The sequence below is a fragment of the Panthera pardus genome, unplaced genomic scaffold, assembly GCF_024362965.1.
Source record: "Panthera pardus isolate Hobbes unplaced genomic scaffold, ASM2436296v1 HiC_scaffold_13, whole genome shotgun sequence".
NCBI lineage: Eukaryota > Metazoa > Chordata > Mammalia > Carnivora > Felidae > Panthera > Panthera pardus.
Window position 1 is genome coordinate 176,939,725 of NW_026526688.1, and position 144,179 is coordinate 177,083,903.

The following is a 144,179-nucleotide window of genomic DNA, read 5'->3' on the forward strand; positions in this document are numbered from 1 at the left end:
ACCTAGTCTTGGGCATTTAGCCAAAATAACTGAAAAATTATGAAGACACTAATACCTCTACACAAATGTTTATAGCCACATTACATATAGTATAATAACTAATAATAACTAATATAATAATAACAAATACAATAATAACTTATGTCCTTCATTTATTGAATGATTAAACTAACTGTGGTATATTCATTACATGCAATACTTCTCAGCTATAACAGGAAAGTATTGATGCAACAGAATAAGTATATGTTAAATGTATTAGGCTAAGTGAAAGAAGTCAGATTCAAAAGGACTAATTCTGTATGATATCATATGGTATTTTAAAACAGGCAAAACTATACTGAGAGAAAACAGATCAGAGGTTGCTTGGTACAGATGATAACTGAACAGGATTGATTAAAAGGGACAAGAAGTAATATCTTGGGGATGATGAATCTATTATGTATCTTGATTATGATGGTGGTAACATGATTGTGTTCATTTGTCCAGATTCATAAAAGTATCCTTAAAATGGTGGGTTCCACTAATGTGAGCTGTACTTAGGTAAACCTGACCAAAAGAAATATAATAAACATTTGGTCTAATAGGTGATTTACTACGTGACGATAAGAAACGTGGGTGATTGCTTTTTTTTCCTTTTTAAGATTTTTTTAACGTTTATTTTTGAGACAGAGCACGCTCAAGAGTGGGGGAAGGGCAGAGAGAGAGGGAGACAGAGAATCTATAGCAGGCTCTGCACTGCCAGCACGAAGCCCAATGGGGGGCTCAAACCCACGAACCATGAGATCATGACCGGAGCTGAAGTTGGATGCTCAACGGACTGAGCCACCCAGGCGCCCCGATATGTGGGTGGTTTCAATTACAAAAGTACACAGTGTGGGTAGAGATGGAGAGTAACAGGGGCTGTGGTGACCGGAGGAGCCACAGGAAGGCACCAAGTACCGAGCTGAGAAAAAAATATATCAAGGAAAGAAGTGATGCCACCATGAGTCAGGTGTCACACCACACACTGACATCACTAATATGGCTGCGCTGAACGTTATTTTTCATAGCTCCATCCTCAATCTGTCTTCCACAATTTTCTCTTGCTAGATGGGAACTATGATCCTTCTAAAGCCTTATTCCCAGTTAGTCTGCTTCCAAAGTACTGGGCATGTTAGTCTTTTGTTCTGTTTCTCGGCATCAGGATCAGGAGGTACTTGAATCAGTCTCTTGTGGCCAGTAGTGTCTGAGAATGATAGCTTGATGCGAGAGCGGTGTTTTTTGTTTTTGTTTTTGTTTTTCTATCCAGATGCACCCTGTACCCAATTGCAGAAATCACATTGATCCCCACCTCTCCCCTCTTTCATTCTTCTCTTTTGTTTTACTTCATAGACCAAGGAACTGCTCTCAGTCAAGATGAGGGTGCCACAGCTATATATCTAAAACACCTTACAAGATATATGTGGGATAGCAGGAAGAAGAGTCATAATTCTAGAAGTTTTTATGTAATCCTTTAATCCTTTCTGACTCTGACATTTGTCTACTGGAAAGGCTCAGCTAGTTTGTGCCTTGGTTCTGGAGAATGTTGTTGATATCCCTGATATATATGCTGGCTGAGCTGAATTCCCTTTGTTTCCTTTAGAAAGATAAACACCATTTGACATAACCTTACATTTCTCTGCCTGGTTATTCTGAAAAATCTGTATTTGCTATTGGCATTTGCCAAAAGAATGGGTGTACAATCTTCTTCTGAAAATTATTATACCTCCTACATCTGTTTCCCTCCATAATTATTGGAAATTTTACAGTGAATTAAGGTGGTCAAACAAAGCTCAGAGATTTTACCTTCCAGGGTTTTTGAGGATCGGCAATAAAATATATATGTGCTCATAAATAAAATATGAAAGAAAATATGAAAGACACCTGTTACACTGCCTCTTGCTAATTTTTTTTAATTTTGAATATTTGCATAAACATTATGAAACATCACAAAAAGCACAAAATTGTGAGCCAGATGGCTCTAGAACTATCAGCAACTCCCGTCACTAGTTTCATTACAGTTTTGGAGTTTTTGTATTCTCACTTCTAAAGTAAATAATTATGTTCCCCTTAAATAATTACATTTGATTTAAATACTAATTGAGATACTGCCTGCAAAACGCATAGTGGACTTCCCAGTACTTATGTACCTGACAAGTACCATTTTCCTTACTTTTACAATAAGCAATGCTACTTTTAGTAATTTAACTCTTGGGAAGAAGAAAACCTTAGGAAAAAGTTGAATTTGAACTCATCGGAATTTTACACGTGCACTTTGCTCATACTGCATTAAGAATAAAAATGGTGTGTTTCACTCATTTCTTTGTAGTTTTCATAGCTAATATTTTTAGTAAATTCATCCTTGTTAATTTAATCTTTCTTTAACTTGTATTGAATTTTGCAACCATAGGTGGGTAGAAACTTTGTTCCCTTGTCCCTTTGAACTTAAAACACAAAAACAAATATTCTGATATTATTGGAAGGGGAAACGTCACCAGGATGCAAAAGCAACCCTGAGCTTTCACTGAAGGTATACAGGGTGGTCCACAAGATTTTCATTGCACAGACTTATAAGATTGCTCTGATTTTTGTTAGAAGAACCCCACTAAATTGAGAAATGCTAGGTTCATCGTACACACTCAAAACCATAATTATTCATCTCCCCATCTCCTGCCCTCCTAGAATCTATCTGACACTCATTAAGTTTGGGCCAGCAACTCAGTCATCAGTTACAGAAACATTATCTCCTACAAAATCATCTCATTTGTTTAAATATACGAGCACAGGAATAAATTCATTTCATTTCTGAGGTCCTCAGTGTGAAATGGAGTTTATGAAAATGTAGCCCTGATGTTAGGTCAGAGAATCTAGTTAACTGAATAACTACTACACTCACATTCCCATTTCAATACAATGATTCAAATTTATTATGATATTTTAGCATTTCACTTTCTAGTCTTAATGACTCTAAAAAATAATTTGGAGGACTCTGCAATAAGTGTGGTAAATGTTACTGTCTGTATAACCAGGAAGTGTTCACACGTTTTGTGTCAACAAGGATGAACTTCACTCGCATGATAAGAAAGCGACTAATGAAATGCAGGTGACACTGGTAAGATTAATGACATTATCTTGCAAACTCAAGCAACGCCTTAAGCTTGAAAATATATGACTCTCAAGGTAGCCCTTAATTACTAAAATTTTAAAACTTGTCACCCTAATCAAATCAAATTCTTTTGTACAGAAAGTATTTTGTGCTGATATTTGAACTTCCAAAAATAGAATTTGTCAAGATATATGCATTTTTGCAATACCCCCATTCTATATAAATTCTATAAATTGCTTCAGTACAGATCTTTTTCATAAAGACATTGTCAAAGCAACCTTAATAGGACTTGCAAAGTTCAACTTTTAAAAAATTTTCCAAACTGCAGGATTAAATAAAATGGATTTATCTGTGGGAATATTAAGATATTAGCCCACACATCGGCTTATGTAAGATGCTATTTAAGTCAGATTTACTGTCTGAAATGATTATATTTCTTATGGTGTGTCAAGTTAGAATTTTTAAATATTCTATATTCTAGTCTTCTACATCTGATAAAAGATGTCTGGATAATAATTGAATCTCAAATTCTTCAGAAGTGTTAAGATATATTACAGATAGTTCTAAGGCTAAAACTATCTCCTAACGTTTACATACTAAATTGTTAAAGGTATGACACATTTCACTCATCTTTATAAAAAAAATGCTACTGATAAACTCAGATAGTGTGTGAACTGAATTGAAAAGACAGCAGATTCATAGTATAAGCTGCCAAGAACAGGGTTTTCCAGGATGGCGATAGACATCTCCACCACCAATTTAAACTGGAAACCAGTCAGGGAAAGGGAATGCAGCCAGAGGAGTCAATCATTGAGGTAGAGGGAAGGAATAAAGACCAGCTCAGAGATGCCAGTGAGCTGTGCTATGGACCCCTCTGGTCCCTGCCCTGGTCCCTGGTCCTTGCTGAATGGAGGTGGGCCAAATGGTGAGCTCCTCCAAGGCTACCGTGGTTACACGGAAAATACGTCTAGACTTGTGCAAACACATCATTATTGGTAGACTATTTTTGAGTTATTTCCTTCCATCGGCTCTGTTATTTACTTCCATAGAGTTTTTATTCTTTTGATCTCATTACAAGCCTTTTTAAAATCGTACTAGGAGGACTTGAGGTAGCAACCTTGAATGAAGCTTTTGTAGGAGCCACAGTGGGGGAAGACCCAGGATTCCTTACTTGAGTCTAGAATAGAAGTAACAGCATCAGAAAGCGTGTGGAGATGACCGAGTTCAGTGGACTAAGGCTCTCGTGAAGGTATTGGGAAGAGAATACGTGACCTGATGGCTTGAGTAGGGATGTCATGGAAGCCACAGAGAGCCTATCCCTAGACCCTGAAAAAGCACCCTGGATAGCAAAATAGGATACTTCAAAGGAAGTCTTATTTACTTGTGTTTTGAGAAAAATCCTTACCTTATGTAGGCATTGATTGCATTCTAATGATTGTATTACAGATGAATAAAATATGATCTCTATTTGAAAATTATACTGTAGACACAAACCCTAAAACTCCACACACTTGTCACGTCAAATTTGGAGTGTTTGTCGTGCACACAGCACAAAACTTCATTCTTTCAAAGTCTGTTAGTGAAATATGTGCATTTTTTTCAAAGTGCTGTGTCAGTCTCCACCTTCATTTATGTCAAGATTCAGTTTTCCTCACTCCAGTTCATTCGTGTGAGGAGAATCCACATCCTACATGTGTTTTTCTCTATTAATTAAATCCAAAATATCCTGATTTTTGTGGTAGGGCTTAATTATCAGTCAGATTTAGCATGTGTTACTTTCTTCGGGTACAATAATGGAAGGGTGGTACAGAGAAAAAATAGTTTTCGGTCATTTCTTCTGTTTCCCAGAATGACACTTAAACATTACCCTCCACTATAAATACTATACTTCGAAAGTAATTTAAGTAAATTAACATATTCGGAGAAAATTGAAAAGATTTGCAAGAAAGTTTAAAATGTTCCCATATGAGGAATCAATGAAGGAATCAGACAGTAAACTGAAAAAAAAAGGAATTCCCAGGGTGAATTCTTTCTTTTCTTTCGTAAAAGAAAGCATCAAATATTTAAAAACATATTTATCTTTCTGTCTTTTCTTCATGGTTCCAACATAACAATATCTGTGAGACAAACTGTTACACTTCACTGTGACAGAGTTAGTCACCTAATTTCGTAATTGCCTTTGACGGTTTGCACATAAATCTGTAGTACTGGATTTTTGTATTTATTTGACGGTGTGTGTGTGTATATGATCCATTATGATGAGTTATGACTTTCCTGAGGTTGGGAACTTCATCTTGCACAGGTATATAAAAGAATCAGTGCTGGAGATTGATACGGCATCCTCCTCCTTGTCCTCCACACCATCATTATCATAACCGTCAACATCATTATCATCATCATTATCATAAACACTAATAACACACTCCTTGTATGATGGGTACGTGGTAGTCCTTCACATGCAGCACCTCGGAAGCTTATACAATCCTGCAAGGAAACACCACTATGACTATAAAGAAATTGAGCTTAGGTATGTTTAATCTAAGTTCCCAAAAGCTACATAACCATAGTTTGAGTATAGGGCAGTGACAAAGTCCAGGGTTAAGTAAAGTCCAACCCAAATTTGGTCTACAAAGCCGGATGGTCAGTAAGGGTATATTATTAAAAACTAATGAGTGAAATATTTAATAGATTTAAAAAATGCACATTGTTTCAATTGTGTGCTTTGGGGCACCTGGGTGACTCAGTCAGTTAGACATCCAACTCTGGATTTTGGCTCAGGTCATGGTCTCACAGTTCATGAGTTCGAGCCCTGCATCAGGCTCTGTACTGACAACGCAGAGCTTGCTTGGGATTCTCTCTCTCCTCTCTCTCTGACCCTCCTCTGTTCCCTCTCTCTCTCCCTCCACCTTTGTCTCTCTCTGTCTTCAAATAAATAAAACTTAAAAAAAAATGTGTGCTTTAACCAATGAGACTTGCACTCAATAATGATATATTATCACCACTATTTCCTTCATTATGATTTCTCTTATCCCTTATGTGAATCTGTGTACTTCATTTCTCTATATTGCCCCTCCATTTGTGTTGATGTTGGTAATATATTCTTCCTTTTTATACAACCTCAATATAAATGAATTGAACACATGTAGAACCAATAAATTTGCTGATTTAATATTTTCAAACTGCTAGAGTTAACTTGCACTTCCTCCAAAGACCTAGCTGTATGTAGGACTTAATATGTAGGTTTAGTACACAAAATGTGGCAACAGAGTGCCTTTTCCTGGATATGTCATGGCACACCTTTCTTGTCTCTTTCTGTCCATTTTAGAGTCAAATGTGTGCTGAAATTACGAATCTTTTGTAATTACAAATTATATATATGTGTCTCTCTCCTTCCCCTCCTCTCAATGTCTAGACAGATAAGAAAGTTCAAATACTTTGCCTAAATTAACTCAGATGGATTACTGAGATATAGACTGTGTTCCCAAAGATCCTCAAGGCTACATTTTTTTTCTTCACATTATAGTATGTTAAGAGTTTATGAACAGACAATAAAAATTGACCATTTCATGGTTCTCATTATTCACAGAAAACATTATTTTGTTTAATTCTAAATCCTATTAATTTTTACTCAGTTGTTGGTCTTCAACACAGCCCTGCAGGGTATGTACTAACCTTATTTATTCTCCTTTCAAGCCAATATTCTCCTCAACTTATGAAATCTATGAATTTTTAGCATGTTATCAATATCAACAAGATAAGGAACATTTTTTTCCGTATCTCTGTTCTTCAACTTTGTCACTGTCTTTGTAAGACATTCCTTGGAACGATTATACAAATAAATTTAGGAGAATTTTGGTTTTTTTTGTTTTATATGTTGAAGATAAGCTTCAAAATTTCATATGTATGTAACAAGATTAGAATAAAAAACAATGACAGACGCCTTGTTTTAGTCATAGTTATAAACCATTGCTTCTATTTTAATGTGAGGATAATTTTATATGGGATTTGTCTCTTTCAAATATTAGGTCCAACTTTTTTTTTTTTTTTCCTCTCCGGATAACGCACAACATTTATATTTTTATTTCCTAGGAGAGATATAATGAAAAGTCAAAAAAAAAATATGGTCTTATTTGAACAATAAGTACACACTGTGCCAGCTGGGACTGTCTGCAGGGAGACAAAGTGGGTCAGCATATTGTCCCATCAGCGCCTCTGTTCTCCAGCAAACCCACCTGGCTCGCCAGCCAGCCACGGAAACAGACTAGATGGGCCTTTGGTAACAAACTCTATTACTAGACAGACAACTGTTCCTTTCTGAGGCCTTAAGTTTTAGTTTCAAATGTAATATCACCGCCTTCAGCAAACCTCTTTCAGAGGACTCTTTCGCTGATGAGATACTTAATCAGGAGGCAGGATTGTACAGTGGGGAGATAATGGGATCTAGAATTAGGCGGGCTTGGTTGTAAGTCCTGATTGGTACACTTACATTCTCAGGGTAGCTACCACGCTACTTTACAACCGTCGTCCCTTAATGAATGGTAGGCATCTGGCGTGCGCTGTGTAAAGGCTTGACATGAATTACGTCATGTATTTTATATACATAATGCAATAAAAGCTGTAGTATCTCTCCCATTTTACACGTGAAACAAACAAACGGAAAACTGAGTGGTTGATACGATTGTCCAAAAGCCAATTGCTCTCAAAGACCTAAGGAGGGATTTAAACTCTGACACCCAGACTCTAGTTTCATCTTTAATAGAAATACCGTTAGCATATATACAACTTCACTGGTTTAACAGAAGCACAAACAAAAATTGGCTTGCCACGATTGCGTGGACAGCTAGATACATGGATAAATGCATAGATGGATGTGATTTAAACATTTTACATCTTTCTTTCCCTTAAGATAATTTAGAACTAATAGTAAAGCCCATGACAAAAGTATTATCTCCATTGAAATAACCTTATCTTGTGACCTTCATAAAAATAGTAGTTAATTTCAGCTCAATTAGACCCTTTTATCAGTATGACAAATTAAGACATATATTAATCAACTATAAGAGAATATTTGAAAACATTTTTCAAGGGACATCTATTCTACATCTTTATATCAAAATGATAAAATAATAATCAAGCCAATGAAAATTATAAAATATTTTCTAATCTCTAACATAATAAAGTAGACAATAAAATATTCACAGAAGTGAAAGAGAAATGTCCATAGAAGTCTGAAATTCAAAACTTAGTTTGCTAGACTATACTGCTGGACTGGCCTATAAGCATAGCTCCTGATGGTAAAAAGGCTAATTCAAGTTCCATGTCTCATGAAATAAATCAACATATTCATATTCTGAAAAGTTATACCAGGAATGATGTTAGCTGTTCATAATTTTATGAGAATACTTATTAGTGATTCTTAGGAAATCAGTTTTCCATTGAAACAATATCCTGTTTAAATTTTCATGAACAAATTTGTATCTATTGAAATAGTTCCAGTCTTTAAAAAAAGTTATGATTTTTACTTGCAGTTGGATTTGTATTTTGAAAATGCATGCTGATTGATATTATTAAGATTCATCATTCCGGAACTCTTTTCAAAATAAGTATGTTCAACTACAATTCTATATAATTTTTGGCTGGGTAACAAATTTATGTCATTGAGTTTTTTTCCAAATTTATACTATTATGTGCTTGGCTTCATTGCTGACATTTTTGGCAATGGAAATGATTATTCTTCCTTTAGTATTTTATGAAAAAGTGAAAATAATTGTCTTCATTTTTGTGCTCAAAGTGTGATGCAGATTTATTTCCTAAAAGCACCTGACTTGCTTTTATCTATGGAATAGTTCTAGGAGGAGAATGGAGAATTGAGATAAATATTTTTGACTAAAATGACAAAGAGCCCATGTACCTGAAATTTCAAATTATTAGAAGCTTTGTTTTTTTCTGACTATGCATAATACCACCAATTATATAATTATTTGCCTTTATAAAATGCCTTCTCATTTTTATAGTTTATGCAAAATAAAACTCATGAATTATCTTTTAAAACATAAATACTACTTAAATCCTTGAGAGCAGGTGGTTTAATATTCTCGTTCATCACATTTTATAAATCTTTTATTGTGAGTTACATAACTTCTTTAAGTTCTCAAGACCAATGAATGGTTCATTAGTTAATTTAATATATATTGATGATTTATATATTTAAAAGAAATTTACATGATAATATAATTTATGAAGAACACTAATAGGTTTAATAATACAATAATATGGCCCTGATATTCTAAGGTCTCCACTAGTTTACTAATATTTTGATGGTAAAAGAAAAAAAAAGGCAGATAACAATTTATCTGGATAGCAATTGGCCTTGGCAAACACAGTCTCTTAAAAATGTTTCATAATTTTGATTGCCGTAAATACCTGAAAATATTATTGTTAATTCCATCTTCTTAAGTGTCTGTTTTCCTTGAGCTCTTCCCGTGTTCATATGTCTTAATTCAGTAGATTTTCATGTCTATGACACTGTTTTACAAGGTGTTCTTGTAGGGCCAGAGACATCCTAGCACTTTACTTGGGTATGGGTCTAAAGACCAACCCTCTCCAGATACATTTACATGTATCTGTACATGTGCCAGAAAGAATGTCTCTTTCTGCTAAGACAAATCAATTGGAGATAAATCACCTATTAGAAAAATATTTAGAGATTCATGATATAAGAAAAGAGCTAAGGAAAGATGAAATTTGAAAACATTTTGAACCTACACACACATTGTCTGTGCAGAGGAATGGGATACAGATTCAGTAATACAGATAAATTCTAGAAATATATTTAAAGTAGAATGGCCACTGTGTGTGAGGCTAAAACCAGATGTGATTTTCCTAAATCTGAAGGCTCCTATAAACCCTTTGCTGAATTTTAGTTATTCAGCAAATTGACAAGGTTAGGTAAGTTGGACAGCTCCTGTTGATGATTATTGTTGCTTTAGTGAATTAGTATCATTCGACAGATGTCTCTGTCATCTGCAGGGCTCTAGCTTTCCTTTCATTTCCAGATGCTCTCCTTATCCCCCATCTATTCTTTGGTTCCAGCGACTTAACATAAATATTACCCCACACAGAGGCTACCTTAACTACACTGGCTCCCTAGAATTAGATTCTTTTTCCATGTGTCACTTACTTATTGGTACAGATTGTGTTCTTTGCCCCCGTTAAAGTACCTTATTGAAATCAGACTCATTTTAACTTGCTTTGGTCATTGAAATAGGAATGGAAATGACACGTATCAGATTTAAGAGCTACTTCTGATTTTTATCTCTGGTTTTTCCCCCTTATGCATTGTTGCTGGCAACATTTCAGATAGGATTTGCTGCTTTAGCCTAGGTCCTGGAACAAAGGATACGTGGGAGCAAAACCATAGCTTCCCCACAATGACATATGATATGAGTGAATTAAACTGTTAGGGCTATAACCCTCTGAGATTCTATGACTGTTTGTTACAGCAATGTAATTTAACTAAAGCTGAATGACATCCGTTGTCTCAATTTATTAATTATCACTGGATTTTTATTGCTACAAAGTAACCCACACCATTTAACCCATAATTTTAGCTGTACTTTGCTTGTGATTGTTGAGTTTTATGTACTATTTGTCACAACAATGTGATTTGTTTTATATATTCAACATTAAGTCTAGGTGAACAATGTGATATTCCAAAGGTCACCAAATTACAATTTTATAGAGCTGGGACTTGAATCTAAATCTTGGTAATGCTAACATTGTGAGATTTGCTCTGTCATACATATAGAAGATGTTCAAGTGTTTGCCGAATGAAGGAATGAAGGAATTAACAAAAGAATGAGTGATTAAATCATTTAAAGACTATTGCACTAGAAACACAGAAAAGAAGAATGTACTACCTGTATTCCTAATTACAATTAAATACTTTGGGACGCCTGGATGGCTGAGTTGGTTAAGTGCAACTCCTGATTTCAGCTCAGGTCATGATATCACCGTTTATGGACATGGTTCACACTGACAGCAAGGGGACTGCTTGGGATTCTCTCTCTCTTCTTTTTGCCCCTCTCCTGCTCATGCATGCTTTCTCTTTCTCAAAATAAATAAATTAATAAAAATTAAAAAAATTAAATTCCTCATAATCTATGAGGGGGGAGACAGAAAATAAAATTGCATTTACAATAAAATTCTAGAAGGACAATGATAGCAATATGAGCAGGGTTCTAAGGGAAACCTGTTCCAATGGCTAGATGATTTCACACATTATCTCATTTTTTTAGTCTTCCCAATAATTTCAAGGAGTCAGGTATGCACCACTTTTCCTTAGGAGTTCAAAATGATAAATGTTTTGTTTGCTAGTAATTTTTATTAAAGAGCTCAGCTGTAAATATGTCCAAATCTAAATTTAATTTACTGAAGGAAATCATGTTCAGTTTTTCACTACATATAGCCTGCTAGAGTCCTTTGATGAATAGATTCTAAGGTTTGGGTAATTCAAAATGTTTTATATACTCAATTCATTTTTCCATGGTAACTTTTAACATAGTCTCAGGCACACTGGGCAAACTGCTTTGTTCCCTGCCCTGGCAACTTGCATTCTGAGTCAATTCAAGGTGAAGGCCAGCCACGAACACGAGTCTACTCCAAATAGATGAAAAAGTACTTTGCAAATGGTTGAGTGTTATTCTAAAGTCACTTTGTATTTTTATTAGTCCTGGTCTGAGAGCCCAGAATTATGAACAAGTCATGATATGGTAGAAGGCAGAGTAGAATAAAACAGATTTGCCTCTCTTACAAGATCTAACCAGTCCCAGTTATTTAGATTCTTAAATCTCAGTTACCCATCATAATTTTAAGGGCAAAATATGACAAAGACATAGTGTTCTTCTGTATTTTTATGTACCTTAATGGAATTATGTTAATATTAAATAGTATTTTTTTGTAAATGTGGTATAAAAACTATGCTCTTATTTGCATACATAATGAAATTTCACTAACGTAGCCAATAGAATAATTTATCGTGTCCTTAATTTATTTCAGTGAGTGAATGACAACCTTTTCCCCTTAGGACAACTCAAGTAGCAAATTGATGGTGTGCAATGCATTTCATGGATCAAGAGATAGTATGAGTCATATAACCACTACTGTCAGAAAACCTTCCCTGGAGAGTTAATTTATATTCACTGCACCAATGTTCCTATTGCTTTGAGTTGGCAAGAGTAGACTTACATTTTTTTCCTCCAATATATTCTCCCTCCGTGAATTCAAAGTCAAAACTGTTTCTAAGTATGTGCAGATATTTGTTCCTGAAAAGGTACATTTAGAAAAAAAATGGTAGCAGGCAATACAAATTTAATAAAATTAAAATATTGTTTCTATATTTGAAGTTATGCCATTTCAAGTGAACAATACATTGGGAACTTATTGGATTTTTTAGAAAAGGACTATCTCTTAAAATGATAGATTACATAAATTCAAGTAATTTTTTCAGGTTTATAAATTACTCCTAGGAAATAAAATATATGCTTTTTTGAAAAGACATTAACTGTTAAAGTTTTTTATTAGACTGCAAAGGATGTTTGCTAACTTGAATATGAATTGCAATGCTTATACAAGAGCCTGGTATTATTAGTAATCATCTCTCATATTTACATAAAACTTTATAGTTTATAAAGATCTTATCCCTATATTACTTGAGTTCACCTTAACTGAAACTTTGTGTATGGGTACATGTTAAACATGTATTTCAACATGAAGTGAACTCTTCTTTTTTCATAAAGAGAAAACTATTGGTCTGTTTGTCTAGTTTCTCAGAGTTTGAAAATGATCTCACTATTAATTCCTGGTCTATTTTCAGGAGTCTCAGTTCATTTATTTGATTTTCCAATACATAAAAACTGTGGGAAATAGGAAATAATAATGGCAATAATAATAATAATAATAACAATATGATGTTTGGGGCACCTGGGTGGCTCAGTAGGTTAAGCATCCAACTCTTGGTTCCAGCTGAGGCCATGATTTCTTGGTTTTGTGAGTTCAAGCCCCACATCGGGCTCTGCGAGGGCAGCACAGAACCTGTTTGGGATTCTCTATCTCCCTCTTTCTCTCTCTCTCTCTCTGTCTCTCTGCCCCTCCCCCACTCATGCTGTCTCTGTCTCTCTCAAAATAAATAAACTTAAAAAAATAATATGATGTTTACTACAGGTGCAATGTTAAGAACTACTATACATATTAAAAATGTGTGAGATACAGCTAAGTACCATTATTTATCCATTCAATGAATGAAGACTGAAACTAGGAGGTCATAAACTGTTCAAATCTCATAGCTAATGAAAGCAGAAATGCAATTAGAATTCCTTTCCTCCTATCACTATATGATAAAATTGTTACATGCTTGTCTGTAAATTAATAAAAATGAAAAGAAAAAAAATAAAACGATAATCAAGATATCCTAAAACCCCACAGTATATTTGTTAGAGGCATTTTCTTTTAGGATAGCTAAGGAGCACATTAGATTTTTCCTGAAATCAGGATGTTTATACTTGAGATCATCATTCTTAGTTCTTTTGACTTCTGTACAATCTAGGACTCGTTCCTTATCAGATTTAAATGGCTTTAATGGGCCTACTGTGGCAGTGTTACAATCTTAATGGTGTTAAGAGTTCAGGGAGAGCTTTCCAGGCAAGTTAGACTGGGCTCAATTATTCATAAAGCTTTTCAAGGAAAAACATTAAGTTTAAATGACTTCAAAGAAACAAATATTTTATGGAAGTTAGTATTTCTTGTGTTTATAACATTTTATCAGAATATTGTAGAGAAGAGGTCTTCCTATGCAATTAATGGTTTAGTTCACCTATAACTAGATTGCTTTCTGGAGCGTAAAGCAAGACCAAGGCGATAAAAACGTAAGAGACTGACGTGCCATTTGGGTTATACAAATATTAAAAGTCCCAAGAATATTTTTTTCAACGAATTACTGGTTTCTTATGATAAAAACAATACCTATTGCAAAGAATTTAGAAATGTTAGAAAGGTAGAATAAATTATTCAAAATGTCAGTCCTGAAATACAAATAGTTATGAACACATGGTTGGTTGCCTCTAGTTTTCGTCCTTGCCATTTAAACAAAATGGTTAGTATAAAATAAATAATAATCTGTCTTATATTTTTGATTGTGAGTTTTAATACCAGCGTCTCCTACTTTATTAAATGTTGTTTTAAAAATATATTGATGGTTTCATGCTAGTGTATTCCATGGATAAAGTATCATATATTTACTACAATTTCTTACTATTGGACATTTCAGTTGTTCTCAAACAACTGTACCCTTAAAATTTTGTTTATTTTGATTTTCTAATATTTTACAGTCCACTTCTGAAGCTAAAATCTATGCACTTTTCAGCCTCCTGATTCATAGAAGAAAATAGCTCTCCCGAAAGATGGCATTTATTTACAAATAACATTAATCTTTTAAGTAATACTATCCATATTACATAAAACCTTTTAACCCCTGGCAACCTTCTGAGAGATATAACCTTCTTCCTTTCAGCCAATCCAACACCAACCTACAAAATCTATGACCTCCATTAACTTTAGTATTGTTTATCCAGATCTGTATTTTACCGTGTTCTCACTTGCACAGCCATGAGCATATACTCCTCACAACCAGATGGAAGATGATTAGCCTGATTGTTGTCATTAGAGAAACTGAGGTTCCGAGTTTAACTTTTCCTAAGGTTGCATGGTAGTATATAGAGCTAAAACTGTATCGATGACTTTGCCCAGCCCCCCTCTCCCCATGATATTTGGGCTGTCTCAAACTGCATCTTCCAACAACTAGGGTTCATACACAAAGACTACTGAAAATGTATTCCTGTGTAGCTCTGTATCATTCTTGTTAAGAATACCATTTGTCACCACTCTGTTGGTAATCTCATCCAGTCCCCTGTAATGAGACATAAAAGTATCTATACAGCCTCTACTCCCTAGGCTTTCTTATAAACCTCATACTGTTCTATCTTAATTAGCCTACCTACTTGGATATATCTTATAGTCATTTTAAACTTCATGTGTCCAAAACCAAATACCAGATCTTCTGTTAAGAAACCTCTTTTTCTTCTCTTTATTTTAGTTAATAACTACTTTATCCTTTTGGCTCTTCAGGCCAAAAGCTAGAGTCAAGAGCTTTTGACTCTTTTTTTTTTTTTTTCCCTCCACACTGAATAGCCAATTTATCCCTCAATTATGTTGGCATTATCTTCAAAATACATCCATAATCCAGTCCCTCCTTACCGCCTTCCATCCTATCATCCTGGTCCAAAACTCCATTGGTTCTTACACAGATTTCTACCCCTGAGCAGTATTTCTTTATTGAGCTATCGTTAGTATATTCTCAGTAGCCTGAGTGATTTTTATAAAAAAGAAGAAAACATTCTGTGGCACAAAACCTTATATGACTTCTGGGAAGGCTATGCGTGACTATGAACGCTGACTCTCCTTACCCGTCCTCTCTCCTGTGACTCATCCCCGTCATCTTGTGTTAAAGCCAAATGGGCCTCTTTTCTCTTTTCATATAAAGAGCATGAGACGTTTAAGGGATCTGAGTAAATATCTAAAGTGTTCTCTTCCCTTTATTCTCCCAATTACCCTTGTTTATTTCCTTCAAAGAACATGTAAGTCTCTGTAATTACCGTGTTTACTCATTCATCTGTTCACTTTTCTATCCACCTTGGACAGCCAAGATTAAGTCCAAGTGTGTGGCATTTTTCCTTATTAGTATAAGGTAAAGGGAGGGCAGTGCAGTCAGCAGTCTTCCATAACAGTTAGAATTCTGATCCACTTCTGTAACCCAAATGATGATCTCCTATAATCAAATTTAGGCACGTGCAAAAGCCAATGGGAGAAGTTGAGGTAATATGAGCCTTTTGATTTATATTCATTTTCAGTGGCCATAAGTGCCGGAAAAATTATATACAGGTGTGCTTAGGTTCAGTTTTACTTATTTATACAAACTATGAAATTAGATTTCTACCGGGCACTTCCATTGAACATTTTACAATGCTACCTTCTCAAGGGGCTGTTTTAGGTCATCCTTATCATGCCATTTTATTATTATGAAATTATATATATATATATATATACATACACATACACATACATTCATACACACATACTTTCCCCATAATAACTTGCTGATGTTTGGCAAGTTTAATCAGACCTACCTGTTATTAAACTGCTCCTAGTTTTTGTTTCGTTTTGGAGCAGAGACTTGTTTTTCTTGGGTTTCTTTCACTGATATCTACTCGTTTATATAGTACTGCAAGAATATTAGTTTCCCTGACCTATATTCCTAACTAAAATGTAAGTTGAAATGACATATATTTGTCTGTGTGGTTCACTGATTTATTGCCAATGTATAACACATTATCTGGCACATTGTAGGTACTCGTTAATTTCATTTATTCAACAAATATTTAGTGAATGTCGACTCTGTGACAGGAACTGCCTCAGGTTTTGGGGACACAATAGTCAGTAAACCAGAAAAAGCAGTTTCACATAATGGACTTTAAGTTCTGGTAAGGGAGATGGAAAACAAGCAAAAATAAAAAAATAAAAATAAAGATATGACACATTAGATTATGAGATATGCTAAGGGGAAAAACATAGCAGGAATGAGCATAAAGAATGTTGGAGGAGGGGTTCAATTTCAAATAAGGTCTTATTTTCCCTGAGAATGTGAAGCATAAGTAAAGACCTGAAAAGTAAAGACCTTGAACAAGCCCAAACAAACTTGGGGTGGGCTGGGGTGAGAAGGAAATGTGGCAAGAGAAAATGAAAACAAGGGGTCCAGCTAGATATCCAAGAGCGGATACCCCTCTTGCATGCTTCTGTCTCCGGTAATCTTGTTGGCCTCCTGCATCTGTCAACTGCCCGTGTAGCACAATTGATAAATGCCTCCCTTTTTTTCTTCCTTAAGCCCCTACAATCCCACCCGTAAAAGGTCAGAACTAGGGTTCAGGACTCAGCCTCTGGAGATGAATCCGCTGGGCCGGGACTGGTACAGAATTAACAGTCTTTTCTGATTCCCTGAGTGAGTGTCGCTTGTCTCTTCCTGGACACCTAGCATTTGCTGTAACAGGGGAGAGTACAGCAAATGTACTGAGTATGGCGAATGTGCACAATCCATACCCAAGAAGTGGATATGACCGGGTGTATTCTAAGATTAGCAATGAGGTACTAAGGCTGGAGCATAGTTAGCAAGGAACGGAGCAGGAGATGTCATTTACAAAATTTGGCTTGTATTCTAGAAGTGATGGGAAACCGTTGGAGAGTTTGAGCAGGGAAAACAGGACTGGACTACATATACATTTGCATTGACTGGATAAATAGATCAAATCACATAATTTCAACTGCATAATAAAGGACTAGTTAAGGATAATTAATTAATAACAAACCAGCACTAGAACCTAAGTCTGATTCCCATTGTTATCCTTATGCCACTTTGACTAGTATTTTCCTTTATCTTCTTTTAATACACACCACATCCCCAAATCTCCAGGGACAAAACAAATTAATTTATATTTTATTGTTGTATAAATGTCACATGCTTTCAAAGCATGAGCATTTACAGAGATTTTATCTTTTAAAAATATCTCAATGTCTTCTTCAAGTAAATAATCTTCCTAAATATTGCTGTTTGTCCTTTAAAAATAGATTTACTTTTATGTAAGAAAGATTATGTAAGAAAGATTTCTGTATGTCAGAAATATGTACAGTATGAATAAGAAGACAGTGTAATAGAATTCAAAGCAAGGAAAATTCTCTTTCTTAAGGCTGCCGGAAAACCCCAGTCCATGTTAGGCTACAAAACTAGCCTTTGGAGACTAAGAATTATTGACCCCTATTTCTGAGAAGTAGCATTTAATTGGACTCTCCTTACTAACTCCATTTCCTGGAATGAACAGAGGCCCTTGTCCTCAGCTCTAAACCATTGAACATTATCAAAATGAAATGTTATTACTTAGGCACCTCTTGCAAGCATTCTGTTCGCCTTTATTGGTGCTGTAGTTCATATTTAAATCTTTTTATCTGTCATTTTCATTTCTCGGACAGGGCAATCTAATGTGTTTGCTCTTAACTCTACAAGCAGCATAAAGCAAGTTTAGTAAGCAGTAAAACTATATTTGCCAAGGAAGATAGTGGATGAGGATGTTGAGTCGTATTCGCATGCACTATGCATGCCAGGACATATGGTTGAGAAGATAAAAGTAAATTCTATTGTACCTTAATCATTAAATCCCACATTTGTCACTGAGCACACAGGGCAAAATGCACTGAAAACTCTTGGGTCATTGCAAATGGAAGGATTCCTAAAACCATAATTCTACCTTTTTGAACAATATAATCATGAGTTTTAGCATCTCTTTAAGTGGATTTATAAACCAAGGTCTTTTCAGTGTGGTCTACTTGCTTTCCTGATTACCAACTGATGTGGCCTGAATATTTGTTTTCCTCTCAATTCTTATGTTGAAAACCTAATCCCTAAGGTGATAGTATCAGGAAATGGGGTCTTTCGGAAGTAATTATATGATGAGGGTCAATACCTTAATGATGGAATTGGTGCTCCTGTGAAAGAGACTCCAGAGTGCTCCTTGCCCTTTCTGAACCGTGAGGACATAAGATGGTGGTCTATGAGCCAGGAAGTTGGCTCTTACCAGACAATAAATCTGCCAGGACCTTGATCTTGAACTTCCTAGCTTTCACAACCATGAGAACTAAATGTCTGTTGTCTCGTATCAACTTTTTGTTCATTTATTCAATCATTCTTTCATTCAAAAGTGTTTATAGAACACGATCATATAATCATTAGGATATTGAATTGATTATACTACATATATTCCTTATTTTGTTAATGCGTAACTTGTTTGGGTGTTCAAATTTTAAACCAAACTTATACATTATCTTTTTGCTTTTTTGATCATCTCTGTTTGCCTGTATGCATTCTGTTTTATTAACTACCCTCCTAATTCTACACTGCCTTTATTATTTTAACATAATTCTAAACTTGATTTGTGAATTTTTAAGATTTTTGCACCTATCTTCCTTAAGGATACTGACAGTTAATTACTTTTTTTCTTTTTTGTATTTTCCCCAGAAAGATTATGGCAGCTTCCCAAAAAGAGATACAGCATATACATTCTTTTTATTTTTTCTGGAATTGTTTATGTAATATTAGAATTTTTTTTCTCTTTTTATGTTTGGTAGAATTTTGAATTGGAGTTTTTTTTCATAGAATATTTGTATTTATTTATTTATTTACTTGTTTATTTATTTAAAGTATTTTTTTAAGTTTATTTATTTATTTATTTATTTATTTAGAGAAAGCACACAAGCAGGGGAGGGGAAGAGAGAAGGAAAGACAGAATCCCAAGCAGGCTCAGCACCATCAGTGGAGAGCCCGATGTGGGGCTCGAACTCACCAAACTTGATTTCATGACCTGAGCAGAAATAGGGTCAGATGCCTAACCGACAGCGCCACCCACATCCCTAGAATGCTTTTAATTTAAGATTAAACTACTCTATAGGATCTACATATGTTGAATTTGAATGCCACTATTTATGTCAGACTTGGTAAATGTAATTTGTCTATTTCATTTAAAGATTTCAAAATTATTGTCATAAGCGTTTAAAAATATATTTTATTTTCTTTTTAACGTCTAAAACATCTTAGATGATGCTTTCTATTGTATTCCTGGTATTGAGTTTTAAAAGTTTTCTTTATTTTCTTTGATCAGTTTTGTGAGAACTCTTTCAGCCTCTTGGTTCTCTCACCTGGAAAATGAGGTAAAATAGTAATCATTTCATGGGAATGGTACCATTTCACATGGAAACACCAAAGTTCTGGAACTTACCAAGTTTTCAGTATAGGTTAGCTGATGACTACTATTCTGTTATTATTAATTCTTCATATTTTTATAATCTTACTAGGACCTGCTACAGGGTAAGACAAAGACCACACAATAAAAGAATGCAGACAGGTGACTGGGTGGCTCAGTTGGCTGAGAGTCTGACTCTTGATTTTGGCTCAGGTCACGATCCCAGGGACATGGGATTGAACCCTGTGTAGTGCTCTGTGCTGAGTGTGGAGCCTGTTTAAGATTCTCTCCCCCTCCCTCTCTGTGTCTTTCCCCTTCCCCATCCTCTGTCCCTCTCTCACATTCACACCCTTTCTCCCTAGGGTGGGGAAAAAAAAACACAAAAAACACAAAAAAACGAACCACAAAATGTTGGTTGCAAATCAGAAAGAAGGTGTAGACAATTCACAGGAGCTCCAGTGCCTTAGACGGTTGTTTGTTAGAAAGCTCTTCAGCTACTGGACAACTATTCCATATTAGCCCAAAGTAACTGAGATGAGGCAGCAGAGTTTTGATGAGCCGAGGGGGTACAAAACCCCACTGTAGGCAGTTAGTGATGAAGAGCATCTGCCTTCCCTCTACTTCTTTCCTACTATAGAGAGGTAGGGAGCAGAAAATGCTTGGGTGGCCTAGTCGGTTAAGTGTCTGACTCTTGATTTAAACTGAGGTCATGATCTCACGGGCGCGAGATTGAGCCTCGCATCAGGCTCCACAGTGTGCATGCTCTCTCTCCCTCAAATAAATAAATAAATAAATAAATAAATAAATAAATAATATAAAGTAAAATAAATATAATTTAGTCTCATAACCCACCCAAATACAGAGAACAGGACGCTTGCCCTTAATAAAAAGTAAGTAAAGAGTTATAGAATCTGATTAAGACTTACTGTATGCGAAATGTATATTTCTAACATAATACGTATGTTAGCTATGCAATTAATTAGATAGCTAAATAGAAAGATGATAAATAGATACAGATAAGTACACACAAATAATACACATTTACACATACATATTTGGGGAGGTTAGGGCAATTGCATGAGCAGAAGGGATAAATGTATTAATGTTGGTTATTGTACCTAAACCTTAAAATAATAATGAAGGATTATCATCATTCAATTTCAAAATGGGTGTTTCTATCTTCTAAGTAGTGATTGAAATTCCAAGTATCTTCCATATAATAGCTCCCCCAGATCCTAGAAAACAATTTTTTTCTTCTGGTTACTAAATACTGATTTTATTCATCTATATTAAAAACACATTGGTGTCAATCCAAAGTCTAAGGCAATCATGGCCTTCAGCTCAAAGTCCTAAATTACCATGTGGCAGAGGGACCTTTCCTCTTCTAAATGTTTATATCCTAAAATTACTGAATTCTATTTCTTTTTTTTTTTTTTTTTTCTGTTTGCAAAGTTTCTAATTCTGGTCTGCGTACATAGATTTCTTGTAATACATGTCGAAAAGTAAAAGTAAAAGCCAATGGCCGCTATCTAACTACATCTCTTAGAGCTATATGTTCTGTGTAGCATATTCCAAGTCATGGCAGGTAACAGTTTTAATAAATATTGTTATCACTGCATATAACGGTTTTCCATCTCTTGAGCCTCCAATATATTTCCTTGCTGTCTTCTACTCTATTACAAAGCCAAGGTCACCTATGTTAGAAGTAATTTTTATAGCCTCACATTGCCTATTTCTGTATTAAAGTGACATCAGAGCAGTAAAACATAAGCCCTGTAATCTTTGTGGCTTAAGTCAACAGAAGTGTTTTTTCTACTCACCTGAAGAGCCAAAGAGTGTTTCTGGTCAGTAGGTTACTTTCTTCTGAGCAGTGATTCAGGATCTTTGGTTACTCTCCTATCAAGGCTCTATACTTTCATAGGTATAGTGATTTTCTGTGAAAGAGCAGGTGAGAAGAAACTATACATGGGAAGTAACTGGCCATACCAGATGTGGTACACATTACTTCCACTCACATTCCATTGGCTAGAACTCAGTGGTGGGACCATTCAGCTCCAGGACCATATTTAAAAATAAAGGAGGGTGCTGAGAAGAGCAGATTCGTTATTTGTGCAAGGCAAAGACAAGGCATGTTCGGTGAACCACTGGTTGGTCCCTTCCACAATAAGCTAATAAGTCCTAGACATTTATTTTGACAAGTATAAGTTTATCCTGATATCACCTAGAATGTAATACCTATAAAGGAAGGAATCATACCTGACTTTTACATAATTATAATCCTCGCATTTGGCTTAGGCTATCAATGTGATAAAAACCATTTAATTAATGGTAATCCAGTAGGTAGTTGGAAATAGATTTTTTTAAAATAGCCCTTAGTGAGGAAACTTAAGAAAAGTGGTTATTATTTGAAGTAATTGCCTGAGAGGAAGAGGGTAAGTACTAAGGCTTTGTGAAAATATACAAGTTCATGAGACTAAAGCCATCATTAAGAGTATGGTGATAGATCACTGATATGGAATTAAGAATTTATCTATATTAGGAGAGATGTTCATAAGAAGAGGGGAGGAGGGGAATGAACAGTAATCAATGTTAAAGGAAACCACAATCAATGTATTTACTTCCACATAGAGTTCTGTGTGCATACTAAAAACTAATCACACTTATGATTCATTCATTTTACTTATTTTCATTGTTTTACATACTTTCTTCCAATACATTATTAACATCTTCAGAAGTTATGACAGTCCTTTACTCTCTCTCTCTCTCTTTCTCTCAAAATAAATAAATTTAAAAAAGGGGGTGCTTGGGTGGTTCACTCGGTTGAGCATCTGACTCTTGATTTCAGCTCAGGTCATAATCTCACTTTTTGTGATTTTGAGCCCTGCATCAGGCTCCTTGCATTGATGGTGCAGAGCCTGCTTAGGATTCTCTCTCTCTCCCTCTCTCTCTCTGCCTTTCTCCTGCTCATGCTCTCTCTTTCTCTCTTCCTCTCTCTCTGGCTCTCTCCTGCTCGTGCTCTCTCTCTCTCTCTTTCCCTCTCTGTCTCTCCCTTTCAAAATAAGTAAATAAACTTAAAAAAATATGACAATCCTTTAAAAACATCACCGCTTCATAATGGCTATTTCTGATCTTCGTATATAGTGTATATCTAGGGAACAATTTAAATTGAATGAGGGTTTTTAAAATATCTCTTTAAAATGGAAAAGAAATTTAATGCAAATGTAGAATTCACATTTTGTGAGAACCCATACTTAAAGGATGAGCAAGTATTAGTTTAATTGCCGTTAATGCTATAATTTGATCACATTTTGGAGAAAGCAATTTTTAAATACTAAAAGATGAAAAGTAGCTGACATGATACAACACGAATTTGCCATTTTTCCACATTCCAAAGTTCAGAAAATAAGTCTCACTGAGAAGCACAAAAGACAACACATGGCATACTGTAAAGCATCACAATGAACAAGGATATTGTAATGCACTGATTAAGCATCAGTCCCCTTATTAATGTGAGAGGGAGCAGTAATTTCAGAGCCTTAGGAATGTTTATCACAGGGAGAGTTTGTTGTGACATTTTTGTCATATATATTTTAGTGCTTCTTGGCAGAAAACACATTGCTTTATATAGCAAATTCTTTAGAAGATGACTTCAACTTGAGGTGAAATGAAAAATGTACCTGGAGTTCATAATGTCGGCCATGTAATTAGTTCCCTGCTTCTGGCATTGTAGGATGTGAAATTATGGCTCCTATATCTGCTGAATCAGCCTTTCCAGCCCAATCTTAGTATTATTATTACTAATCCTTTTCTCTTTCCTTGGCGGGTCACAGTCCCATGAGGCTTCTCAATCAAGAGTCTCAATAAAAGACTGAACAGCTCCATATGGCTGTGCGGTGGTGAATATAGAATGGGCTATTGGTAAGAAGATTCAGGGAGAGGAACACTAATAGATTCTATGCCTTCAAAGGTATAATTTCAAGTGATAATTAGAAGGAACTACAAGAAGAGAGTATGGAAACACATTCGATTTGCAATCTCTCCTAAAATAGAAAAATATCATCCAGGTTTCTGGGGAAAGGAAATAAAACACCAAAAATCATCTTGACTTTATTTGCATCTTAATATCAAAATCTTGCCAGCAACTAAAATCAAGTTCTTAATATAGATGTTTCAAAAGTCAAAACCAAAAAATGTTCTAATAGTGTTAAGTTTTATTGCACCCTATCCCAGTGAAAAGTTTATAGCTATGAAATCAAACAGACGTAGGTTTGAATTTTGTTACCTACTTGGCACATGAACATGAACAAAATCCTTGGTATTTATATCTTTACTTTTCTTACCTGTAAAATAGAAGTGTAATAAATAATTTGCAGTATTTTAAATTAATATAATATTTATACTACTCAGGATGTTTAGCGGCTAAACATTTTGGAACTAGAGTTTTGTTTTTTTTTTTTTGAGATTTTAAAATTCAAATGGGACTGGAAATTATTCAGTAAATCTTAGATGCCATAAGATATGTTTTTATCATTTGTGAATGAGACGGTTTCTTGTCAGCTCCTTTGCTCCTAAGAACACCTAATCGGAATCTCTTTTTGCAGGCAGTTATCCCTGCATTGAGTGTTTGCATTTTGATACACACATTTGAATTGAATATCTATTTGATACAGACCCAATTTCTTGAATCCTAGTGGGAAAAAAAAAAAGTTCGAGTTTGAAATCCTCCAGTTCTCTTCATTGTAATTAGGAAAAGGAGGTGTTTGAAGAGACAATCTTTTAAAATTTGCCTAAAACAAGCTAAATGAAAGGAGAGATAAATTATGAAACCACCATGACAAAAAGAACCAAAAAAAGGCAAAAAAAACCCCTACTGATCCCACAGTAAATATGTACATGCAGCATATCTCAATGCTTATTAATAAGCTAGAACAGTATCTTTAAAAAATCTAAACTAATATTTTTGAGTTATATCCATCCCTGCAAGTTTCTGGGTATGTTTGTTTGTTTGTTTTTGATTTTGTTTTGTTTTTTTATTGTTTATGTTGTTATTCTTCTTCTAACCCAAGTCTTTCCTGTAAGCACACATCTGCTTTTTTTCTTTTCCCTAATTTTAGTGTATCTGTTCAATTTTGTCTTCTTAATTTATTAAGGGGAACCACCTTTTTCTCATTTGTACTAAGTCACTAATGGTGTGATACAGGTCGAAAAGATCACTTGAATGATTTTCTAGAATCTCATGCTTTAGATAAGCCAGTCTATTTTTCTGCATTAAAAAAAGTATGTATGTATTACCATGATTTTTCCTATGGCCCTAAATTGGATGGTGAGATTAGAAATACAAATCTCCTAGAAGAAAAAAAAAAGTTGGGGCTCCTGGGTGGCTCAGTTGGTTAAGCCTCTGACTTCGGCTCAAGTCATGATCTCACAGCTCATGAGTTCAAGACCCATGTCAGGCTCTGTGCTGACAGCTCCGAGCCTGGAACCTGCTTTGGATATTGTGTCTCCCTCTTTCTCTGCCCCTCTCCCACTCACACTCTGTCTCTCTCTCTCAAAAATAAATAAACGTTAACAAAAGTAAATGAAGGAAGGAAAAAAAAAGTTGGCTTAACATAAATATATGCCAAATACGTGGCAATGTTCATATAAAAATTGTACTATTGGCAGGTAGGAAGAAAGTAGATGGCTAAACAGGAGTTTTGCATTTTTAGTCTTGCAAAGAGAACCTCTCTCTGGCCAAAAAATGTCGGACCCTGACTGTATTTATCATTTTAAGTGGCATTCAGAAATATTTGGATAGGGTCTCTCAATGTTTCACCAAAATATCAAAAGAAAAAAAAATTATGGAAATTAAAAACATCTTTATTATAAACATTAGTGTGCAACCCATCACCAGAATACTTTTGAGGTTTAATTTTGAAGAAATTGAGAAAAATGTATAAGGAGATTAAATGAGCTACACCTGTAGTACTCTTCCCTCACCAAACAAAATAGTTCCTCCTGCATTATAGACTGTACAATAATATTCAGACCTTATTCCATTGTCTAGCTCATCTTTTGAAATACAGTTTTTCTTTTGCTTATATGAAAATGCTTTTAAGATGAACAGAATTCTGATTCTTCTTCCTATTTTAATTCAAGTCTTTTCCCCCGATACTATTCTATACTTATTGGAGACTACTGGCAAACACCAACCATCTCGAAAAATAATAAAAAATCCTGATGAGGGAGCATAAGGCAAGCTGAGGGCAATAGCAGGCTAATAGCACCCACCCCACCCCACCCTCACCCCAGGTGGGATATGTGTGATACTCCTCAGACACTCCTGGCTGCCCAAAGACAGGGGAAAGGAAAGAAAGAAAATGGTTGACTGATAGAGATCACAGTCATGGAGGACAGGAGTCTCCTTCAGATAACAGATAGTTTAGTAAACTGCAAGGAAAAGGCAATCTTATCTATAGCCTAATCTCCAGAAAGCTATAGACTCCATTTCCTGGAGCCCTAATATCACCCTTGTCAAGATGTAAGGGGGTTTAAGTGCTTGGCATGGTGGTGTGAAAAACTAAGGCAAATGAAAAATTAAATCCCCTTACTGCCCACAGCCCATTGACAAAAGTCCTTGAAACAGCCAGAGTGACATCCCTCTAGGAGCTCACCTGCTTTGATGATGACACTTTTCTAAGGAGTCTTGGCTTAACATTATCCTGACCCCCAGGAACCTATAAGTCTACTTTAACATATAAAAATTCCTTTGGAAACTTCCAGTTCACCCAAGATATATGCTGGCCATCATACTCCAAGCTTATGGCCCCTCGATATACATCTGAAGGGTCTCGTGACTAAAGTTTTACTAAACGGTAATAAATGAAATTTTCCTAACAACAGCTAGCTCCTCAAAGTCCTGGAAACCTTGCTTCCAAAATTCCTTAGAGACTAATACTGTCCCTAGCCGTCTCCCAACCTGAGGTTATATAATCAGTTATCCGTCACAACCCCACAGTGCAGCTGTGCAGTTTCTACCCATGGTTCCTGTCCCCATGCTTGAATAAAATCATCTTTTTGCACCAAAGATGTCTTCAAGAATTCTTTCTTGGTTGTTGGCTCTAAATCCCCATCACCCCCAAACCCCATCAAACTTGTCGAAAAGGCAAAGCTGAGTTTATAAGACTTAGTGAAGGAAGGGAGAACTATGTTGACATTTTTAGTCATGTCTCATAACAGAGAAATTAGGGAAGGATATTTGTTGCATTTTTGAGCCAGGGTAGTCTTACAAATTGGGGAATTAGTTGAGCAACAAGACATTTTATGACATAATAGTTTTGGATTAGTCATTTCAGTGAGGCAAGGGTCTTGAACTGAACCATCATGACCAAGCTGTTAGTACTGAGAAGAAGGCTATTTTAATTATTTCACTATTTTAACTTCTAGAAGCAGTATTTTCTGGGGATTTAGCTCAGTTGTTTTTTTCTTGGTCCTGTATTGTTTAGCATGTAAACAGGAAAACTCATTTGGTCCTTGTTTTAGTCTGTTTGGATTGCTAAAATAGAATACCATAAACTGGGTACCTTCTAAACAAGAAACAATTATTTTGCATAGTTCAGCAGGCTGGGAAGTTCAAGACAATGGCTTCCACAGATTTTGGGTCTGGTGAGAACCCACTTCCTAGATAGCTTTTCAAATATGTCTTTGGTTGAATAACTGAGAACCAAAGTATTGGAATAATTTCTGTAAGCAAAATGTTTTATAGAGTGAGAATTGGGGGAAACATTTATTCAGGGTTGTTTTGTTTTGCAGGTGAGTGAACGTCTACCCAGTTAGCTCATTATGATGGTTAATTTTAAGTGTCAGCTTGACTGGGCTATGGGGTGGGATGCCCAGATATTTTGTTTAAACTCAGGGTGTGTCTGTGAGGGTGTTTCTGGATGAGATTAACATGTGAATCAATACACTGTACTCCCCTACCTGGGTAGACCTCATCCAATCCCCAGAAGGACAGAATAAAACAAAAAGGCTAAGTAAGGGAGAATTCAACCTCTGCCTGATTGTATTTGTGTTCTGATATCAGTCTTTTCCTGCCTTCAAACTCAAATTCAGACTAAAACTTAACACCATTGGTTCTTCTGTTTCTCAGATATTTGGACTCAGACTGGAAATATATCATTAATTCATTTGGGTCTCCAGTTTTTCAACTGCTGATCTTGGGACTTCCTAGCCTCCATAATTGCATGAACCAATTTCTAATAGTAGATCTCTCTCTCTCTCTCTCTCTCTCTCCCTTTGTTTAGACAGACAGATATAGACAGGTGTAGAAGTTAATAAGGTGTCTGTATATCTATATCTATATCTATATCTATATCTATATGATACCTTATATCTATAGTTTGCTCTATATAACCTATTGGTTCTATTTTTCTGGAGAACCTAGACTAATATAAATTTGGTTCCAAAAATGGGGTGAAATCTGTTTTAGTCAGCTTAGGCTTCCATAAACACACACACACACACACACACACACACACAAGCAAACAAATAAAACTCCCATAGAGTGAGTAGCTTAAATGACAGAAATTTGTTTCTCTCAATTCTGGAAGCTGGGAAGTCCAAGATCAAGGTATTGACAGATTCAATTCCAGGTGATGACTCTCTTCAGTGACTTACAGAAAGCCATCTTTCTGAGTACTTTGTGCTCACATAAAGGAGAGAAGGAGGAAGAGAGAGAGAGACTACTTCTTCTTCTTCTTCTTCTTCTTCTTCTTCTTCTTCTTCTTCTTCTTCTTTAATGCTTCTTCTTGAGAGAGAGACAGAGCGTGAGCAGAGGAGGAGCAGAGAGAGAGAGGGAGACACAGAATCTGAAGCAGGCTCTGAGTTCTCAGCACAGAGTCCGAGTGGCTCAAACTTATGAGATCATGAGATCATGACCCGAGCCAAAGTCAGATGCCTAATCAACTGAGCCACCAGGGGCCCCTGTGTTTCTTCCCATCATAAGGGCTCCAACCTCATGATCTCATCTGAAGTTAATTACCTCTGAGAGACCTCATCTCCAAATACCATCACACTGAGAAATAGGGCTTCAACATAGAATTTGGGAAGGACACAATTACATCTATAGCACTCATATAAGGAACTTTATAGTATGTATACTAAATATATATAGAACTTATATAGAAAGTAAAGGCACAAAATAGTTTCATAGTGTCTGAAGAAAGTCAATTAAGCAGACATGCTTCATTTAAATCTGAAAGCTACATGCACCTGGTTGACTCAGTTGATTAAGCGTCCAACTCTTGATTTCAGCTCAGGTCATGATCTCCTGGTCATGAGATAGAGCCCCATGTTGGGCTCTTCACTGACAGTGCAGAACCTGCTTGGGATCCTCTCTCTCCCTCTCTCTCTGCCCTCCCCCACTCACACTCTGTCTCTCTCAAAATAAATAAACATTAAAAAATTAAAATATATATATATATATATATATATATATATATATATGATTCAGATGGATTAGGGATTTAAATGTTAAAAAAAATTCAAACTAAACAAAATTTAGAAACTTATCCTGTAATTGGGAGAGTGTTCTACTCATAGAAATATTGGAACCATTTATGATTTGATGAATTAAACCATATTTTAAAGCTTTTAGGTAATAAAATAAAATAAATATAAATAAGAATTCAGAAATATTTAAATAAATATAACAAAAGTAATTGGGAAAAAAAGAGTTTGTAAATAGTTGCAGAAGGGAAGGTTAATAATTACAAAAGAATTCCAGGGGCACCTGGGTGGCTCAGTTGGTTAAGTGTCTGACTTGGCTCAGGTCACGATTTCATAACTTATGAGATTTAGCCCTGGGTCGGGCTCTGTGCTGACAGCTAGGAGCCTAGAACCTGCTTCAGATTCTGTGTCTCCCTCTCTCTCTGCAGCTCCCTGGCTTCCACTCTGTCTCTTTCTCTCTTTCTCTCAAAAGTAAATAAACATTCAAAAATTAAAAAAAAATGATTCTCCAAAAATTCTGATAACAGCAACAACAACAGAGGAGTACAAACACCATTTTTAAAACTGGGCAAATGGGGTTTCCTGGTTGGTTCTGTCGGTTAAACATCTGACTTCGGCTCAGGTCTTTATCTCATGGTTAGGGAGTTCAAGCCCCACACTGGGATCTCTGTTGTTAACGCATATCTTGCTTCAGAGCCCTGTGTCCTCCTCTTTCTCTTCCCCTCCCCCCATGGTTTTCTCTCTCTCTCTCTCTCTCTCTCTCTCAAAAATAAACTTAAAAAAATAAAAATAAATAAAAACTGGGCAAATGATATTACTATTCAATTGTCATTAGAATGTCAAATGGTCGGTAACCATATGAAAAAGTGTTCTCACTTGATAATATTTTTGGAAAAGCCAAAAAATGATATCAAAAAATGACTCATCAGATTGGCACAAAATGTATTCAAAATATTCGGTATTGAAAGCATCCCAACTTCATCATTTCTTTCCAATAACAAGCACTATTCTGATTTTTAACAAGAAGTGTTTGGTCTTTTGCCTGTATTTAATCTTAATATAAATGAAGCCTTCCTTTTTGTATACTTATTTTGTTAAATATTGTTAATTAAATGTATTCATGTTGGTGCATGTGCTATATATTCTTTTGGATTTTTTAATTTTATTTTAATTATTGACCTATTTTAATAATGCTAGTTATTTGGGTTACTTCCAATTTTTTGTTCTAAGTATAATTGCTATAAACTTTCTTATACTTGTCTTTTTGTGCAAAAATGCACAGATTTCTGCTGGACGTATTCATGTGAATGAATCCATGAGTCATAGATCATGCATATATTGAGTTTTAATGTTTTCTAAAGTAATTCTAACAATTTTCACTCTCAAGAACTGCATATGAAATACCTTAATGTGTCATCATGTCCTTTCCAACACTTGAAATTTAAAAAATAATTAGCAATTCTGTTATGTATGTGAGGGTACTTAATTTTCATTTTAATTAACATTTTACTGATTACTAGAGAAACTGATCATGGTTTCATAATTTATTGTTCATTTGGTTAGATTCTCTTATAAAAATGCTTGATCAAGTCTCTTAGTGAACTTTCTATTGAATTGCCTTCTTATCTCTTCTATGTATTTATATCCCTATCTACCTACTTACCTACCAATCTATATATCTCTATGTTTATATATATAGATATATATATAGTGTTTAATATTCCTGAATTTTATTTTTCTTGTATGTGTATTTGCATTGTATCTTTAAATACTTGTATTTACTTGTATTTGACTCTCTACAATAAGTTGTTTAATGAGTAGAAGTTTGTATTTGTAAAGTGCCACAACCCCAATGGATCCTTCGGTCCACTTTCCCTTACTTGGAAGCAAAGTATGCCTGCAGCCTAACTCTAGCCAAGACAAGGAATCGTGTTACAGGAAAGTTGCAGCAGGAAGAGGTGACAGTCATAATCCGTTTTCATGAAAATGGCTTAATTTGCAAACTTTACAAAGTGATATGACCATATGAAATATTGCTAGTGCCTTTCTCATGACTTGGAGTGGGTCCATATGAAGGGTCCTGATGTTTGTGCTCATTAGTTCCTGATTAATCTGTCTCTTCTATACAAGGAATGTATTTTGTTATTGTCTGTCGCCTCTAGCAGAGTATACTCCAGAGGAGGATAAATATTCACTTTCTTTTTTCTACCATTGCATCCTCAAAGTCTAGAACAGTATCAGGCACAGAAAAAGGCTTCTTAAATGTTGGTTGGAAGAATAAGGAAATGTAATAAACAAGAAAAATATGTATCAAAAACAGAACCCGATGGAGGCAGAAATTAACAACATGAAGGATTTTATATCTAAGATTGACCAAGGAGAAACTGGTTATGCTTTAAGGTTTTTGATAATTTTATTTTTATTTATTAAAGATATTTATTTCATTATTTTTCTCCTCAGTAAAAATGAGTGAATATCTCTGAAAGCTAAGCTCTTTTTTAATGCCATATTTCATTTTTCAATTCTTTGTCCCACAACCTAGAAGCTATGATATCCTGATTCTCCATCTCTTCCACTGGCAAAATATTTTAAGAACATCTGAAATCTTTTACAGGGCATTGCAATGGAAATTAAAAGACTTGCTTATAAGCAAGTATATCTTAAAAAGTTGCAATAAGTGCCTGGTACATGTTGAGTCTTCAACACATGGTATTTAATTGGATATGTTAACTGGACCAATGGGCCAAATACATTCAAGTGGAGATAGATGCTCATCTCAAAATAAAGTTTAAAGTCAATGGTAGAGTTTAAAGCTCTTCCATCTGAAATACTATTGCAGGAAGATTTTCCTTAAGGATATTAAGAAAAGAAGAGGAAAAAAAGTAAGTTAACTTCAGGTTTGATAATTTATTTCCTGAAGCAGCCAGAAATAAAATACCACAAGTTAATTTAATACACTCTCTGATCTATTTTCAGGCAGCTAGAGTCAGGTCACAAGAGAGTGAGGCAGAAAGAGAAAAAATCATTCAGACCAACTTGTCTTTCTGTCTGAGGGATGGATTTGAGGAAATCAGCTGAGCATAGTTTTCTTCTTGTAATCCTTTGGAGAAGAAATGGGAATGAAAAAAGGCAGGGATTGTGTAATGGGGGTTTTATTGCAACATGGTACTTGCCCTAACTGCAAATTAAGTACCGTTTGGAGCTGACGTATTGCCCTATTGATCCAGAAGTGGGGGGAAAATCGTATGCTTCATGGGAAAATAAATTATGGATTTAAACTATCAGAAATGAATATTGTTCAGGCATTCAGTTTCAAATAATGCTAACTCTTTAGGAGTTGTCTTTATGGGGAGGAATAAACATTTCTATAATGAATTCAATAGTTTTTATTGAATTCATTTAAATAACAATGTGATTTACTTTAAAAGCTCTCCTGAATAAAGTTGAGATGAGATAATATTTCTTATACCTAGCGCATGGAGTTGTCAATATCTTCTTTTTAGATTCCAGAAAGATGCTGTTAATAGGCAAGATATTGGCATAAAAATAGAGACTACATGAAAGACTGTAATGACCAGATAAACTGTTTTACAGCAAAACTACACGCAGAGCCTTTTATGAACCTAACTCTGACCCTCAGTTAACTTCCTATAGTACCCATGATTATTCTGAAACATTGAGTATGATAATATTTTGTTTTGTTTTGTTTTAAAATATGTTTTTTAATAATCAAAGAACTATATATGTCTTTGAATCACTCATTAATAAAATAATATTTAACAAATATTTGTTGAATGGCAATCTACCGCATATCTTTTCCACTTCATTCATTCATTCAACATATAATTTTTAAATGTCTACCACTTTCAAGCTTTGGTCTAGGACCAGAGTTCTACGCATGTTATACTGTTTTATTCCATCTTCTGCGTCTCTTAACCTTACTTCCCACCCTCATTCTCTTGTCTCTCCTTTCTTCATTTTATCTACCTTTTCCAAAACTCAAATTCATGCTTTAGTTAAGTTTGAGTTGCAGAAAAATCTAACCACAGAGACCTTAAATGTGCACACTGATTGAGTCTAGCTTTTCTATTTTGTATCTTTGGGTACTTTGAGTTTCCACAGATATTCTCAGATCTTATTATTTTCCTCAATAAACTGAAGTTTTAAAAAATTACAGCCTGGCATTGGTATGTTGAGCTAGAGGAGAACAGAAGCTGAGTAAATGTTATAAAATTTGTCTCTTTTGTTTTCCAGGCTTCTACAGCCATGCAGACCACAGCATGATTTAATATGTCAACAGATTACTGTGTCATGCTCTTTTATTGATGGACAATGGGACATGGGGAAAAAAATGACCCCCATTCCAATGTCTGTATCGCTATGTTCTCTCCTAACCATGGAGTAGGCCTGTGCCTAATTATCCAGGTCTTTATTTTGAGCCAGATTTTCTCCAAGACAATTAATTTTCACATGAAAGCTGACAGAGCTGTGGGAATGACAGTCTCAGAAGGATATCTAAGGGCAGTATACATAAAAAATAATTTCACTTCCTTTTTATAAGAGAGTTTCACTTGGAAAGTTTCCTTATTCAGAAATACTTTCTTAAAACCCAGAATGTTTAGCCTAGGAGGAAACAATTTTTAACTCCGGAGAAGTGTTTAGTTGGCATTAAACAATTTGAAGAACAAAGATCTTTGGCTTAATGTCAACTGAATAAATACACATTCTTGCTAGATCATCCTCTGTCTCAAAATTTCATATACGTTTTTCTCATCCTTGAGGTCACCCAACTAATCATGACCTCAGGAACGAGGAACTCAGATAGCAGAAGGCAGTCACCATTTCTGTTATCGTTGCCTGTCTTTTTTCTTCCCTTCTAGGATCCTGATTGTTGCAGGAAAAGAAGGAAATAAAATCTGAGCCCCGTTTCTTTTGGGACCAACGTTGGCTTCATTTCTTTTGCTTGCTTTGATTTTCCAAGGCTCACTCTGTTATTTTAGGGTCTCTGTAAGGTTATGCTATTATAAAATCCAGATATTTTTAAAAGGCAAAACAGGTCTTTATCTCACACTAGTCATCGCTGTGATGCTTTATGTGCAAATTTCATTGCAGACAGCAGTTCTATTGGACACATGTCCAGTTTGGATATAAGTATTTTTGTCTTGAATGGGAGACACTACACCAAGTTCTCAGCCTCCAGAGGTGGCATCATGGATTTCCACTGTTTCAGGGGCCTGCAGAAATCTAATCCTTCTTCCTGGCCTTCAGGAACAACTGAAATTTATCCTCCAAAATTTCTGCCAGTAAGCACATTGTACCCATCCCTCTTTCCAAACAAGCATCTGCAGATCTAGCACTTCTCTTTCCCAGCATAATTCCCTTCAAAGAGCCTAGAATTCACTATCTAGGAACAACAGTGTCCTGAGGCAAAGGAACTAAGGTGTATAAGGACAAAAAAAGCTGCCCTTCATTTTGTCTTTCTCTAGCGTATCCAGGATGGAAATACAACTTTTTAGCAGATTTTACCATTTTCTCAATATATTGGATTCATACAAAGTTGTTTGCAGTTCAGCTTAGCGCTATCCCGACTTACTGATGAGGGAACATAAGGCAAGCTGAGGGCAGCGCAAGCTAACAATCCCCCAACCCATCTGCCCCCCTACCACCCCACAAGTGGGATATGTGTGATATCTTGGCTGCCCAAGAACAAAGGAAAGGACAGAAAACAAATGGGTAAACTGATAGAGTCTCCATCAGTTTACAAACATTTTAGGAATCTTACAAGAAAAGGGCAATCTTATCAATAGCCTAATCTCCAAGAACTCCCTAATACCTTAATGATAATGCTTTGCTAGAGGGAAAAAAGCAACCTTAGGTTGACAATAAGTAGGCTTCCAGTAATCTGTGAGTCTTTAGCTTATGGAAAGCCCTTTAAGAAACTTCTTGACTTTGTCTCTCCCAACTCCATAGTATATAACCAGTCACTCTTTACAACCCCAGGATAACCCTTTCTGCCCAAGGATCCTGTCCCAGTGCTTTAATAAAGTCACCTTTTTTTTTTTTTTTTTTGCACCAAAAATGTCTCAACAATTCTTTCTTAGCCTTCAGCTCTGGACCCCCATGACTCCAAAACCCCATCACTTACCACTTCTTATCATTTAAATGCTTATCATTACCATTAATAGAATGCCTGCTCTGTACCCACCTGACTAAGCACTTTTTATTATGTATTTTAATCTTCATAACAACTCTATGAAATAAATATGATTATTATTTTCATTTCAAAGATAAACTAAAAAGAAGGGATTTTTAGTAGTTTATCTAAGATTACGTAACTAATAATTGATGGAGATGGGAACCTGTGCCTTTGTCCATTGAACTAGACTGCATTACTTTACCCTAATTTTTATCAACTTGTTGAGTTTTGAACTAAATTCTGAATCAAAGAACAAGACAAATCACACTCATTATTGAACTTTCGAATGAATATGCATATTCATTTTGTTACTGAATCATGACTGAAACACCCAGTGCAACAGTCCAAGCCAGACACAGACCACATACTTCCTAAATTAATAGAGCTAGAACAAGCAACATCTTATTAAACCAACCTTATTTGGACTGTTCCTTTGCAAACAAGTCTTAAGAGAAAGATGATTCTTAGCTGTATTCACAGCAACATGATGCTCTAGGAACTTGCTGATTTTAAAGCCAATGGGGGGGGTGGGGGTAGGGGGGCAAGAGAATCACAAAAGAAGGTTGTTCATCCCTCCTTACCTGGGAGCGTACCTTGTTGTCCCCTGTTATAACCAGAAACGCAAGTTCATTAAACCCCTTCTTATTTTTGTTTCCTTCGATATAAGGATTTATGAAAAGTTTTAAAACCTTTGGACACCAACTCAGAAGGCTTTCGTGTAAACGTTCTATTATCAAGCTTCCCAGCTGCATATTAAAACCTTTGGGTCCACAGAGGTGTATTTGTACTCCAGCTGCACTAAGTAACATCACTGGCAAATTTTGAGGTTTAATTAAAGAATACTTATCATAGCTGCATGGCACGGGAATGTTGGATGACAAAACCCTGGTGTTGTGAAATTAATTACATCACCGTAGTGGACTCTGTGCATGTGGAAAACTTGAACCCAAAGAAACAACTCATTAATCTTCACAAGCTCTTCTAAGGGAGGAGAATTATTTTGTGTGGGTGCGTTCACAACAAGCCTTCAAGAGGTAAGTCTTGAGGGATTTTTTTCTTCCTTATAACAATTGTTTATGTTGCAGAAATGAAACCTAAGAAATACTAAATGTTAACAAATGCAAATAATTTTGGTAAGCTCCATTTTTTAAATCCTTGCAAAAAGGTCTTTTAAAACAGTCCTAGGGATAACTTTTAGCTACTATTCGACACTTACTATGCACCTTCACACACTGAGTCTTTACTTATCATTTTTAATAACAAAACATTTCTAATGTTTGCTGCCAGTATCCCTATTTTGTAGATGGAGAAACTTAAAGCATATATTGGTCAAGCAACTACTTAAAGTTACTAAATTGGTCATGGTGAGTCAGATTATGAATCCAACCTCCATTCATTAAAACCCACCGCCTACATTATGAAGCAAAGTCAACAAGCAAACAAACCAGCAAAGTTTTCAAAAAAGACATGATGCAAGAGAAACTTGATGAAGTATTAATGAGTAGAGATTTAAAATGCTTGTGTTTCAGGGCACCTGGGTGGCTCAGTCAGTTAAGCATCTGACTTTGGTTCTGGTCATGATCTCATGCTTCATGGGTTCAAGCCCCACGTTGGGCTCTGTGCTGTCAGCTCAGAACCTAAAACCTGCTTCGGATTCTGTGTCTCCCTCTCTCTCTGCACCCCCTCCCCTTGCTTGCTCTCTCTCAAAAATAAATAAACCTAAAATGAAATAAAAATAAAATGCTTGTGTTTCAGGTGATTGGCTTAAGGTTGAAATTATTTCACATTTATTCCCTTGAAAATCCTCAGTAATATTTACTTTAGACTAGAGACATAACAAAATCACATTTATTGAAAAAGTTATGCACTGGGAATATATAATTCAAGTTTGAGGATTCTTTTAAGTAATAATATTATGTCCTGAAAGCGGTGAGCCAGTATATTTTGGCAATGAGTTATGCTTTTTCACTAGCATATTGAATTACGGGAGTTTAAACACAATGGGATCCTCACGTCCGCACAATTTTGAAGACACTGCTACTTGCTGGAGTCAGTGTCGTCAATTTAGACCTAATATTCACAGCTGATGGATATTTGCCTCTCATCTTCTTTGTGCTCAGCATTTCCTTTAGTTACACTATATAGAATAGTTACCGTGTTCACCACTATTGATCTCAAAACCTTACTCTTTCGGACAAAAAGTTATTATGGTAGCCCATGACTTACAGTCGGTGTTGACATGCATCAGGCTTGCCCCAGGGTGTCCTCAGGAATTGTCTGATTTGTCTGTGTCTATACCTTACCTGTTATCAAATATTCATACTACTACTTCTGCTTTTATTTATAATAAATTAGAAAATACTATGCATGCAATCAAGACTCTCCATGACAGCATCCTCTCTAGACCTGTATCATAACATATAACATACTGTTAGAAAGTTTGGGTGTACTTTTTATCCTCCCATAATGCTCTGAGCTCTTTGAGAACAGCCAAAGTGTCTCATCAATGTTGCGTTCTTAGAGACTTACACAGGGTTTGTCATACCACAGGTATTCCTTCAACTGGAAATTAAACTCCACAAAATTTAAGTCTCCTATAACCTGAGCTATAGAGATAATGATAATTCCAATTCCATATTTTTCTGAAAGCCAGCATTTTCAAAGAAGATTACAATATTTCTTAGTGGTAGTCTGCCATTATTTATATTTATTTTTTATGCAAATGTGTTTTGAGAATATTACAAGCTTAAGGGAAAGTTCATCTTAAGAAATATCAGCCTGATGATCAGTTTCCAACCAGCGATGGCCCCTTAGTATGCTCTAATAAATGTTTACAAGGAGACTGCCATTGATCCCAAATTCTAATCAGTCCTTTACCATTCATTTCTATTTTTTTTTTTTTTTCCTTTTCTTTGGTCAGTTATAGTTCCAATAAACATTTCATTTATAACTTGTCAGAATCCCATTCTACTTATGGAATTTATACATGAGAATATAGAATCCTAAAGGATAGGGCCTTTGTCTTCTTCTTTGCTGCATGACTGAGAGTTTAAGGAACACACAGCACGTGTAAAATACTCAATTTAGTGCAGACTGTTTGGTCTTCTACTAGGTTTTTGCATTAAGATATTTCTGATATTCCCAACAAAACAGTAACTTATTTCAAAAATTCAAATTTAGTCATTCTGGTCAGGAAGGTTGTTCTATACTTCCTACAGCTCCTGTTCACTTACTTTGTGACCTTATGCTATTTTGAGACTGACATCCTTCAACGTCATACTACTGGACCTCTTTTTTCCCAAACATGGGCATAGATACTTTTTTCAAACCTGTTTCCTAGATACAAACAACCTCAAGTCGCTACAAGCCTTTGCAATTGCCTTTTTGGTCTTTGCACCTTAAATACAATTTATTGAGTTGTTTCTGTGTGTTTACTCAGGACAGGGCATACAACCTTTATAATAAGAACTCAGCACTTTTAAAATTGCGGATTCATTAAATATACCGCTCTTGCACCATGGAACTAACGTGTGCCACAAAAATACCAAGCCATAGTGAAGCCAAAAGTAATTACATTTCATGTGTGTATGTTGTGTGACCATATAGTATGACGATGCCTCTTGAGGTGGAGGACTAATCTCCCTAGAATTCTTTCTCTTGACCCTCAAGGTACTTCAAAATGTCCTGACAAAAAAGAAACAGAATTTGCATAGCTGATGTAGCAGTGCTTGCTTGCAAAGAACACAGAAAAGGGGGCACATATTTGTTCATTTCTCATGTCTAAAAGGCTGTACGTGAAGAAACAAGGTTTTCGATGTAGCAGAATCATTGCCACAAACCGGGGAAGATAAGCCTACAAAGCGCAAATTCAAACTGCGGCACCCTGCCCCATCATCATCAGGATGGTACCTTTCCTGAATCCCTTCAGAAATGTGTGTCTGCCTCCAAGGTGGACTCTACCAGCCTGGCCAGCATCTTCCTTGCTGGGGTCAAATTGCAACAGCCGGCATCCAGAGTCCCACTTTTGCTAAGCCCCTACGTTTTATTGAAATGCGTCTATTTTTTGTAGCCCATGCATTTGCTTCAGGTCCATGGTCAAACAGACAGCAGCCCGTAAGTAATGGTTTTGTAATGAGTAGCAAGTTGGCAAGATCAGACTCCATGCAATTTTAGTTGTAGTGCCACATGCCGGAGACTCAGAACTTAAAAATAATAATCATATTTTATGACACAGAAACCTGCAGAATACACAGATCAAAGATGCTTAAAGAATATACTCACTATGGGGCCAATAATTCCTAAGTTACCTGTCCTGGCAACAACAGAAAGAAGCTTCAATCCTTCCATCTATATATTATCCCTTCAATTATTTGTAACAATTCACAACTAATGTAACAGATGTTAGGACAAAACTTGATTCAATTAACAGCATGCCCTTCCCTGTTTTGAATAATAACAATTCACTATAGCCACACTTTCAGTTTGTGGAGGAAAACTTTATTCATTATAAGGGAAAGGGAATATAAGGAATTAAACAATTATAGTAAACATACAGAGGGAGAGAGATAGAGAAGAGCCAAGAAGCCTTAATACATCAAATCTGGCAGTTACAACATCCAACCTTCTGGCTGGGGAAACCCAGCAGTGAATAGCCCGGCTGGAGTCCCCAATGAGGCTCCTAGGCAGACTGTCCTCCCCTCAGGTGACACTTTCAACTAGCTATTCTCACCAGGAAAAAATATATATATATACTACCCTTGTGTTAGTCATGAAGTTTGCCTAAGTGCAGTCCCAAGCCAGTTGGTTTTTCTGTTTCTCTTATGGAATCACACAATCTTGGGAACCTGGGCCTCTGCATATTCCTCTTTCCTTCCCCATCCATTGTAGAGGGCCAGCCAGGTCTGGCTCAAGGAGGTGAGGCAAGTTAATTCCTGTTGGCATCAGGAACAGAGAGGCCAGTTCTGATCCCAAGGCTAGATATGCAGTACAAGCCAACTAAGCTCCCTATGATTTTGTATGTGCAACTCTGGGCAGAAATGCATGACAAGTCACATAAACGACTTCTATACAAAACATTCCTTCTCCTAAATTCTTAACCAAATGGGAGATAAGCAGAAGCCAAGCTGACAAATCTCCAAATATCACCTTTGTTTATCTATAGACTTTTATATATCTAAAGAAGTTAGATTCTTTTTTAAAATGTTTATTTATTTATTCTGACAAAGAGAGAGTGTGTGTTTGAACTGTGTGTTTAATCCCAGTTTATCAAAGATTCAACAAATTTGGTGACTAAGCGTGAGAAAGAGTTACTTACTTTGAAAAGGTGAGAGAATGAAAATTCCAGGATCAAGTTTCACAAGTAATTAGAGCAGGAGACCAGAAGAATTACAGAAGGAACCTACTGGTTTTGAAAGTTGCAAAAAAAAGAAACCAAAGCCCAGAAAAATCGAAGCACTTTCCATGTTATTGCTTTAAAAAACCTAGTGATTGCTTATTTGTGTCGTTTTATATAGAACTATTTTGCTTTTTTAAATTTTGTTTTCCACAAGGACACAGAAAATCATTTCATTTTAATTATTTAAGGAAGGCTTAGCATCGTCCACTAGATACTAATGAAATTTAGTCATATGTCACAGGCATTTAGATATTTTAAGGATTTCAGAAGAACCTGTTTTTAGGGGAGGGTGGGTTGATGGGTTTATCTTTTTTTTCTTGAATAATAGCTAAGTCCTATTTCAACATGTCAAGGATAGTTTTCCATGTCACTGAATGATCTACTCATTCTTTCTTATAGTTTCATATAATTTTATTTTATAGACATACCATATATTTTATCTAAATTATCTGGTGTATATTTTTGGATATATACAAAAACAAAGGCAGGGGGAGAAAAAAGATGAGCAGGTAATTTACCATAGAAGAAATACAAATGTTAGCACATGTGAGATAATATACAACCTACCTAGAATTGAACAAAATATAAATTAAAACAATGAATATTATTTTCACTTATTTGAACAACTATTTTTTAAAGCCATAAAATCCATTGTTGAGAAGAAGAGGAAGATATGTGTTCTCATAAGCTGATGCTAGCAATATCAAATTTTACGACCTTTCTGGAGGGTAGGGTTGTGAATTTTGTGATGCATATCAAAAACGTTGAGATATACACAGCATTCATCAGCCTACTACATAATCCCTCAACAAATACGTGTTACTACACAACGACTATATAATAAATGTAAAAAATGATATTATTACTGCCTTAATGGATTTCAAAGTCCTATATAAAAAGAGCATGCACATACATAACTATGAAAGTCTTAGAAAGTATTTTCATAAGAGGAGACACTTACGGAAAAGTCTCCAGTCTAGAAAAGACCTTCCATTTCTTATGAAAATTAAAAAAAAAAAAAAAAAAAACAAAAAAAAAAAACAAAACAGAGTGATTGTCAACAGCTTAGCTAGGTGGAAAATGAAACATGAGCTCAGAAAAAGAGGTGAAAGTGAAAGCAAGTACAGTTTAAGGTGAAAAGTTTGGATTTTATTCTAAATGCTGTGTGTAGCTGAGGTCTTTCTTCTACTGGCCTCTTCTTGACTCTGAGTTATGACTGCCTCCTTCTAGGAATGAAAATAGTCTCTGACTTTGTTAAGGATCACCGACAGACACTGGCCTTTCCATATTAGATCCCATGACAGGAAGATCATGCAGGAATTTTCTGCTTTATTCCTGCCCATATAGCAAATTCTCTGTTGAAGTCATGGTCAGACCGCAATGTACCAACAGCCATTTCCATCTAGTACCTGTTTGCACTGCATCTTGGAAGATTTATTTTTTCTTACGAATTCATGTAGAGTGAAAAACTGAAGTGTACACAATAGATGATTCTGAACAGATCGAAACAAGTCTGCAACATATCAGATTTATGATGTTCTGGTCTGGCACTCATGGAGGTACATCACTGAGGATGCCCTTTGTGAGAATCTGCTACTCCCTTCAAAAGGTCTCCAGCTCTTGCACCGTTAGATCTGCCATAGCCCACATGTCAAAATCATGCCCAGTCTGCTTCCGGCAGATGACTGAGAGCCATGGGTGTACTAAGGTGTGAGCAATCCTGCCAAAAGTGGGACCCATCTCATGAGCTATCTTGCCTCTGCAGTCCCATCAGCCTGGATGAGACTTCCTCAGAGCTGCCCTGCAGACCAAGGCTTCTCCAGGCTTCTCCTCCACAATCTCCCTTATTTCCCATGATCCTTTCACAGGGAGGATACCTGACTTGGAAAACTCCCTGTCTAAACCTGCTCCTTTTCCCCTTTTGCCTTCACCGGCATTTTCCCCCAAGAAGTAATTTGCCAAGTACTTTCTTCTTGGCATCTGCTTCTCAGAGGACCCAAACAGAAAACCTAGCTAACTTCTAGTGTAGACAATAATATCCAAGGTAAATGCTAAAAACAAGAGCGAGTCAGTCTTTCCTGGTTCTTTTTGACTGCTCATGTTACCACAGATGTTCACATGTGCATATAACATGTTTTCCAATTAAATCTCATCACATTTACTTAATGTAAATAGAATTTAAATAGTCTTAATCCTAACTCTCCTATCTCTCGTTCTTTCCTCTTCTCAAATGTACATATGGAAACTATGAGTGAAAGTTGGGAGAGTTTATGTTAGCCAAACAGCTATCATTTTTATAATTAAGGAAATACACTCATTTCTGCTAATTGATACACCTTTCTGACCATGCATGTACTTTACAAATCTATGCTACCCTTTTTATGTTGTGCCAATCATTTCCTTTTTATTTGCCGATATGCATGCAGCCAGGTATTTCTTTGATCCTTTGTATATTAAATAAAATACTCTTCAGTAAAAGCTGAACTATATAGTCCCAGAATATCACAGAGTTGGGGATCTCTAATATAATGGCCATTTTACATTTGTTCCAAACAATCAGAATGTTAGCAAATTGGAATGAAACAGATTTGTTGTGTAAAGAACCTATTTATTATATAAAAAAAGAGCATTTTTGTTATTATTAGGGCTCTGCATGTACCACTCAAGCTCAATTGTCCAAAGAGTAAGACCCACAGAGTCCAAAAGCGATGCCACTTGAACAAATAATTATTAATGCACTCTCATGTGCCAGCACCTTTTGTGGGAAGTGTGGGAGTGAGAAAGTAATCGAAGCTGTAGTCAAAGCCACTTACAATATGATAGTGAACATGTAAAGAAAAGAATAGGGTGTAATAAAAGCAATTATTGAATTTAAAAATCACCTTTGAAGCCCAGATTAAAGATCATTTGAGGATACTAGGGACAGTTTCCCGGAATGCTATGAAAAATATAGTTGCAGTCAAGTGGACTAATTCACACTGCAAGGTATGAGGGAGAAATGAAAAAAAAAAAAAAAAAAAAAAAAAAAAACAAAAAAAAAACAGAAAATGCCCTGATAAAGGTCAGACAATTCTCTAGTAAGGGGTGGGAAAGAATAACTATAAAATGGCGTGCCAACTTGTGAGGAGTAGAAGTTGGAAATTGTTTTGAGCGTTAGATCCCAGAATTTGTCCAATCCTTCCCTGACTTCGTTTTATGATATAGTTATAGCCCATAAAGATTAAGTGACTTTCCCAGGTCGTATAGTCTGTGTAAGGTTACGTTGATAATGGGACGTGTTTCTCCCATTTTATCCTGGGGCTTTTTCTATCATTACCACGTGTAAGGGCCTAAAATGGCACTGTGTTTGCAAGTTATTGTTTCCATAAGGATAATCTGTATGGCCTTGGAATATCATAGAGTGTATTCTTGGTTTATCAGATGAGCATCTAGAATCCAACGATAGATATTCCAAAACGAAACAATTCAGCCCCTCTCATTGGGTAATATACAAGATTTGCTCCTCCTTTAGCATTGCCTTTTCTCATTTCCCTGTTTGACTTGTCACTTGAGTTGATCCTCAATATTCCCCGGAGAAGCTAGGCATGAGAGAGGGGTCCATGTGCCATGATCTCTGTAAATCCAGATGCTAAAATATATAAAATTCCAATGTAAAAAAAAAAGAGGGAGAGGCACCAGAATTAAGGACAAAAAAAAAAAGATAAAAAGGTGATTTTTCATGTCCTTCCAAATGATATTCCCTTCATCTTCAGTTTACTCAGTGCAGTCACAATGGAAAGGGGATATAACTTAGAGAGTCAATTTGGCTTCTAAAATCTTTGTGAAATTTTCTAACTTTGAGTGGAATTTTGCATGATTCATACCACATTGGGAAGGTCATGTAGTGATGAAATTTCCCAACTTTCCACCTTCAATAGTTATTGTCGTTATTTAAGCTATCCCTGGGGTCACAGAAGCTTCTGTGCCTGTTTCCCAGAATATATAACTCATTGGATTGAAAAAAACGGAGTCACTTTTCTCTCTCTCCATCTATAAATTGATAGGAAAAAAGCAGAGAGGAGCAATCTGGGAATAGGGATAAGAATATAAAGTAAGTTTTGCTAACTTTTAGCCAAGTACTCCAGCACTGGTCAAAATGAGTCATCTGAGCATTTGAAACAAATTGGTAACCTAGCTAATAGGTCATCTGTTTAAGATATAATTTATCTGACTTCAAGGTAGGACTTTTTAGCTTATTTCTTTAATGCTCTTTAAGGTTTGAACACACCTTTTTGAAAGACTGGGTTATGTAAAAAATATTTAATGTGCATTATTAAAAAGAATTGGATAGTTTTTGTAGAGAAATTCATTGTGGAATTTTGTAACTGAGAATTCTACTTCATCCTACTCGCCTGTGTTCTTTTAAATTACAGATGCATTCTACATACAAGGAGAGTCATCATCATTTGTCTGTTTGACCAAGGAGCAAGCACTGAAAGAATATAGCTATCACTGGTCAACGGCACAGTCTTCAATGATGCAAATAAATATCTTTTTTTTTTAAGTTTTTATTTAAATTCCAGTTAGCTAACATATAGTGTAATATATTTTCAGGTGTACAATATAGTGATTCAACACTTCTATACAATACCCAGTGCTCATCACAAGTGCCCTCCTTAATCCCCATCACCTATTTCACCCTTCCCCCACCCCCACCTTCTCCCCTCTTATAACCATCAGTTTGTTCTATAGTTAAGAGTCTATTTCTTAGACTCTTAGGGGGCGCCTGGGTGGCTTCGTCGATTAAGCATCAGCTTAAGACTTAAGACTTTGGCCCAGGTCGTGATCTCATGGTTCATGAGTTGAAACCCCACATCGGGCTCTGTGCTGACAGCTTGGAGCCTGGAGGCTACTTCGGATTCTGTGTCTGCCTCTCTCTCTGCCCCTCCCCTGCTCTCACTCTCTCTCTCAAAATAAATAAATAAACATTAAAAAGAAATTTAAAAAGAGTCTATTTCTTCGTTTGCCTCTCTCTCTCTCTCTCTTTTTCCCCTTCCCCTATGTTCATGTTATGTTAAAATTCCACATATGAGTAAAATTATGTGGTATTATTTTTCCTGACTGACTTATTCCACTTAGCATATTACTCTCTCCACTTAGCTCCACCCATGTTGTTGCAAATGGCAAGATCTCTTTTTATTCATGGCTGAGTAATATTCTATTTTTATAAATAAAAACTACAATGAGATATCACCTCACATACGTCAAAATGGCCAAAATCAACAATGCAAGAAATAACAGGTGTTGGTAAGGATATGGAGAAGGGAGAACCCTCTTGCACTGTTGGTGGGTATGCAAACTGGTGCAGCCACTCTGAAAAAACAGTATGAAGGTTCCTCAAAAAGTGAAAAATAGAGGGGTACCTGGTGGATCAGTCAGTTAAGCGTCTGGCTCTTGATTTCGGCTCAGGTCATGATCTCCCAGTTTGTGGGTTCAGGCCTCACCTTGGGCTTTGCACGAACAGTCTGGAGCTTGCTTGGAATATTCTCTCTCTCTCTCTCTGCCCCTCCCCTGCTTGCAATTTCTCTCTCTCAAAAATAAGTAAACACTAAAAAAAAACCTTAAAAATAGAACTACCCTATGATACAGCAATTGTACTCCTGGATATTTCCCCAGAGAATACAAAAAATACCAACTGAAAAATATTTATTCTTGCACCTTGATGTTTATAGTAACATCATCTTATAATAGCCAAATTATGGAAACAATCCAAGTGTCCAACAACTACATAGCTTAGTTTTTCCTTTTTCATCTTGACATATAATAAACATCTATATCTACATCACTTATGAATAGACATTGGTAGATTTAAATTCAAAAGATACGTCAGTCCAGTTACTACTGCAATTTTTGTTACAACATAAAATACTGAATTCTTACATTCATGTCATAGACATAATGAAATGGAAATAAAAGGGTATCTTCAGAGATTTGGCAATCCATTAGGCCTCTCAAAATGTTAATATCAATATCTGAAAACAGTAATAATGGTACAAACATAGGAGGGTTAATCTACTGAGTGATTGGATACAGTGTAATTCTTTTATTTCCCCATTAACCAATCCAGTCACAGTCAATTATGACAAAAGTGGAGTTTGCTTTTAGCAGCCATACTCCTATAGGAAGAGACATGCCCTGATACTAAAAGTTAGTAACCTCGCTGCTATACGGCTTTATAGTTGGCAAGGCGCAATTTAACAAAAGTGATTTCTTCTGATCCTTTTAACAGCAGTATGTTTTAGCGATGAGCAAACGGAATTAGCTGTTGGTAGAACCAGGATGTAAACTTGTGTATTCTGAATCTGTGACCAGTATTATTTTCACTATAGCATGAAGAAGGAAATAGAAATAAGTTGTGATGACAAATAGAAAGAGATATATAGATTCACCGGGGCGTCTGGGTGGCTCAGTAGGTTGAGCGTCCAACTTTGGCTCCAGTCATGATCTCACAGTTCGTGAGTTCCAGCCACATTGCTTTTATGCTAACAGCTCAGAGCCTAGAGCCTGTTTCAGATTCTGTGTGTGTGTGTGTGTGTGTGTGTGTGTGTGTGTGTGTGTGTCTCTGACCCTCCCCTGCTCACACTATGTGTCTCTGTCTCTCTCAAAAATAAATAAACATTAAAAAAATTTAAATATATATATATAGATTCACCAAACCTAATTTAAATCATGAAAAAAATTATGACCACAGAACAAAAAGGAAGTGCCAATTAAAAGAAAATATATATAAAATCTGATTTTGAGGTCCAGAAGAGAATGCCTACTTCAATCCATAAAGGTTATAAAATAATCACTAGAAATTCACGTTGAGTAGATTACAAATTTTACTGATTCCACATCAAGATTCATATCTCATTGCCAGCACAGAAGAAAACACGAATATAGGCATTTATAAGTGCAGCATTAAAAGAAAGAAAAATAATTCAACAATTATTGAATATCTACCATGTCCTATGAACTAGAAATTTACATACAAATATTCATTTCATCTATAGCTTCTGAAAAGCAATTTTTAAAACAGTTACCCTATCTGGTCATCCATTATCATTCCCAACTTTGTGTTGAATAATATCGTGAGGATTATTTTCATAAAGGTACTATGTGTGCTTGGAATGAATACATACTCTGCAGTCCTTGGGTGTAATGCTCCCTTAACACATATCCAGTACTTTAGCATTGTCACTTGTGTTGTTTATATTGTTTTTACTTTACTGCTTTACCTTTCGTCAAACACTCTGAGAATTGTTGTGAATTCTTTTATTTCTCCTTGTAGTTTTCTCAATGTTTGCTTTAAATGCAATCTAATTTTATCAGGATAGTTATATCTTTCTCATGAACGGAATGTTATAATTTTGTAGTATATATCACTCTAATAATGCTTTCTGCCTTAAGATTTAACATATCCTAGATTATTTTTATTACTTTTTGACTTATTTTTCCATTCTTTTCCTTTCACTTATATTTTTTCCTTAGCTATTTTAAGGGTGTGTCTTGTATAAACATGTTTTACTACTTAATAAAGTGTAACAAGCTTGTTTCTAACTGATGAATTTAGTACAGTTACATTTAATGGAATTACTACTATATTATATTTACATCTCCCTATTTTTCTTTGAATTTCCCATTTGTCCCACTTGGTCTATGTTTATTTTTCTTTATTTTATTTATTTTTGATGAACTTAGAACTTTTAAAAGTTTTATTGAATTAATATATACATACAGAGAGCTTCATATAATAATTGTAGAGCTTGATGTATTAACACAAAACAAATCTAGGTAATAAAAATCTCTGTCAAAAATAGAGAACTACTAGCAGCTTGAAGAACCTAGTAGTGTCTCTTTATAATCTCTTACCTCTCTTTCCTCCTTCTACAAAGATAACCACTCTACTGACTTCTGAGACTTTTATAAATTAAACTTGTCTGTGTTTGAATCATGGAGCAGGTACTCTTTTTGTCTGCTAAATATTGCTTTTACAACTTATTTTTATACTTGTGTAAAATTGTAATTAGCTTAGTGTCAGCGTTTGATAGAATCTAGTTATAATGTACTAGAATTTTTAACCCTACTAATGTTTATGGGTTTTTTTTAGTTTACGTTTCTTGGTAAATATAAACACTGAATATATTTATAACATTTTTGTACATGGTTTCTGCTGCATAAATACATGAATTTTCTAGGGTAGTGGTTCTTAACCAAGGGTGAAGCCACCTCCCAGGGGACACTTGGCAATGTCTGGTAACACTTATGTATGTGACAACTGGAGAGGGTGGTTACTACCAGCATGTAGTGGGTAGAAGATAAGGATATGGAAAAACATCCTCCAGTCACAAGATAGCCTCCCCAAACAAAAACTATTCTGCTCAAACTGTCAATCACTACATGGTTGAGAAATCTGCTTAAGGGGGAATACTTACGAAGTATTGTGATCTAGATTAAGTCGTCATACTTTACTCCTTTAGTTTGCCCTGATATTATATTTTGCATTTTTAGAAAAAGTTGCATCAGTGTTGATTTCCATTTAAAAAAATGGCTGGAAATTTTATTAGGATTGCACTGCACCCATAAATTGGTTTGTAAAAACTAGCTTTCTTTATATATTTTTAAGATGTTTATTTATGTATGTTGAGAGAGAGAGAGAGAGAGAGAGAGAGAGAATGAGTGGGGGAGACAGAAAGAGAGGGAGAGAGAACATCACGCAGGTTCTACCAGTGCCCCATAAAAAATAGACATCTTTAGAGGTGCCTGAATGGCTCAGTCAGTTAAGCATTGGACTGTTGGTTTCGGCTCAGGCCATTATCTCAGGGTTCATGGGATAGAGCCTCGAACTGACACACCCAGAGCCCGCCTGGGGTATCCTTTCTCCCTCTCTCTCTGCTCCTCTGATTCTCTCTCTGTCTCTCTCTCTCTCAAATAAATAAATACACTTAAAAAAAAAAGTTTTATACATTATTTTTTACTGTAGAATTTTCATTTGCCCCCTGTTCTTTTTATTGATCTTATTTCTGTGTCAAAGTTTTCATTCTTGCCTTTTAATATTTTGAAGTCATTTGAAGGGATACTTTTTTGTTACCCATGGTTTTTCTTTGTGGTTATGCCTTTTGTCTCCTCTTATGCTTGGTTAGTTTTTCTACTGGGTTATGGTCACTGTGAATATAAAATTGTTGAGATAATTTGAGGTTCTGTATGATGTTATCTCCCTTAGAAGTTTAATTAAATTTGCTTTTGCCAGACTGGTAGCCTAAGGGCAATAATCACGTTAATCAAGTAAAGGATTAAGTATTTGAATTGGAGGGTTAGTCCCTGTGAGGACTGATCTGTTTCTAGCTTTCCCTCACTCTCCATGTCTAGGCCTTCTGAGACCAATTTAAATTTTGAGTTGTTACGGGGGATTTTCTCCATAACTGGATTAGTACTTCAATTTTTGTTCTCCCAATCCTGTAAGGAAAATATTCTGTGAATTTCCATATATTGTAAACACTTATTAAGTGGTTAGCTCTTATTAGAGCTTGTGTTAATATTAGTACCAGCCACTTCACAAGTACTTGTGGCTTACTCCTCCCTAATTAGATAAATTCTATGACTTTGGCTGCGAGACTATCTCCAGGCCCAGTTGAAGTTAAGACTGTGCTCGCAGATACATTATGTTCTCTGGAAAAGACTATCTCAATAACTGATAGGACTGACTCTGCGTTTGACAGACATCACAAATTTCAACTTTGAAAGGCTTGGGGGAGCAGGATCTGACAAGTGGGATGGGATGGAAGTCAGCTCTTTAACATTTTAAATGTACATAGTTATGTAAATGCACATAGTTATGTGTTAAAAAGCAACATTTTCTCTATTGAGTTCTCAGTGTTCAGAATAGAAACCAGAGCAAATTAAAATTATGTAATGAAGCAAAGATGTTTTTCTCAGCCAGGAAATCATTTGCCTTGTTTTCTTCCCCCATGATGATTCACATCAGAAGAAAAGATGTGAAACTGCTAATATGAAATTAGCCAATTAGAAACAGAATGTTGGAATCCATCAGTTTATGTGTTTCTTCCAGTTGCCTTCCTATTTGTTTTTTTTTTTTTTTAATATTTTGGCACAGAAAAAGCTGTCATTTTCCTCCACTTGATTCAGTGTTATATTATCTCTCAAAAAATGGATTAAGCCAAATGTTGTCTCCTACCTACATCCTAAAAAAAAAAAAAACAAAACAAAAAAAAAAAAAACCCAGTGGTAAAACCTTCTTTGTTCTAGTGATGATATATTTCCTTTGCATCTTTCCTATCTGCCATTTGAAGCAAATTTATTTTTCTTTATGATTTTTATAATGGTGGGTAGTCCAATTCTGCTAGTTATCCATGATTGCAGACTTTAAGAGAAGAAATTTTATATCTTAAAGTTTCCAGTTTAAATGTTTTCAGACCTTCAAGGTCTACATGCTTATATTGATATCATCTTGGTCACATGGGCCCATTTGGTATCATATGCTCACATTGGTGTTGAGTTGCTTCATTTTCTGTATACAAAGATGTCACTTTGCCCTGAAGTATTTATTACTTCCTACCAGTAGTTACCCCTTCATATCAGGGTTGAATCAGTTCTCCTAATTCAAATTCTTCAAACTAATGAAATGGTAGTGTGCTGCTTATACAAAGGAGATATATACGGCATCTTGACACAAATATTCCATGTCTGTCATAGTCTACCATTTGGACTATCGGTGTTATAATCATCTCTTTCTATGATATATCCTACGCTACACTGAAACTCACACTCCTCTTTAGAGTATTCTCAATTCTATGTAACTGCTGTCCCATATATATCCTAAATTCAGTTTCACATTGCTAACTGGTTTCTACATTGTCCATTTGAATGAGTGATTGCTACCTCAAGATCACATAATAATTCAAAGTCATCATATTTCCCCCACCCCATCTCCAACCAATTCAACTTTTTTAATTTTCTGTTTCTGGCAATTCTACCAATTTAACTGAATAATTAAAGTCAATAAACCTTATTGGGCATAGATATGTTTGAGGCACAAACCAATCTCGAAAAGAATGTATTATCTGTGTCTCATGATGCAGGTGCAATTTTAAGTTACAGACTCAGCTTTTTGTCTAATTGATGGGTCTGGGAAATAAAAGCATGCAAATCTTATTCTCCAGAGGATCTCTGGAATGTAGAACCTCCGATTTATCTTGTCACTGGACACAGGGTCTTTGAAAAATACATTAGTTTCAAAGAGTGTTTATGATGCCCATGAAAATGTTCGGGGTTCTTAAGATACAGTCATAATTAACCAGGCACACTGGCAATATTCATAAGTGAATAGAGTCCCGGCTACCAGACAAAAGTTGACCATGCTCTTTACTCACCAGTGATTGTAATGGTATACAAGAGTTGCAATGTGCTGTTAGATACATAATGAAATTTCCTTCTCTTAGGTACAGTGCTGTATTTAATACAGCCAGTACTACATTCACTGAGCGATCAAGATTAATAGAATTGTCGGTATCAGATATTTCATAATTTTTCCTCTTCATCATGGCGTCACTTTCTGAATCCACTTGGAAATTACTTACGAGTTTGTACTCCTACAATGAACTTTATTTGTTTCACATATATTAAACACCGAGCGAATTCTTACTACCTACAAGGCTTCTGCTGCCAAGTGAAGTTTCTTTCAATTAGCACATCTGAATGTAAATGTGAAACATACTGAAAATTTAACAAATGATTCAGGGATGATATGGAAATCATGAATTATTTCACCTCTAGCACATTCTGAAGAGATGCTATAAACTGGATTTGAAATCTAGGTCTCTTTTGAGATGTAAATTCCATCACAAAAATATGAAATAAGAACCACTTTTCCTCTTCGAGGGTTTAATACCGTGTGTTGTCCTGTCAAAAGAACACACTTGGAAGAAGAAATGACTAAATTTATATGCTAAAGGGAATTTCACAGTTTGTTTCTCTAAGTTTCAAATACTTCAACTTCCTTTTTTTCCCTTTTTTTTCTTTTTTTGTCTTTTTTTTCCCCTTGGTGGTCACAATCAGTGCAAAGCGCCAATAATAGTAAAGGCATTTGCACTGCTGCAAATTTTTAAGTGGAAACTCTTGCCAACAAACACCAGCTGTACTGTGATCTTTTACTGCTGTCTCATCTCGCTATTCAACAGCTTCTTTCTCCCTTTCTATCATAGCTTGGAAATATGTGGTGAGAATTGCAGATCTCAACACATACCAGAGAGTGTTTTAAAAATCATACAGTTGCCATGATAAAGAAATTTTCGATAAGCAACAACAGAGAAGAAAAACAAGTGCTGGCGGCATCAGTTTAATTACTTCCATATTCAAAGCACAAGCAGGGATTCTATTTGGATCTAATCTGTTCGAACAATGATCACTTCTGCCAGACGTTATTAAATGGTTGTGCAAGCTAACCAGCTCCATAAGATGTCGCTGCAGAGCTAAGTCCTCAAAGCACTCATAAATAGACCAAATAAATCTTAAAAGAATTTTGATAAGTTAAAAAAAAAAAATCAAGCTTTCTGAGAATTTTAATAAGCGATTGACTTTAAGACCCTTATTATAGAAACAACACAACTAATTTCCTTCTACTGATGCCTTATTTGGTTTTTCACTAAATGTTTAGACATTTATTTTACAATGGACAAGGCAAAACTTGCGTTTGCTTACTATGAAACAAGAGTATTTGTTCATTCATTATTTGGAATTATTTCATGTTAAATGAACCATATAATTTACAGTGAGACTTGAATTCTGTTATCACTTCAATCATCCAAGATTTCATTTCATTTCAAAAATTCCAAAGGGAAGAGAGGGCAAATAAACCATTAAAACTGTGGAAATCCAATGTGTCTGACTTACTTGACTGTCCTCAAGCAATATGATCGTGCATACTGACTAAAAGAAATGTAAAAACCACAGGCAGAGCAGATACAATCTTCACTTCCAGGTTCAAAAGTTTTATGCTCTGGCATTCTCGAAGACCTAGTCCAGATCTTCTGACTGTGAGTCTCCTGAGCCTATGAGTTCTCGTTATACTTTAAGATATTTTGGGCTCTATCATTTCACATTTTCTCGCTAGTATCTTAGCTGTCTATGTGCTTGGCTTCGGTTACTCAAGCTTCTTGAGATTGGACATCCTGCCTTCTTCCTTCTTGTATAATAAAATGAACACTGCTTAAGCAGCAAAACAAAAACAAGTCTTACGCGTGCAGTAGCTTTACAGTTCAGATTTTTGTATCCTTACTAATCCCTGCAAAAGTGAGAGTCTGTTTTAGAACCATCTCCACTGTATCACTTAGAATTTGTTCCTAAAGTTACACAGAGACATGACTCAAATCTGATGACTCAAATTATAGGCATCATTCTATCCATGGAGAACTCTCATTGCACATAGGAGGCACTGAATACAGTTTTCTCTTTTGCGGAATTCATAGCCATCACAAACAGCCCTTTCCTAAGCGTGTATGAATCTTATTTTTTGACACTTTGCTTACTCTCTGCTGAACTATACAATACTTCTCATCGTCCTATTTTGGGCTGCAACCAGACTACTTTTGGGAATTTCGTAAATAAGCTTTCATAGGTTCTCCTCTATTGACTCTTCAAGGTTGTTTGACATCACCTCTACTCATCAGGATTCCTGGTTGGAAATCAAAGAAATATTCTCTATCTTAAGCAAAAATGGAATTCACCGAAGGAACGTCAGGAAGATCACAGGAGGATGAAGCTGTCCTGGGTGAAAAGAGCCACAGAAGAGCCAGGTAGAACAAGAGTCTTGTCAGGTTACTGGAACATCTACACTGTCTTTTACTGCCATCCCTGGACTCTGCCATTCCTCAGGACTACCAGGCCCAGCAGTCATCCCAAATAATCTCTCAAGGACCCTCGGCTTTTCAGTAGTCTCTAAAAATGTCATGCCTTGAGTGGCAACATAGGCTTGGTTATGCTTAGGTAACTTGAGAGACTGAATGGAAAAGCCAACTCAATTTTCCGTAAATGATGACGAGATAAGCCTGAGCTTCTGTTGCTGTGACACATACTTCCCAAAGTCCCCTACTGATTAGATACAAGGAAAAAGCAAAATAAGGGATCACTTGCTCTAAGAGGGTGAACAAATGAAATAGAATTTTTGGTGACTGTGTGGCTCTCAGGCTAAACTTCCTGCTAATGGAGCAACTAGATATGGTGAATAAACACTAAATCAGACTTAAGAATATCTGTTACATAGACTTAGTCTTCTATAGCAAATGTCCATTGCGGCATAGACGTAAAAGTCCATACTGGAATTCATAAAGGTTAGAAGTGACCTGGACCTCCCCTCTTAGATTTTGGGAGCCATTACAAGTTTTCACACCCCGGATCTCTTGTCAAAGCTACTATTCGTGTGACTGTGCTCAAACTAGTTTCTACGAGGCAGGGGTGAAAATGATATTATTCCCTCTAGAGGGTGTCTGCCTACACCTCAAACATCTGTATATTGATGAATGAGGCACAGAGCCATAATGTGAAAGTGGGATAAGAACAGGAATTCAAAATTAATTTTACCTCTTCAAATTCTTCTTGTACTTTATGCAGTTTGATCATTTGACTTCGATTTTTTCAGACATTATGTTTCACAGTGCTTGACCTTTATTTGTAGAAAAACTGCTTGTAAATATTTTCAAGTTATTGGGAGACTTCTGCTGGGAAAATGTATTATATTCCTACATAAATTATAGTGAGTATATAAATATTTAATGAGTTCTGAAGATTGAGATCTTCCAGAAGCACACGTTGGGGACTATGTAGGGCTTTGTTACCACTTGCTAAAGCTTCCGATTAAGAAATCCTTCCTTTGCCAGTGGGATTCAAAATAGTTGGTCTTTGGGGCACCTGGGTGGCTCGGTCGGTTGAGCATCCGACTTCGGCTCAGGGCAGGATCTTGCGGTCTGTGGGTTCGAGCCCCACCTCCGGCTCTGTGCTCACAGCTTGGAACCTGGAGCCTGTTTCAGATTCTGTGTCTCCCTCTCTCTCTGCCTCTCCCCCGCTGGTCCTCTCTCTCTCTCTCTCTCTCTCTCAGTAAATAAATAAATAAACTTAAAAAAATTAGTTGGTCTCCTTACTCCAGTTTTAACCAACTTCATCTGTCCCTCCATAGATTGGACAAAGATCGCTCAAAGAATAGAAATCATTTTAAGTGATTTATTTGGTCTTCAATTTTCTCACTGGAAGACCTGCATGCAGAAAAACACTTCCAGGTCGCAGCGTTTCTAAGATGTTGCTATATATATTACTACGGAGGAAGAGAAAAATAATCATCTCACCAGTAAATAGAGGTAACACACAAATTCATTAGGTATTACATTTTTGCCTTTTATTTAAAGGCCTTAAAATTACTCGTTGATCTTCGATTATACAGCTCTTCTTCCTCTAAGAGAAAGGGGAGTATATGTTCCCTTCTTAAAAAGACTGGAGGGAATAATAATGTTACATTGTGTTCTCCTAAAGCAAAGTTGAGTCATCTTAAAAATGTTTTTTTCAAGATAAGAAATGATAGCTTAATGTTTCTTTATTCAGGATATTCACATTTCTACATTCCTTTTCCCACTACATGCATCATCCTTGTCACAAAATATAAGCTTGGCAAACTGGCTTTTTTCATATTATATTTCCTTTCAAATGAAAGAAAAAATGTCATAAACAGTTGATATAAAATATTAAGAAAAAATGGCCTTCTAATTGCAGGGGAGAATAGCAAAACTAGCAAATATATGAGTTGAAATTATTAGTGCATGAAGCAGAGAGGTGATGCTGATCGGTTGACCGACCTCCAATTTCACACCGCCACAGTACATTCTTTGATAAATTTAATGGAAGAAAGAACCAACCAACCAGAAGCAATCTAACATAGTGAAACACACGTCCGTTTAATAGATGTTGGTTCCTTAGAAAATGCTAATAGCAATGCCACGTGTTGAGTTTTTGCAGAGTCAGGAGTTAACATGATTATTTTCCTGTTGGTCACCACATGCTGCCCTTGCCATCATCCTTGGTTCCTGCAGAAATAAAATGCCAAAGGGTTACCACAGGCTGACAGACAGAGCATGCCAAATTATACACTGCACCACACCATATGCCAAACCACCGGTTAGGACACCGCAGCCCTGCCAAAAAAAAAAAAAAAAAAAAAAAAAAAAAAAAAGTCTTCTGATTTTGAGGACTTTAGAGAAGACAGGTATTTTCTGATCTATCATCTGGAATTATTTTTGTGAAACTGATGATAAAATACAAATGACACGGCGTGAGTGCCAGTGGAATCCTAATTAGAAGAAACATCCAAAAGCCCAGCCCTGAAAAGCTCGCTAAGTTTGACGGGAGAGAGTCTGGATTCAGCTAGTGGCATTTGTTCTACTCTCATTTTTAATTAGCATCAAGGAGTTTAATTAGAAGTATAGCATATGAGAATCACAGGGAATGCAACAGCTAGAAGGGACCAAAGACTTCTCTGGTGCAGCTGCTTCATTTTTCCCAATGAGTCAGGGGACATGTGGGGAAAAGAGGAGACTTAGGGCATAGTAAATGCAGAGTCCAGACGGAAACATGCATGCTTGTTGGCCTGCTCGAAAAATACACACACACGTATAACACATCCATGAAACATGTATTCCCCCCCCCTCCCCGCCCGGGATTGTATTCTTCTTATGGATTGTGGTGAGATAACTACTGAGAAAGGAAATCACACAAATGACAAAGATCTTTATTAGTGTGTTTTGCTTTCTGTGTTTTCTCAGAACCCCTCCATAAATATGATGCACCAAAGCCAACTGATTCTCATTTATTTATTCAACAAATATTTCCGACCAACATTTATGCACCAGACTCTTACTGGGTAGGAAATAAGAAATTCAGGAGGGAAGAAAATGAGAATCTTCTGCACCATAGAAATAACTTTGAAACTTAGAACACGTCTAGGTATCTTATTACATGTTTTACTTTAAGTGTTATATCAGTTAAATTCAGTTCTACATCATGATATCAAGTTCCCCCCCAAAACTCCTGATGTGATAGTGTCAATGGGCCAATATGCTCTTAAGCAAAGAGCACTAACCCAGGAATCAGGAGTTCTGTATTCTAGTCCTTGCTCTGCCTGAACATTAGCTAAGGAAAAAAGAAAAAAAAACAAAAAAGTCAAATCTCTTAATATCAGTTTATTTGTCTAGAAAGTGAAATTGAATTACACAATTTTAAGTCTCTTAAATCTCCAATATTTACTGTTTTTATGAATCTATTCATACCTAAATGAAGCAGAGCAGCCAAAGTGATATGGAAATGTGAGAGGTTTAAGGCAAGACTCCTTGATATGACTTATTAGGATTTTCAGGTTCAAATCTTTTGCCTAACAACTTCCTCTGCCCACATTTCTGGTCCTTTGAGAGTATCTGCTGAATAGTGTGCTCAGGAATATTTTTGGTTCAATTTCAGGTTTTGAATTCCATCTATTAAATTAAGTGATGTCTTGGATGAGAAGGTATCTAATAGAATTGCTTTCATATGAATTTTTCAAATGGTAAACTCAATGAATTTGCCAGGTGGTCTTTAAACGAGGTAGAAAGAAGTAAAACTGGAAAGCAATTCCTCATGTATTTCTCATATTTCTAACTGATAAAGTAAAACCAAAGATGAAACTGTCTTCTGTACTAAAAAGAAAGGAGTCAGTTCAACAGAATTTATTGATATCCTGCCATGTCACTCTACTTCAACCTTGTGGTACTAAACATGGCACTCTACTCAACGTTATGGTAGAGACAACCATTGTTAAGACCTATGTGGTAGAGACGATGATTGTTGCTATCCATATACAGTTACTCTATTTCAGACACTGTGCTCATTATATGTATTAACTTATTTAATTCATGCAATCTTCTGAGTCTATGATGCTTTCAGCAGATGGACGTGAAGCAGCAAGGAGTCATGAAAGAAATAGCTTTTCATTTTTTTTTAAGTTTATTTATTTATTTTGAGGGAGAGAGCCTGGGCACAGGTGCCCACGAGCTGGAGAGGGGCAAAGTGAGAGACAGAGAGAGAGACAGAATCCCAAGTAGGCTCCATGCTGTCAGCACAGAGCCCAACACAGGGCTCGATATCACAAATGGAACCATGAGAGCGTGAGCTAAATCAAAACCAAGAGTCAGATGCTTAACCAACTGAGACATCCAGGTGCCCCAGAAATAGCCTTTCAAACATCAGATATTTTGAGACATTCTACTGAGTTCATTTGATTCTGGTGTAAGCAATTCCCTGGAAATAGAGTGGATGGTTTTTTTGTAGTATTTAGAGAAAAATACTGTATTAATAAGTCAATCAATATGTTCTGTGTACAAACAAAGCCATAGCCTGAATATGCTGACTAGGTTACCTCAAGTATTCAATCTCTAATAGTTTTTGAAGCTATTATGTTAATTTCGTGTTATGGTTTTGGTTTGGGAGTAAATAATGGTATCAAGAGAAAATATATTTATATTAATGATGAAAATAAATAAAAGATGGAAGCATTCTTGTTTTTGTTGAAAGGACCGTACAGAGTTTGTTGGATTTATGACAACAAAGAAAGGAAATATACGAAAAACGCCTGATGTTTGTTACTATTAGGACATTTCGAGTTTAAAGAGTAAGAAAACAGGGGTGCCTGGGTGGCTCAGTCGGTTAAGTGACCGACTCTTGACTTCAGCTCGGGTCATGATCTCATGGCTCATGAGTTTAAGCCCCTTGTAAGGCTCTCTGCTGACATTGCAGACCCTGCTCGGGATTCTGTCTCTCTCTCTCTTTGCCCCTCCCACACTTGCGCTCTGTCTCTCTGTCTCAAAATAAATAACAGTAAGCTTAAAAAAAAAAAAAAAGAGTAGGAAAGCTGTTTAGAAACATGAAAATAATCCAGGAAAAATACTACTGAATAAAAGACTATAATAGAGACATTGAGAAAAACATTATGCTCAGGAATAATGCTTAAGTGACCCATTTTTTTTTTTTTTTAAGAAGTACAACCTTAAGAGTTCCATAACTTAAGCTGCCTGCATTTAATTTAAAAGCCTTATGGAAAAATCAATTAGCATTCATTAAAAGCTGAGTTAACATTACAAAATTTGTGGGATAGCTGATTGAAGAATCTGCCACATGAAGAGCACAAAGAAGGAAGCAAAGGATTTTCTCCATCAAAAACCAATGTAACATGAGGGCATAAATATGACAAGAAGAGGGTAAAAACATAAAGAACTGTAAGGATGCAAAGATAAAGAAAATATATTATGGAGCCAGCAATTTTGAAAGCTAGAAATAAGGGAGATATATGTATGAAATTCTAAATTATTATGTAATAGAAAATCTCAAAACAATTTTTAATGTTTATTTTTTTTTATTTTTTGAGAGAGAGAGAGAGAGAGAAAGAGAGAGAGAGAGAGAGAGAAAGAGAGAGAGAGAGAAAGAGAGAGAGAGAGAGAGAGAGAGAGACTGTAATCAGGGGAGGGGCAGAGAGTGGGAGACACAGAATCTGAAGCAGGCTCCAGGCTCTGAACTGTCAGCACAGAGCCCGATGCAGGGCACGAACCCACAAACTGTGAGATCGTGACCTGAGCTGACGTTGGACACTTAACCGACTGAGCCACCCAGGTGCCCCTCAAAATGGTTTTTAATACTAAAACTCAATCTCATCTCTAAAATTATTCTGAACACCGTACAGATGTAAATAAATTTTATTAAACAATAAGAAAGTAGGTAAATTAAGTTGTCATCAGAGCTTTTGGTTGTCAATTTTTTTCTGAGCCTACAAAGAAATAGCTACGATGATTATTTTGTTTCTCATGAAAATGGGAAATTGGGGGGTACCTGAGTGGCTCAGTTGGTTGAGCGTTCGACTTCAGCTCATGTCATGATCTTGCAGTTTATGGGTTGGAGCCTTACATCTGGCTTGCTGCTGTCAGCACAGAGCCAACTTTGGATCCTCTATTCTCCTCTCTCTTCCCCTCCCCCTCTGGGCTTGCTCTTTCTCTCTCAAAAATAAATAAACATTAAAAAAAATTAAAAATGGAAAGTTGGTTAAAACTATTAATTATTGAGAATGCATATGTATCAACCAGCTTAGGCTGCCATAACAAAATACCACAGACTGAGTGGCTTAAACTCAAGAATTTATTTCTCACAGTTCTGCAGGCTGGAAAATCAAGATCAAGGTGCTGGTAAGTTTGGTTTCTGATGAGAGTGCTCTTCCTAGTGTATAGACAGCAGCTTTCTTGCTATGTCTCCACGTGGCAAAGAGAGTGAGCTCTGGCATCTCTTCTTTTTACAAGGGCACCCGCCCTATTGGATTAGGGTCCCACCTTATGACCTCATTTAAACCCTTCCTCATAGATATTTTATGATTCCAAATATAGACACATTTAGGGGGTATTTCTTTAACATATGAATTTTGAAGGGACACAATTCATTCCACCGCAACATAGAAATGTGCCATTGGTTCAGGTGCCTGGATATCATGTGCCTCATGCTCTCTTCTTCCATTTTTGCCATTAAGTCTTTTGGTACATGAGAAACACCGGAAGCATTTCATTTCACTTGAAAAACGAGCTATCAAAAGCAAGAATATGCAGGAGAAAACCAAGCTTGCCAGTTCAATTGTTTTCAACCTGATTTTAAAATCTGTCAATGTTTATTTTTCAATATGAAAAAGAAAATAAGACAGCCAAAAAACATTATTTTCTATTTTATCCTAAAGGGAATGGTGAAAGTAGATCGCCATGCTTCATGGTGAGATAAGAGCATGGTCTAATACGGCCCAGATAATAAAACATTCTGGTGGCAGCAGAACCTATGGAAATGCTGCTTCAGTATCATAATATAAAATAAAATGACTTTGCCCGTAAATGGGATATCTAACCTTGTTTAACGTAGACAAAATTTGACCCAAACTAGTCAGACAATTTTAAATAAAGCAAGCCATACCACTCGTAAAAAGGTTCTCTAGGATCACCTTAGCTCAGAGAAAAAAAAAAAGAGAAAAAAAAAAAAACTAATGCACGCAGAAATCTAGAGGACATACCTATTTGAATATGCAGGGGAGAAATTTAAATTATTCACCAATTCCAACCGACTCACCACATCTTCTCTGGATTAATTTAAGTTTCAAATATGTCCATCCCAGTTTCTACTCTAGCTCTCTTAAAACCAGTTGTCAAAATAGCTGTCAGAGTGATCTATTAAAAATGGAAATCAGGTCACATGCCTCTTCTGCTCTAACCTTTCCAGTGACTTCTCATAAAATGCAAACTGTTGAACCTGATTTGTAAAACCTTACATGAACTGGTGTCTGCCTATTTCCATGTGCTCATGTCTTGTCACTCTTCCTTACCCACTATGCTCAGAAGGCCACACTGGACTTAGTGTCCTTGATTTCATCAAACTCATTTGGATTACACTCTTGGCTCAAGGACATTTGCAATGGATTTCCCATTAAAAAGAAAAAAAAAGTCTCTTTCTTCTCTCTGTCTTTAACTGATGACTTATCAGGCACATCTCAGCATAAATGTCATCTTTCATAGAGGCATTTCCTGACCACCAAATCTGAAGTATCAATTAGACATCTTTATGCGATTGTACTATCTTAATTATCTGCGCAGAGGTTAGCACTTTCAGAAGGGTTATTTGTGTATTTATTATCTGTACTTGTCCACTTTGCTGTGGTAACAAACAATCTCAAATAATAATTGCTTGCAATAAAGGTTATTTTTCCACATCGTATTACATGTATGCTGCTGGAGACTACAGTTACGTTCCACATTTAGTCTCTGTGCCAGTCTACGTTTAGGGTGTAGATTTGTTTCACAAGTTATTACATTCCAGGCCTTAAATTAAAATCATTCTTCTTGTGCAAATATACGTATTCCTGTAACAGAAGGAGAGACTTGTGATATTTAAAACTTCTGCTTGGACATGCTACATACCATGTCTCCTCACATTCCATTGTCCAGAACAAGTCATGAGCAAGACCAAAATCAATGAGATTAGAGTATACGTGTATTATATATTTTTTTGTTCTTCTCATGAGGGTCAGGGACAAGTCTCATGACAACAACTGGGAATGTATAATCCTCTTAAAAGGAAGAGAAGAATGAAAAAGTACAAACAATAATACAATCTACAATACAATGTTTTAGCCACTTGAAACAGGGCCTTTTTTCTCTTGGCCATTGCTTTAATTCCTAAACCCAGCAGTATCTGACATCCATATTTGTTTAATAAATACACATCTGGGGAATAAATTATGAGTGAATACATGAATAGTCATGTGTTTCCATCATCCTGTGGTCCATCAACACTTCATTCCATTACCAGTTGGCTAGGAATCTATTAGTGGTTTCACGTTCTGCCTCATTGATAGAGAATCTTTTCCCCCATCTAGAGGGTGAAAATGAGTATCAGGAGCAGATTCTAGGATAAAGACATCAGCTAACCTTGTTGTCATTTTATTGTACTTTAAATGACAAATACAATGTGTTAAGCCATTATATATAGACGGGCGTTAAAAATCTACTCTCTATTTTTTCCCCCATTAACTGGACAATCAGGATGACATTGACAATCATGAATTACTAAGTTCTTACCATACGTCAGTCACCGTGCTAAGCAATTTTCATATGCTGTCTTTCATGTTGCCTTTATAACATTTGTTTGAGATGTATTATTCCCATTTGAGAGAAAAGTAAACCAAGTAAGCTAGTTGTACACAACTGATAATATGAAACAGGGCTGGGATTTAAACACAGATCTGATTAACTGAAAAAAACCCATCTTCGCTAATATTAACTACTTACCCCTAGGAAAAACTTCGTTTACGAAGCAAAAAGTAAAGGATATATTTTGCAAAGATGCTGATTATTTTTAAACAAAGAAAATAATGACTATCTAACATTGACAAGAATTAAGAATTCATTTCTAACATTTCTTTGTCATAGACAGCTGGACTTATTCATGAATATAGCCCCTGCTTATATAATTATGCTTAAAAACTACCCTGGGCCAACCAAGTTATAATCTATCATTTGTCAGGTCTTATGGCTTCAAGAAAACCTAACTGCCTCTGAATTATACATATTTAATTAGCTGTAAATTTAAGAACCAAACATACACACACACACACACACACACACACACACACACAATAAAGCAAGAAGAAACTAAAGAAGAAAAAGATGAATACAAAGTATCCCAAAGAAATTTTCAAATATCACTTCAACATAGCAAAAACAAGGAAAAAATATGAATATTTTTATTTGCTGCCTGGAAATAGGATGTAGTCTGGCTCAAAAATGATTTACTATTTAGCTTGTATAAAAATGAAAATCAATTTCTTTAGATAAGTTGTAAAAGAGTTTATATCGTAAACCAGAATGTCCTCAAATTTGTATTTTACACCTTTGAACAGAGACAGGCACACAACTTTTCTTGTGATTTCTAGGTGGCTTAGCTGTATTAAATTAAATTCCTGATTTCTCATTTCAGCAAGTTCTTTGTAATGTGAATTAATAGGAAAAGCAAAGAGTTCCTCCTAAATCTTCTCTCTTGTGTTGAAATTCATATTGAAAGCAAAAGTTTTGCTGTCTAGATTAATGCGGGTCTCCTGAGAAGAAATCATGGATATACGAGTTACTGGGCTTGTGGTTAGTAATGGGAGTGGACCACTTTTGTTTGAACTATTAGATATCCAAGTAAAAAAATATTCTGATACTGTCCAAGGGAAAGAAATCCATAATGCAGGTGTGTGTGTGTGTGTGTGTGCGCGCTTCCTGTTGTATATTGCTTTGTAATGATTTCAAATCTAATGGTTTATGACATTAGGCAAGTTGTTTTGGTCTAAGGGTGAATTTTAGAGGCCGTGTCAGGATATCAGCAGAACTGTTACGGCACCGGGTGCTTATCAGTAGGAACATGTAGTTACTATGATGTAGTAGCCATTTAAAGGTTAAACATTAAGAATTTCTGAGGACTTGCTGACAGTATTCAGTCGGAGTGAGGCTACGTTTTGCTGATTTAAATAGCTCTCGGAAGCGCTTGAGACACTTGCACTTGCTGTGGCCAGTTTACTTTTGGTGGACAGTGGTGTTAAACCGTGCAGCAGTCTCAGGAAGAGAAGGGATATCTGTTCCTGCCTCGGTGAGGCTACACGTTGTAGAGAGGGGTGCAATCTGTATCATGGCCTCCGGAACAAGAACCTGTAGAGCGAGCCACCTTGCCTGCCATCACCCGTGCCATTGTTCACTAGCGACACACCCTAGCAGCGAGGGACCTAAGCACCAGCAGCTGATACTCAGCTTTTCTTTTTTTTAATATCTATTTATTTATTTTGAGGAGAGAGAGAGAGAGAGAGAGAGAGAGAGAGAGAACATGACTGAGATCATGACCCAAGTAGAAATCAAGAGTCTGATGCTTAATTGACTGAGCTACCCAGGTGCCCCTATTTATTGGCTTATTAAGAGACTTTATCCTGTATGCTATTGGCTTGTAAAACATTATAAATTATAATTCCCACAGTGAACCTGGCAAAGACACATCTCAGTCTTGAGTATAATTTACCCTGAACAAAACACCCCCTTTATACTTCAGAAGTAACAATCACATGGTAATTTTCTGCTGATCTGGATGTTTAAGAATTTCATCTCAATTTTTCAACTATTTTTTATTTGCCTATGTTTGTAAGCAAATCGGCACAAAATTCTTCCAAAAAATGTTAGTATGCATCTTTTAAAAGCAATTTTTTTTTTCTAAATTGGGCTTTAGTCACGTATACATGGACAACTATTAAGAACGGGAGAAGAGGAAAACATTTTTAAGTCCCTGTTATAGACTGGGTGCTTTTGCATATTCTACATCATTTAATCTTCAAAAAAATCCTCAGGGGTAGGTATTTTTAGCTCGATTTTTTGCAGATGAAGAAAACGAGGCTCAAAGAAGTAGTGCTATGGGAATACAATAACACTAGTCTAATCAAGTCTCCGCATTTCCTCTTGATGAGTATTTTGATGGCCTTAGGAGAAATGAGTTGGTAACTTGCTTTTAGCCCTTGCTCCAAATCATCTGTGCCATAGCAACACAGCTTACTACAAGGTGATCATAGATAGCAAAATTGTGTCTGTTTGATGTTGCAGAGAAAATAAATTTCCTAACCCCTCGAGATGATAGTGAAAATATTTTAGCTTCCTTTTAACAAAAAAAATATGGTTTATAAGTATGACAAGAAACAAATGAGTAAGTAATAGTTATCTCAGAGTATTTAAATCAATTGGAAATACTTTAGACAGATTTTTGGAGAATATGTAACAGCAGTAACAGAAACGTGCATCAGCTCTTAAAAGCATTTACCTGTTTATAGCAGTCTTAGTAGAAGGTAATGCTTGGATTAAAATAAGATATTGAGCAAGACTTTGAAGTCCTATGAAGCCAGGCATGCCAAGGCCCTGGCATGTAAATGTGCTGTGGACAGAAGCAAGGAAGAGACTGCTTATCAGAAGGATCTTTTCACTTATAAAAGCAAAGTGAGACATTCTATTCTTCTATCTCCAGAAATGGAGTATGTGGGAAAGCTACAAATGTTTTTGTTTTTGTTTTTCAGTTTTCCCAGGCCTTCCAAATAATAGCAGCCTTAGTGATATCCCATTAAAATTGGGCTTTTGGGTTTTTAAGCACGGGCTATTCCTATACAACGAGCAATTGTTCTAACACAAAAGAGGGGCATGTTGGGATCTTAGGATTGTCGTATAGGCAAATATCATGCAAAACATATTAATCTGGTAAGACTAGCTAGACTCATATTCCAAAGTTCAATGTTAATATGAGAGGAATAGCCTCATGCTATACTGTTCTGGACTCAAAGACCTTTGATGACAATCATTTGAAAAATACTCAACTTATTCTCCATAACTTAGTTCATTTGCCTCTTTTTTGAAGTACATGCAGTTTTGTTTCTACTGAAGTTCACTTTCAATACCACTTCATTCATTCATTCACTCGGGACTTGTGAACTGTGACAGGGATAAGTACTTAATTTATTAATAAGTAAATTAATTAAAATATAAATGTATGTGCTTAAGCGCAGATGAGAGACAGAAATCATATGCTCTCTGAGTGTAGAAAGAGAAAGCATTGGCAAAGTGGGTGATTAAGAATGGCATCAGCAAGAACGTGGTATTTAGACTGAAATAAAAAGAGGTCAGATTTATACATGTAAAGCTGGCAGCTGAGGATCTCGGAATAGTGATATCCAATTAACGAACGAGAGAGAGAGGAAGAGAGAGAAAACCAAGGAGAGGCTCAAGATCATACATGTTAAGAGGGTAGGAATAAGAAAAAAGAATTTGCAAAAGAGAAATAAAGGAAAAGTAAAATGGCAATATTTATTGCCAGTTGAACTGACGTTTTAAAGAGAAAGTTTGAAGGGAAAGGTGATACGGATTGTAATTACTAGAGTGAAATGAAGAGAAATCTGGCAAGTTAAGGATGAAGAAAGCCTTTGACGTTCATTGATCAACGGAAATCGAGAAAACAGCTTTAGTGAAGTGGAAGAAGAAAGAAACCTTACCGCAAGAGGTTCAGAATAAGTCCACGGTGAGCCTGTAGAGTCAATAAATAAAGGTTTCACCTTTGAAAAATGTGGCCATGAAGTGAAGGATTGGTATAAGGCAGAAGCTTTAGACTAATAACTTGAGTGGTAGTAAAAGTATGGATTGAAGAGACTATGTTTTTTTGAGTCGAGTAGACGCGTGAAAAAATTAGTCTTTGTTGAGTAAGGAACCACTACGGTGGGATACATAAAGATAGATTATATAAGAAAACAACAACAACAACAACAACATTTAAAGTCCAAGGAAAAGCTTGGTTTTCCTGTAGTGGGAAAAGTTTTTCAGGTTAGTGAGAGAGAGATTAAAAACACTGCTGTAAAGTAGTGATGAGGCAGCTAATATTTTCCTAAGAACTTCTAATTTTATATATTGGCTAATTTTGCAACTTTCCCGGAGAATAGAAGGTCACGTGACGAACACAGAGGCACCAGGTGCCTGCTGCGATGGATCTGAGGGACAGCACATCGACTTGAAGGAAAAAGACAGGTGTTACTAAGCAGGGATTTCTACAGCAGAGCTGTTCTGAATGATGCAAAGGTACAAAATAGACGAATTGAGGAATGCTATAAAATGAGGAAAATCGCACCGCTGAGATGGTTGAGAAATCAAGATACAGCCTGTTGTCAATAAGGGTTGTCAGAGTGGCTGAGGATGATGAAATGGAAGTGGTAAAAAAAGGAACCTGTGAGTCGGGTGACAAAATCCTTTTTAAAAAAATGTTAGAGTGTGTCCTTAAATAGCTGATTCATAAAGTTTGGTGTGCTTTATAATCATTCTAGGAAATATTTAAACACCGAGCCATACCCTTGCAGATTAAAAGTTATCAGGTTTCAGGGACAACTTGACCACTTATATATTGATTGTCTCTTCCAATAATTAGTAGCCTAAATATTGAGATCATTATCTTAAATACATATATATATATATACACACATATATACATATATGCATAGAATAAATGATGAGGAAAGAAATGTTGAAAAAAGTGCAAATAATAGAGAAAAAGTTAAAGTTTGTAGAAAGATTCCCAATGCTTTTCTTTTTCTTTTTTTAATTTTTTTTTGTTTTTTTATTGTTTTATTATTATTTTTTATTTTGAGAGAGAGAGACAGAGAGTGAGCAGGGGAGGCACAGACAGAGAGGGAGACACAGAATCTGAAGCAGGCTCCAGGCTCCAGGCTCCAAGGTGTCAGAACAAAGTCCAACACGGGGCTGAAATCATGAACCGTGAGATCGTGACCTGAGCCGAAGTCAGATGTTCAACCGACTGAACCACCAAGGCGCCCCTTCAATTTGAGCAATTCTAAATGCATATCTCATCAAGTCAAAAATGCCCCTAATAGGTGCCTAGTATGTGCTCAGAAGGCACCAAATGCTGTAGAATGGAAGTAGTGATTTATAATCCTTTCCCTCAGAAAGGTGAAGATGTCGTGAATATTTAAGTGAACAAAATTAAAAGAACAGAAGACCCAGGTAATGGGGACACTGGCCACTGATTTCTGAAGTCTCACTCATGTGATTCTGGACACAGTGTGCTCTGAATTCTCTTAAAACACATAAAACCAATGCCGTGTAGTTCTTTGGAGTGGTCCAATTAATTAACTTAACATGTAGGTTCTTGCAAATTGGAAAATCATTCTAGGAGGACTAATTGACAATACCTCTTAACATCCTAATAAATAGAGACCTTACCTAAATTTTAACATCTACAATTTTAGGATACTGCTTAACTACATATAATGATATATAAAATGCTCGAAAGACGTCTTTAGGGACGCCTGGGTGGCTCAGTCAGTTAAGCACACAACTCTTGGTTTTGGCTCAGGTCATGGTCTCACAGTTGGTGAGATCAGCACATCTGTGCTGACAGTGCAGAGCCTGCTTGGGATTCTCTTTTTCCTTCTCTCTCTGCCCCTCCCCTGCCTGCTCTCTGTCCTTCTCAAAATAAATAAGTAAACTTAAAAATTGTTTTAAAAGAATATATTTATTTATGCATAAGAAAGAGAAATTAAAAGATGGGAAATAAGTCTGATGCGTTAAAAACTTCAGTGATTCCTCTTAACCATTTTGGCTATACTATCTAGGCACTTTTACCTTTAGGATCTGATTCCTCCATTAACAAATATTTAAAATTATATTTTACAATGATATTGGTATAAAGACAATATTATATATTAAAATATTTTCTTTGACTTAAAATTTCAGTTTCTTTGGATCTTAAAAGAACATAGAGGGACTCCTGGGTGGCTCAATCAGTTGACCCTCTGACTCCTGTTAGGTCATGATCTCTCGGTTTGTGGGTTCAAGCCCCACGTTGGGCTCTATGCTGACAGTGCAGAGACTGCCTGGGATTCTCTCCCTCCACCTCTCTCTGCCCCTCCCCCACTCGCGTTTTCTCTCTCAAAAATAAATAATCTTAATTTTTTTTTACTTTTTTAATGTTTATTTATTTTTGAGAGAAAGAGACAGAGTGTGAGTGGGGCAGGGGCAGAGGGAGAGGGAGATACAGAATCCGAAGCAGACTCCAGGCTCTGAGCTGTCAGCACAGATCCCAATGTGGGACTCGAACCCACAAACTGTGAGATCATGACCTGAGCTGAAGTCAGATGCTTAACCGACTGAGCCACCCAGGTGCCCCTCCCAATGCTTCTTAAAAGCAAGGAAAGGGAAAAGTTTCTGAAGGGTCATGCAGTGTCCTAAAATATGGCCTCATCCTTACATTTGGAGTAGCCCTGTGTGGGTGTGACAGCTGAGGTTTTCCATCACCTGTATATAGTTCATCAAATCTCACTGCAAATTAAATTTCTCAGGGGCAGGGGTTGAATATTTCTTATTCTTATTTCAACTCTTAGAAAATTGCAGACTATCAACAAACATTAGGGGAACTGCAGCCATCCATAGTGACTTCAACCAGACATTGGTTGTGAATTGTGATTATTGGAGGAGTTAGGTCACTTATCTTGGTGCACTTAAAAGCAAAATCCTAAATTTTATTTTAGTAAGAGAATTCCTATTCAAAGTCACTACTGATTTCTTGTAATGAGGAAAGCAAAGCAATGGACGATGAACGTTTTTTGTATCGGTAAAATATCTAGAAGAGTCTGTTAGTTCACACCTTTAAAAAGAACATCCACTCAGGGTTCTTAAAATTATTTTTAATGTTTATTTTCGAGAGAGAGAGAGACAAAGTGTGAACAGAGGAGGGGCAGAGAGAGAGGGAGACACAGAATCCAAAGCAGGATCCAGGCTCTGAGCTGTCAGCATAGAGACCGAGGCAGGGCTCAAATACATGGACCTTGAGATCATGACCTGAGCCGGAACTGGACGTTTAACCAGCTGAGCCACCCAGGTGTCCCTATCCATTAATGGTTCTTGGATAACTTACTCAATATTAGTAAAATACCTCAAGTTGAGATATTATTATGAGGCTTTTGCTTAAATAAAGGTTGCTTCATGAAGAAGGAATGGATGTTTCTGAGTGAGATTTTGTAATAAATGATTGTTTTTGTAGGTTGAGCAGAAAAGAGGAAATATGCTGAACATTTTAGGAGGTGGCAAAGCCCTGACTCTCAGATCTAAGAAGAAGCTGCTGGCAGTAGGTAAGGAGAGGGATGGGAGGGAGCAGGTATCAGACTGAAAGTTCTAGGGACAGGAATGGACACTTAACTTTAAGAAGCAGTGATGTCTGGCCTCCAACTTTGTACTTTCTTTTCAATGTTGTAAATTGCCTACATAGTATATGTATATATTTCCTCAAGTAGTTTTGAGTTACCAATGTCTTAGGGAATAGAGGAAAAGGTTGTGTCCATTTTCACAGGTAAAGGATGGACAAAATAACCACAAAAGAATGGCTGGATATAAAGGAAATGACTAGAAATAATGAAGAACCATTTGAGACAAAAATTCAGAGGAAGATGTGACAAGTAACCACTAAGACATATAAGCACTCCCTAGGGGTTCTCAGACTTATTCTGCAGGAAAGATCCTGATGTCACAGACTGGGACTTTATTTAATTTAGATATTAAGGGAAACGGTATGCAGAAACTTTGGGATGTGGAATCGCATTATTTAAATGCTACCTGAAATTACCACATAGACAATTTACAGAAATTCAAACACTGTAAATATCAAAATGAAGAAATCCAAGCACTACATGTAGTAAGCCAAGCACAGTTCTAATGTGGAGGTTCATCTGACACTTTACTCATCCTCTATTTTTATTTTCCCCCAGTGGGTGACTTCCTAGAGGCTGTCTTCTATGACATGACATCTCTCTTCTCACACTGATTCCCCTCCTGTGGCAGAATCCCTACAAGGGTACCATCAGAAGAGTTTTAGAATTTCAGTGTAGTGACCAAAACAGATTAAAATATACATTAAAAAACACACTTCTATTTTAAACATTTCTTAATTGGGATAATGTGCTTCTGTGGCAAGCTACTAAAGTATACTTACTGTGTAATACAATGACTAATTAATCCTGAAAAATGTGTTAGGATGTAATTGTGAAGTTTTAGCAACTTAAATAAGCTTCTCAGATAACTTGTTCTAATGGGGGAAAATATCCCAGAAGAAGATCCTGTTAGTCATTAGGTGATAGGATTACATTGTTAAAATCATCTACTTATGTAGCTATGATTCTATCAACCTTTGTGTCTGCATGTATGTACGTGAATGGTTAAGCTAAATTACTTGGGTTTTTACCCAAATAATTTACCGTTCAAAAATGGCATGCAGTGACTATTTGTAATTTTGCTGATACTGATGTTATTAAAAACACTAGAAACACTTGGAAAGTTATGCACTTTTTTCTATCCATATTTCAACCTACACCCATGAATATATATATGGGTGTATATAAAATTTTAAAAGTTTTTTCTCAAAAAAGTAAAAATAGATCTACCCTATGACCCAGCAATAGCACTGCTAGGAATTTACCCAAGGGATACAGGAGTACTGATGCACAGGGGCACTTGTACCCCAATGTTTATAGCGGCACTCTCAACAATAGCCAAATTATGGAAAGACCCTAAATGTCCATCAACTGATGAATGGATAAAGAAATTGTGGTTTATATACACAATGGAATACTGCGTGGCAATGAGAAAGAATGGAATATGGCCTTTTGTAGCAACGTGGATGGAACTGGAGAGTGTTATGCTAAGTGAAATAAGTCATACAGAGAAAGACAGATACCATATGTTTTCACTCTTATGTGGATCCTGAGAAATTTAACAGAAGACCATGGGGGAGGGGAAGGGGAAAAAAAAAGATAGGAGGGAGCCAAACTTAAGAGAGAGGTTCTTAAAAACTGAGAACAAACTGAGGGTTGATGGGGGTGGGAGGGAGGGGAAAGTTGGGTGATGGGTATTGAGGAGGGCACCTTTTGGGATGAGCACTGGGTGTTGTATGGAAACCAATTTGACAATAAATTTCATATTTAAAAATAAATAAATAAATAAATAAATAAATAAATAAATAAATAGTTTTTCTTTCTAGAATTTCTGTATGGGATACAGCCTTCTTGTGTTATTTTCTTTGTGTTGTTTTCTTTTGTTTATTTTATTTTATTTTATTTTACTTTATTTTATTTTATTTTTAGAGAGAGAGAGTGGGAGAAAGTCGCAGGGGATGAAAGAGAGAAGGGAGAGAGAAAGAGAGAATCTTAAGCAGGCTCCACGCTCGGTGTGGTGCCTGACACAGGGCTCCATCCCACGACCCTGGGATCATGATCTGAGCTGAAATCAAGAATTGGATGCTCAACCGACTGAGCCAGCCAGGCGCCACCCTGTGCCTTTTTCTAAACTCTGGAGACTCATTTGGATTTGTCTCACCTGTCTGACATTACTGTGACTCTAGCATCTATTCAGCCTTCTCCCCATCCTCCCCCCACCGCCATAGGGCAAAGTTGTTTTTTTTTTTTTTTACTCTTTTTGTTTCTTAAATGTTTCTTTATTTTTGAGAGAGACAGAGCACGACCTGGGAAGGGGCAGAGAGAGAGAGAGAGAGGGAGGGAGGCATAGAATCTGAAGAAGGCTCCAGGCTCTGAGCTGTTAGCACAGAGCCTGATGCAAGGCTCAAACTCACAGACTGTGAGATCATTACCTGAGTCAAATTCGAATGCTTAACTGAGCCACCCAGATGCCCCCAAACCAAAGCTGTATTTTTTTTTTTTATTTTAGGCTAATTTTTAAAAAGTAGAAATATAACTAAGGAGGGAACTAAGCAACATCAAGAAATTAAAATACACTAATGCTGCTTTGCATACATGCTCAATTTTTTATGACTGGACTCAAATGACTGGCCCTACAGAATTTTGTTTTAATGTGATCAATCATCTATTGTTAAATTTGTAATATTTCTCCCTATTTTGGCATCCAGTTACCATGAGTTACCCTTTGGATTTCTCAAATTCAGTTTTACTCATCAAATTTTGCTTGCCCTAGTGTCTTAATCCTTTAGTGCTTATTGATGTTACACTGATACAACAATCAAGTAATAAACTTATAACTTCTCCTGTATTTGGGTATTTCAAAATACAGTTGAGTCACATACACCTACATTGTTCATTTATTCATTTAAAGATTAATTCAAATGTACTAATTTAATGCCTATTGTGTGCCAAAATTTGCATTGTATTTAGGGGCACCAAAACCAAATTCCTCTACTCTACATAATGGGAACTTCAAGAATGCAGTCATGAAATCCCATTTAGAGTATATAAATAGAGAGCTGTCTTTTCATCTATCTCCTTGTCTCAGTTTTGCACCAAGATACTAAGATTTTATATTCTGACCACCTGAACTATAACTTTCATAGTATATTGTCAACACTAAAAGTCACCTGCTGGTCTACGTGCCTTCTGTGGAAATATAATATTGAGGTTTCCTGTTGGGCCAATATATTTTTATATATTATGTATCTAGGTAGTTATATTTGTAGCCCCTCTGCCTGATTCTTGTAGCCCTTTGACTAATTCACTTAAGACACAAAATGCTAAAATTGCATTCTTTGTGGGACATAAAATGCCTACTCCAGACTCATAATCAGAACAGATCCAGCAGACTTCTAAAAATGATATGAAGTATATTTGGATGAAATTACTGCCTCCATGGTGCAACGTTATGACAGTATGTTTGTGGGTTTTTGTTTTCTGTTTTTTCCTACCTTTAGTTTTTGGATTCATCTATGACCACAATAAGCCTAAACAACAACAAACTTCTTAATAACCACTAAGGAACTAAATAACTAGATCAATATCTCTGACAATGTGGGCTTGTACCTACAAAATTTATAAACACATATGGATTCAGGGAAGATAATTTTATTCAATATTGTTCCCATAAAATACCCAGAATTCCATCACTAGGCATTTATTAACTCTATTTTTCAATTGATAAAAATTTGTAATCATTTTGGCCAGTAACCTCTCTCACCTGTGTCATGTGAATGCCAACTTGAAAGAAGCATAAGAAAACATTTTATTGGGGACTCTGAAAAAGATGATACATTATAACCTACTAAAAAAGAAAGCACCAAAACAATTCTCTGAACTTTTTTATTATAAGGGAAATATTGTGATGATATGTGAATTATTTCTAATGCTTGTTTATATATACATGTGGAAATGAGAAATGAGAAATTTGGAAATTAATCTGTTTGGGTTTAGGTAGCTAATTCTAATTTCATCTTCAAAATGTACTTTGGAACATGATTCAATTTGTTTATCTGAAGGAATAAGTTAACTAGCTAGCTATATCTATACCACATCTCATATTTCTACTTTATTTTGTTTTCCCCATTTAAAAGTGGCACAATTATTTTAGAAAAAAATACTAAAAAAATTTAACAAGAGAACTTTGATAAAGTTCTACTGAGAAGAAAACATGAACTTTGCCAGTGATAATTTCACTGCAGTCCTTTATCTGTTCATTTTTATGCAGTTTAAGATAACCACATATATCTATATTTTTATGTTCAGATAATTTCCCTCCAATCATGTAAGCTACTAGCTTATAAAAATAATTTTGATGGCAATATACCCTATTACATGAGAAAAATATAATTTACTTAATATCCAAATCATAATGCGGTTTCATATATAAACTATCTCAGAGATGAGTAAATTATTTAATGATTAAACCCACTGTTTTAATTATGAATATGTTAATATAAGACATGTACTCAAAATAAAAAAAAAATATGAATTCCTCAGTTAAGTATTTGAACCTAAATCTCCAATGAAAGCCAAAAAAAAAAAAAAAAAGATATTTAGAAATAATGTATTTTATATGCTTTAATCCAATCAGGTAATAATTGTGTTAACTAACACTATAGATATTAGAATATTGTTATAAATTAATATCCAAACAAATCGTTGGTTTAGTGTAGTATATACAACATGTCTCTGTAATGTGGTTAACCAAAACAAAGATCCAAAAGTTCTAGCCACTTTGATTGGGCACATGAAGTTGAAATAATAGAACTTTACCTCACTGTGCTTCAATCACTTTTGGTTAAATAGGCATAACAGTAATGATACTTGCTGTCAACACCTCACCCCCCACCAGCACAAAAAAAAAAAAAAAAAAGAAAAAGAAAAAAAATACATAGAGATTTTGCCCTACATGCAAGCTACCTGGTTTTGTTTGGTCATTTTTTTCATGGATCCTGGTAGAAAACACGAGTGTCCTGTGTTATAAAGTCAACGACTGCTTCATTACTCATAGCAATAGCTGGATTATTAACACTTTTGTGCTGGTTCTCTGAGCCCTAATTCCCACAGAACTATGCAAAGATGGCTTGATGACACTTGTCCAGTGTGTTGTATTATGAAAGAGGACCGTGCTTTTAGGTAATTTGAATCTTTTATAAGCATTTGCTTCTTTTGCCCTGGAAGGAGATGTTACCTTTATTATCCTGGACAGTAAGCGTACCCATCTCATGCTCTGGAGGAAGGCACTATATCTTCCAAAGCTACACTCCTCAAATATCCTTGAAAGATAATTCAGAACGAAGGACAGTGCATCCCTTTAAGATAAGCACAAAAATAATGGACCCATAGAACACTACCTCTCAATGCTCACCTAGTAGGTTTTCGATGTATATATTCACACATTCATGTATGTGTGTATATACAGTCATTTTTATATTTCATGTGTATAAAGCATACAGTGACCTATTACCATTTGTTATTATCCAATTCAGCATTCTCTGATTTTCTCTGTAGTACAAAGCATTCTAAAAGGTGTTGAAGATAAAATATCAAAAGTTCATTCAAAGAGGGACACCTGGGTGGCTCAGTCGGTTAAGCGTCTGACTGCAGCTCAGGTCACGATCTCCCGGTTTGTGAGTTCGAGTCCCGCGGTGGGCTCTGTGTTGACAGCTCGGAGCCTGGAGCCTGCTTCAGATTCTGTATCTCCTTCTCTCTCTGTCCCATCCCCCATTTGTGCTCTGTCTCTCTCTATCAAAAATAAATAAATGTAAAAAAAATTAAAGTTCATTCAAAGAAATTGCATACTCAGGCTTTAGACAAATAACTACATAAACAGTTTTGAGTATATATTTTCAAAGGTAATGACCTAGGCTATGGTGGCCTATGGAAACCACTTATTTAATTTTAGATCTGAAACATGAGTGGAGCTAGGCAGCTGGCTTTGGGAACAGAGAACATTCTTAGCATAGAGATCAAAAGTTTCTAAAATGGAAAAGAACATGGCAGTCTCGAGAAATAAAAGCAAACAGATATGGCTTGAATATAGAAACCTGGAAAAAAGAGGTAGAGTATGAGGCAGGAGAATGGATTAGCTCACATCAGGCAAAAACTTTTTGGTCATGCTAGTATTTTGGTATTGCTTCTATGGGCAATGTAGTGGTATAAGCAAAATAAGGCATATTTCTCCTACCATGCCAAACAATCAAGACTGCAACTCAGATTTATTCACTCAATCACTATTCTTCATTCTGTACAGAAACCTGAGTGCAGAACAAACCCTCCTTGGTAGATTCAACCAAGTTGAAGTAATTGTGTTCTCTATGGGTAATGTAAGAGCAATTTTCAGACAAGTTTAAACCCAAGAAAATCAGAGAGAAGAAAGGAACTACAAAGTGTTGATTATTTCCTGGGATTACATATGAATTTTGTCATTAAAAGAAAAAAATGGATGTGGGGAGCCTGGGTGGCTCAGTCCGTTGAACGTCTGACTTTGGCTCAGATCATGATCTCTCAGTTGACAAGTTCAAGCTCCGTGTTGGGCTCTGTGCTTCAGCTCAGAGCCTGGAGCTTGCTTTGGATTCTGTATCTCCCTCTCTTTCTTCTCCCACACCCCCACCCCCACCCCCGGTCATGCTCTGTCTCTCTCTATCTCAAAAATAACCCCCCCCCCCAAAAAAAAATTTAAAAATGGATGTTACAAAGTTTTCTATGTGGAGTTAGTAAATTTTTGCAGAAATAAGGACAAAGGCTCTATTTCGGTGAAATACACACATGAGGAAAATGAGTTTTATCAACTACGTTGTTCTTTCTAACCTCAAATTGAGAAATTAAAGGGCTATATAAATTGCAAACAGCCTGTCCGAGCAAGTTCAGCATTGAATTAGGGCTTTGAAACATTTGCTGCCTGGAGTAGGCTGTTTTGAACTTGTTTCAAAGTCTCTAGAGGCCGAGGAAATTTTATTATGTAAATTTAGGCCCACAGAAACTAAATCCTTCCATACCCTCATTACTCTAGAGTAAGGGGGTGTAGAAGACGAATATATGCTTTTAATAAGCAAATAGATGTACTATAATCTTAATAGAGAGAATGAAGATCATATGTAATCTCACTGAGGTGAAATTTGGGCTTTTTCATATACCGTAAGTCACTTTAAGAGCAGAGAGATTAGGTTATCATAATCTAAATTCACAGAAACGTAATTTTAAAAACATTATTCATACTTGATCTCTTCCCTCAGCTATAGTACATATCTCATGAATACTAGCCAGCTATTTTTTATAGACTTCTGCTACCTTAACCAAGACTGTTGTGATGATTACAAAAAGATAAAGAGATAACTAGAAACCCATGATGAAATGTTAAAATATTGAGAATGCGTAGTGGCTAAAATCTTCCCAAACAAAGAATTTGGTGGTGTCAATACTGTTAGAAAAATATACAACAAGAAAACTGTTCAATGCAAAATGTTAAATAATAACAGTGAGGGAGAAAAGCAGCCCGCTAGCCATACTGTAACAAAATGAAGCTGATAATTAAAACAAAACAAAACAAAACAGAACTTTCCAGAGTTTACTCATGTTGGAGACCTTGCATCCATATCCATGCTGCCTATGATCTCAGGAAATTTTCTGCAAAATGACAAACTTTACAACATGTAGGTACAATATCCTGAACTAGGGGCATCTGGGTGGCTCAGTCAGTTAAGCATCCAACGCTAGATTGTGCTCAGGTCATAATCCCAGGGTAATAGGATCGAGCACCATGGTAGGCTCAACGCTGAGCATGGAGCCTGCTCAAGATTCTCTCTCTCTATGGGGCACCTGGGTGGCTCAGTTAAGTATCTGACGCTTGGCTTTGGCTCAGGTTGTCATCTCATGGGTCCTGAGTTCAAGCTTTGTGTCAGGCTCTGTGCTGACAGCAGGGATCCTGCTTGGGATCTACTCTCCATCTCTCTGCACCTCCCCTGCTCACTCTCCCTCTCTCCCAAAACAAATAAATAATTTCCTGAACTACATCCTATGGCTTACATGCTAACATTTTTATAGTATTGCAGAATATAATGTTGCAAAAACCAATCTTCTGACACTTGGCATGTCAATAAGTCAGATACATAAAATTGGTCTATAAAAGTACTAACAAAGAATTATAATTATTCATTCATTAGATAGTTATAGAGTTCTACTATTATGCTCGGCTCTAGAGGTATACAAAAATAAATGTCATGAAGTCTACCTTCAAAAAAGTTGTTAATAGGAAGGTAACATGCATAAACAAATAACCATGAAATCTAAATGAGAAAATGGCTACGCTCGGGAGACTTCACTCACTTTTGTTAGTACTATGTCCTACATCAGGGAAGAAATGAGAATCATTCTTACTAGCACATAATTAAGGTATATATTTAAGATAAGGCTGATTAATGTTACCAGGCTATAACTTCACATGCATCAAAAATATCAATTATCTTCTCGTTTTATTTGAGCCTTTTCAAATGATATTGTAACATGTTGCACTATACTTCCCATCTCTGCTATCCAGTTAGAGGAAACTATATATTGTGTCTCTAACCCTTTCCAAAGTTCCATTTTCAGTCATTATTTTCACTGTAGTAAGCAGATTTTTAAGATAGCCCCCAGGATTAGCGGCCCCTTGTATACTTCCTTTCCTTTGGGTATATGCAGAATCTGTGCCTATGATGAAATATCATTCCTGTGATTTAGTTATTTACTAGTCTGTTGACTTTAAGTCATTTAAAAGAGAGACGATCTGGGTGGGCCAGACTTAATCAGGTAAGCCCTTTTGAAAAAGGACTGGGTCCTTTCTGAAGTCAGACATTTCCAAAGTTTGAGAGGGGCCATCAAAGGGGTTATAGCACAAAGAACTGCGAACAGCTTCCAGATGCTGAAGGTGGCCCCGGGCCAATAGTTAGCAAGTCAACCCAGGCTCCAGGCCTATAATTAAAGAAGCTAAAATTTGCCAACAGCTAAGTGAGCTTAAAAGAGTACCTGGACCTCTAAAAAGAAATACGGCGCAACTGAAGACCTGACTGCAGCTTTGTGAGACCCAGAGCAGAGAGTCTGTCCAGGCTTCTGCCCAATAAAAATGGTGAAATAATAAAGATTGCTTTAATTTGCTGAGATTGTGGTCATTGGTTATATAGCTGTGTAAACAACAAAACCTGTTTCCTGCCCTAAAATCAAAAGGTGAAGCCACAGTTTGGCCCCTATTCCTAAAGCAGCTCCTTCAAACTGCCAGAAACTAGACCTTCTTAGCTCATCTCTCCCTTGATGATCCCCTTGTCAGTGTCCCCAAGCTGATTTTGTTTGTTTTGCAGATCAATGTAACTTAAGATCTCAGTTGAGAAGCTAAGTGTTAACCACTTTCTCTAAAGGCCACAAATGTCCTAATTTGCCCCACATTTTGATGGTCTTAAAGATCTTTGTCCCTCGAGAATCAGTCAAGCTCTTCCCAGGAGGCTATGTAGCTCCCATAACATGGAAGCTGAGGCTTATTATCACTGCCAGAAGGTCTTCATGGCAGCAAGGCGTCTATTTGTATTTTTGTATTTTTGTTGTGCTCCTTTCATGTTGCTTGTGATTGTATAGCCCTGTTTAAACTTGCTGTGTAGTTTCATCTCTAACGTTTTGAGAGTCACTCACTTAAGTATTGGTCTCTCACAATACATTATTAATCCTTCTATTTGTTGTTCTATGTTCTTTTTTTTTTAATTAAAAAAAATTAATGTTTATTTATTTTTGAGACAGAGAGAGACAGAGCATGAGCTGAGGAGTGTAGAGAGAGAGCAGGAGACACAGAATCCAAAGCAGGCTCCAGGCTCTGAGCTGTCAGCATAGAGCCCGATGCGGGGCTCAAACTCACAAACTAAGAGATCATGACCCGAGCTGAAGTCGGACACCCAACCATTGAGCCACGCAGGCGCCCCTGTTCTATGTTCTTTTTATTGCTACTGTTTTTTTGCTGCACTAGTGACAAATCCAGGCCTACATTTTCTCTTTACAGAATCTTAATTTAGGAAGCAGAACTTAAGGAACTGAGAGTACTAAACAAGAGGAAGGAGAAGATGTAGGAAAAAAATTTCATTCTTTCACTTATTTCTCATCAAATATTTTAAAAGGTCTAATCCAAGCTCCTTCCAAAAAACAGAGTCCTTTTTTCTAAGGACACCCTCCCCCCAGCCAGCCACACTGTCACATCTGGTTCTCCAAAGCCAGGACTCTACTCCAACTATGTGATTCTTACCCAAGTGCCTCTTTCTTTTCTCCCTCAGGGATCTCACAGCTTTTGTTGAGAAGTCTAGATCTTGCTAGATCTTTCTCTTCTTAAGACCAGTCTTTCCAGTCTTATCTCTTTCTGTTCAATTTTAGGCAGAATTCTGTGTCCCAGAATTACAGCAATCTGATATTTTTCTCAAAAGGAGAGTTGGGGCGTGTATGCAGAGAGATTTCTTTGGCAAAACGGTGATGTGTTTTTGCTTGTTTGTTTCTACCCATAGAGGAGTAGAGATTGTTAATAAACTACTCAGGTTTTCTTTTAACTCTCCTGTCTGGGTAAATTGACTTAAAAATTCAAATTTTACATTTACAAATGTAGATTTAAAAAAAAAATGTCAAAAAAACAGTATGTAGCTCGAAGGATTCAGGTTTTGAGTCAATGTCTCTGATACGTTCTTCAACACGGTGGAGCTGTCAGTAATGTTTTCATTCAGAAAGTGAGCAAAGTATTTCCCTTTGAATTAGATTTTCACACTGTAATGCTTAGAAACATGAATATATGGACTGTGCCCTCTGGGATATTGGTTGAGAGCCAGTTACCAGGAGGGACCACAGAGGAATTCTGGCTTGTTATTACATCCTTATTTAGGTAACCCGATTTACCACTGGTTTCTCCAGAAGTCTGAAACTACCAGAGACCTCCCTAACCTGACTTCAGTTGTGAGGTTTTAGTTTGTATTCTCCATGACATTATGTTGATAGGACCAATCGGAGTTTAGAATCTATAGAAGAGAGGAAAAGAAAGAAGATATCCCCAGAACTTATGTACAGCATGGTGATGATAATTACTATATTTGAAAGTTGTTAAGAGGGTACATCTTAAAAGTGCATACCATACACACAAAAAAGTGCCTATGTGGGTTGACAAATCTGTTAACCAAACTGATTATGATAGTCATTTTGCAAGTGACACATAGATCAGTATGTTGTACACTTTAAACCTATACAATATTATATGTCAGTTATATCTCAGGAAAGCTGGGAACAAAACAAAACAAAACAATAGGATGCAGAATGTTAATCAGCACAAATGGGAAGGATTTACTTTTTTCTTATTGTCTTCTAAAGGGTTTAACTAGTGGAAACAGATATCAGATTCTGCATTTATAATAAAATACATGTTCATAGATAGGAGGAAATATAACCCCCATGATATTGGTCAAAAAAGAAAAAAAAAAAGAAAATGAAATACCAAAAAGATTGGTCTAATTGTATACAAGGCAATCTAAATATTTTAAATGATGTTTTGTTGTGTTTAAGGCACTGACATTTATACATACAGGTACCTGCATATATGTGTTTTTAATGTGTGATCTATACATATATGTATACATATTTTATGTGTGTGTGATATTGCTCTGTCTATGCAAATTACACACAGGATGGCAAGATACTGTTTACAAAACAAGTAAGCCTGCTGGGTTTAATCACCACAAACAATAAGTCTCTCTGAACCTGCTGCTAGCAGCTTTTGGGTGTCCTTTATTAGTGGATATATAAAGACCCCTTTGAATTTTTAAAATCCATTGCTGATGCTTTCCCTACAAGTGTTGTTACAGCAGTATTCTGACTTGACCTACATTCTCCAGATTCCTTTAATATTGTGAAGTTCCCTTTCTTACTACTAAAAAAAAATGCATCTGGGCAATGGAGTTGGTAGATTAGCAATTGCTTTTTCTTCCTAGGACTATGGCCAAATCCATGTTTTCCTTAAGCATCCCGTTCTGGGCAACACCTCTATGTCTGGGTGAAATAAATCTGCTAGCCTGCATTTCTCCTCAATTACGTAGCTACATCCCACAAAGCGACCTGCTACTGTATCAGCCAGAATGTTTCTTTATGAATTCCAATCTCACTTTTCTCATAGTTCAAAGTGATTGTTTTTAATAGACTTATCATTTTATTTCTTGTGTAGTGACAGTACAGTGGCAACGATTGGTGTGTGTGTGTGTGTGTGTGTGTGTGTGTGTCTGAAATAAAACTCTTTCATTCACTGTTCAGTGTTTTCAACATTGCCCACAAATCGAAAGCAACCTGTGCTTGCAGCAGTAATCACTATTTCTAGAATCTGGCTCTGTTTGTGTGACTGCCTCTTCATTTTGGGCTCTAGCCAGTTCTTTCGTTAAAAAGTCTTCTTGTTTGGATTATCCTTCCATAAATAGATATACTTGCATCCTGTTTCCTAACCTACAGATGTCTAATTTTTACTCAGTAGTGAGTCTCTTAAGAAGTCTTTTTCTTTCTTCCTGTCTTTAGCTGTTCCAGTTCAGATCACTACAACCAAGAACCCCCAAATCAGATAGTTGCCAGGTCTCTGTAAAGAGGCAGCCAAGAATATGAAGAGCAAATTAGTAGCCAGAAAAACCTGGATATATTTTCACTGCCGGATATTTGTCAGACTTGGGAAAGTTACTTATATCAACTTGCCTCATTGATCTCATTCATAAAGTAGGCACGGTGAATGCCTATCTTGTTTCAATTATGACATTATGAAAAGAAAATACATAATAAAAAGTTATAAATGGGAAGCATAATACAGCTAGAAAAAAGCTAGACAGTAGTAGAAGGCAAAAACCTTAGAATTATAGTGAGAAGACCTATAGAGAATTTGGAGCCCATCCTCTATAGGTCTGTTGTATTTTTGCCCCTTTTTGAGCAGAAACGATGACTCCATTTATACAAGAGAATCTTTCTAAGGATGTATATATAGCAAACAACCCTAGAAGATAGAGTATCTCCTTTTGAGAAAATAACAGGTTTGTTTAATGTCCAGTATAATAGAGATGTCTCCTTGTGGGAAAATCAGGCTTACTGACCATTATAAAATATTTGGCTCCCCTAAGATTGAGGCTTCTCTCCTATAACACAGTACATTGAAAGAATACGTGTCATCTGACCCTCTTCATGTCACTGTGGAAATTGGAACTCTGCAAAACTGCTGATACTCTGGCTACTGCTAGTGCTCTAAGTAATCCTTTTTTTTTTCTCTGACCCAGGAGTCTCCAGACTTCCGCCAGCATCTATGAAGGTGTGGCAGGCCTACTTAATAGCTGGTAAGCAGTTAAACTTCCAAACATTCAGCTCTTGGCTGACCGACCAGAAGGCCTAACCTCAACTGCAGTATTTATGATGACAATTAAAACAACTCACTTAAAATGATCAGATTTCAGGTTTTTCATATTATGGTACAGGGAACTTAGCCTAATACTTTCTTTTTTAAAAAAGTTTTTTAAATATTGTATTTATTTTTGAGAGAGACAGGCAGAGTAGCAGTGGGGAAGGGGCAGAGAGAGAGGGAGACACAGAGTCTGAAGCAGGCTCCATGTTCTGAGCTATCTGCACATAGCCTGATGCAGGGCTCAGACTTGTGAACCGCAAGATATGACCTGAGCCAAAGTTAGATGCTTAACCGACTGAGCCACCTAGGCACCCTTAGCCTAATACTTTCTAAATTACATCAAGCATTAAAGACCATGGTCCCAGAAATGGAATGGCTGACAAATGGGGGAAGAGATGAAAAAAAAAATGGAGTTGTATTTATTGAATTTTATTTTTGATGGAGTAGTTGCAGTATCATTTAGTACCTATGTGACCTAGGGAAGTAGGTCAGTATGTTAATAGTAATATTAATGCTAACACTAAAGATTTCTAATTTAATATGTCATACAGTTTATGATAAGAGCAAGATTCAGACTTAATCATATCACATATTTATTCATAAGATGGCACACAGAGTCACAAAAAGTATATTATGTATTTTATAACTTCCCTGAACTCTGCTTTTTTTTATTTTTGTTCTAATAGCACCCCTTGCATGAAAGTATTTCCAAAAAATTGCAAAGATATTTTAGTGGCACGATTCATCCTATAACATGATCAAGTTCAGATAGCAACGATGCTCAGAGTAGAAGGTGAAACAGAAGAACAGAAGGAGGAAACTGAAAGAACAGATGATACCAATAAGAAAAATAGCAAAATGGCATATCTAAATCCAAGCTTATCAATACATTATTTAAACACCACAATAAGGCCAAGATTATGATATGAATAAAATGCCAGCTCCCAACTATGTATTGACAAAAAGAAACCACTTTAAATATAAAAGCAGAAATAAGTTAAAAGTAAAAGTGCATCAGAATAACACAAATCAAAAGAAAGCTCAATTACTTATATAAAAGTCAAGGTAGATTTCAAAGCAAAGAATAATACTAGGAATAAAGAAAGTTGCTTCATAGTGATAAAGGGATAGAAAGTCAAGAAACCTCATCCAGAGGACTTAGCGATCCTAGATGCTTAGGTGGCTAACAACAGAACTTCAAAATGCATTAAGTAAAAATTGTAAAACTGAAAGTAGACATAAACAAACCTCTAATTATTACTGAAGACTTACACACTCTTCTCAGTAATTAGTATCACACATAAACAGAAAATCAGTTAGGATATGGCATCCCAAAACAGCGCTATCAGCAAAGACCCAATTATGACATTTTTAGGACTCTCCACTCAATAGCAGCAGAATATACATGCTCTTCACATGAACATAAAACATTTTCCGAGGTAGACTATATTCTGGCCCATACAATAGGTCTCCATAACATCTAAAAGTATTCAACTAATAGAAAGTATGTTATCAGATCACAGTACGTCAATTCTCTGTGAACTGATTTATAGATGCAATGCAGTCTCAATCAAAATCCCAGCAGTCTTTGTGGAAAATAACAGCTAAATTGGTTCTGAAATTTTTATGGAAATACAAAGGAGCTGGAATCATCAAAAAAGGTCAAAAAGGGAAAAGATAGTTGGAAGACTTGTACCCTTTAACTTCAAGACTTATATAACTACAGCAATGAAAGAAGCGTGCTGTTGGGGTAAAGATAATCAAAAATATCAATGGAATAGAAAAGAGAGCCCAGAAATAGACCCACACTCATATGATAAATTGATTTTTGACAGAGGTATCGAGTAATTCAATAGGAAATACATAATCTTTTCAAAAAGTGGTGCCAGAATCTTTGAATAGTCACACAGACAAAATGAATTTTAGCCCTTCCTTCACACAGTATAAAATATTAATTTAAATGATTAATAGATCTAAATATAAAAGCTAAAGTGTATTTCTAAATTCTAAAAAGATTTTTTAGTGTAAAATCTTCGTGACCTTAAGTTTGGCAAAGACTTCCTAAGTAGATACCAAAAGCACAAACTCTAAAACAATAAAAAATTAATAATAATAATGATTCATTAGATTTCCTAAAAGTTAAAACTTTTTCTTTTAAAAGGAAAACACTATTAAGTAAAAGAAAATCTCAGCTACAGATTGGGAAAAAAGTAATTGCAAAATACACATCTGGCAGATTTTTTTTTTTTTTAATCTAGACTATTGTAGCAAACTCACAAGTGATAGTAAGACCAAAGACCCAATTTAAAATAGCCAAAGATTTGAATGGTAACCTCACCAAAACTGAGGTTGACAAAATAGGTGAAGGTAGTCAAAGGTACAAACATCCGGTTCTAAGGTAAGTAGGTCCTGCGGATGTAATATACAACATGATGACTCTAGTTAGCAATACTGCATTACAGATTTGAAAGTCCATAAGAGGAAATCTTTTTAAAGTTCTCATCACAAACAACAACAACAACAACAAAGAAAAAAACACTTGTAACTGTGTGTTGTGGTAAATGTTAACTGAACTTACAATAAACGTTACTGAACATTAAGTAAAAATTGATAAAACTGAAAGTAGACATAAATAAATCTCCAATTATAACTGAAGACTTACACACTCTTTTCAGTAATTAATATTGCAAGAAAACAGAAAATCAGTTATATTTATATATATAAATGCATATATAAATATTTTATATTTATTTTATATTTATATAAATATATAATTTTTATTTATAAAATATTTATATATGCATTTATATAATATGTAATATATTACATATATAATATACATTCATATAAAATATAAATATATATTATATATACATATTATAAATTATATAAATATTTTTATATAAATATTATCCATCGTGATTACATATATAATATATAAACATAATACAATAATATATATAATCACAATGTTGTATACCTAAAACGAATACGATGTTATGTCAACTGTATCTCAATATTTAAAAAAAAAAATTAAAAACTTAAAAAAATCTATATAGTCAGCAAACAATGACAAGAAAATGTACGCTATATTATTAGTTATTAAGGAATGCAAATTAAAGCCACATTGAATTTCTACTACACATTTAATATCTTGACTAAAATTTTAAAAATTGAACATATAGTGTTAGAAAGCATTTGGAATAACTGAAAACCTCATATGCTGCTAGCAGGAATATAAAATGGTACATTTGTAAACCTTTGGCAATTTCTTAAAAAGTTAAACACACTCCTGCCTTAATATCTAGAATGTCTAGCAGGTTTTATCCAAGAGAAATAAAAGCATATGTCCATACAAAGTGTTTCGCATAATGCTCTTAGCATATTTGCAATAGTCTTAAAATGGGGGGGGGGGGATAAACAAAGACACAGCATCTATCAACAGATAAAGGAATAACTAAATTTTGTTATATTCATACTGTAGAATATTATTTAACAATAAACAGAATGAACTATTGATATATGCAATGGACATAGATTAACTTCAAATAACTATACAGTGAAAGAAGACATACAAAGAAATGCTATATGATTCTATTTTTATGAAATTCTAGAATATTCAAAATGACCTACAGTGACAGAAGAAGATGAGTGATTATCTGGGGACGAGGATGTGTGAAAGCAGTGGGAAAATACTGAGAGGGGCTGGAGGAAGTGATTACAAAGTGGCATCAGTGATGCTAATGAGGTGCATTTATGCCAGTGATGTACAAGTTCATTATCATCATTGTACACTTTACATTGTACGCTTTCAATATATACAATTTGTTGTAGCCAATTATATCTAAAGCTGTACCAAAGGGGAAAAATTATGTCTGTGGACATAAATCCTTGTCAGAATCAAGTATATCACACTCTGAAGTATATTGACTCCTGGGCTATCTAGATTCTCTTATACTGCTCATTCAAGAATGAAAGGAACTTAAACATTGTTGGTGAGAATGTCAGTTGGTACAGCTACTATGGAAAACAGTATGGAGGTTCCTCAAAAAATTAAAAATAGAAATAGTGGGGTTCCTGGGTGTCTCAGTCGGTGAAGCATCTGACTCTTGATTTCGGCCCAGGTCATGATCTCATAGTTCACGATTTCAAGCCCTGCATCAGACTTTGCACTGACAGCATGGAGACTGCTTGGAATTCTGTTTCCCTCTCTGCTCCTCTCATGCTCATGTGATCCCTCTCTCGCGCTCTCTCTCAATAAATAAATAAACATTAAAAAACTAGAAATATCATTTGATCCAATAATTCCATTACTGGGTATTTATAACCCCCCCAAAAAACCCCACCAAAACCCTAACTAGAAAATATATATGCTCCCTTGGGGTGCCTGGGTGGCTCAGTCGGTTGAGCATCTGACTTTGGCTCAGGTCATGATCTCGTGATTTGTGAGTTTGAGCCCTGCATCGGGGTCTGTGCTGACAGCTCAGAGTTTGAAGCCTGCTTCAGATTCTGTGTCTCCCTCACTCTCTCTGCCCTGCCCCGACCATGCTGTCTCTCTCTGTCTCTCTCTCTCTCTCTCTCTCTTAAAAATAAATAAACATTAAAAAATTTGAAAAAAGAAAAAATTATATGCACCCTTATAATTCTTGCAGCATTATTTACAATAGCCAAGATGGAGAAGTAACCTAAGTGCTCATCAGTAGAAGAATAGATAAGGAAGATGTGGAACACACACACACACACACACACACACACACACACACACAGGAATATTACACCGCCATAAAAAGGATGAGTTCCTGTCATTTGCAACAACATGGATGGATCTAAAAGGTATTATGCTAAGTGAAATAAGTCAGACTGAAAAAGACAAATACCATACGATTTCACTCATATGTGGAATCCAAACAAATGAATAATCAAACAAAAAACAGACACGGACCAATGAATACAGTGAACAAACTGATAGTTGCCAGAGGAAAGGGAAGTAGGGAGATGGGCAAAATGAGTGAAGGGGAGTGAGAGATGATAGCTTCCAGTTATGGAATAATTAAATCATAGGAATAAAAGGCACAGCATAAGGAATATAGCCGATGGCATTGTAATGTCACTGTATAGTGACAGATGGTAGGTATACTTGGGGTGAGCACAACATAATGTAAAACTTGTGGAATCATTATGTTGTACACCTGAAACTAATTTGACATTGTGTAGCATCTATACTCAAAAAAAAAACCCCATATATGTATATATATATATAGAGAGAGAGAGAGAGAGAGAACAACAAATTGCAGTGCATGATCCCAAAGTAGAATATGGATTGGGAGAAAAAAATGCTGTAAAAAACATTTTTAGGATAAGTGGAAAAATTTTAATATGGCCTGGATAATAATCTTGTATTACTAATTTTTTTTAAAAAAACGTGAAGTATGTCCAATGTTATTCACGTAAATTAGCGGACGCTCTAGGGCTGCCTTGAGATCAAGAGACCTGAAGCATTTGTAGAATTTTTGAGCCATCTCTAAAGTATGATATTCAAATTAGGAGCTTTCAATTGATATCTGACCACCCCTTGGATAATATTCTCTCTTAGAAAAACTAACCATCCCTACTTTACAGATTAAACTTAGCAGGCACACGCGCATGTGTGAGCACACACACTAATATGTATATATCCATGTACAATAAATTATAAACAACAAGATCACTCATTACTTATTTTAGCCTTGCTTTTCACCTCAATAAAAGCAATGATATCATTTACATTGCTTTGAAGATCAAGAGACATATGTATATAAAGGAAAAAGCATGAATCATAGTAAGTATGCCGTACTTATTTAATGTAGACTAAACTTCTTTACTATAGCGAAGAAAAATCATCTCATGGAATATCCTCTTGCTGACTTTGCCAGTTCTAGGAGTTTCAGCAGTTGTCAAGGGATTGCTTCTGTAACTTCAATGGGGACTATTAATAATCAAGAGAGGTATGAAAGTCTTTTCTCCCCAACTCCCATTCTCCTTTTCTCTGACTTGACAGAGAGAGAGTACTGCTTCTATTATACTATGTTCAAAAGGAGATAATAGAGGCCATTTATTTTTATAGCCTAGTGGTTTTCAGCCTGACTGAATATTAGAATCAAATGAGGACTTTTTAAAATGCCTGTAACTGTCCCCATCTTAGACCGTAGAATCTCCGAGGGTGTGGTCCAAGGATCAGGCTTTTAAAAAGCATCCTGAGCATTCTAATGTCTAGAAAAGAGTGAGAATGATCAAGTAACACAGTTTCTTAAGAACTTTACTACTTTACTAAATTAGTACTCCAGAAACTCCATGAAATTAGAAATTTATTCCAGATATATATGTGTATAATATATATACATATAGAAGATATATACACACACACCTTTACCTAGAATAGCAAAGATACATGCATAGATGCCTACGTTGTAAAAAGAACTTAGTCAAATAAAAAGTGAGATTTTTAAATGAGATTTTGAATCACTCTTTCCTGCCAGTAAATAGTTATTTCCCTGACATGTTCTTTCACTTTTGACTCTCTGCAAACTACCTATGTATTATAAAGAGTTGACATAGCCCATCTGATCACTTTTTGACTGTGTGCTTTAAAGCATTTATTAAATTTATTAAGCTGTGCTTACTGTGAGTACATCAAACCCCAAACTAAAATTAAATCAAGATGAATCAAACCTGGGGACTGGTAGCAGATGCTAGCCATCCCACTTAATTGTCTAACAGCATATGCAAAGAGACCATCTCCAAGGCAACTGAGACATAGAACCACACAAAGATTTGATTTTGTTGATCGAAGTCAACACCTTGAATTGCACAATGAAGGAAAAAAAAATAAAAAAGAAGCCATTCCACAGAATAGGCTAGTGTCGGTTAGTGTGAAATACAGTAATCAAGACGTGTAGAAATTACCATGGTGTGCTGAGGCTTAAAGCTCAGATTAATGCTGGGGCTTGTGCTATTGATAAACAGACTGAACCCTACCCAGGATGGCAAAAATACATAGATATAGATGTGTATGATATAGATATAGATATTCTTTTATATATATACATATACATATATATGTGTATATAATATATATATGTGTGTGTATATATGTATATGAGACAATTCTGCTATTTAAAGTATCTACATCGAACTTTGGTCTAAAGACATTGTCCATTGTTCACTGGGTGTGAAGATATGTACTCTCAGTCTCAGCGAGGTGAATGACTGCTCTCAAAAGTTAGGAGCACTATGAATTTCCCTTATAAAGAGGCAAAAACAAGCAGAGTACTATTTAAAAACAAATCGCCAGTCACAACATAAGAGGAAGACAAGGTCCAGTTCATTATACAATGGAGAACTGCAAATGAAAGGATATACTGAGACACGATCATTACTTCAGTCTGCAAAGAAGAATGATTTACTTAAAATCCAACCTTTCAGGATTCCTGTCTATAAGAGATTGTCGTTAAACATGTAGTCTGCAACTTGGCTATAACATCCTGTACTTTATCATCGCCCGTTAGAGGCTGATGCAAACCACTTAAAAGTCCAGTTCCTTGAAATTCACAATCGTGTATTGAGCTCTTGATCCCGAGAGTTAATTTGGATTGGTTTCAGCTAGTGGAGCTTGAGTGGCACAGCCGGTTAAGTGTCTGACTCGATATCAGCTCAGGTCATGATTTCATAGTTCCTGTGATTAAGCACCACGTCAGGCTCTGCACTGATAGTATGGACCCTGCTTGAGATTCTCTCTCTCCATCTCTGTCCCTCTCTCTCTGCCCCCCACCCCAAAATAAATAAATAAACTGTAAAAAACATTAATGAATTGGTTTCAGCTACTTAATTCTCTCCTGGCCTAAGCTGGCCTCATTTATTCATCTGTGGTCAGCTTTTGGTCAGCTAAATAGATCTGTTTCCGGAGGTTGACTGAATGATGGCTGAGTAACAGGGGCCACTGGGCCACATGCCCTCTCTCATACAACAATCTAATATGGTCTCATCTACATGACAAAATGTTCCAAAAGCATCAGGTACAAATGCTTTCCAAGTTGACCCAGGCTTCCTACTTGCCAGTTTCCTTATGGCTGAGGCCAGTCACATGACCAGTGCAGATTCATGGGGTGGAGGAGACTCCATTTCTTTCTTTTTTTTTTTTAATTTAATTTTTTATTTTTTTAAAATTTACATCCAAATTAGCATATAGTTAAACAATGATTTCAGGAGTAGATTACTTAATTCCCCTCACCCATTTAGCCCATCTCCCCTCCCACAATCCTTCGAGTAACCCTCAGTTTGTTCTCCATATTTATGAGTCTCTTCTGTTTCATCCCCCTCCCTGTTTTTATATTATTTTTGTTTCCCTTCCCATATGTTCATCTGATTTGTCTCTTAAAGTCTTCATATGAGTGAAGTCATATGATTTGTGAGACTCCATTTCTTAATGAAAGAAAAATTGTGATAATTTTGCAATCTCTCCTATCTTTCCTCTGGCAATAACCATTCACATTATTTCCACGTGCAAATTATTTTATCTCCCGAGACTCAAAATTCCCATTCAGGCTTGGAGTCTAGGATCAAATGACACATTTCAAGTCCTGTTGCAGTGCTCTTCATCTAAGAAAACCTATGCACTTCCCACAATCTAAGTATATTAAATATCTCTCTCATCCCTGATAATCCTGCGCTTATATTTATTTTTCATTGCCCATGGTCGATTTTTTGTTATCTGAGTTTTCCTTCTGGAATGAGTGCAAGAGCAGGGTCAGTATTTCATATATGTCTGCATATATGATCCTAATCATTACTTTCATATGGGCATGTTCTATAAACATTTTTTTGAATTCCAAATGAAGAAATGATTGAATAAATGAATGACAAAGTTCATAGCCTGATGATGGAAGAAGGTATTCTTTATATAATCTGAACTAGGCTATTTTTTGCGAGACTAATCTAAAGTTGAGCTTTATGGATTCACAAAGAGGCAAAAGTTCAACATGACAGTATCCAAATGAATCTCTAATAAGTGAGTATCATGTCATTTTTCAACCTTGGCTGTCACTGCCTGATAACTCAGAAATTATACATAAACTCATAGGCATAAGAGGAAAGAATTGGGTCAATTCAGAAAATATCAAAGGTCCAACTTGCAACTTCTGATTTCTAGAGGTTTTCTATCGTCTTGATGTTATCTATCAGATCATTTTGGCCATTTGGTTTTGTACAAAGTGTAAACAAATACATGCGAGTAACAGTAAATCTTTTTATCTTTACACCTCTGATATTTGAAATCAGTAGAGTCCAAAAGACTTAGGTTTATTTAAAATCTAAAAAAGAGATTACAAACTTAAGAACAACTCTATATAGGTATTTTTATTGTAGAGCATTGATGGGCTTTGTTTTGTGCATCAATTTATATTTATTATTGCTACCGATGCTTTTACTGTATAAAGCCATCTTTATAAGTGGGCATATTTGTATTTCTCTGTGTTTCTTATTTCTGCATTCCTATATTATTTTGGTATTTCTTTGGTGACATACAGGACTGTATATACATCTGCATAATAGAATTAAAGTATCTTTGTATACACTGTGTGTAAACGTGTTTCTTGTATATGCACGGGCTTGTCAAGGGATTGGGAGAGGTTCAGAAGATGACTTTATGTGAGCATTTCAAAATTATATGGCTATAGTGTAGTTTGTAGCATGAGTCTACTTATGTGAGGAACATATATGTGGATGTACCTATAGACCCTCTATATCTGCCCTTAAAGCAACTATTTAGCTCAGTTAAGACATCTGGCTACTGGAAATTTTTCAATTTTATTTATTTTAAAATTTAATTTAATTTATTTTATTTCTTTTTAAAAGTATTAAGATAACTAGTGGAAAAAAAAAATCTGGAGTCCGTCAGATTAGTGTTCTAATGGTTGCTTTACCATTTCTCAGTAGCCTCGAGTGAACTATTTACCAGATGTCGGTGACTTAGCACCACACGTAAAATAGTTTTGTTAGATGGTTTCTAAATGCATACCTGCGGTGAATACTGGAACTGCCACTAACTGTATATGCGACTTTGGACAAATCATATCCCTGAACTTCTATTTTTTTTTCATTTGTGCAATGACTATACTAATACCTACTGACTCAAGTGTGTGACAATGACATAAAATAAAATCATGTAAGGATTGCGTGAAATGCATTCGCTTAAAGTAGGGCACAGTGTTTGGCATGTGAATGATGCTGAATAAATCTAAATAAGTACACTTCTTGTAAAGAGTAGTGTAAAAGAGAGAATGTATATAAGGTTACAGTATTACTTTATTTGTATTGTTTGTACAAATACAAACAATATCCATTTTTGTACTGTACTAATCATAATTCATTTTTGTACTGTTCAGATTTTGTACTATACCAATTATTTTTGTTTGAACCTATACAAACAAAAGTCTACTGTGGAATACCAGGAAATAAGAGATAAAGTCTTTTCAAAATATTCATCTTCAAAATTCATTAAAGAGATTTTTATTTTAATTTAACATGCACAGAGTGGTACATGTGTTACCAGTGATGAACCTACATTGACGCACACTAATATTATTTTTTTCATTTTTAAGTTTTGGATTTCTTCACACTTAACAAGATAAGTCCTTTCCATTTTCCCCCCTTATTTGCCAAGACTAGCTTCTCCACTACGGAAGATAAACATTAAGGCACTCAGAATATTTACATTGATGAATTATCAGTTAATATTTCTTAAGTTTCCTTAAAAATTCTGTGTGTCAAAACAGCTAATTAGGAAACATAGATATTGACAGAGATGTATGATTTGTTGGTGTAAGACATAAGCATATTGGATTAATTCCCAATTGGTAGCATACTTTGACTTTCTTCCTGGTATTTTTCAAACTCATTTGGGAAGATAGTCTAAGCACTTTTTCCCACTTCATATATAGTCTCCTTTTTCTGGTTCCATTTTAATTAGCCAGCTAGATTTTTTTAAGTGGATAATTTATACATCAAACTCTCATGGACTGTTTACCCTACTCTATTGTACTTTCCCATCTCCTTTAATGTACTCTCACAACTGGATTTTATTCATCATAGTAAGTACTATTTCTTTTCTTTTCTTATTTATTTATTTATTTACTTATTTATTGAGAGAGAGAGAGAGAGAGAGAGAGAGAGAGAGAGAGAGAATCCCAAGCAGGTTCCACACTGTCAGCACAGGGCCCAATGCCCCTCATGGGATTTGAAAGGTGCCATGTGACAAGGAATGTTAGCAGCCAGTAGAGGCTAAGAGACAGCAATAAACAAACAAACAAACAAAACCTCCGTTCTTTTTTTAAGACAAGGCTGCTGAATTTGACCAGCGGACTAAATGAACATGGAAACAAATTATTCCAGTATATCTAGTTAAGAACCTAGCCTGATTGAAACCTTGATCTCAACCTTGTGATGCCCTTAGGGAGAGAAACTGGTTGAGCCCATGTAAGCTTTTGACCTATATAACTGTGAGATAACAAACATATGTTGGTTTAAGCTGCTAGTTTCTGGTAATCTGTTGCCTAACAATACAAAACGAATGCAGTCTAATTCAATCATTTTCAAGATTTTTGGAGCAGACCCTACTTTCCAAATGAAATCTTTGTAGAAAGACAGTATATAATCCTTCTATAAATAGAATTTCTCAGATTAAAAAGGAGGCATATTCTGCATGTCATCAAGGGCCCTCACTTTATCCCATATAGCACCATCACTGAACCTCAGAAATCTTCAGAAGTCCAGGAGAATCCTTGACCACTAAAGTGAGTATTATTTGAGTCTGGAATACCAGAGCCAGAGAGTAAGGAGTTTCACATTAAGTTTCTTCCACTGTTCCTGATACAGGATACAAATAACTCTCAATTAGCCTCCTGGATTTATCAAAGTCTAGATGCACAGCTTTTACCTATATCTTTAAAAAATCTGGGGCGCCTGGGTGGCTCAGTCGGTTAAGTGTCCGACTTCAGCTCAGGTCACGATCTCACGGTCCGTGAGTTCGAGCCCCGCGTCAGGCTCTGGGCTGATGGCTCGGAGCCTGGAGCCTGCTTCCGATTCTGTGTCTCCCTCTCTCTCTGCCCCTCCCCCGTTCATGCTCTGTCTCTCTCTGTCTCAAAAATAAATAAAACATTTAAAAAAAATTAAAAAAAAAATCTTCCTACATCCAAATTCTGGAAAGAGCCCTGTGTACTTCTTGAACTAAACAGAAAATAGCCTACTGCTAGTTCTAAACTTCTTTTGGGCTCAAATTGAAGGAAAACATAAGAGAAAGCATGTGATGGCATATATCCCATTGCAGTGATTTCTTGCCAGCTGCAGATCATGCAAAAATAAAAATCTTCCCACACACTTCCAGAAAGCAATGGACCTTTTTATGAGTGAATTTCATCATTAAGAACAAAACAAAACAAAATACTGAACAGCTATGCTGTAGCAGAGAAATCAACTCTTTGAACAAAGGATCCTTAAGAAAACAAATAGATTTCTTGAGAAAGCAACCAATTGTGAGAACTTAAAATTCTTTTCAATTGAAACACTGTGACATGCCTTCTAAATGATATTCTGAGGAATGTCTGAGAAGGATCATCTATTTTTACACAAATTACTGGGTCAGTTATTAGCTTTTGACGTTTATTGGCAAATAGTCTCTATGCTGAATTCGTACATGCAGAATTTCTGTTTCCACGCACAACGTACTATTCTATTTCCTTTTCACTGAAAGATACTAGTTGAGCTTTTAAAACAGAAGTTCTTGGCAACAGATAATCAGCTGAATATATTTTGGGGGATACTTTTCCTGTATGATAGAACATTGCGGCCGAGCAAAACACAGGGCTTGCTTTGGCAGAAGTATGGCTGGTACCTCTGTATGAATGTTTGTTCAGACTGTTTTTTGTTTGTTCATTTTTGGTTTTGTTTCTAAGTATTCTTAGTAGAGCTTCAAGCAACGACTACTCATTTGTTTGGGATGTTTTTAATAAGATCCGTGTGAGTAATATCGCTTCTAAATACATGATCTTTCTGTATGCTGTTAACAATATTTGAAGTAGATTAAATACCGCATACTCATTTTGCTTGGTTTGGAAATACTAGGACAAAAAGCAAATGAACAAAAACCTTAAATAAATAAAAAAGACTGAGTATCCGGCCTAGTGCATTCTTCTGGGTTATCTGGTTCTATGTTTCTGTTATTGTCTTTGAATTCTACAACTCTAAGCTTTCGGGGAAACACACATACACACACACACACACACACAAAACAAACAAAAAAAAAACAACTGGCAATGTCAATTGTGCCACACAAATGAGTTTTATCCAGTGAATGTAGTTGATCCTTGCCCTGTGGATGTTGACCAGTTTTGCATCTAATTTGCAAATTCATTTTACCATTCCTGATTGCCTAACACATGTGTGATTCGAATTCTCCTTTGAATCAGTTGTAGTGTCTTATTGGTTTCTTCATTAATTAATATGTTCATGTCTCTTCTGTTGTTGCATAGCATTACCACAAACATAGCACAAAAACACGAATGAATTATTGCACAGTTTCTGTGCATCAGCAGTCTGGGCATGGCTTAACTGGGTCCTCAGGTAATCACCATATGGCTCAGGTTGTGATCTTATCTAAGGCCCAGGGTCTTGTTGCAAGTTCCCTGGGTCACTTGCAGAGCTCAGTTTCTTGTGATTATAGGACTGAGACACCGCAAATCCTACAGACCTCGTGCTGCTCCCTGTCATGTGGCCCTCTCCACAACATGGCAGTTTGCTCCTTCAAGGCCAACAGGGAAAGGTCTTTGCTGCTTCTACTCCCTCTAATTTCCTCCATCCTAGTACTTGAGGTCTGCTTTTAAGAGGGTTCATCTAGTTAGGTCAGGCCTACCCAGAATGTAGAAGTCAGAGTGAAGAGTTATAACATGCACCAGAGCTCCAGAAAGAGAAAATACAAAGACATTCTATTAAGAGGTAATGGCTGTGGGGCACCTGGGTGGCTCAGTCAGTTGAGCATCTGACTCTTGATTTTGGCTCAGGTCATGATCCCAGGGTCATGGAACTGAGTCTCACGTTAGGCTCCATGGACCCTGCTTAGGATTCTCATTCTCTCTCTCTCTGTCTCTCTCTCTCTGTCTCTCTCTCTCTCTCTCTCTCTCTCCCTTTGCTCCTCTCCCGCACTTGTGCTTTCTCTCCCTCTCTAAAAAAGAAAAAAAAAAAAAAAAAGAGGTAATGGTTGAAAATTCTCCAAGGCTGTTGAATGCACCAATGCTCAGGTCCAGTAAATTCCAAGTGAGACAAAAGGAAAAACATATTTTTTCACATAATATTCCATATGGTAAAACTTAGGAACTCAAAAGAATATGAGATGGTTTGAAATTCAGCCAACAAAATATAAATTAACTACCACAAATAGATTTCAAAGTAACTTCTCTATATAAACAATGGAAGTCAGAAAACAGTGGAATAAAATCTTTAAGAGTCAAAAGTAATTTCTAGCAAACTAACTTTACACCAAGCAAAATTATCCTTTAAAAGTGAAGGTGAAATATGGGGGCACCTGGGTGGCTCAGTCGGTTAAGGGTCCATCTCTTGATTTATGCTCAGGTCATGATGTCAGTTTGAGAGATAGAGCACTGTGTCAGGCTCTGGGCTTTCAGCACAGAGTCTGCTTGGGATTCTCTTCCTCTCTCTCTCTCTCTCTCTCTCTCTCTCTCCCTCCCCCGCCCTGCTCATGTGCACATGCACTCTCTCTCTTTCTCAAAATTAAGTAAATAAACATTAAAAAAATTTTAAAATGAAAGTGAAATAAACACATTTTTGGACAAACATTAGCCAAAAAAAGTTAACCTCAACTAATGGTGACTAACAACAGTTCTAAAGGAGGTATTTCAAGAAAAAGGAAAATGACTCCCCAGTGTAAACTGAATTACAAAAAACATAAATGAATAAAAATAATAATAATTGGACAAATCTAAGCCATTGGTAATACAAAATTATAAAATGGCTAATTTAGAGTGATTTGGTATAAATAAACTAGAATTAATATACTGAACAGTGAAAGAATATATACAGGGTAAGTCTTTTTTTTTTTTTTTTAATTTTTTCTTTTTAACATTTATTTATTTTTGAGACAGAGAGAGACAGAACATGAACGGGGGAGGGTCAGAGAGAGGGGGAGACACAGAATCGGAAGCAGGCTCCAGGCTCTGAGCTGTCAGCACAGAGCCCGACGCGGGGCTCGAACCCACAGACTGTGAGATCATGACCTGAGCCGAAGTCGGCCGCTTAACCGACTGAGCCACCCAGGCGCCCCAGTTAATTTTTTTTTATGTTTACTTTTTTTTGACAGAGAGAGAGAGACAGGACATGAATGGGGGGGAGGGGCAGAGAGAGATGGAGACACAGAATCTGAAACAGGCTCCAGTCTCTGGGCTGTCAGCACAGAGCCAGATCCAGGGCTCGAACTCATAGACCGCAAGATCATGACCTGAGCCGAAGTCGGACGCTTAACCGACTGAGCCACCCAGGCACCCCTGATATCATAATTAAAAAGAAAAACATTATCAGAAATTAATGATATCACTACCTAGTGATTAAAAAGTTCAATTTACCAGGAAGTTACCATTTTAAACATGTATGTACCTAATAGTGTAACTTCAAAATATGTAAAAATAAATAAATAAATAAATAAACAAACAGAGAAGAAATTGACAAATCTGTTACTAGAGAGATTTTATCACACCTCCCATGTTGATCTTATCTTACGACATAAAGCATGTCTTAATAAATCTCAAAGAAATGAAATAAAATCAACGTGACCCTTGTATACATCCTACCCTCCCCACTCCAACCATTCTCCAGGGTTTGGGGTGAGGCGAACAATGTTCATTATCAGTAATATATAAATTCAGGTAGATAAAAAGGAGGAGAGGAAATGGTGGGTGAGATATCTATTGCTTTGTGACACTCTGAAACTATGTCAAACTAATTATTCTGGTCCATGAGCCTCTCATAGTTCAACTCTGCTTTCCACTCTGGCCTCCACTGTAACCACTCCTTCTTGATGTTTCCTTGCTCTAGTCTTGTGATTTACTTGGAGTTCACGAGTATGCACCATATGTGTTAAAGTTTAGCTCATCTTCTGGACTCTTTTTCTCTTTTGAAATCCATTTCAAACATCGTATTTTATGGAAAAAAATTTCCTGAAACTTTTCTGAAAATGTATTTAACTTCTCACCTGAGTTCCTCAGCTGCTTGGTACATTCTTTTTCTATTATAATATTCCAGTTGTTTGTTTACTTTCCCACTTCTGTAGTGAGAGGAAAAAATACCTGATAAATGATCTTACAGAACAGGGACCAGGATGGTATCTTTCAAAACAAATCAACTCTTTCTTCAACTCCCATAGAACATGGTACCAACCACCTAATTCAAAATCACCAACCTTACCAAACCTTTCTTTTTACTCTGTTATATTTTTAATACGTAAAGTTTTATCATTGTGCTGTTCTAAAGTAGCATTTCTCAACTGGGGGTAAATTTTCCCTCTTTGGATATTTGGCAAAGTTTGAATACCTTTTTGGTTGTCACAACTGGAAGGATACTACCAGTATCTAATGAGTAGAGGCCGGGGATGTAGCTAAATATTGTATAATGGGGGCACCTGAGTGGCTCAGTCAGTTGAGCCTCCGATTTCCACTCAGGTCATGATCTCGTGGTCCGTGAGTTCGAGCCCCGCGTCAGGCTCTGTGCTGACAGCTCAGAGCCCGGAGCCTGCTTCAGATTCTGTGTCTCCCTCTCTCTCTGCCCCTCCCCTGCTCATGCTCTGTCTCTCTCTGTCAAAAAAAAAAAAAAAAAAAAAAAAAAAACATTAATTTTTTTTTAAACATTGTATAGTGGATAAGAGAAATCTCTACAAAAAAATATTATCCAGCCCAAAATGTCAGTCAATAGGGCTACTGTTGAGACACCCTTTTCTAGAGTGAAGGATATGCCTCCCTAAAGGCAGTATCCATATCTATATGTCTAAATAGAATATCTAAATCAATTTCTTTGAATAATTAAATGCATTTTATTTTTTCAGTATATGCTATTTTTATATAGTTGTATAAATAAAAGTTCCATTTTCTTTTTCAAAGGACACTGAAACAGAATTTTCTCTAGAATATTGCATCTTTAATTTTCTAGATGTGTGTGACCTATTCCTTTTATAAAGGCTAAAATTTAGTTTTAAAAGTTAATTTGGAAATTAGCATCCAAGATGACTTCATTTGTTTCAAAACAGAAAAAGAAATACTTAAGGTGTCTTGCAGAGATTTTTTATAACATCACGTGAATGAAAATTAATTAGTACTTTGTTCCTACACCAGCCTTTCTTTTGTAAGCTCTAAGATACCATTTCTTCTACTAACCATGTAAAACAAATGAGACACAGTCTATTCCCAGTTTAGAAACAATAGAATGACAAAATAGAACACTCTTCCTCATTATCTACACCTGCATATATTTCCCTTTTTTTTAAGCTTTCTACATGTATTACTGGCGGTGACACATGCAATGCAGAAAAGCTATGATGAAATTTAATAAGTTAAGAAAAACAAAAGTGAGAGAAAGATTAGGTTTTGCCTTATCCTTCTGTGATTTATGAGTCCTATTTATGAAAGAACTTGCAGATTTCCTGCAGCCCACAAAGCAGCAGACGTTCAAGCTTTATGCATCTGAATGACATAGTGGTCATTTATACTACAAGGTAACATCCAATATTAATTTGCTTTTAACAAGATCACTTACTATGTATGAAATTCAGCAGATATATCCCTACTTTTGTGAAAAGTACAGTCACATAAGGGAAATAGACAAGTAAGCAGGCGACAAGTATACACTATGGTGAATGCAACAGAAAGACACCGAAAGGTTTGGAAGGTTTTATAGATATCCTGCCCAGTAGCCACAGACTCCTTATTCCTTGCTTTGAGAGTCTGGCTTCTGTTCAGGAATTGAGGGACCATGTGCTGGGAGAAAGCGGTCCGCTCCCCAGTTCCTGGAAGGAATGTTGATGAAGCAAAGCCCAGAATAAACACCCTTTACCCTTTTTCAAGTGACTGGCTCAGGTATAATCAGATGACATAACTGTGGCTACTGAGATAAATATAAAATTTGTTTTTGGGAACCTGGATAAAACTTTTTCCTGATTAAAAAAAAATGGGGGGGGGGGAAGGGAGAAGGTCTCTTTCCCTTCTGCCAAGCGGTTATGCTAGAGTGTGATAAGGAACCACAGCAGCATTTGCAAACATTAGGGCATCAGCCTGAATTTGAAAGTCAAAATGCAGAGGGAGGTGAGCCACAGAGATCCTGGCTCACGATGAGCTGGCTCTGCCTTACACAGGATTTCTTTTATCAACTTTTCTTTTAAAACTAATTGCAACAGTATTTTCTCTTTCTTACTGAGGAAAACATCTTAACTGATAAAGACACCTAAGCAAAGCCCACAGAGATCAAGTAAGGCTTCTCAAAGTAAATACCATCTGCTTACACAATGAAACCATTTGCAGATCCTGTTTAAGTTTCTTGTTCCCTGACCACTATCTGTGGCAGAGATTCAGTAATCGGACCATAATAAAGCACACATATTAGGGGTAGAGTGCAGTGTTATAACCTAGGGATTCTTTTTTCAAAATCAGACTCTACAGTATTAAAGCCTTGGAACCCAGAAGAACCAAGAGAAATACTAAATAACCACTCCATATGTATAATCACTCACTTAAAAGTCATTATTAAAAAAATAATATTAAGAGTAGGGGCACCTGGTTGGCTCAGTCGGTTAAGCGTCTGACTTCGGCTCAGGTCATGATCTCACAGTTCGTGAGTTCGCGCCCCACGTCAGGCTCTGTGCTGACAGCTCAGAGCCTGGAGCCTGCTTCGGATTCTGTGTCTTCCTCTCTCTCTCTGCCCCTCCCCTGCTCACACTCTGTCTGTCTGTCTCTCTCTCACAAATAAATAAACATTTACAAGAATTAAAATTAAAAAAATAAGAGTAAACATTCAAAGATATTGAATTTCTCAAGATAGACAATAAAAATTGCTAACTCGTAAAGGTTATAAACATAATTATAAGAGACTTTACAGCTACTGCAAAGTGGTAATATTAGTAGCCCTAATATTCCATAACTGCGACAAGAAGCATCTAATAACATAGATTAGATAGATATAACAAATAACTAATAGATATAGATTAAATGTAGGTGATAGATATAGATATAGATGGTATAGATATAGAAATAGAAATAGATATAGACATAGACATAGACATAGGTATAGATTAGATATAGATATAACTAAACTTTTGGGTACTGCCTAAAATGCACCTGCAATGGATTGTATAACGTTATTTCCTGAAACTCTCCTAGCCATGAGGTGAGACTAGAAGATGCCAAAAGATTGTGTGCAATGAAAGAGATTTAGATATAGTCGTACCGAGTATGCTTGCAAAAATTACTCCAATGATTTAACCACCCTTTCTTTTACCCTAGCAAGGGACTATTTCATATTTCTTTTTGTAAGAATATTTGAAGGCAGAAAAAATAATACATCTTCGTCCTTCCTTGCACCTGCTCTTACAGCCTGACAGTATATGCATTGGGCTACGTTTACCAACCCAGATGTTGTCACTCCTTGACCAACTAGTCTTTGTATTATACCTGTGGGGTCTAACTCCAGTTCCCAGCAAACCTGAAGTGACTAATGGTGGACGTTGTCCATTGATATTGCCACCAGTGTGCACAATTGATACATTGATAAAATAAGCATATATTTTGCCATATAAATCAGGATCCTTCTATGAGTGACATAGAAACTGTTCGTAATTTAACTGGAATAAGTGACATTGCCTAGGACTGTCCAAGGTCCTTCTTTACTATCTGGGAAAGAAGCATCTATCACAAGGCCTTAGATAGTGCTGTCCTTTGACGTCACTCTTTTTCAGTAAAAACACATATATTTTCATAACTGTATTCTGAAGTATTCAGCAAAATATATTTTAAATGCTAAATAGTTTTAGAAAGTGAACTAATATATATGTAATAAATTTTATTGGCAGTTGGCATTTGAAAAGGTCAAGGTTGATTGGAGTTCCTAGGAAAGCTTTGTGGCAGAAATGGAATTTGAAATAGAACTTGTAGGATTCGTTGGGCTGGAAGGGTGGGAGAAGGATCAGTGATGGTGTGGAAACAATGTGAAGGGAGGGAAAAGGAATATTTTCAGTATTATACCAATCAATTCAAACTGACTATTAATATGCATCACCTCCATAAAGTGGTAACCATTTAGCGATTTACAATGTGCACAAGCCTTTATGCCTGCCATTTGATATTTATTCAAATGGATTTAATTCTATCAATTCTTTTGGGTAGATGGGGAAGTTATAATCATTCTCATAATCATATTTAAAGAAATGGGGGAGGACGATAAGATATGTATCTAAAGTGACAGAAATTTAGTAACGTAGGCAAAAAAGAAAAAAAAAGATGTTTTATGATGGTAAATCTAGTGTTCCTTATACTTTGTAGCATCTCTTCTCTAATAATCGGAAGATAGTGCAATAATTATCTCTGCATGGCTGAGGAAAAAAAATTGGAAATAATTCCACAGGTGCTATAAGACTGAAAAAGAAAAATGTAAAAACCATGGAAAGAAACCATGGAGGAGTCAGGAATAGAGCTGGGTGTGAGTCAGAGAGCAGCTTTTAAAAGTACAGGAGGCAAAAGGTAGGCCCTAATGTTCCATAATTGTGACATTAAGCTTCTAATAACAAATATATATATATACATATATATGCATAAGTATATACATATATATGCAACACTTTTTGTGTGTGTATGCGTGTGTGTGTGTGTGTGTGTGTGTGTGTATATGTATATATGCATATGCATACACAAAAGACGTTGGGTATAGAGGGTAAGAATATATTCAATTGTCAATTTAAATGAAGAACAATTGAGAATGCTGCTGTTTAATGTGGAAAATATCGTGGTCTAGTGGACCAGAGTCTAGACTGGGCTCTACTCCCAATTCAGTATTGAATCTGGCAGACCTTAAACAGATTGCAGAAGACTAGGAATTGAAAAGGCTTTTCTGGCTACTTGCCTACTTCTTTCTTCCATAGCCCTTGGTCTTTAACTGGATCTTGGAAAAACTGAAAATCTGCTCTCTAAAGTTATTAATCTCCCTTGAAAAAGTCTTGCGACACAAAGAATACAGATGGGAAAAGAGTCAAAAACTTCCCACAGAACAAATACAAGCATGTATAGGAAGGAGAAAGGCATATCAGCGAGTGGCTGTTATTAGTTTATAATTGAGAATAGCAAACTCTCTGCTGAATTTGTTAAAATGTAATGATAGGTTGCACTTGATTACGTGCCCTCATCCTTACTGGTTAGCTCATGATTGGACAGCACAAATCTCTTATTTTCAAATGCACAAGGAAATGATGATATTCCTTGCATGAGCAATTTTGTGCTTCATTGCTCTTAATTGCGTGCTTAAGCTTCACTCTTTGAAAGGCTGCAAAGTCTTAGAAAAAAAGGAGGTCAATATGTGAAATCTTGCAAAAATACAAAAAATCTGAAGAAGAGGAAAAAAGATATGCTGCTTGAAGGAGAAACTCATTTAAAAACACAGTCTATGCATTGAAATTAAGTACAAGCCTCGTCTATATGGGATTCAAAAGAATTTCATTACACAAAAAGAGTAGTTGAAATAAGTAACAAACTGCCAAAATCAACAATAAAAGCAAAGTGGTATAAATCAGCTCAAGAGGGAACTGAATCAATTTTAAAAAAGAAAGAAACCAGGGCCACTGCCTTGATTTTTATGGCAGAAAAAATACCTAAATCATCTTCTTCAGGTTATCACTGAATTTAAACTCTTCCTTACTATAGCTAATATAATTTATAATCATTTATTATATCATTTAATTTATTATATATGCTAAATAAAACTATAGGCTTCTTTTTACCTAATCTAAGTTCTCTGAGGGCAGAGACCCTGATTAATTTTTCATTGTTCTATCCTATACCTATGATTATGTTTAGCAAAGAGCAGATCCTATGCTGTTAGTTATTAAATGAATTATTGAAGAAATAACAGACTAGCTTACAACAACAAGGACCGCTATTACTGTTCCAACAATATCAAATCCAGAGCACTATGGCACAAGACAAAACTTAGTATCTTTTTGTTTTGTTTTGTTTTGTTTTGTTTTGTTTTGTTTTTTAATTCTGGGGGGCGAGGCGCGTGGGGAGGGGCAGTGAGAAAGAGGGAGACATAGAATCCAAAGCAGGTGCCAGGTTCCCAGCTGTCAGCACAGAGCCCCGTGCAGGGCTGGAACTCCCCAGGGCTGGTACTAACCAAACCAGGAGATCGTGACCTGAGCCAAAGTTCAACACTTAACTGACTGAGCCACCCAAAAGCCTCAACAAATCTTATTCTTGGAACCGTGATCTCTTTTATTTCTGGTGTGTCAGTTCTTGTTTACTTCTGCCCTCCATGTTTCTACAATAGTCACTCATTTATAACTTTCTTTTCATTTCTAAAAGAATTGAGGGTGGTACTTTTTATTTTTGTCTTCAAAGCTTGCTGCCGTATTTCTTCTGTGAGTGGACGGAATAGACAGGCCGGCATTAGGTACCATGCTTCTACTGGAAGTATTTCTTAGGCTGTGCGATGCTCTCATTGCCTGACAGATTTAATGATCGTTCATAAGTTCCTTATTTGCTACCTACTTGAGCACTAGGGAGAAAAGAACTCCGTAAATCCTAGGGGAGTCTTTTTAAATCAGGCCATAATAAAGATCTATAAATGCACGTGTTGCCTGGATTCCTCTCATAGAATTCATTTTTAAAGTGATTTCAAAATGAGGTTGGTTTTTTTTCACACTAATTAATTTCCAATTCTTTTTTTTCACTGTATATGCTTCCAGTTTTAATGAATCTAAATAGTAGGGAACTGCCTATATTTACTTGTAACATTTCCCAGTATAAATTCTATTACTCAATTTATTAACAATAAGTGCCACTTTACAGTGGAGAAAATTGTAGTCTGTGTTTGAGGTTGGGGTTGGGGTTGCATTTGGGGTTGGGTTATTTTGTTAAGGCATAAATTTTAGCAGTATTATGATTTTAGATACATGTTTGACTCTTCAGAAAACTGGACACTTTGTTTCCCTCCCTTCTGTCTTCTCTGCCTAAGACTTGAACAGCCTTCTTTTTTTTCTTTTTTCTTTTTTTTTTTTTAGACTTAAATTGTCTACATCTGATTACACCACTGAAAAATCAGTTCTGTGAATATAATCCTTTCATGGTACTAACCACATTGGAAAATAAAATAATAAAAATAAACAAAAACTTAGTCACCCTTCTTTTTACTTCTTTTTATGAACACATTTCCCAGAAATAACAGCAGAGTAATTCTGGAAACCCAAAGACAGAAAGAATATCTCAATTACTTGTCCCTATAATATTTGTGTCACAGTTTGAATGGACGGTTGCAGTTCCTTTTTATTACAAACCAAACAAATTTGTTATACTACTTTGTTTTAGTGCTAAAGCTTTTAGCAGAAAATTAACAATGAAGGTCTTCAGGGAACCTAAATTCTAAACTTGTTCACCAATTAAGTTACTGATATGCTCCTGGATAATCTCTTAGAGATACTATAATTACCTCCAAAACCAAGAGACATTATATACACTGTATGTCAGCCAACCTGACAATAATAAATACACACACACACAACACACACACACACACACACACACACACACACACACACAGAAAGAATTAAACAAATACTTTAATCACTAAAATACAACAAAAGGATAATCATATTTTTGACATGAGGTAAAATAACAAATATAAGCCAATGATCCTTCGATGCACACCAAAAAAACACATAGACGTCCAATAAATTAAACTGTGTCATACATAGATTTTATAGTGTTCCTTTTACTAACGGAATCTTAGTGTCACTCATTGTAGGTTAATGTTTATTCCAGGCTTCAATATGCTAAAGAATCAAACCCTCAAATAAACTCTCCAGTGCTTGGACCAACATATTAAATATCAAATCCTGGATTAGAACTACTATTTTAATAGTAATTACTCATATTTGGGGTGCCTGGGTGGCTCAGTCAGTTGAGCTTCTGACTTCTGCTCAGGTCATGATCTCGCGTTACTGAGTTCGAACCCCGCGTCGGGCTCTGCGCTGACAGCTCAGAGCCTGGAGCCTGCTTCGGATTCTGTGTCTCTCCATCTCTCAGCCCTTCCCCTGCTCATGCTCTGTGTCTCTCTGTCTCTCAATAATAAATAAACGTTAAAAAATAGTAATTACTCATGTTTTATTTCTCTTCATTATACTTATAGTGCTTCCATGCTAAGTAGCTCTTTTATGCTATAAGGTTCCAAATATTTAGAGAAGACAGGGATTTCAGAGAGGATTAATTTAAAGTTTTATATTGTGTGTTTTTTCTGTGCCCTTCCCCCACACAATCCATTCTCAAAGCTCTGCCCTTGATTGTTTGACAACTATTAATGGCATCCCCTGGATTCTTTTAAGGGCAGGCTTCTAGTTGGGTTTCATTAATGAGAGAGAGGTCAGGTTTTCCTCCTCCAATCCAGGCTTGTTTCAGCTGTGGTTCTAACAGTGGCTGTGTGCTTCTATGATTATCCTTCATTGATGGAACATTCCTTCCACTATCGCCAGTTTTAAGGAAACTCAGCCCCCCTTGTCACTTTCCTAAAGTCTGCTCCCACATTTAAGGTCTCTTCATTGAAATCCTTTCTATAGAACCATGTGAGTGGACAAGAGCAGATGGAATTCTGGATACAGATTGATCATATATTAGTTGAACCCATGGATGATATCCTTGCTGGGGAAAGTGAAACAGTGATAATAATTACCATTGTTTGTGGCTACCTGGCTACATAATTTGCAGCCCTTAATGAAAATGCCAACTCCCTTGTTTAAAATTCATTAACAATTTCAAGATAATAATAACAGAGCACTGGGGCGCCTGGGTGGCTCAGTCGGTTAAGCGTCCGGCTTCGGCTCGGGTCATGATCTCACGGTTCGTGGGTTCGAGCCCCGCGTCCGGCTCTGTGCTGACAGCTCAGAGCCTGGAGCCTACTTCGGATTCTGTGTCTGCCTCTCTCTCTCTGCCCCTCCCCTGTTCACGCTCTGTCTCTCAATAATAAAGGTTTAAAAATTAAAAAAAAAAAAAAATAACAGAGCATTAAAACAGGTGTTGAGCCCTAGTAAGTACAAAGCTCTATGGAACTACACAGGCTGCAAGTCTTTGAAACTGACTCCAGGTAGGTACACTGGAGTGGAATACAAATGGAGAGCAAATACTCTTGTGATCAAATGCTGATTCAATCAAGTATGATCAACTTGAAAATTTTACTGATTGCAAAACTATAGTGTAGAAGGTCTGTCTCTGTGCTGGAGGAATTTCCATAGTAATAATAATAATAGTAATAATCCAGTAATTTAAGGGCCTTTAATTCTCAATTGCAGATAAAGGTGGGAAAGCAGAAAGCTTCCGTGATAGTCTTAAAACAATCTCGTATGTCACAACTGCAAGAAAAGCATGCCGAAGATTTGGCTCTAAATTGAACTGTGTTAGGTTAAGAGTTTCAAGGCCAGTAAGAGACTTCCAAGTCTCTTAGGCTTGGGCTAGAATGCTGGTTGGGAATAATGGGATTTGAAGACTTCATTTGGGGGCATTTTTGTAGATACAAACAAAATTGGGAATCTTTCCCCAAAATATTTTTGAAATCTGTTTCTAAAAGAAAAAGTTCTTCTTCCATTCTCCTTTATAAAAATTCATTTCCTTTTATAAAAATCCATTATAAAATCTATTAATGATTTAACCCGGGGCAGTTGCTTGCAAGGGGTCCTTATTGTTCTAAAGATACTCCCCCAATATCTATCAGTGCCTCTGGACCCAAACGCTGGACTAAGAAATTCGGTGTCTACATAAGGAGATAGTCTATGTACCAAATAAAACAGCAAGATTTTACCACCTCTAAGTGTATTAAATCTAACAGGACCAATTTATCAAAACTGGTTTTAATCCAGTGTTAACTCTTAGTATGTTGGCTGAAGCACTTGTGAGTGTACTTAAGAGTTTGACTCCTTAGCATGTTGAAGTCTGGGGTAAACAATATCATTCAGCCAAAAAAGCTAAGATTATAGACTTCTTGGCATGCTATACAGGAAAGAATCTGAAGGCTTAGTGAGATGGGCACATCGGAACAAATCTGAGTGTCCCCCAAATTAAGAAATCTGTTTTTGTCTGGAAAGTCAGCATTCATGAAAAGATCTGTGAGTGTTCTCTGTAAGATGGAGATGAAAATGGTCAACGATATCATGGGCTTGGACTCTGATTGAAATAGTAATAATTGCATCTCTGAATGGTAGAGGTCATTTGGCAGGGCGTCATGAACAGAAATCAGGTGGTTGTAATTACCCAATAAGCCTCATTGACCTAGTTTTAATCAGATTATTTCAACCAACTAGGCTCCACAACGGAACCTAACTGATCATAAGATCCCTAGCAATGAAAGAAATGGATAACTTATTAATGTGCTATTTTATATTTACAAGTAGGAAGCTATGTCTGGTGGGCAGAAACCCAACTTCAGGCTTCATAGAAAGGATTCAAATCTTCTCATGCAATATTAAGATCTAAACCAGTTCGTAGACATGGAACATAAATATTGAGGAAGGGAGAGGATTCCCTTTTAGGACAGATATCCACATATATATACATTGACATTTCCTCCAAACTATATCCAGAAGAATTTGGGGCCATTTATAAACTGATTAGCTACTGGGAAACTGGAAATACAAAGATCCCTAAGATTATTAAATACTTGATTTGAATAGAGGCAGTGACCCATCATTTAGAGTGGAACTGACAGAGGTCATATGGTAGATGGTCCAGTTGCCCCTCCTGTGGTTAAAGCCTGGCTTCCTGAGTGTGTAGTTAAAAGACACACACTGAATCACTAGCAAGATCCCTATAACCCTTGTTAACATGGAAAAGACCAAATAGAAGTCATCAGAAAATACTTCACTTTATACCCTATCACCATCAAAACAGTAAGTGAAAATAAAATCAATAGCACATTTAATAGGAAAATGCAGTTGTATTGCTATTTCACATTTTAAAAATGTGAAAGGTCAGGGTTGGTTGGTAATCTTTTCCTTTTGGCTGAGGAATGGTCAATAGATCTTAGAAAGTAACTGTGTATTATCATAAACTTGGTAAGATAGTACTACCCATCACTGAAGGTCAAGGTGTTATATCTTTATGGAAAAAATTAGCACATTTCCTGATACCTCACATGAAGCAACTTATCTGGGAAATGTTCTTTGCTTGTTTGCTTCTGTTTTCCAGTCCATTTTGTAAGAAACATTGAAAACAGCTCTCCTTCAGCAAGCAGGGATGGTTTTATACTTTATTCAAAGCTATGTCAAATCTGCTCTTTGTCATAATGTAATCTGCAGGGACCTTTGTTACCTTGTACAGGAGAAGCAAGTACCCTAGATATCTTAATGAGACACACACGGACTCTGAAGAATGGGAAATTAATCCATACAACTTTAGATGAAAGCGTTAGTATTAACTTTTCTAGGAGCCCAGTGGTCTCACAGGTTGTTCTTTCCAAAGGAAAACAGATTGTTCCCCTTTGCTCCAGACATCACAAATAAAGAGGCTTGATGGGTATCTTTGGATTTTCTATGTAACATACAACATGTTTAGATTCACTCTCTGACCTACTTATCAGGTAAGCCATGAGGATGCTAGTTTTGAATAAAGATGAGGAAGGAAAGGCTCTGCATCAGGTCCAGTCTATGATTCAAGCTGTTTTGCCCTTGCACTTCTAGCAGACAGAATGCTACTTGAAGAATCTATGGCAGATAAGGATGTTCCCTGAAGCCCCACTGGGAAAATCACAGTACCTACTTGTAGACTGTTGGAGCAAAGCCATGTCCTTTTCTGCCAATAACTATCTTTATCTAGAAACATATCAGGACCTATAACTCCTGTGGTAGAAATTCAATGCTTAATCTAGGACACCAAGTACATTAATATTTGCACTGCCCATCACACACTAGGTGGTATATGATACATCAAATCATTAAATTGTGCTTATGCCACAGGATTTTATTAGTAAAATGAAACAGGGTATTTGACACCAGGCTCAAGCAGCTAAAAAAATCGTGATGAAGACTCATAAGTAGGCACCTCAGACTACTATAGTAATTAGTTCTGATATTTTGCGGTCTCCTTTTAAATCAATACTTAACAGTTTTCTTTCTCTCTCTTCCTTCCTTTCTTTCTTTCTTTCTTTCTTTCTTTCTTTCTTTCTTTCTTTCTTATTTGAGAGACAGAGAGAGAGAGAGAGAGAGAGAGAGAGAGAGAGAGAGCAGGGGAGTGGGTAGGGTAGGAGAATCTTAAGCAGTCTCTACTCTCAGTGAAGAGCCTGATGTAGGGAATGATCCCACAATCCTGGGATCATGACCTGAATCGAAATCAAGAGTTGGACGCTCAACTGACCGAACCACCCAGGAATCCCACTAGCTTTCTTGAAACAGAAAAAGGATAAAGCATGGCATTACAGATGCTTCTACATGGTATACTGAATGACAGTAGTGAAGCACATTTTCTCAGAAGATAAAACGTAAACACAGGACATCTTGTTTTTCACTTTGTAAGTTAGATGCTTGAGGAATGGATTAGTACTACCTCCTAGGTAATGGTTGACAGAGTTGTGTAGCCATTCAGTGACTTATTTAGAACAAGTAGAATAAATAGAATAAACTTAACAGATTGGCAACAATGAGGTCTGAAAAATAAGTATGTAGATGAACTTCTTGGAATAGGCAACAGAAGAGGTCTTCCAATATAAATAATCAGTTAGACAAGAGGAACAATTCTCTGTATGCTAATCATTTTTACTCGTCTACTCTGGTGTTTGCTCAGTGAACCTATGTACAAAGAAGCCATAACAATAGGGTTAGAGAATAAGATTTCATCACAATGTGTTTCTTTTTTTTTTAATTTTTTAATGTTTATTTATTTTTGAGACAAAGAGAGACAGAGCATGAATGGGGGAGAGTCAGAGAGAAGGAGACACAGAATCTGAAACAGGCTCCAGGCTCTGAGCTGTCAGCACAGGGCCAGACGCGGGGCTCGAACTCACGGACCGGGAGATCATGACCTGAGCCGAAGTCGGATGCTTAACCGACTGAGCCACCCAGGCGCCCCGATCACAATGTGCTTCAACCTAACTCAAATTGACCTGACTAGCCACCCTTGCTGAGTACCAAACTTGTAAATAGCAGAAAACGATACTGAGTTCTTGATTTTGCACGACTCCCAGATAGAACTGTTAACCAGCTTGGTAAGAAATGATTACAAGATACCCCTTTATTCACTGAAGAGGCAGGTGTTTATCCTCTTGAGCATAACTAATCAAAGTATGTTTTTTCTTTCCACGACTCAAACAATTCTACTAGCGTCATCATTTATTTACTTATCAATTGTTTCATTCATTACCACGTTAACCCTATACAACACTGCCTCTGATAAGGGAACTCATTTCACCATGATATTATTAGGAAATGGGTCCATACCCAGGCAACTGGTCTTACTATGTACCCTATACCCAGTAGCAGCCAACCTGATAGAACAGTGAAATGGCCTCTTGAAAGTTCGGTTATGAAACCAGATGGGAGACATTTTGAGAGGTTGGAGTGTTAACCAATAGAATATGGTATTATCTTAAACTAGCAGCCAACACATGACATTTGTTTCATAGTCAGAGTTGAGGGCAATGGGTATTAGGAAATGAAGGTAGGAACGGCCCCAATTATAAATACTTACCTATTTATGTTTATATTTTTGTTTTTGTTTTTGTTTGTTTGTTTGTTTGTTTTGGCTGCCTCAGCCATGACTTAGTGAGTTTGGAAGCTTCCACTTTCCAAAGGAGAAAAGCTTCCACCAGGTAACATATCTTTAATTTTATTAAACTGATTGCTGAAACTTTCCACTGGATACACTGGGCTTCTCATGGATCAAAAATGTAAACATGGGAGTTACTTTTCTGGCTAGAGTGATTGATTTTTGTCTTAGTCAGCTTGGGCTGCTGTATAACAAAATACCAGAGATGGAGTGGCTTAAATAACAAATATTTATTTCTCACCGTTCTGGAGGCTGTGAATTCTGAGCTCAGATTTCCAGTAAGACTGAACTTTTGTGGATTGTTGTCTTCCTTGCTTACAGAGAACCCCCTTTTTGCGGTGTGCTCACATGGCTAAGAGAGAGCTCTAGTTCCTTCATCCATGTATATGGGCCCCAAATATTCAGTCCACAACAGTCTTGGTTACCAAGAGAAAATTAGATTGCTGCTATACAAGGGGTGCAAAGTGACTCAATTAAGAGGATCTTATGGAAACAAAGATTTGTTACCCATTGAAGTAAAGGACCAGTCAAGCCAAAATGCTGCCAGACGATAAGGTGAATATGAAATGATGGAAATGCCTTGTTTTATGCAAGTCTGGGTTTTTTTGACTCGTAAGTTTAAGGCATACAAGTCTGGATTTTTAAAGAAGTGTGTCACCCAAAACAAAATACTGCAATGAAATGAATGCAGAAACATATAGGAGAATCGAGTTGTCTTCAGTTAAGTAAGACATTAGGCTATTTGCACAAATGTAAACTGGCAGGATTCCTTTCAATTCGATTTTTATTTTTGAGAATAAGTTTTTTTTTTAAATCAAAATATGTAACATGAAATGAGCTTTTTTTATTTCAAATTGATCAATACATATTTTAAGAATTAATCAATTTTATTTATCTTTTTAATTTTTTTTTCATTTATTTATTTTTGAGAGACAGAGAGATGGAGCACAAGTGGGGAGGGTCAGAGAGAGAGGAAGACACAGAATCCGAAGCAGGCTGCAGGCTCTGAGCTGTAAGCACAGAGACCGACATGGGGCCCGAACTCACAAACCGCAAGATCATGACCTGAGCCGAAGTTGGACGCCTAACCAACTGAGCCACCCAGGCGCCCCAAGAATTAATCAATTTTAATTTTACTACAATAAATAGTGATACATTTAATCCACATAAGCAAAAACTGCTCATATTCCTCAACCTTGTAAAGTGTGTGGGGTAGGTGTTTTTGTTGTTGTTGTGTTTTTTTTTTAATGCTTAAAGTACTTATTTTTAAAATATGTGAAGGAGGTCCTTAGAGAAAACACTTTGAGAACTGCTAATTAAAAAAAAAATGAATATAATTTTGTTTCCTGACAAAATCCTCATTATGTAAGTATTTCCTACCCCTGGAATTTTTGAAATATATTTTTTAAAAATCCTTTACGTTTTATAGGGTGATCACACATACACAAAAACAAAATGTAATCTTAGCAGTGTTACAATAGATGTGAGACTAAAAGACTAACTTCGTTCAGAAAAAATCCTCAGAGTAACAGTTGAGAATCAGTTTGCAAAGTGAATGATAGTGCCTTTTTCTCCAAAGTTGGGATCATAAGGATACCACTAATATTAGTATCTATTAACTTTATTTCCATTTTATAATAAGGATGGCAGTAGAAAAAACATTGTGTCACAGCCACCAAGAGATCAACAGTAAATATGTCAGAGTTTTAGGAGGAGAAAGAGGTAAAAGATACGAAAGACATTTTGTGATAACAGAAACCTTTTTTCAGGTGATGAAAATAATTTATATTCATCACCATTAATAGGAGTTACTACACATATTATACAGAGCAGAGAAGACCGTAGTTAAAAGAAGTAAGTTGCAAGCTCAAGGTCCAACACCAAGTGAATAATAGAGCCAGGAGTGAAAAACAATTAGATCCACATCCAAGGTCTCTCCTTTTATCTTTACATCCCACAATAATTTTGTCCTAACACATTAAAATTGCTTTGTTCACCCCTGGCATATACAATGTTCATTGGAATATTCAAATTTTAATCTCTTTATTTCAATTCTATTCTACACGTATTGCAAAGAATGTGGATGGTGCATTAGTGTTAAATTTGTGTTAACGTGCACTGTAAACCCAAGCGAATGGAAAAATCAATAAATGCTAGTGACAACTACACACACACTCTATAAGGCTAGATCAGGCAATATTTACACCATGCCAACCACACTGTGAGGGGAAAATCTAAGCTAATATATACGACTGAGTGCTTAGGGAACATGAAACAGCTTGTAGATTTTTAAAAAGGATTTTGACTTCCACGAACATTCAGTGGGCTATCACGGGGCGTGTGGCTAATCATACAAGGCGCATTCTTGCGTTAGCGTTAATAGGGTTGGACTGGATAGAGATAAGAACCGTAGTGGAAACATAGACCCCCAGCTTTCCTAAAGGTCTTATAAAACTACTTTTAAATTCTGTATTTCAGGAATCCCTTCTCAAAATAGCCTTTCTCCATCTGCCTCCTGTCACTAATGCTTGGCACAAGTAAAAGAGCAGCGTCTTACACAATCATCCTGGGTGCGAGAAAGCATAGGTTTGGGAGAGAGACTTTGGAACTCAGGGTGTCTGGATTATACAAAGCTGCGCCGCTTACAAACTGAGTGACTGGGCAACTTACTTCAACCATCTGTGTGTCAGTGTCCTTGTGGGTTGAAACAGGCATAGTGACGGTTTCGGTCTCATAGCTTTTATCTTATTAATGACAAACTAAATGACCCTGAGACAAGTTTAAAGGGCTTAAATTTTCATAGTAGCATGGATTCATTGTGGCAGATACTTTTCTGGGAGCAAGGTTTGCTCAGAGAAAATACAAGAGTCAGAAGTGGAAACTTTTATTTCTGAAGTAAGGAGAGAGGATAGGAACGTACAGCACAGAATGAGTCCTGAAGAATAAAAGGGATTCAAAACTGCATACCTACCTCCGTGCATACATCCACGCATGGTTAATCAGCCGTCGCCCAACAAGCAACCACACAACGTCAGTGGCATGCAGTCGTACGTATTTATTTCTTGCACATTTGTGGAGTTTAGACGGTCTTGATAGGGCCTTCTTGGGTTTTTCTACTTAGTTAGTTGGACTCTATCTTGTACCTGCAAATAAGCTGCGGTCCAGTTATTGTCTGGATTTGACTGGGATACCGTATCTGGAACACCAACATGGTTGCCTGCTCCTATGGCCAGATACCTAGCTGCAGCACACACTTTTCACGGTGATGTGCGAGAGAGGAAGCCCGATCTCCCAAGCGCTAGGTCGGCTCACATCTGCTAAACCTGTCATTGGCCAAAGCAGATGTGGTACTTTGAGTAGTGGTCCCTAAAAACAGATGTCCACATTTCAGAACGGGTGAGTGTGAAGGTATTTGGTAAAAAGGTTTTGCAGATGTAACTGTTCAAAGACCTCAAGATGAGATCACTCCGGCTTGTTGTGGCTGGTGGGCCCTAAATCTAGAGACAAGTGTACTCAGAGAGAAGAGGGACAGACACAGACACAGAGGAGTAAGCCCTGTGAAGATAGAGACAGAGACTGGAATGCTTGAAGCCATTACCAACTGGAAGAGGCAAGGAAATGTTCTTCCAAGAGGCTCTGGGAGCAGTTGTAACCCTGCTGACAACCTTGATTTTGAACTTCTGCCATCCAGAACTTGACAGAATGAATGTCTGTTGTGCTAATCCACCAAATTTGTGGCAGTCGTTCTGACAGCCCTATCAAATTTACGTAACAGGTAATGCGGTTGAACTTAGATTGAGTAGTTAGCAAAGTAAGCACTGTTCACTGTGAACAGGCACTGTAACATTGAATGGAAAAGGGCTGAATACAGACAGGTTTGAAGAACTAAGGTAAATGCACCACATCCGCCAGCACTCAGACTCTACTCTCAGGAAAATGAAGAAGCTTTATGACACTTTTGTTTTCTAAGTTCTATGAGACATTAAAAAGAAATCACTGCCATGTACTCAGATGCTATATCACTTGATGCTACTTCGATTCATTACACGTCTAGTATAAGACTCAAAGGGACCCCCTATGATCTCTGCCTCCTAGTGATCAAATGTTTATTTTAATCTTCTTTCTTCAAATGTAGGTGGGATCTGTGACTTGTTTCTAACCAACAGAATATGGCACAGGGCATGGGACTCCCACGACTCTGTTACCTAGAAGATTTCATCTTGCCAGTAGACTTGCTCTAGAGATTTCTCCCTTGCTGGCTTTGAAGACGTGCGCATCCATTTTAGGAAACTCACACAGCAAGTTGCCAATGGAAGCCTCCAGGTCCTGAGAGAGGTCTCTACCTATCAGCCAGCAAGAGGCCAAGGGAGTTCTGTAGACACGTGGAAGTGAATTCTGCCAACAACCCAAGTAAGCTTGGAAATGGAATCTTCCCAGTTGAGGCTCCAGATGAGAACACTGTTTGATGAGGACACACATTGCAGCCTTATGATATCTAGAGCAGAGGGTCCAGCTAAGCTGAGCTGAGATTCCTAACTCACAGAAACAATGAGATAATGAATGTGTGCTATTTTAAGTTGCTAAGATTATAATGATGTATTAAGCAGCAATAAACAAATAATATAATATGAAAAGGGACATTTTCATACTCCATTAATCATAAATTAATCTCAATATTCAGGAAATGAATCCAACATAAGCCACAGTTCTAAGATTTCTTTGTTTCTAAATCTGGCACAGGAATTTAAATAAAAGGGACAGTGATGAATTTTGAGCATGCTCAGCAAAGGAGTATTATAGTACAACAGTGGAAAACTGCATCCTGTGAAAAGAGGAGATTTATTTAGGGTAGTGAACAAAACAGGTGGAGAAAAATATTAGCTCTCTTCATAAATCTAGAGATTTTTTTCAGATGGAAGAGGGTAGTGGATTCATTTTGTACTGCTCTGGAGAGCAAAGCCATGACTAATGAATTGAGATCATAAAAACACAATGAACTTTCTAAGGTAAATAAATGTAGACAATTAGAGAATAGGCTATGAGGTAGAATGGTGAGTTTTTTTGTTCCTGGAGAAATTTACGCAAAGATTGAATGATGAGAGATAGATAGATAGATAGATAGAAAGATGATGGGTGTATAAATGGATGGCAAGACAGGCGGATAGTTGGATAGATGGAGATATAATATAAACAGAGTGATACATGGAGAGATGGAGGAGAGCGGTGTGGATAAATGAACAGATATAGCTATAATTAGAAATTATAAATTGACAGAAATTAGAGATGATAGATAGATGATAGATACATAGATGGACAGATAGCTAGCTAGCTAACTAGATGCAGATAGATTTATGATGCATACATGAAGTATATTGTCTACGTTTTTCTCAACCCTCTTCTTCCTTGACTCCTAAAAAATTTCAAGTGTTTTCTTTCCTACTGATATCTTGCCTTGGGGATGAAAATACTGTAAGCAGTGTAAACTTCTTTGCTAAAAGCGTTAGAAATACGCTATGTACCCTGAGCAAAGGGGAGTGATAGCCTATTTATCAATCAATCCCATTCCCCTCAATGGTTGATATATTTCTTTTCTAGACTAATTTGTTTGTTGGATGGTGAGTGAATTACAAGCAGCACACGTTGGAATGCTTACTCTATCAAAACAGAAGTCAGCTGCTTTCTACAGCAATGGCTCATGCCAGCTGGCTAAAGAATGGCATTGGCTCCAGCTGTGTTTTCAAGCTACACATTTCATGTTTTACAGTCCAATCAGATGCACTGGCACTGAATGAAATAGGTCCAGAAAATACAAGAGAGGGTGAAATGAATAGGAAGAGGATAATGCTATGTAGTGAAATAAATTCTAGTCAGGATTCGAGTTAATCGGACACATTACACACAAATATTCACAGTTAATAATGTGAAAGCATTATTTCAGTTTCTATAAAGTCTTTCATATGCAGATTTTAGTTAAATATACATATGTTATATGCATTCATGAAAAAGTTGTACAAGTTAGAAAAATGTATGAAGAGATGTCAGCTTTGGATTTGTCTTATTTGAATTTTAGCAAATTATCCTTGTATTTCTTTAGCACTTAAATAATCCATTCAAATTTTAATTTTGTTTAATGTTATAAAAACAAAGTGACTTTTAGATTTCGAGTTAGTAACTGTTAATATAAAGTGTCTATGTCGACCAAATCTCAACCCTCTGAATACTCTAACGTTTTCATGCATCTTTTCAAATATTGAGCACCTACTATGTGCCAGGAACTAGACTAAACATATTATAGAAGATGAACATGTTATAACCCTTACTTTTAGGAAATCACAAACTGAAAGGAGACACAGGAATAAATATTAATGATACATGGTAGGTGCTGGGATACAGGCTTTTCACTATATGGCAAAGCCTCAAAGGAAGGGAATAGTCAATTCTCTTTTGAGACTGGCAGTGTTGTTGAGAGAAAATAGTTTTACTGTGTCCTCTAGCGTGGGTAGGAATGACTAGGAAGAGAAAAGGAGAATGGCAGGAGGAGTTGCCAGGCCAGGGAGGCAACATGATGAATATTTAAAGGTCATGGTCATTTGGAGGAAGAGTGAGTAAAATGGTATATCTTCTTGCCCAGGGAGATCTTTTGATGCAGTTCAGAACGAAATGGAGAGAGGTCGAATATGAATGGGAAAGAGGAGAGGAAAAAAAAAAGGATGAAATGAAAGAAAAAAAAGGACATATGAGTATGCTAAACTAAAAGGTGGCAAAACAAAATGAAGAGAACTAAAAGGGAAGGGGAACTGCCAGATGTACAGATGTGAAAAACATCATTCATCACTTTCACGTAGTATTTTCTTTTTTTTTTTTTAATTTTTTTTAACGTTTTTTTATTTATTTTTGAGGCAGAGAGAGACAGAGCATGAACGGGGGAGGGGCAGAGAGAGAGGGAGACACAGAACTGGAAGCAGGCTCCAGGCTCTGAGCCATCAGCCCAGAGCCCGACGCGGGGCTCGAACTCACGGACCGCGAGATCGTGACCTGAGCCGAAGTCGGACGCCCAACCAACTGAGCCACCCAGGCGCCCCTCATGTAGTATTTTCTGCAACCAAGATAAAAGAACTATATAGTCATATGTTTTGGGTTGTACCTATGTTTTAATGTTTTCTTTTTTCAAAAATTAAAACTGAACCATGAAGAAAATGACACCTAGTAATGTAATTTCTATGGGTTAATTTAATGGTATCCCTATTCATGTTCTAAGATTTTTAAGGGAATTTTTAACAGCTCTATTATTTATTGCTTATATTCATCCACCCATTCATTTACTCGACTATCACATAATTCATCTATTTATTCAAAGAGGTTTTATGAGCATCTTTGAATCTAGGAAGAATGTCAGATGTTAGGGATAGGACAGTGAAAAGAATGGTCCAAGTTCTTGCCTTCTAATGAAACTGCCTTTTCTAACTAAAATGATATCAGACTTAATACAAAACTGCATATTAGAACACAAAATTTCAAATCATTTTGCTTGCCATTTAGAATTGTCATCACTTCTCGTAATTACTTTCATGGACACTGGCTCTTACTTCACCTCTGGAGAGTTCTGATTTGGCTACAATGATCATGTTTCATTTTTCTGAATGCAAATTCAGATATTTGTATAAGGTGGTTTTGAACGTTTATTCTCTTTGTGATGTATTTTAGGCCACCTTCCCAAGGCCTTTAATTGAATAGAATTGTTATCCCTATATTTATCTAGTTATAATAATCAGTACCCTTAATTTTTATGCCAACTTTTCTCCATAAGCTGCCACAGGAGGGTCATGGCAATTGAAAAGCTACAAAGAGGTGGGAATAATTACCGTGACCAACTTGTCATCAGAACAAATTCTATTAATCTTCAGAGAAAGTCCTGGCAATTCCGCCACATTTCTTTCCCACTGGGAGGGTAATGCTCTTCATCCTTTTTTCCTGCTTTCTCTAATTGCCGCCCCACATTTACTGTTGCGACTGCATTATTGGCCGGTGACCTGATAGTTTTCTCCCGCCTGCCAAATGGTTAGCAAACCACAAGCAGGCTGCTTCCTTTTCTGGAGGCAAAATTACCATACACAAACATCCGACTCAGGATAAGTAAATTACCTTGGTCAATTGATTTACAATTTATCTGGGGCAAGGTTTTGATAGAGATATTAAAAGGGAAGTAAAATTGATAATACTGACAGAAAGCCCAGAATTCACTGCTTCTGCCAAGAGCAGCCACACTTCACACTCCACCAGGCAGGTTAACTCAGCCTTTTGGCTTATTGGATTTTTCCATTTCCAACAGTTTCATTTATGCTTTGGGCCTTAAGTAACCTTCTTCTTAAGGCCCCATGTCCCCAGTAGAGTACAGCCTTGTGTATAAGAGAACAGCAGCTCCATAGTCCCCTGGGTGTGATTTGGAATCATATTATCCAGTCCCTTCCTTTGATTCCTCCTATTCTCCAGTAGGTGGTAGACAAGCAGTACTGTGACTACTTATTTAAGCTGCCAGAAAATGTGGGAATAGGAACCAGGGTATTTTTCCCCAGGCCAGGAATAGATCAGAATGCATTAGGTTGTTTGCTGCTTTATTCCTTGTTCTGGTCATCAGATCCTCTTTAAAAAGAAATGTATCAAGTCACATGCTTGTAAAGTATTACAAATGCTGGTGCAGTAGTATTATTCTAAACTAAACTAAATACAATAAAAATAATGAAAGGACAATATAAATAGTTTTCTTGTAGGTGGACTTTTTGGTTGTGAAAAATTTGGTATTTTGAGAAAATCAAGCAAAAGATAAACGATGCTATATACCAGACTGCAGACCAGGTCCTTCTTCATATAGTATCTTTATTCAGTGTAGTTAACAACACGTGACAGACAGAAAATTCTTACTAAATTTACTTTAAATTTATCTTCTACATTTTCTCGCTAGGGTTTGAGAGTGAGGGTGGAGGGCTGGAGACAGAAAAAAGAGAAGGAAAAGAGAAGGAGAACGGTAGGACATGGCATATTTGGGAATGTGATCATGGACTGTCCTTAAAGTGTAAACTTTGGGGTATTACAACGGAGTATGGAACTTCCAAATTGTCCAGGTGACAGATCTTTTTCTCATGGGAATGTAATATGGTAACATTTTTCTTATTAAGAAGAATCAAACAGGGGTGCCTGGGTGGTTCAGTTGGCTAAGTGCCTCACTTTTGATCTTGGCTCAGGTCACGATCTCACAGTCCATGAGATTGAGCCCTGCATGGGGTTCTGTGCTGATAGCACAGAGCCTGCATGAGATTCTTCCTCTCCCTCACTCTCTGCCCCTCCCCTTCTCTCTCTGCCCCTCCCCCTCCCATTCTCTCTCTCTCTCTCTCTCTCTCTCTCTCTCTCTCTCTCTCAAAACAAATAAATAAACTTAAAAAAAAAAAGAGAAGAGCCAAATCAAATAATTACCTTTTTGGTTAACATACTACGTTGAAAAACTCTTGCTTGATATTGTTTGTTAAATCCTCATGTAACTTTCAATTACTTGAGAATATAAGGAATTGTCTAAAAAGTAGAAGTCAAAGCTTTAAATACTATGCAAAAATGGAAGTTTGATAACTCTGTAAGTGTTCCCCTACATTGTGCTGTCTTTCTCTATAATCAATGTTAACTAAAAAGTATGGTTCCTTCTTGACAGAAGAATAATCATTATTATTATTTTATGTATGTATGTATGTATGTATGTATGTATGTATGTATGTGTGTGTATTTATTTATTTTAGAGAGAGAGAATCCCAAGCAGGCTCCATGGCTGCAACTCATGAAACTGTGAGATCATGACCTGAGCCAAGATCAAAAGTGAGGCACTTAACCAACTGAACCACCCAGGGACCCCCAGAATAATCACTATCAAAAGCAAAAGAGAAACCCAAAAATTGGCTTGGCTATGGTCATGTTCTGACTTCATTGTGTAAGTGTGCCATCGGTTCCAAATCTTCAACTCCACAGTCCTCATGTCACTTACTTGATTCCCATCTACTTCTTTGTATCCAAATTCAACCCCCCTGGTTGCCTATATCCTTAAACCCTATTTTTGCATATGGTTCCATTCCCCAGTTTAAACATCTAGACTTTATTTTTGGCCTTACAGGGCTTATAAGTTCACTTGAAATTATGCACTTAATGATGCCCTACTGTATTCAATTGTATTCATTTTATTTCTGTCCATGCTCTGTGACAAAATTGGACCTTGCTTGCCCTTACCATCTCATCTTACTTTTTCTCTTGATTTTTAACTGATATTCTGGAATGTGGTCTGACTTCATCTTCAGGGTTTGTGGTACCTCAAAAGCAAATTTGAGTGTACCAATCACTTGTTTATGTTCGCTATTCTGTGTCCACACTATTAATTCCATCTTTAAAATACACACTCCCAATCCCCAGCTTCCCCAGTATGACTTTAAAGCCACGATCCATATGGCACATATCAGGGCATAGAAATGAGAAAATAATCTTGCTTGAATTTAATTTTGGCAAATCATATTTGAGACAGTAAGATTTCGAGACAGAGAATTTCCTTAAGATGTGCCTGATATTTAGTAAAAGCAAGGTATTCTTTAATAGCTTAGTGTCCATTTATCTTTCTTGTTCCAATGGACATTTAAGGTTTCCATCTTGACAGAGAGAAGAAAACTAATGCAGATGATTCAGAAGCAATGGCATCTGTGAAAACAGGATTACAGGTGGTAATGTTGAATTTACTGAGCTTTGTAATCATGGAAAACCTGCCAGTCAAGGAAACTCTCCCTCATTTTGTTCTTGGACATGGTTTGCTATTAAAAAACAAACAAACAAACAAACAAACAAAAAAATCCACTCTTTTCCATATGACTCAGCTAAAATTCACAAGTGTCCCCTTTGCTTATCTATGACAAAACCGGACATAGACCTACAAATTCGTAACTATCATCTCGTAAATGAATAGCTGAACTGCTTTGCTCCCACTAATTAATCAGAACTAAATGCTTATCACCTGACTTCAGTCAATATCCTCTACCATCTCCTACTCCTGAATTTGACCCATCCTCTGCCTGACCCACTGTAACAACCCTTCCATAATGGACCCTCTCAAAAACAGGCAGGTTTCCAGATTAGCTTTCAATGACCTTACCATTCAATCATGCCATCCTTGCTCATACCATTTCCCTAAATTTGGTTTCATAATCTTCAGTGACCTTTTTTATAAAACAGAAGATCTTTCTGTCTAATCTTTGCAATGCCAGCAGATCTCTTCATCAGAATATTCTCCCTATTGCAACAGACTCTCTCCCGTAGTGTAAAAGTTCCTGTCACCTATTTTGCAATAGGCCTTTTGAAGACAATAAAGTCTTTCTTTATCTATATACAGAGTTTTTTGGTTTTTTGTTTTTTGTTTTTTTTTATTTAATAGTTCCTGGTGCTATGACTTGGATCAAGATTGAACCACACCTATGGATCCCCACCATCCCTACATAGGTTATGGTGCCTTGTGGGTCCTCTGAACTCCCTTGCTCCTAGGCAATTCAAGGATCCTTCAGCGAGTTCAATTCTCAAACCAGTTTTTCAGACATCTTTTTGTTTGAAATATGGCAAGAAATTACTTTTATTTTTTTCAGACAAAGAGACTATTCTTTTTTTTGCTCCTTCTCTGTGGACGCTGCTGTATATCCTAGGTTCCTCACATCTGGAGATCATACAGGTTATTCCCTCTTTTCCTTTGACCCCAGAGATTCCCTAGCAAAAGTTTTTTTTTTTTTTTTCTCTTTGGTTTAACTAGCTGTTAATCCCATAGGTAACTCTCACTCTCATTTTCCCTCTTCTGGTGACTGTGTGCTTTGCTATTATAAGATTAATTCATTCTAATACCTCTGATAATGGTACTATTGTCCATCTTTTCTGCAGTTCCCTTGAATCTTAATATCTGACTCTTTTCAATGCCTCTACCTACTCCATCCGTTTATCCACCTTTGCTGGATGGTTCTTTTCCCACTCTAGCCCCTCAATTCCCTATAGTCATTTCAGTTTAACTCCCCTTCCTCTATTAGTGGCTCTTAACAGGCTTAAGGATCCCAAGAGCAACCATTAAAACAAATAGGCTAGATGTTTTACCCACTCAAAAGGACTTTGGAGACCCCAGGATGGCCCCCTAGTTTCTCCTCAGTCTTTGACCTGAAATTTAGTCTACATTCTCCATAAGATTATACATCGTGATGAATTAACTCTTAGAGGTTTCCTCCACAATTATTGGTGGGGAGCAAAATCAACGTGTCCCATTTCCAGAAACATTCCTCATAAAAATGCGGAAGTGGGGAAAAGATAGGGGTCAGATCTTTTATATAGACCAGTAAACTTTTTATTTTTGTGTTTATTCCTAAAACATAGTTAAAATTTTAGAGTTGAAGCTATAAGTTGTTATTTTTGTCTGTCTGTATGTGTATGTATGCCTGCTTCAGATTCTGTGTCTCCCTCTATGCCCTTCCCTCACTCTCACTCTGTCTCTCAAAAATAAATAAATGTTTTTTTGTTTTTTGTTTTTTTTTTTAAGACAGGGAAAGAAAAGGAATTTATTTATTTATTTATTTATTTATCAGAGAGAGAGAGAGAGAGAGAGAGAGAGAGCAGGGGAGGGGCAGAGAGAGAGAGAGGGAGAGAGAAAATCCCAAACAGGCTCTGTGTTGTCAATGTGGAGCCCAATGAGGGGCTCAATTCCACAAAGTGTGAGATCATGACCTGAGCTTAACTCCACAGTCGGGGGCTTAACTGACTGAGCCACCCAGATGCCCAAGAAAATTTATTTTAATAGTAATTACATTTTATAGTATGTCAGCTTGCATAAAGTTTTCAAGAATTTTTTTTAGTAATTTAAAACCTGAGACTTGTGCTAAATTAAGTATACACAGTACGCAATATGTTTTTGTTAAGAAAAAAAGGGTAATTTTTCATGAAGTAAAATAACTATTTTATTCCAGAATGAGAAAGAGAAACTTTAGAAAAATACTTAAATAGATATGGAAATTTGTGGAAATTTTTCAGAAAGAGGATTTTACTTGCCATGGTCAGCATTGGCTAAGGTTTGATGGGTTTACTTGTAATATTTCTAAATAAGACTTAGCATAAAATATTGTACTCATAAAAAAAAGTAGAGTTTGATTTTCTCTTCATTACAATGACAAAAATGTTTTTGACTACTGGTCTCCACTTAGTAAGAGTTTGTAAAAGACACTTCTTTACATTTTTAGTTATCTGCCTTGAAGGCAAAGATTCTGCACCTAATAGAAAAAAGAGATTTTCACACACTCCTGTCTTTGAGATTTCTAGAGGATCCTTGGAAAATCACAAGAGGTTTGTTCTTTCAGTTTGTGAAAAAGAGAGGTATTAAAATAACTTTATTTGATATGTCATGAGATGCATAGGAAGTGTTGTCATATCAGAAGAAATACTTCACCTTCCATTGGTTAAATATTTACCTATAGATTTAGGTAAAATATTATTAACATAAGTATTTCAGAAATTGAATAAAGTTCCTAGAGCTCTAACACAATCCTTGCTATCCATAATATTTTTAATTATCAGAGTCCTAATGATGATTTGCCTAATATTAAATAACAGTATAGCATTATCAGTCATAAGTACATTTATTTTTCAAAATGTACCATGCCACAGAAACAAATTTCCTTGTCAGTTGGCTTATTTTTGTACTGAACTTTTATCAGTCATTTAAAATCATTAGTAATCTACAGATAGTTTTATTTTGTTTTACTCTAATATGCCCAAGATTGTGGTTACAATCAGCCACAATCCAGAATTCAGTAAAAAAGGACTTTGTCAGAGATCCATGGTAAAGACTGTGCCAGGTATTTGTGAGCACAGTTTCTGATGTCACTGCTTAAATAATTATAAGACCCTACCACTGAATGAAGTCAGGGTTCCGAGAATTCTAATTGAGAACCTGATGGATTCATTACACTGCTAACCCAAGATGGTTGAAACAAAAATTAATTGCACAGGACTGAAAGAACTGATGAAGGATGATAATGGGTTTCATTTGGAATACTGCTGACACTTTAATGGCCAATTTTTTTGAAATAAGGAACCTCTTTCTCTTTTCTCTGAAGCCACCTATAACTCATAACAATTTAAGATACTGTGCTTTTGTAAATGGAAATGAAACATTTATGTTTTATCTCCCTGCTCGATCCCCTCCAGAATTTGGAATCTCTTATATTCTTATCTACATGGGTTCGAGAAGAATCTGGCCTCCTGGTTAACAAACATATTGGAAACATTGGTTATATAACCAAGGCTTTGAGTTCAATGTCATACTTAAGAAGGATAGTTGACTCAGATATGACTAGACACTTCTAAAAAACTATGGTTGACTTCATGGAGCCAATGCTTATAAAGCCCTCTTGGGAAAACTGGCTCAGTCCTAGCTTGGAGTGTTCACAACCTTACAGATGAAAAGGAAAGTAACTTCTTAGCAAATTCAGGAACCTTAAAATATTTTGAAGTCATTGTGAAGAAAGTAATTTACCCAAATTGATTGGTACCACAGGTTAAATCTTAGGATGAGTTTTTGGCTTGGCTTCCTAGCTTCAAGAGACTTTTAAAACTTGAATCTGAGATCCTTTATGAAAACATCTAGCAAAACAAATTTATAGAGGCCTATATATTAAATTACCATTCTTGCTGTAGTTATCTAAATAATCAGGTTGAATCCTAATGAGATCAGCCTTGTTTTATTATCAAGAATGACCTTTCTTTGGCATTATCTTTGATCTAAAAGGGGGTGACTATATGGAGAATTTTGTTTCAGTGAAAAACTATGGCACACTCTAGTGGATTACCAGATTCTGGCCCTATTCACTGTCTTGGAGCTATTTTGCCCCTCTTTGTCATGTGCGAGGAAATGATAGATATGAAAAACATTTTGTTACCTATACATAAATTGGATCAAAATCTATGATCTTGTACCCAGCGTCAATCTTTGACAAAAAGTCAATTCTTCCAGTTTCTTTCAGTATCTATCATCCTTCGAACACACACATATATATATATATATATATTTTTTTTTTTTTTTTTTTTTTCTCCTTCTCTTTTTAGTGACACTGAGAACTAAAATCTGACTACCTGAATCTTTACGGGAACTTCAGGTTGCCTGTAGGTTGACTTTTCTCCAAGATCTGAAGAAGTTCTGTGATATAAAGCTCAAACATTTGATATGTACCTCAGAGGACTCATCACTGAGGCCAGTCATGCATGGGATGGACTTCTCCATAACTGCTGCTGGGCCACTGAGGAACTCTGGCAAAATGTTTAGGTCATTCATGCCCTTACATGAGAGGTAACTATGGCTGTGGAAAACATCACCAAGAGCAACCTCAGCTTTAAAAACTCAACAAGCATACTGAAAAATGGAAAAATTTTTAGTTCATGGACTTAAACTTTCATTTTCCTACATCACTGGGTAGTTGATATGTCTTTGGTTTTGCACTAGCGGTTGGTTTGAATAGAGAAACCATATCAAAAATGTATTTCTTCAAATTCTAGAATCACCATCAAGGCTGTAAGATACCCACAGAATAAACAATACACAGAAATTTTAGGGAAACACCTACCAGTATCTCCCATTTTCCTCTGAGTATGTGTTCATTGACTTATGTAAAATTTAATTTTAATAAGTTAAACTCCTGTTTTGATGTGACTACATTGTATCAGAAGCTGCTTTTGTTGATACAGGAGTGGCGGGTTCCAACCTCTAAACTCTCCTGTTTTACCTTAACTCCTAAGAATTCAGAACTTCTATTGAGCATTAATTCATACCCCCTGATCTAGCCCAGCCACCCATTCAATAATCTGATACTATATAACAAATATGGAAACAAAGGTATTCTTATTAGCACACATAATTTTTTCATTGTTATTTTTTTTTTTCATTATAGACAAAATTCCTATATTGGTGCTACTTTGGGCTCTACAATAAACTACTTTAAAAAAGGTTGTAATTGTCAGACTCTTTTGAGTAAGTCAAGAGCCCCCAGAATAAGAACTAGGTAAAGGCTATATTTTTCCTTTTGCATACCTGACTAGGAGTTGACATGCTGCATTGAAAATAAAACCTTGACTAAACTCTATTAAAGTGACAAATATTAATGAGCAACTAAGCACGAAACAACTGTTTCATTTTTTGATGTAAGCTTAGGGAAGTCCCTGCTCTCTGCCCATAAGTACTGTGACAAGCGATTTTCATAAGGGTGCAGTTCTGGGGCACCAAGCCAAATGAAATTTAGGACTTAGAACACCACTCAGAAGACTATTACTTTGTTGCTAAATTCTTATATCCTGTTTGTAAACTGGAACCTGGATCATTTTTCTAATAAATCCTATAGAAATACAGTTTCATGCATGGAAAATAGTCTTTAACATCTCCTATGCCATTTAGCAAATCCTGAGATACAAATACAGATTCTGATATTTAAAATGTTGCCTATCTATCCGGGACTAAGACACCTGATTAGGTTTTTCAAAAACTATATAAACATTCTTGGATTGTATCCTGAATAGGATGCTTCAAATGGTGATTTCTGTAGTGTGTGGAATGCAATGAATTTATTCAAAAATATTTTAAAGATACCCAGACACCGGAAAAATAACGGGCCCAAGAAAGTTAAAGAGTTGACAGATGACCCAAATGCCATAAAATTATCCTAGCAGTCATGAAGGCATAAGTTCAGAGTATATCTAGAAAAAACATTTTACCTATATTTTTAATTGATTGAGTTGGTTTTAGTCAAAAATCTAGCGATTTTTCCAATATATAAGTTAAATATTCTGTTTCTCAGACCTTGTTTGTACCTAGAGGGGCAGAGGTAGAGGGAGACGGAGAATCCCAACCAGCCTCTACACTGTAAGCACAGAGCCCAAAACAGGGCTCGATCTCAGGAAACGTGAGATTATGATTTGAGCCAAAATCAAGAATCAGACACTCAACGAACTAAGTCACTCAAGCCCCTGAGCCTTTAGGAGTTCTTACTGTTCTTTTGCAAACTATTACCCATTTTAAGAAAAAAAAACAAAAACAAAAACCCATAATGTCAACATCTTATGATTTCTGAGGAAGTAAATTTTCAACTTTAGGTTTTTTTTCTTATCTTATTCAGGCATTTAACTTACTCCATATTTTTTAAAAATTTTTTACCACTTATATTTCATATTCACAAGTTATATTATTTCAAAATGTTATATGTTTGTTCTCACCGGGTTTATGAATAAATATTAAAGATATTTTGTTAATTAAGTGAGATGAAAGTTTCTATTTCTATAAAATAAAAACCTTGTTTTAATTTTGTGTATGTTATTTCATATTTTATTATTCTATTGCAAGGATTAAGAAAAAAATACAATAGCTATCTTGAATATAGAGATGTTAATTATTCTAAAGTGTCAAAATTGCTATGAAATTTTCAAAATATTTTGTGCTAAAAGAATAGCAAATGCTATAATTTGAAGCTAGGGGGAATAATGTACATGAACACTGCTTATTTCTAAGTAAACATGATTAAAACAAATTTATGAATATTTTAACATTTGTAATGCAATGATGTTTTGATCTGTGAGCATATGTTGAACACACAAAAAACCTTCAGCACTTGATAAGGCAAATGTTTTCCTGCGAGACAGTAGTTTTTCTTTTTCTATATGCATTATTTATTATCAGATAAGTAAGATCAGCATGCTTTGAAGGGGCTCATCATAAAGTGTCAAGGCACTAGGTAACAAATCATTGGTTGTTTAAATGATTGTTTTTCCCTGAAGAACAATATATTTTGGGCTGAAGACCTAACTTCATTATGCCTCAGTACATACTGAGTGAAAAATACTATTTCCGTCATTAATGTGTTTATAAAAGCTTTTTGTTGTCTGCACTGAAAAGTCATTCGGTTGAATTTTTTTCTCGTGATATATTGTCTGGCAGTAAAAGCTAATGCACTCAGTAGCATTTGTAGACTTTCAAATTTTAACTAAATTTTTAAAGAGGGATACGTCTAACTATATTATTAATTATTATGAATTATCATACATCAATCAGAAATGGATATGAATTCAATTTTTTAAACGAAGCATACCAATCTCTCCTCATACATATTTTACACCGCTCAAGGAGAGATTTCAATAGTTTAATTTCCCCACAATGATCACTGCTACTTGAGATTTTCAAGCTCTGCTGAGTTTTCCTGTCTATTATTTTGTTTCTATAAAGATATTTCTAGAGAGAATAAATGAACAACTAATATTTGAACTATTGTTGATGTCATATTTGATTCTGTAATATAAATAATGTAAACTTTTAAAACTTTTTAGCTGATGAGTATTATTTATAAACACTCAAATGTATATACTCTTATTAGTCATTTGTAGCTACTCATCTACTTTAAAATATTTCAATATATATATTATTTATATATATACTGTATACAATTATACATTAATGTCCATGTTATCTTTAAAGTATTCCCTAGAAGCTATTAAAGTTTTCTGAAACCTTACGAGTAATCCACACAAAGATAGAAATTACTAAAGTTTCTGATTTTTATTTTTAATTGGAAAGAATATGTAGCATATTAAACAACATATATAAAATATCAGATACATAATATTAAATATTACATCTCAAAGATATTTTCAGTCTTCCTAAGTTGAAGCCATGTAATGAACCATGCAATAATCGAGACTAACCCTTCTTAATTGTACCATATTCACACACACTTGTTTGTGGTAGGGTTTCACGACCACAGTATCTTAGTCTCTCAGCGGGTGCTTTGGTCACGTGCTTGGTATAGATGTTTTCTCAAACCACGAAGCCTTAGGAAGGGGAAAATCACACACATGTAGCGGAAGCAAGTGTCATGGAGCATGTGGTTAATCACTGATATGAATGGTGCCTTTGCTGCCTCTGGTACCTACCCCTATCTTGCTTTAAGTGTTACCGATGTGCAAATTAGAAAGCCCCAAAATACTGGCAGTGAAAACATGCCCTAAGGATACGGGCAGCTCTACCCAGTTGGCAATGAAAAAGGTGTTGTGACCAGAACTGGAACTAAAATTCATCTACTCTCTACAGGTGAGATGTAATTAAAGTTTCAATCGTTCTGTTTCAGTAGTTGTTCTTAATAATCTCTAAGACTGTTATTTGATTTCTACACACTTAGCCTGAGCACATTATGTTTGGAAACAGGGAGCTACCGCCACTGTATTTTCCCAATTAGTTTGGAAATTCTGACTGCAACGAGCTGATCTAATGTTGCTTTTATAGCACTCCCTTCAATCTACATATCATAATTTCCACAGAATATTATTTTAATTCATGTTTGGTTTGCCTAATATCTTTTTGCCATACGCTTGTGTTTTATTATAGATTTCCCTGTATTACCCATGTTAAGGATGCATCGGTTTTGATACACATCATCTTTTATTATATTAAAGGCCCAAATTTACCAATTATATTATTTTGGGAAGACCAAAAAACTTCTCCTATCGCAAACCAGAGAGTATAAACCCAACAAAAACATCAAAAAGCTATGTATTTTCAGTTTAATCTTCATATTGTAGTTCATTTTCTAAATTTTAAAAATTTGAGACATATTTTTATGTTGCATTTTTTCAGGTATTTGAACGCAGTAAGAAGTACAAATATATATTTTTAGAATTCTTGTGGGATGATTGTCATCAGGTGGATAATGAAAAGCTACATAATTTATTCTGCATGGCATTTGAAAATTTATGATTTTTTAAATGATTGAAATAAATGAATGCTGGAAAGAAGAATAATCTTTGCAACAATCTTTATCCATTAGAAATCATGAAAATCATTGAATACTAAAAAAACATCTTGTGAATGAGTCAGATCTGTAGTTGAAGATTCAAGAATCATCACCCATTTATTTATATAAAAAAATCTCACCTCTGACATTTTATGAAAAGGTAGAAAAACATTTAAAAAGATGATACGTATTTAGCATATAATATTTGTGACGCAGTATTCTAAATATTGCACATATTACCTTATTTTATCTTCACAAAAATTCTAGAAGTCAAGCATCTTAAGTGACAATTTACACTTTAAAAACTGAGTTTCTGGAATGCTAAACACCATTTTCAGGGTTGCTCAGAAACTAGTGAAGATAGAATGTTTTACCCATGTTCAGAAATCATCTAACTTGTAATTAACTAAGATATATACACTTTATCTCACAATTATATTATAAACTAAAATTTTTAGCACGTGATCTTACCCAATTTCCTCTCTGAAGTACATAAGGGGGCGCCTGGATGGCTCAGTCAGATAAGCGGACAATTTCAGCTCACGTCATGATCCACAGTTCTTGGGTTCGAGTCCCACATCGGGCTCTGTGCTGACAGAGCCTGGAGCTTGCTTTGCATTCTGTGTCTCCCTCCCTGTCACTCCTCCCCCACTCACACTCTGGTCTCTCTCTCTCTCAAAAATAAACATTAAAAAATTAAAAAAAATAAAGTACATCAGGAATGATCAAAGTGTTAGGCAGATAATTGGTGCTTCAAATAATAAATAAAAAAAATACATTGTGCTTCCTGAAAATTTCCAGGGTACGAACATCACGAAGCAAGGACTTTTGTTTTGTTTTGTTTTGTTTTCCCTGTGTTTTTCATATCCATTAAATAAAACTAAGTACATATTAGGTACTTGATATACATTTTTTTTCAAGAATGAGTAAGGCCTAATTTCGAAGGACTCATTTGGAAACATCATTTTAAGTTTTTGAATCATTGACTTCTCCAAGTTTAAGAATTAAAATAACAAATATTACATATATCCACAGTTTGAGATATAGTCACACACTTAATCTCATTTATTCCTCACTAAGTATGTGAGAGCAAGCACAGGATCAGCATGAAAGGGAAAAAGCTCAGTTTCAGAAAAGTAAAGTGAATTTCCTATGTCTCTTACACATAACACAACTGCACTCAACATAGTCTTGTGTGTCAAAATGTCACTATTATCATTTTTCTTAAACTCAAAAGTTTAAATGTTGTATTATTCAAATATACACTCAATATCTCCACTTCTGTCTAAAATATATTGGACTATCAGGATGCCTGGGTGGCTCAGTTGGTTGAGCTTCCGGCTCTTGATTTCAGTTCAGGTCATGATCTCGAAGTTTGTGAGTTTGAGCCGCGCATCTGGCTGCATGCTGACAGTGAGAATCTTTCTTGGGAGTCTCCCTCTCTCTCTCTCTCTGCCCCTCCCCTGCTTGTGAACTCTCTCTCTCAAAATCAATCAATCAATCAATCAATCCATAAGTAAATACATTGGACTGTTCTGCTAATTTCTTTTTTTTGCAACTTGAATACCTTGATTAATCTCTAAAACTTCAAATATAGAGCCTGTTGATCATACATAAAAAACTGAACATTGACCAGTGTGTATTTGTCAAGAAGTATTTCCTAACTCTGTGGGTTTTTATTTCTTAGGCCACCTCAAAACAAAGTTTCGTTTCTTTATTTCCGATCCTAGAAGTTAACATATTCCAATCGCATAAGGGGCATTAAAGTTATATAAATAAAACTTAATATGTATGTGTGTGTTCTATAGATGTATATAATATAGATGTAGATATAGGTGTAGATATAGATGTAAAACACATATGTACCATATATGTATAAACATATAATATATATGTGAATATATATACACACATATATATAATTTTAATGCCCAATTATATGTTTGCTATACTTACATGTTCAAATTTAGAGGAATAATTGAGACAACAATGTTGCTTACGATATACTTCTCCCTTCCTTATTTTTAATAAAGTGATCCTGAGACCTTAAAGTAAAGGATTCTTAACCCCTCTATAATCAAAGAAAGACAATTCATCAATCTAAAGACACCATTGCATTCTAAATCCTGAATATGATGGCCTAAAGAGGTATGGTGTCATTTGCTTAAGACCAAGTTTTCTAAAGCCAGGGAGACAAGGGTCCAAATTCTTTCATCCTCTTGATGTCTGTGGGTACATGAAAGCCTTTGATATCTCTGAGTATCATTTTATTATCAAAAGTAAAATAGACCTATGAATTCTCATTATTCAGGTTTGTTATATATTTTAAAACATCTGAGTGTTTCATTTGGAATTGGAGCTGAAAGTCTCGATTTATCATTTAGAGTATTCTTTGTATCAGATATACTTTGGTTAATTTTTTCACTTCTCTTTATCCATTATCAAGTTATTGTATCTCAGCTTCAACTTCACACTTTAATACCAGCTCTGTAATAAAGACTGGAATTTCTTTAAGAATTTCTCTTTGAAACTGAGCACAGTGTTAAACTTTGATGGTTGAAGGCACTGGAAAAACAACACAAAAAGAAGTAGGCTTCTCCTGCAGGTTCCACCTGCTGCATGATCAATCAGCAGCATGGATCTGAGGACATATGGTGGTGATCAGCTCCAGCCATGGTCTCTCATCAGTCTCAAAAACAAAAACAAAAACAAAAACAAACAAACAACAAAAAAAACCCAACCTGACTCACACTGATCACCACCTTTCCATGGTTCTCTCCGCAAGAACACATGGGTCTCTAGATCTCCTCTCCATAGTGAATCTCCTGTCCACTTGACTCTCTACATGGCTACGTCCCTGGAATTCTGTCTCCTAAAGTCCTTCCAGTGTAGATACAGCAAACTTCAAACCATCACCTGCAAAGACACACAGAGTCTCTCTTCATACCCCACCAATGGCAGGAACTCACCTGCTCCAAAGGATTATTTCCTGTTCCTCACCATCATTGGGCTACCAAACACCCTAGTTGATGAGGTGTGAACACTGGTCTTTTGAAAGGCCCCCTCCTTCCAAGTTGTACCTTTAGGGTACACTCCCTCATCCCTGGGCAATTCTCTTAGAGAGTTATCTTTATTTCTAATTACCCTCCTATCAAAACTTAGTAATTCTTTACATTAAAACATTTCCTTTTAAGTCACTGATGACTTAAGTTCTGTGACTTGATTTGAACCAGACTAATACGATTATTCAGATTTAACCACTTTTGCAACCCTCAGTTTTATTGCCTGTGACACGGGATGCTAAGGGATGAGATGCAGGCTCATTTATCTTTGCATTTATCTTTCCCCTAATTATTATTTAGGATTCATATAATTTTCATATTTCTCTTGCTCACTAATGCTAACCCTAATAAAAAAAATTCAAACATGTCCAAAATGTTGAATAAGAAATCTACCAGAAAGCATGTAGGATTCATAAGTAAGTGGTGCAAGTCAATATACGCTGCCTTCTCTCTGTCTCTGTTTCTGTCTCTGTCTCTGTCTCTCTCTCACACACACATACACACACAAATTAACTTTCTAAGGCCAAATTAAAGAAGGTCACATTGTTAGTCTTATTTTTTTTTTTCATTTCTGAGGATGGTTTTGCTATTTTTATAGAGACATGTTTATTAAGATCATGGCTAGGTTTGGAATGAGACTGAACTAGAAAGCAGATATACTATGCAAATCCTGATTTATATAAACTTTATGACAGATTATGTGAAGTATACTGATTTACATTATTCTTAGTCAAGATATTATTTTTCAAACCAGGCTAGAATATATATATATTCCATATATATATATATATATATATATATATATATATATATACCCCTCCCAGGGCCTATATTTGTTAAAATGGGAATCAGTAGCTTAGCAATAACACATAATGTGAACAGGAAGTTGTCTGAAATATAGTAAGTGCTCAGTAAATAATAGCTGTCATTACTACTACTAAGTTATGTCGTTTTCTTTTTTGGTTTATTTATATGTTTTATTCTTACATCCCATTCATTGTTGCTGGCTGTTTTTAATCCAAAACTTAGAGAGGAAGTTCTTGTAATTCAAGTCACATAAACCAAAGAATCAATAATAATTAATAATGTATTTAAATAATAACATTAGTTTCCTACTACCGCTATAGTAAGTTACCACAAACTTAAAGACTTAAAGCAATACAAATTTATCATTTTATGGTTTTATAAGTTAGAAGTCCAACTTGGGTCTTACTGAGCTAAAATAAAGTTGTTGACAGGGACTTATTTCTATCCGGATACTCTAGATGAGAATCTTTCCCCTTGTGGTTCACAGTTTCTGCAGTCTACATTGCTTGGCTGTGACCCTTTGCCCAACTGGGGTAGATTCTTCACTTTTAAAGACTCATATGAGCAGACTAACCTATCCAGATAATCCAGGATAATCTTCCCATCTCAAATTCAGTCCTTTAATCCAATCTGCATACTCACCGGTTCTGTTAGGGCATGGACATCTTCGGGTGCCATTGTTCTGTGTACTACAAAAACCCGTAACTAATTTTTAAAGTATGTTTTTTGGATAATAGAAATCTTAGTTGAGTTTTGATTGCATATCGTATTAACTTTAATTTTTTTTAATGTGTATTTATTTTTGATTGAGAGAGAGACAGAGCAAGAGCAGGGGAGGATCAGAGAGAAAGGGAGACAAAATCCAAAGCAGTCTCCACGCTCTGCAGAGCCCGACATGGGGCTTGAACTCACAAACTGTGAGACCATGACCTGAGCCGAAGTCAGCAGCTCAACCGACTGAGCTTCCCAGGTGCCCCTCATATTCATTTTATTTTTTTAAATCCCAAACTCCATTTCAGCACATTTTTCTTAAAAAAAAACAGGCTGTTTAATTTCAGTCTATTACTGTATAGAACAACAACAAGGCATCAATAAAAAACAAGTTTCTGAACAAAGTATCTACATTTTTAAAAATTTAGATATTATTTCCTCTTCATGGTCAATTATGTTTCCTTGATACAGATCCTCATTTTCTTGCATTGTTTCAGGAAAAAAAATAAATAAATAAAGACAGCCTATTCTGCCTACTCTCTGTTTTTGTCTGCTTTCATCTTGTTCTCAAGTCAGTCCTTCCTCCATTGTGTTAGTAGCTACTTTCCTCTAATCAAATAGATTATCATGCTATGTTTTAAAATTTTTAATCCCATCTCTGGGTGTACTGGTTGAAATGAAAAGCTCATATTCATTAACATTACAAACAAGGTATTATTTCAAAATCTTGTCTTGTCAAAATTTCCTGTCCAGACTCATCTGTAAACATTGACATCTCATATACTTTCTGTCTTTACATTCCTCACTTTCTTTTCTTTTCTTTTCTTTTCTTTTCTTTTCTTTTCTTTTCTTTCTTTTCCTTTCTCTTCTATTCTCTTTTTTTTTTTTTTTTTCAGGCTCTCATGTGCCTTTCCAGTATAACATCAACAAATTTTACTCACCAGCTCAGATGAAGTTCAAATATTTTTTTTTGGTAAAGTTCACTCCATTACTTTGAGCAGAAAAAACTACTCTCTTTTGTAAGCCTATAGTAGTTTACTCATACTTTTTCACATTATCAGATTCACATTGCTATTACCTGTTTATTTGTCTGTCTTCTATCTGGAAAGTGTGATTCCTTAAGTTAGAGACATGTTTCCTACAGTTATCTGTATCTCCTATATTTTTGCTTGTTTAATAAATATTATTAAATAACTAGCTACAAGGATAGGCTAAGAATTCACATAGGACTGAATAACAAGGCAAAATGTATTTAATATATGATATATGGAAAGATTATATTTTGCCTAAGGAACAAAACATAGCATTTTTCTTTAGCATATATTTAGAAGAATTTATGAGCTCAAGTAGTTTTAATTGTAGACCAACATTGATGAGAAACAAAAAAAATTAGAAAAAAAAACTATGTCAATTTCCATATTAGCAGGTATGTCTTTTTCCTTGACATGAATATGATATCTGTCTATATATATATATATATATATATATATATATAAAACTCAAGAATAAATACAAAAAGTTAAAGAATCATATAATCTCTTTTGTCTCTATGTAAAAAAAAATAGATGAATAGGTACTTTATATATAGTATGTGCTTTATAGTCAGTTAAATGTTACAAATGAATTCTGTTTTACCAACAGTCATCAATATGACTTCAACAGCATCACTATATATAACATATTTCGGGGTTATTGCTAATAATCACTAATCACTAATTTATATGTCACAGATAATTAGCATACATTCGCTCATTAGAAAAGACATAACTTCAGGATAAATTTAGTGCCTTGGCACAGAGAAGCATGACTCCTAAGTAAAATTATTCCAAATATGACAGCAAAGCTCTTTTCACTTCTCTGTTGAAAGTAAAAATTTGCTGATTTGAATTTGCCTTTTCACTACAGGAAGTAATTATGATAACCAGAGTAATAATAAAAACTTAAAACATTGTGATCATTCTGGATATAGATGAGGCCAGAGATGTTTTAAACTGTGTAAATTTAAAGACTATTAGACTGAGTAGCAGAAAGACATCTACCCTGGGAATCTAAGAATGTAGAGTTCATTGCTTTATTTCTCAGTTGAACATTAGTCAGATCTGCTAGTGGTCTTGGACAACTTATTAAAATTTTCTGGGTAAAATATGGAGGTTGGAGCAAATCATCTACAAATTTCCTTCTGGCATTATTAACTATATTATTCTTTCTAAGTCTGTAAAATCAGTTAGAATTAATCATCCACAGTAAAGAGGTGAATGTTTTCTTTTCTGAAAGGATGGCTAATTATACCCCCCAAAAAAGCATGCACTGCAGATTAAAGTAAATGACATGAGGAGCTAAGATTGTGGAATAGTAGCAGAATCCTAGGATTGCCTCACCCCTCAAACACTGCTGGATAAATATCAAATCATTTTGAATACCCAAGAAATTGATCTAAAGAGTGACAACAAACTACACAACTAGAGGGAGAGAAGAGGCCACGTGTGGAAGGTAGGAGGTGCGGAGATGTGATTTGGCGGAAAAATGGATTGCTGGTGTGGTGGAGGGAAAGGAACCTTGGTTGACGGGACAGAGAGAGTAGGAGTGAGAGAGAGAGAGAGGAGACACAGGGGATCACACAAGTAAAATGCTTCCCTAAAGCCAATGACCAGGAAAACAAGAAGGGCTGATTTTCATGAGTTGTGAAAACTTTGAGTGGGGCTCAAAGATGAGTTTTAGGGGCACCTGGGTGGCTCAGTTAGTTAAGCGTCGGGCTCTTGTTTTCAGCTCAGGTCATGATCTCACAGTTCAGTGAATTCAAGCCCCACATCGAGCTTTGTGCCGACAGTGCAGAGCCTACTTGGGATTCTTGTATCCCTCTCTCTCTCTGCCCCTCCCTTGCTCTCTCTTCCCTCTCTCTCTGTCTGTTTCTCTCAAAAATAAACAAATAAACTGAAAAAAAATCTTTTAAAAATGTCAAAAAAAAAAAAGATGGAGTTTCAGATGTCCGCTCCATGGCTGGTGTGGAGTTTGGTAGACACAGCAGTGCACCTGTAAAGAAGGAGGGCGGATAGCCCCAGTAGCAGACAGTACAATCTGAGGATCTCCTCGGACACATTGGGAGCAACAGTTCCCCTCATTGGAGGGCATCTGGCAGAGGTGGCATTGCCTCTCTGGGGACAAAAGAGCCAGCAGGTGCCATTTCCCTCCCCTGCCCCTCAGTGTAGGTGCAGAGATACCTGCTGAGGGCAGCTAAACTGGACACTGGCAAACCTGGATCAGTTCCAGCATGGCAAGACTGTCCCCCAGAGGACAAGCACCGGTCCTGCCATGCAAGATCCCTAAAGTCTGAACTTGTAAATTCAGGTATCCTGTCTGGGATAAAACACAGGTACGTTGCACTGCCAGGTAAGCAGGCAGTCAGACACAAAAAGAGTGGAAGCAGGGATCTGAGGGAAACCTGGGACACGTGGGGAAGACTGTAACCTCTTTGGGAGGACTTCCTGGACAGTGATGAACACAAACTCCCCTCTCTGGGGACTAGGGAGCTGCCTGGTGCCATTTTCCTCACCCACTCCTCAGCATAAACTAACTTCAGTAAGCAGCCCCAACAGTGCTGCTTGTGCCAACAGTGGCGAACTAAAACACTTACGCCAAGCCCTGCCATCTTGTGCTCTGCGGGTGATGCTTTTCTCCGGCAAGTGTACCTGAGAACCAGCACAGTGGGTTTCTCCCTCAGAAGACCATCACAAACCTCTGTGCACACCATGTCTACTAAACACAGAGTTCTGCAAATCTTCAGCTCATCTGGAAACAGCATCAAATCTCTTTTAATCAGGAAGCCAAAGCATACCTTGTTAAAACTCACCACACTATGGCCAAGGTCCAAACACTCCCCACTCCGGGCAAGGGGAAACTCTGCAGAGCACTGACCCAAGGGAAAGAGCAGTCAAAACACAGCAACAGAGTGCACACAGCATACACCAGAAACACTTCCTAAAGCTCCAGGCCCTGGACAGTATATGATCTACTCTTTATAAAGCCATTAGTCTCAGGAGCAGAAAACACAACAGGCTTTCCTAACACACAGAAGAAGGCAGAGACCTAGACAAAAATGCCAATATGAAGGAATTCATCCCAAAAGAAAGGAGAAGGTCATAGCCAGGTATCTAACTAAAACAGATATAACTAATATGCCTGATCCAACATTTAAAGCAAAAATCATAAAGATACTAACTGGGCTTGAGAAAGGCATAGAAGACACAGGGGAGTCCCTTACCACAGAGATAAAAGACTTAAAACTAATCAGGCCAAAATGAAAAATCCAATGACAGATTCAAAACCGACTGAATGCTATGACCACGAAGATACAAGAAACAAAGGAATGAATAAGTGATATACAATACAGAAATTATGGAATATAATGAAGCTGAAAAGAAGAGGGAAAGAAAAATATTAGACCACAAATGTAGTCTTAGGTAACTAAGTGACTTCATAAAGCATAACAATATTCTTATCATAGGAGCCCATGAAGAAGAAAAGAGATAAAAGAGGTCAGAAGTTTTATTTGAGGAAATTATAGTTGAAAACTTCCCTAATCTGGAGAAAGAAATAGACATACAAATCCAGGAGATACGGAGAACTCCAAATAAAATCAACAAAAGCAAATAACACCAAGATATGCTGTAGTTAAATTTGCAAAATATAGAGATAAAGAAAAAAATCCTAAAAGTAGCAAGATAAAAAAATGTTG

The 144,179-nt window shown here is 36.2% G+C and overlaps 1 long non-coding RNA gene across 2 annotated transcripts; it reads left to right on the forward strand.

The window, feature by feature from the left end:
* The first annotated feature begins 36,669 nt into the window (after window positions 1–36,669).
* LOC109275604 (uncharacterized) lies at window positions 36,670–116,232 on the forward strand. 2 transcript variants are annotated; one of them, XR_002084259.2, is made up of 4 exons: window positions 36,670–36,732; window positions 71,316–71,403; window positions 84,810–84,866; window positions 115,941–116,232. It is a non-coding gene; the product is annotated as an uncharacterized LOC109275604 (long non-coding RNA). The 2 variants fall into 2 exon arrangements; XR_008421487.1 differs by lacking the exon at window positions 84,810–84,866.
* Window positions 116,233–144,179: the final 27,947 nt, after the last annotated feature.